This window comes from Tyto alba, unplaced genomic scaffold, assembly GCF_018691265.1.
Source record: "Tyto alba isolate M040663 unplaced genomic scaffold, T.alba_DEE_v4.0 Super-Scaffold_2, whole genome shotgun sequence".
Classification (NCBI taxonomy): domain Eukaryota; kingdom Metazoa; phylum Chordata; class Aves; order Strigiformes; family Tytonidae; genus Tyto; species Tyto alba.
Window position 1 is genome coordinate 22008925 of NW_024881282.1, and position 144179 is coordinate 22153103.

The 144179-nt window shown below is 40.9% G+C and overlaps 2 protein-coding genes across 7 annotated transcripts; one reads left to right on the plus strand and one right to left on the minus strand.

Annotated features, from left to right (window-relative positions):
* The first annotated feature begins 1426 nt into the window (after positions 1-1426).
* WASF3 (WASP family member 3) lies at positions 1427-75759 on the plus strand. Of its 5 annotated transcripts, XM_042792856.1 has the most exons (12): positions 1452-1501; positions 5616-5657; positions 23684-23776; positions 24494-24565; positions 47011-47153; positions 55358-55492; positions 58770-58923; positions 61036-61153; positions 67102-67277; positions 70167-70430; positions 72040-72410; positions 73137-75759. In XM_042792856.1, the coding sequence occupies exons 5-12, from the start codon at positions 47021-47023 to the stop codon at positions 73292-73294; spliced, it is 1509 nt and encodes a 502-aa protein (XP_042648790.1). In that variant the 5' UTR covers positions 1452-1501; positions 5616-5657; positions 23684-23776; positions 24494-24565; positions 47011-47020; the 3' UTR covers positions 73295-75759. The 5 variants fall into 5 exon arrangements, with proteins under 5 accessions (XP_042648791.1, XP_042648789.1, XP_042648792.1 ...); XM_042792857.1 differs by lacking the exon at positions 5616-5657 and having other exon boundaries at positions 1427-1501; positions 47005-47153; XM_042792855.1 differs by lacking the exon at positions 5616-5657 and having other exon boundaries at positions 1427-1501.
* A 25841-nt stretch (positions 75760-101600) lies between these two features.
* GPR12 (G protein-coupled receptor 12) lies at positions 101601-113626 on the minus strand. Of its 2 annotated transcripts, none has more exons than XM_032991035.2 (2): positions 113472-113626; positions 101601-112848 (listed from the first exon to the last, which is right to left on the minus strand). In XM_032991035.2, the coding sequence occupies exon 2, from the start codon at positions 112834-112836 to the stop codon at positions 111832-111834; it is 1005 nt and encodes a 334-aa protein (XP_032846926.2). In that variant the 5' UTR covers positions 112837-112848; positions 113472-113626; the 3' UTR covers positions 101601-111831. The 2 variants fall into 2 exon arrangements, with proteins under 2 accessions (XP_032846926.2, XP_032846925.2); XM_032991034.2 differs by having other exon boundaries at positions 101601-112851.
* Positions 113627-144179: the final 30553 nt, after the last annotated feature.

A 144179-nucleotide genomic window follows, 5' to 3' on the forward strand; every position in this document is an offset into this window, starting at 1 on the left:
ATCTGCACTTCAAAGCTGGCTTGCTGCTTTTTGCCATGTAACCTTGGGTGATTACAGCAGTGGTTCTCAGATGCTGCTTCTTACCATGACGGATATCAGTACCTTAAATACAAATATTTTTTCTCAAATTAATAGCAATACTGCATATTATTTTTGGTGAAAAGGAGGTGCTTGTGAGCCCACGTCTTTGCTGTAAGGCAAAGTGTGGCTAACTAAAGCCAGCGGTACAACTGGGTTTGAGCTCAGTAAACTTCCAGTTCCCAAAGACGATTGACTCGAGATGGCGTTCAATAAACGCTACTTTCAGCTGTGATTATTTATTGAAGTGCCCTGGGCCATTAAAGTTCATCTGGCTATTGTTCCACCTCCTCCACCCCCGCCCCCTCCAGATCTCATTCACATGATGAAGTCCGACTTATTTTTTTCTAAAGGCTTTACAGCGAGCGACAAAAGCCCCCGTTATAGGGATAACCACAGAGGACAAAATCTCAAGCGAAGGAGGAAAGGGCACATTGTTCGGCCTGGGTGCGCAGGTGCAGCCCTCACAATGCACCCTGCCCAGCGGGGCGAAGGCCCCCGCCGGCCCCCTCAGCGTTAGGGTGCGTGTCTGTGTAAATCTGAACCGCTTCTGAGGCCCGGATGACCAGAAATTGGGATTGAGTGGGAATTGGGTCGCAAGGGCAGGCAACGGGCAGGGAGGGGGGATGGTGGCGGATGCCTGTGGCAGTCAGGAATGAGGGCAGCGGCGCTGCGGAGGCCTCTCGCAGGCAGAAAAGGGGCTGTGGAGGCGGGTGGCCGGGAGCGCAGGCCCCACGAGCGACGTGGCGTGGAAGCGAGACCGCCCGCTTTGCTGTGAGGGACCGGGCACGGGTGTGCTGAAGCCGGGGCGTTGGGTGGGGAAGGGGCGGCCGGAGAGGTGTGACAGGGACACGGCAGCCGCGCTCCGTCCCTGCGTGAGGGGACGGCGCAGCCCTGAGGGAAGGGGGCTCCCCGCTCGGCCGCCGAGCTGCCTGTTGGGGAGCGGGGCTGAGGCCGGCCCCGCGGCGGGGCTGTGCGGGGAGAGGCACGTCGATATTGTGAGGGGTGGGGGCATCAGCACAGGCGTTGGAAGCCCCCAGCCCCGGGGACTTCGCAGCCGCACGCAGAGGCGGTCAGCGGGAGCAAAGCCCCCGCCCCGCCGCCGGGCTCTTGCGAACCCCAGGTAGGGGCCGCTGATTGGCAGCTTCCCCCGCCCTCCCGTCGTTTTCATTGGATGAGCTTCACGCCGATCAGCAGCGTGCGCGGCCAAGCCCTTGGCTCCCATTGGCGAACTTTGCCCCGCCCCTCTGGGCGTGGGCCAAAAGCGAGGCTGGGGGGGCGGGGTTTGCGGCCGAAGGGGCGGGGCGGCGGCGGGGGGCGCGGAGGCTTAGCCCGCGAAGGCGGCGGCGGCGGCGGCTGGAGCGGTCGAGCGGCGGCGGCGGCGGCGGCGGCTGGAACGGGATGGGACGGAGCGCGGCGCCAGGTGGGTGCGGGGCCGCGCTCCCGCCTCCCTCAGCCGCGGCTGAGGGCGGGCGGGCGGTGCTCAGGGGGTCTGTTCCCCCCGCCCCCCCCCCCCCCCGCGGCCGCCGGGAGAGGCTCTGAGGGGCGAGCAGCCGCTTTTTAACGGTCTCTCGCCGCCGGCCCGCGGGGATAATCCCGCCGTTGCCCTGCGGGAGCCCCCTCAGTGCCGCAGCGCCTTTCTCGTGAGGGCAGCGACGGGGCTTCTCGCTTTCCCCCGGCCCGAGCTGAGGTGCCCGTCCTGGGGCCCTCTCTCCTCAGCCGCCGGCGGGGCGAAGCTTTGTTTCTAGCCCTCCTGCTGGCCTCGGCCCCTCGCCAGTCCCCAGAGCCGCGGGGCGCGTTCCCCTTCCCCCTTGCGGTCTCGGTAGGGGCTTGCGGAGCCCCCTCTGCGTGGGGTCGGGAAGAGCCTCCCCCCCGCCCCGGTTGCGATTCTCGGGGTTGGGCGCCGTCTCCCCGCAGGCCAGCCCCGAGAAGAGCAAGCTGGGGGGCCTCGTCCCCCCTCGTGTTTCCCCCACGAGCGGCCTCCGCGCTAGCACCGTGGCGTGCCACCGGCGAGTCTCTTCTGATGTCCAGAGGTCTTAAAGTACTTCAAAATAATCGTCTTTGGCTTTAAAGGGCGCTGAGAGTCCTTGACAGCTCTGGAACTTTTAAACCCGTTTTTTATTTTTTTTTTTTTTTCTTCTCAGATGAATTGTTTTTCCCACTTATTTCTTACGTGAATGTGTCTCTGAGAAGAAGCTGGGAGTCCGAGTGAGTGCACGCTTGTGAAGACTAGCATTTATTGCAACTGCTGAATGTCTAATGCTAGCTGAAAAGCAGTGGAGAAATGCTTTATTTATTCTTCTCATTCTGATACAGTTCAGTAATTACTGCCGATAACTAATAGGAGAAGGGCTGATAGTTTTAGGCTGAGAGACAGTCTGTGAAGTGGGGCCAGTGCTTGAGTGATGGGTTATTGGATGCAGTTGTGAGATTCCTTGATAGAAAATACTTCAAAGCACAAATGGTTTAGTTTGTGTGCTGTTTGTGCAGAAATAGGAAAAAGCTGTCTAACTGTGGTTCATTGTGCCTCTTCTGTAAACTGTAGGGAGTGAGGGGAAAGGGAGAAAATATTCCTATTAGAAAAAGATGGGGGCAAATTATGAAAGCAGCCACGAACTTAGACTTGACATCTGAGGGTGAGAAGTAGGAGGTCTTTTTGCCTTTGCCTATTGTGGAAGACTGGCCTTTTTTTTTTTTTTTTTTTTTTTTTTTCATTTTAAAGCTTTATTTAAGGAATCAAAGTATTATGTTTGTAGGAGACACTGTTGTTTTGACTTTGCCTGATACAGTATTTTCCATAGTAGCTAATAGTACATGTGCTTGAGGAAGGGGATGAAGTAATGGAATAAGGTTGCAGTTCTTACTCTCCAGCATGCTCTCCCATGCTACAGCGGTCTGCAGCTCGGATGCTAAGTTGTGTGGCCGCGAATACATGGAGGTTGAAATGATATGGAATAATTATGTAGACTAATATGCAAGTTGGAAGCCTGTAAGATTAAATTTACAACTTACACTGCTTGCAAATTTAGAATCAGGATTAAAATCTGTATTTGAGCTGTGGAGCTGATCTTTGTTAGGTTTTATGTTCCGTTACAGCTTACTTTTGCCTTTTAAGTTCTCATCAGAAGGAAATACACTAAGATGGAAGGACGGTTATCTGCCTACACTAAAATAAAAGCCTTAAGTCATTCTTACTCAGTAAGAATGCAGCTTTCAGTAGGTCTTTTAAGAAGGATGTTTTATTTGCAGCTCTTCAGTTGAGACTGGGACCAGACCATGTTCCCCTTGAACAATGTGGAAGCTTGATTTATTTCCAGCTGAATTCTGGGGTTGGGTTGTGCAAAGCAAACTTTTTATATTTCTTGCTGGGAGGATTAGTTTTGTGTTTGTGTTGCTAGTGGCATTGTGAATGTAGTTATTAGGTGGTGAACACAGAGGTTTTGCTGTACATGAAATAATATATAATTGAGCCAGTCCTCTTTCTTTTCTCCTTTTCAGTGGCTATTTTCTTCAAATAAAGAAAAACTATACAATATTTTTTAATCAGATACTGAAACAATAGTCTTGATTATACACAATAGTTACTGAAATTGTATGGTCTTTGCTAATCTTCCTGTTTGTCTATAGAACTAATGAAAGATGACTCTGTGTCAGAAATAGAATTGCTTGTGTTTTAAAAGGCACTTTTGTAGTAGGAATAAGTTATTGAGTCTTAATGTTTGATTTACATGGTACAACACATGACATTTCATAGTTAATAGCAGCATAAACTTGCTTTGTTTTTCAGTATATACACTGTCTGTACAACATGCCTCAAAGGAATATGATTTTAAGAGTAGTAATATAAACTTCGTGCAGACTAGCTGATCTTCTGTGTGACTACTTTAGCTCAGGTTTATTTACTTTTTTCTTCACTGAGAAGGTACGTGCAATTTATTTCTCTGAAACAAGAATAACTGTGTCTGCAGGCAATGTTCCTGTATGGAGGAAAAAGGAAGAAAAGCCACCATGTGACAGACGGTTGGAATATTATTTTGAAGATTCTTACATACAGTGATCAGCAGGACAGGATTCTAAAAAACAAACCAAACTAGAACGCATACTTTAGTGAAGAATTCCAGAAGAGCTGATGGTATCTGAGTGTTAAGTCACTGTATCAGTGTCACCTGGACAGTAAATTAGCTTTCATGCCTTTGCAAGCCTTCCCTTTTTGATTAAATTTCCTGCACGGACAGTTACATCTGGGTGTAATTTGTAGTAACTGGAGTGGGAAAGAGCCTTGAGAGAACTGCATGGAGAACTCATGATGTAAAAAGATAAATTATATGTAGTTAAATCTTTGTTCTTTTGAGCCCTTCCAGAGCATTCTTGACTGCTTCTAGTGAGGAATGAGCAAGAAATGTTGTTGCAGTTAACTGCAGTCTGCTCTTGGAGGCCTTTCTTTTGTTGGTACTTGATATGGTCTTGTAACTGAGCTTGAATCTGATATCGGTTATATAATACAGCACATTTTGGCCTTTTTAATTCAGTGGTGATGTATTGGTTTCTTCCTGATTCATGTGTGGCTCCAATTAAAATTTTTGGATTTCTTGTGTTTATTACTGTAACTTCTTTTTATTTTATTTTTGCCTGCCTAGGATATTGAGCTACAGACTATGTACAAGGTGACTTGAACCACTAGCACAAGTTACTAACCAGGCTGTGGGTTATGATACTACGTTTTGTAAATTACCTCAATGGCAGAAAGATAATAATTTACAGTAATGATGGGGAGAAGTTGCTTTTATCAGGCGAATTTCTTAGTTCTCTAATCTTAAATCCATTCAGTATATGAAGATCATTAATAAGATCAGATTACAAATACATGTCTTCCAGTGTTACATACAACTGTACACTGCCTTCAGAAGCTACCTCGTGAAAGGAATACTATGAGTCACAGATTGTAACTGCTTATTCTCTTAAAAGAACAGATAAAGAGTTAGAGGGTGAGTATTAACTTCTCCATATGGATGACTTGCAGAATACCTGTAATGTAAGGAAATCAGTTACTTGAGTAAGAATTAAAGTGGGGCATCTTGAGCCTTAGCTCTGCAGCAGAACTGCTATAGCAGTTAGATTCTTTCCTGAGAACTTTATCTGCCTTTAGAGGTAATAATGAAAATGACCTGAAGTTACACCAGATTTATGTGTTTAGCTTTATTTAACCTGTGAGTGTTTTCCTTCACACTTACTGTTACTTAGATCTAACTGTTCAGAAACCAGCCTGTTGTAGAAGCTGTTGAAATGCTGAACTGGGATGTTTTCTTAACTGGAAAAGCACTGTTGTTTTTCACCCCTCTTTAGAAAACTTGGATAACTGAAATATTTTTAGCTGCTGATAGAAGCCATTTCTTTTTGCTCTGCCAAAAGGGGAACCAAAACATTTGGGAAGAAGAAATTTGTGTGTAGAAACAGCTGGAGATCAAAATAGAAGTATTTGTGCTTGTTTAGGCTGTAAACTAGGAGGTTATCTTGTTTGATTTCTTTATTTTTGGCAGGTGAGATAGCTGGAGAATTTTTGTCGGAGGCTTGTTAATATGGTAAGCATTTATTGGATTTGTTTTTAAAATAAACAAGCAAATCCAATTAATTTGTGTTAGGGATTTATATGTATTCTGAATATCAACACGTTGTGAATTAGTTTTTCCTTTCACATACCTGAAATATTCTGCCATTAAACTAACAGTGTTTTCTGGGTCTAGAATTGATCTCTGTATGTGTTTCTGATTTTTTTTTTTTTTTTTTGGTGGATCTCTCCACTTAGCAGAATTTTAGTTACGCTTTTTTTCAGGATTCTTGGAGCTCCTTCCTACCTGTTGGTTACAAATATCATCTCTTTATTCTTACAGAGATTTGGTACTCCAATACAGTGATGGGGACAGTGTGTGTTTCTATTAAGCACAGAACATATTTACGCCAATTTTATTTAATATTTTATTTTTGAATAAGCAGAGAAGTTGAGTGTGTTTCAGGTTGAACTTGATTGATGTTTGTGTTTGTTTTAAACACAGATGTTAGTCTAAAACAAAAACAGTAGTGCAGACTATTTCCTCATCATTTGTATCCTATCAAGCAGATTATACTTAATGTGTAGGTTTTCTTCTAAAGATTCATAACTGCAAACCTCCGTGCAAGAGTGTTTTTGTAAGTACTGAAAAGAACTGACACAGACTACTGGGTGCTGAGTTAGAGGATAGGCTAAGCATTGGTGAACATAAATGTATTGGACACGGATGGCATGCAGATATTTTTGCTTTAGTTTTTTTAATTAATCTTGTATTCTGTAGATACTTAGGTTTTATAGTAGTCTTCAGAATATGATGCAACCTTTAAAATGCTGGTAAGTGACATAAAGTATGTATAGATATCAGTGGTAATTTGAATTCCCTCAGAGTTCATACTTTAGTCATCATAATTGATATAAATAGAAGTAGTTTATACTAAGGTAGTTGTAACTTCCATTAATATGTCAAACCCAGAATTTTTCGTTGTCTTAAATGTATTTTTCTCCAGGAGAAGAAAAAAAATGAGATTTTTAAACGTTCCGCACAGAATTACAGCCTGGCATGTTTTCTCTCTAGTTCCATAAATCAAAACTCTATTTCACTGTTTCTTTGACATGAGCTTTTATTGCACATCCTTGTTGTTGAAATCTGCCTAGTGTAGAAACTATAGAATAATTTCTTGTGGTAAAACTCTGTCAAGTGTTGTTCATTTGTACAGCAATGTACACAGATAAATTCACATCAATGAAAAATATTTATTAATTTCAAATGAGACAGACTTTTTGGAGGCTTATGCAGTGGTTATTTTTCTTCCTGTGCTGGTGTAAAACCATACTTAAAGTTTGTTTTGTTCTTGTAACTATGCATTAATGTGTGTTTGAGGTTGTTTTTTGGTACCTGAATATGTACTTGCTTTAGAGTTCTGTATACATTATGATGATTCTCAGGTCATTTGTCAGCCTTGTGTTTGCTGATAGAACTTCAAAACTGGGAAGGAAAGCTTAAATTATAAATAGTGAAAATTCTGTTTAATGCATGATCTAAATGAAATAAAGAGATTAAAAAGGATTCTTCAACTTTGTAGCAATTGCTGCTAGCAGTTATGTTTTTTCAGACATTTGAAATTTTGCATAAATCTGATACTTTTCATTAGGTGAACAGTGCTGAAATACTTTGCTGTCATTCAGACTTTTCTAACTTTATTTCTTTGAGATTTTTTTGAAATTGACTCATTCAGTCTTTCTAAGTTAATTTTGTAATTTTTTTCAGGTGCTTGGCCTGTCTATGACCACATGTAACTCTTATGTATATTTAAGCTATTTGCTGAACAGTGAAATAATAAACCAGGGTGCTGTTTGGGCTGGGGCTGTGCTAGTAAGGTGTAAAGGCTGCTGCATCTTGTTAAGGTGCTCCGGGTGGCCGTGCTCAGAGGCAGCTGCATGTATTTTCCTGTTGCGTTACTTGAGTGGAAGCTCTAAATTTTTAGGGACACATTTCTTCATACTGAACGCTTACTGTTCTACCATTAATATGTTAAGTTGCTTGTTCAGGAAACACTTATGTCTCCTCGTTAGGAATTGGGATGATGTTAGATTTTTCTTGGAATGCTGTAATTGCTACTTCTGCTCATATCTCTCTGCGTTCTTCTTTACTGTCCTGTCCTCTAGGTTGCTGGGTAGTTAGTTGGATCTTGTCATACAGTAATGTTCTGGATTGGTGTGCTTTCTTCATGATTCATGAAGCCTGTTTATTGTTCTTAATGTATTGGTAGATCATGAAAGCAGAGGTAATTAATGGAATAAAATATACCAACAGTTTTGAGCTCCACAATATAAGAAGGATACAAAAAATACTAGAGTGTGTCCAAAGGAGGCCAACGAAGGCAGTGAAAGGACCAGAGGACATGACTTGTGAGGGGTGGCTGGGGATACTAGGTTTGTTCAGTGTTAAAAAGAGGGTGCTGAGGGAGGTGACCTCATTGTTTACAGCTTCCTCATGAGAGGGAGCAGAAAGGGAGGTGCTGATCTCTTCTCTCTGGTGTCTGGTGATGGGGCAACAAGGGATTGACTTAAAGGAGAAGTTCAGATTGGATATTAAGAAAAAGCTCTTTGAGAGCGGAGGCCAAGCACTGGAATAAGCTCCCAAGGGAAGTGGTTGTGATGCCAAGACAATCAAGGTTCAAGAAGCATTCAGACAATGCTCTTGGGTATCTGGCTTAACTTTTTGGTTTCCCTGTGTGGAGTCAGGAGTTGGACTTGGTGATCCCTATGCGTCCCTTCCAATTCGTGATAGTCTATGATTCTATGATAACATGAACGTTCTAATGTAATAGTATTTTAGAGGCGTTAAAGGACCTGAGTTTCACCAACTGTTTAGAAGATAGCATGTGCAAAAATACTTCCTTTTATTGATATATTCATAGAAACTAAAAGTGAACAAAGCACCTCATCAGTGAAGACTGAAAAGCTTGTATAATCTCAAAAAAATGTTTTATTCAAGCCTAGTTGCCAGGGCGAAGAGAACATAGTGTTAAGGCGGTGTGTAAAGGACAATGAGTATAAGTTGAGAATTACTGGAGCTCTGCCATATTTATAGGTGGAGAATGTTTTATAAAATGTGACCGTCAGGACTTTCTTCCATGGACTTGTTAACCAGTTACCTGCTTGTTATTTGCTGCAGAGCGAGCTCTCATTGACAGGGCTGTTAGTAGGGGCTGGGGTTCAAATTGAATCCGGAGGTGAAATTTGTTCCTGTGCTGATGACTGCAATGGCCTTCTGAGATTGAGTATTCCCTTATTTGAGGGTTTGTAGTTGAGGTATGCAGCTGTTGCCCACTCCTCCCTCTCCAGTAGCTTTTTCTTGCAGCCTAGCACTCCAGTTGTTGTTGCAGTGTCTTCCCTTGAAGGTTAGAAAGGGCTAACTTGTCTTTTCTGTTTCTGATGTCCTGTAAGGTAAGGACAGTGGTGTTTGGGTCGCTGTGTACCTGAACAGAGAGGCCAGTTAGAGCAAGTGAGCAGTATATAAACTCTGGACCCATAACTTGCTTCATAAAAAAAAAAAAAGGCTGTTAAAGATGTAAACAGATTTTTTTCTGCATTCCTGTGACTTGGGAAGTTAAATGGCATTAGGACATGTACTTTCATAGCCAGATACCTTAGTTCTTCAGCTGATGGATCCCAGATTTCTTGTGCAATTTCATAGTGGCAGCCACTTTGCTCGTAACAAGTAATAGTTGGAGAGCTTGTGTGTGTAAGGGGTGACAGGCATAATGTATCAAAACATGTTAACTGTGTTCCAGTGAATGTTGGAATTGATTTCTTGATGTTGGTTTTGAAATTCCGTAGTGGAAAATGTCAGTATTCCATGATGCTGGGGAAAACCATTCATCTGCTGTGGACTTGTATTTGTCCTCAGAGCAATAGGCAGCTGTGGAGACTAGTGTGCTGCAAGACAAGGCCTGGGAAGCTTGCTTTATTTTGAAACTTCAAACAGTCTTTGGAAACTCTTCTTTGAGAAGTTATTCTGCCTCATTACATGTGAATGAAGAAATGAAGTTTGAACTTCTGAGTTAGAAGGGGGGCCTTTAGTGAAAACGTGCCTTTTCAGTTTTCTCCTACAGCAGTTAGAGCTTGCTGCTGAGTTTTCTATAGAATGTTGAAATTCTCTGGAACTCATATGAGCACAGGTTTATTGTAGAGCTATTTCCTGGGAAAGTACTGTTTTTCTTTTTAAAGCTTGGCTGCTGCTTTGAATGCTTAAACAGCTGCAAACATGGAGGATAACACATCACTTCAGATGAAGTCTATGTTTGATTTTATGCTAAATCTGAAGACTCTCATACATTTATTACTGATTTTTTTTTCCACACAGTTTGAATATTGAAGTTCCTTCTAACCTCTGCATGACAGCTCAGAAGCTGGAGTGGGGCCGTGGTTAACTCTAAGGCATATTTAAAGGGGATGTCTTGGTACAGTTATACAAGTGGTTTGGTTACAGTTTCAGGTAGTCTGTGTAGTAGTAGAAGGGTATTTGCCGGGCTACACTAGACAAGCAGATGTGCAAGCCACATGCTTTTTATCCACTCTTTTTGCAGAATGAACCAGGAACTAGCATTTAAGCAGCTTTGTATTTTTCTAGGTGGAGGGGGATCCTGTTGCCTTCAGCTCAGTCACCTTGCTTCTCTTGAAGCTCTCCTTTCTTCAAACCCTACAGATCTTGTACATCTTCACTGTAGCAATCATATTTACAGTAGGTAAAGAGTTGTAAAGCTTGTGCATGGCAAGTGTGAAATACCTGAATGTTGAAGTGATGAGGTACAAATGCCTTCAAGAGGAGTGTCTGAGAATGCATTGAGGTATGGTCTTCCAGCCCTCAGATGAAATGTAGCTGTTATAATATTTGCCCCTGTCATCAAACATTGCTCATACTCTTGTAGACTATCTTGAAATTTCAGGCATCCTTTGATTCAGGGTGGGTAATTCTGCACAAGCGTGTAGATAAGATTAGGAGCAACACCTAGTTATAGCTCAAGCTAACAGTGCTGTAAAGGCAGACATTCGTGTCTAGCTGCTGAATTTCTGTTCTGGATTTGCACTGCTAACAACAGGAAAGGATTCCGTGTTGGCGGACTAATAAGCGGTTGGGTTTTTAACATTAAGGATTTTTATTAGCCTGAAATAGCTGCATCTGAAATACTACTGCATGATGATTTGTATTCTGACCTTATTTTTCTAAAATATTGGCTATTTTACTGGAGAAGGTACATGCTTTGCAATGCTGTTCCAGTTGCCATACAGTTCTGAGGCCCTCTAAGCTTGCATGGATCTGCAGCTTGCTCTTGTATAGGAGATATGTTCTTCTTGGTTTCTCAGCTGGCTGAATTGTTGTCTGTCTAGTTGGTTTGATATTGGAGCAGGTTTAGCAGCCTTCAGGAATTTCTGCATCTTGGAGAGAGATGACCAAGTTCTATTCAATGGGATTTATAACTGTTTGCAAAACCAACTGAGAAGTGGCAGGTAAAACTCCATGATTGGGGAAAACTCTAGAACTTCTGTTGTCTTAGACGCTTCAAGTCGACTAAATATTTTATGTGACTTAGAAAATGGGTCCACTTACTCTTCTGTGAATTACTAATTAATAAAGGATGAAGGCCAATATTGTAGCAGGTCAAACCCATATCTTAAAATTGTGGCTTTCTGAAATGTACAGAAATAAGTCTTCTGCAGTATATATAGTCCAATTTGCATGTTTCTATTACCCATTCTGTCCCTCAATCTGAAACTATTGAGGCAGCAGTGAAATAACCACCTTTACCGGGCAAGTAGTATTTTTGCTGCCTGTGATAGCAGCAGCTGAAACCCCAAATCTCTAAGTCCTCCTCTCCCTGTCCTATGTTTTAAGATGAAGCTGTTAATGTTCTTTGTGTGCTACTTCCTCATTTGAATTTTCTGTTCCACTTCCTCCTGTTGCAAACTCTCTCCTATGCATTTCTTTTGAAGTCTTCTTTTACTTCCCTTTCAAACTCTGTATTTTATATCCTGGTATTCCCTGTAAGAAATAAATGCTTTGTGATGAACTTCTGCTTTGTGTCATTTCTGGTAAAACCCACAGATGCCTTTTTTTTTTTTTTGTTAGAGAGTGAAATGCTTGGAGATGTAAAAAAATCAAACCACAACAAAAACCCGCCCTACTGCCACGTTCATCCCCAAAGAAACTTAAAATGGAGGGAAGTAGATGCAAGACAAAATGTAAACCCTTCCCTCAACTGAGTGAACTGCCTACTATCAGATTTCTTTAAGCCACAGAATGTTATTTTTGGCAGGGACATCAGAGAGAGTATTCTTTCTTTTAAACAGTTGTTGTTTGGAAAACAAGCATATGTCTGGCATCATCATGGATTTCGAAAAGAGGAAAAAGTGATTTTATTTTCAAAACATGTAGTAAAAGTGTATTTTCAGCAGAATCACATGTTAAATGCTTTTGGAAGCTTAAAGTTAATGGTGTGTCCTTACAGTTGGTTGTCAAGGTTGAAACAACAAGCACAGTTAGCCCTTAAGCTGCTAAATGCTAATCATAGCTTGGCAGGAGTTTTCCTCAGCCAAGTTACTGGGCTCCAGAGAAGCACACAAGGAGTCTGTAACTTTTTGAAATTTCTGAAAGCTAAACTTAAATGTTGAGATTCAGATACAAACAAATGAGGCTTCATTTGTGCTTGTGACATTAACTGTAAGACCCCTGGCTATAAATCTGTAGTTTGAGTATCCCCACTCTTGTTCATCTTCATAGAATTATGGCTGTTAATGCCTTTGAACATGAATCATTAGAGAATACACTGAAGTAAGTTTTGTGAACCAAAGGGATGACAGTCTAAACAGTGAACAGCTTTGATTTGTTGGTCAAAGATAACTTTCTTTATGCCTCATTACAGAACAGTAAATACAGCACAGAACAGTCCCAGTTACCCAGAGAAGTTCATCTAGGTTCATTCAGTTACAGGAATAGGCTAAGAATGGAAAAAAAATCATGTGCTTTAGCACTGAGTGAGAAACATTAGGGAGATTTAACAGGGTAGGAAGTATGGATGTTGAATCTAGAGGAATAAACCAGTGAATTTAGTTGAGGGTTACTGAAAGTTGTTATAATCTCTTTAAGATGTTCAACTTGATATTTTGGAACTAAAATATATGGAGGAGACCTTGAAACAAAAGCTTGTGTGAAATGCAAAGCTTTAAGGGCAAGTGTTCTTTTATCAGAAGTATATTTGAGTTTTCTAAATTCACTTTGAGCAAAATACTAAAATAAATGTAACTGTAGGAAAGATAAGACTGTAGAAATAATTAAATTCCACTGTGGATTAGCTAATTTCCATGATATTAGTAGTGTTTGGTAAAATAGGCCTACCATGCTTTCTTGCTCACTTCTGCAGTTATAAAATGACGTGTTGATCCTCTTTTTCTGGTTCAAAGCATGCAGGACTTGCTGATTTAAATCAAATTCTCATTGAGTGCTAAAAGAAGAATAAACTTGGCCAAAGTGGGAAGCTTGAGTATTATGTTTTTCTTTAGGTTTGAAACAGCTTTTGGTGATTCTGAGTAGAAAAGAACATGACCTATGAAACAGCTGGCCCATGAGGGTGCAGTAGCTGCAGGTACCTGGTCCTCCCCTTCCTCCTCAAACAAAGAATGTTGGATGTGAACTGTTTTATGCAAGATTGGAGTTTACAGCAGTTTTATCCAGGGACAGGTATTCTAAAGGCTCGGGAGAAAGTGGAGTTCTCTTCCTTATTAATGAATAGTCTGCCAGATAGATTCTTGGTAGCCAAGAAGAGGCTTTATAAATCACTCAACTGATGTAGTAAGAGTTTGCACATATTCTTTATTTTTAATACCATCTGTTCCCAGTGCACAGGTACACTGCTTTAGAGCTGGTTGGGCTTGGGGATGAAAATTATTTATTGTTGATAGCATAATATCACTTGCAGTGATTAAATCAGTGTTCCCCTTTTACGCAGAAAGAGATGGCAAAGAATGTAAGTTGCAGAGGGGCATGAAATCTGAAAACATGCCTCTTGTGTTTCCTCATGTGCTTTTGTTTGAATTCTGTTTAATCCCTTTTATCTTGCTTCTTATTTCTTCATCAGTGCATCTGGTACAAGATTTAATGTTAAACTTTTTCTCATGAGTCTGTTAAATATTTATCTACTATATTAATTTTTTATTAAATAGTAATTATCTGTGTCATAACTGTACAAGGGTTTGGAAAGTTTAGTTTAGGCCTAGTTAGTTGTATCTTAATTTACTGGGCTTGGTTTAAAAAAGGTGCCGTAATCCCTCCAGAGAGAAAGGAGGGTTGTGCTAGGGAGGAGAGGTCTTGTATTTGTGGAAATAGGTATTGTGTGGGTTCCCACTGCTGGTGCAGTATCCCTCAGTGTAATAGTCTGTTTGGGTTTAAATTTCCCAATAACAAGTCCTAGCTCTCTTTTGGGCAAGTTTATTTTTCACAGAGCCAGAAGCTGGTAGAGGAAGAGAGAGTTGTTCTGATACCTGAAATCCCATTGACCTGTTGTCCAAAATTTTGTGTGGTATTGTGGTACTTTTTGTTACTACTTAAATGTTGTTGTCCATTGCTAGTCGTTAATTACTTGAATAAAAGCAGAAAAAGAGTGACTGACCTGGAGTGATCAGATGCAGGGAGTCTGATGGAGAAGGGGTTAATTCCACTTAAATGTACAAGCCAAACTAATGCATTTTTTGCATAAAATGAGTGATCTATTTGCCTGAAAAATAATGGCAAAACATTGCCAGTGGAAGGTTGGTGTTGGTGCATGGTTGGGCTTTTAATTCTACTTTTGGTTTGCTTTATGTTGAGGGGAGGGCATCACTGTTTTTGTAGCAGTAAGGTTATAACTAGAAAGCTGTCTTGATCCGAGTTGTAAAATCTTGGACCTTGGTCTTTGTTGGCTGTGTGAGGGCAAAGGTCGTTGTGAATTTTATTGGGAAAATGGCCTTTCCCCATGAATGCCTACTTGGTCCTGATGGTTGGTTATTTGTTTATTTTTAAAGTACTTGAATGTGGGCTTGTCCTAACAATAGCTTGAGTTGTCTACTTTAAAGTTGCAAAATTCCCTTTAATAATCCTAAAGAAAATCCCTTCTCAAGGGCAGGGCATCTCTCTACTATTGTCATGGTTGAGAATGGGGTAGGTGGAAGGTTTTGTTCCCTTCGGTTTTCTATGTATGCCAGCAGCATGGTTAAATCTTACTTTTTGTAGTCTTGACTTTATAATAAGAAAAAGTTGTCAATAATGTAATTAGTTGACTAGTGTAATTTACACATATTTAAATGCCAATTTTGTATTTCCATTGGTGTGAATGTCCCAAACATGCAAAGGTAACAAAGTTAAAAACTTAATGTCTTCAATTCTGAGATCTGAGCTTGGATCTTACATGTGTGTCAAAAGAGGAGAGAAGATCATTAATGAAACCTAGTTTGACATTTTTCAGTTTTTCTACAGTAGACCTGCAGGCAGGAGTAGAACTGGTGAGACAGTGTGTTGCCAGCAGTTTACAGAAATGCCAGTTTATGCTGCTAGTTAACAGAAAATACTATTATTTCTGCAGTAAGTTGTGAAACCATAGGATTTTAAAAGTGTTGGAGGCCATAATCTCTCTTCGAAAAAGTGTGATTTCCATGGTAATCTGCAACAAGAGTTGCTAAAATAAGGAAACCAGTATTTGTGTGCTGTGTTTTGTGGGATCAGGTAATACTTTTAAGTGGTTCCTCATAAAGGAGGCATTGAAGGAAAAAAAAAAAGTAACCACCAACCCCCCAAAACCCAACGACAGTAAAAAAGCCAAACCCAAACCAAACAAGGATCCATGCCTTCATGGATAATCTACTTTAGTTCATTATACTCAATGCAGAATATGCCAGGAATTTTGTAACCTGTAATAACATGAGTGGTCAGCTCAGATGGTTGTGGTCCTTATACCACCTTACCACATGTTGGTCATAGAGGTCATGAAGCATTTCAAACCAAGGTCACTTGTGGTGGAAGAGTAAAGATAAGGCATCAGGTTCTCAATTTGGTGTGGCTTTACTTGCTAGCTTCCGCACCTCTGCAATGCATGTGCTTGTGTTCTTTGAGCAAAAGCTGAACACACTGAGTATCAGTAGTTCTCAAGCTTTTCATTGAACTGGTCATAGTTCAATTTCTGGTAATATTGTTCCTCTACTGTTCTTCTGCCAGCACCAAGCAGCTGTTAAATGAAGGAGAAAAGAGGAAACAGTATGCCACAGCTGTGCTGCTCAGGCCCTGTCCTCTGGGAGGTGAAGCTGGAGCCCCAAAGCATTGTGTGGTTTCTGCTTTCCTGTATGGAGGTGGGAAGATATGGATTTGAAGCTGTGCCAGATTCCCTGCTGTCCCTTCTCTCTTTCTTCCCGTCCCAGAGTAGAGTGGTCAGTAATAACCAAAATATCTGGATGCTTCCATTCCCGAGTGTAAGCCACACATTGCTTTGGAGCTGTCAGCTGCTGTCTGGGCAGGCATGGTATTGCCTTATCATGCTTCCTTTCCTCGGATATGTTATGTGCTTCCACTTCTGTCTACATAGTGCTGAAGAGAATAGGTTTTGCTATTTGAAAAAAAAAAAAAAAAAAGCTACTGTGAATTTCTTGGTGGCCCATGCCTTTCAGCAACCAGTTGCCACTGTTTGAAAACATTTGTGTTTGTTTTTTTTCCACAGTTGAGGTATATTGCCTCTTACGTGATGTAAATCTGTATTTAATTATTGAAAATAATTACATTATTTATATATTTCAAAATCTTCAACAGAGGAAGGCAAAGGGATCAGGAATTGAAAATGTAGTTGAAATGGATATTTTCTGGTTGTTGGAAGACTGAGGAAGCAACACAGTCAAACAGAATAAGGTGACATACCTGCAATCACATTATTATGAACTGCTAAAGGAGATCAGGAATGTATATATACTTATACATACAGTATTGTATTTATTAAAAAATTTAGGTTTTCTTAGACTTTGTTATCAGATCAAGATTTTTTCACCATTTCAAAATTAATGAAAATTCCTGCTGTAAGACGCTGCATTTGTGGTATCTGACTGCTCCCCCCCCAGTAGAAAATATTAAACATGGCTGTGAAAATTATACTGAAGTGATCTGAAGAATAGGATTTATAGAATTTATGAGAATATTTAGTAGGAACAGGTAAATCTGATCTCTTGAGTTAGTATCAACTGCTTGGTGTTGAGTCTGATGGTAACCTGGATGGTTTATGTGATTTAGGATAATGAAGTTCATACTTTTCCTTGCCCATATTAAACAGTGTGAAGTAGAAGTAGTTTTAAAATTCTCTTTTATGGAAACAGGTCTTAATTAAAACCATAAAAATCTCATGGTAACAGCAGGCATGATGGCTTTAAGCCACTTCAACCTTCTTTTTGAAAGAAAACTTCTGGATTTCTGTGATTTGTTTGATCTTCCTAAACTGCTAAGCTCCTTGACATTGAATGAGATTTGAGGTCACAGATCCATGCAAAACTGCTTTAGTTTAACTGGCTTATAAGTAAAAATGTAAATAATAAGAAAGACTCAAAAGAAACAAACAAAAGTTCCTGTTGCATCTGGCCATTTAAAAACAGGAAGAGGGGAAAAAAAACCCTTGAGAAATTGGGATAAACTTGAACCATGTAGTTAATACTAGAGTATGCTAATCTTTCAAGAGTAGCTCTCCAGCTGGGGTGTAAAATGGAATAATTAAATACATAAGTTTCACCTGTTAAAAATGTGTTTACTACTTGCTCCCTCTCACCCTCCTTATTTCTTTACATAATAATATCCTTAATGGAACCCCATAGGTCAGCTGTAGGGAGACAGTAACTGTTTAATTCCATTGAGTTTTAATTTTATAAATGGTGGCTCTTTAATGATTAATCTGTATGATATCTATGTTTGTCTAAAAACAATTTAAATGCTTTTTCAGATTCAGATTGGGGAAAAAACACACTTTTTGCAAATAACTTCCAGTCTAGGTCCTACTGAACCTTTGTAAAGGTTTTATATATCTAGAGAGATTATAGATATTTAAGGCTTTATAGTGAGAACTAAACTGCAATAGCAGCATAACAAAGTATGTACATATGAGCGAAAACAGTTTATAAGGCTAGAATAGACTATTTCAGTTGGAAGGGACCTATAATGATTATCTAGTGCAGCTTCCTGACCACTTTAAGGCTGACCAAAAGTTAAAGCATGTTATTAAGGGCTTTGTCCAAATGCCTTGTAAACACTGACAGGCTTGTGGCATCGACCACCTTTCCAGGAAGCCTATTCCAGTGCTTGACCACCCTCTCAGTAAAGAAACGCTCCATAATGTCCACCCTAAACCTTTCCTGATGCAGCTTGGAACCATTCTTGCATGTCCTGCCTCTGGATACCAAGGGGAAGAGCTCAGCACCTCCCTCTCCACTTCTCCTCCTCAGGAAGCCGTGGAGAGCAATGAGGTCACCCCTCAACCTCCTTTTCTACAAACTAGACAAGTCCAAGTCCTTAGCTGTTCCTCACAGGACAACCCTTCCAGCCCTTCCACTAGATTTGTTGCCCTCCTCTGGACGAGTTCAAGTACCTTAACAACCTTCTTAAATTGTGGGGCCCAGAAGTGCACACAGTACTCGAGGTGAGGCTGCACCAGTGCTGAACACAGCAGGATAATCCCCTCTTTTGACTGGCTGGTTATGCTGTGTTTGATGCACCCCAGGACGGGGTTTGCTCTCTTGGCTGCCAGCACACGCTGCTGACTCACACTGAGCCTGCTGTTGACCAGCACCCCCAGATCTCCTTCTGCAGGGCTGCTCTCCAGCCACTCCTCTCCCAACTTATACTTGGTGCCCAGCAGTACTCTGTCCTAGGTGCAGAATCCAGAATTTGAACTTGTTAAATTTCACCCCGTTAATCATTGCCCAGTGCTCCAATCTAGCTATATCCCTCTGCAAGGCCTCCTGTCCCTCAATAGAGTCAACAGCAACTCCCTGTTTGGTATCATCAGCAAACTTGCTAATGGTGCATTCAGCTGCTGCATCCAGATCATTGATACTGAACGGGACTGGCTCTAGAGTTGAACCCTGAGGAACACTGCTGGTGAGCAGTCACCAGCCAGATGTTAGCCCTATTCACTACAACCCTTTGAGCTCTGCCCTTCAGCTAGTTTTTCACCCAGTGTATCATAAACCTGCTCGTCTCACAGTCTGACAACTCGTTCAGGAGGACGCTGTGAGGGACAGCATCAGAAGCCTTACTAAAAATCTAGGAAAAACTGCACACACCGCCTTGCATTCATCTACTTGGTGGGTGACCTTATCATAGAAGTATGTCAAATTAAACAGGACTGTCCCCTTTGTGAACCCATGTTGACTGTGCCTGATGATTGCCTTATTCTTTAAATACCTTCCAGTAGTACCCGGTATAATCTTCTCCATAATTTTTCCAGGAACTGAGGTTAGACTACTGTAGCTTTTCTTCCCTAACACCCTTTTCGTAAATTGGAATAACACCGGCTAGCTCCCGGTCACCAGGGACCTCCCCAGAGTCCCAAGGCCTTTAGTAGACGATTGAGAGGGGTCCCACCGTAACATCTGCTACCTCCTTCAGTACCCTGGGATGAGTCCCATCAGGCCTCATGGACTTGTGAACATTCAGCTGATACAGCTGGTCCCCTACAATTGCAGTGTCCACAAATGGAAAGCCGCTGTTCCCACACTTGTGGTCCTCCAATTTGGGACCGGGCAGCCTAAGGTCTATCAATATTGTTAAAGACTGAGGCAAAAAAAAAAAAAGGCACTGAATCCTTCTGTTTTTTCTTCATCCCTATTAATTAAACATCCATCTTCAAGTATTGATCCAACATTCTCTTTAGACCTCCTCTTGCTATTAACATACTTCAAAAAGCCTTTTAAGGGATCATAGAGCAGTTTACAAAGGAAGCAAACCTTGTATCTCAGATGAGTTTTCAAGCAAATGAAGTGACTGCTGAGGAAAACATATTTACAGGGAAGGTGAGATTTTTCCAGGTCTATACCACAAAACTTCATTCTGTCTGGTAGGGTAAAGGATGTCTCCTGTTCTCCAAGCATTGAATCTTAATGCTCTTCTGGTTTTCTGTTTCTCTTCCACTTCCAGGCTATAGGGAAATTATTCATAGTGATGAGAGTGGTTACTTTCAGCTAGATCCAGATGTAAAAATGTCTTGCGTCTGGGTGGGGTGTGCTAGCGAGACCAGCTGCTTTCTTGATGCAGCCTGTGACCATCTGCATAACTCTAATTCTGTGGAATTGAAGCTGCCTGTCAGCTATGGCAGTGCTGAGTAAGATACCATTAAGCATGACCTTGCTGCTGCTTCCTTTCCTGTTGTACTACTTTAATATTTTGCAATGTGATATTTTTTCCCTTTCTAAAAGTTATATCAGGTTTGTTTAATTTGCCTTTTTTTCTTATGTCTTCTGAAGCCTAGTAATGTAATTTATCAATCTTAGTAATTACACATCTCATTTTAGCAGTACATATGTGTGTGTGTGATATTTTTGTCTAACACTTTTCAGTGTCTTGTGCTGATTCATGCTTCCCTTATTCTGCCACTTCTCTATAGTGTTACGAAATAGTAGGGTACAAACTGCATGACCCTCTACTACTTATGGAGAAGTTTGAGCTAAAGAAAATATTAAATGTTGTTCAGGACAGGTTGAAGTTTACTATTTGCTTAGAATGTTGACTTCGCTATCTGACAATATTTTTGTATTGCTCATGTCACCGTATCCACTTTTTCTAGTGAAGCATTTAACATGAAAGCCAGTACCTCTATCTTTCCCATCATCTAGCCTTGGACTAATCCCTGTAATGAGCCCACAGGTTTTCTTTCTGTCTGGGGTACGTACTTATACAAAGCATCTGTCTAGATGTTCATGCTTTGTAGCAGTATCTACTGACCACAAGAAATGAAGTTGAATGCTCCAGAAAGCAGAATTTAAGGGATCTTTTTATTTTAAGAAGCATGTTCTTAAAGCTTATTAACTGACAAACTATGCTATCTAAAACTCACCCTGGCTGGGTGGGCAACAACTGAAATTAGAGGTGCTCTCTGCTGAGGAAGGTCCATTTTTAGTACTGTTACTCAAGTGGATCTCCGCTTTGATGTAAAGCCAGCAGCATTTCTTTATGTAAAGCATTAGGGAGACATCTCAAGGCACTGGGAATGGATCTAGGAGGGAGCTCTTTGCTTTTCTGTAAATATGCATACACTGAACTTCTGGAGGAGAGTGTGGGGCTATGCTGGGAGAAGGAGCAGGCTGATAGCACTGAAGACTTGTACTGTGAGATGAGGATTGTTACCTGTGAAGATTTAGGGATGGTAGATTCTGCCAGCAAACCTTTCCAAGTGTTTGAAAACATTTTAATATTGACATCCCAGCTGAAAATTCTTCCTTGTTAGAGATATTGGACTTATTTTGTTGTCAGTGATGGGAAAACCTTTTCTTTTTGGATCAAAGATGAGAAGGAAAGACTTGCCTCCTGCCTGTTGTGGTTGATACTAGTCGTTTGTGGTATAGCCTTACCTTTCCACTTGGCTTCATTTGCAGTAAAGAATAGGTGGTGGCTGTTAAGGAAGAGTGCTGTCCTGAGCAAGCTTCTTACTGTTGAGGTACTGAAGAGGTGAGAGATGTGAGGGCTGGTCAATGCTAGCATGCTTATCAGTCAGCAGTGTCTGACAAACCAGTGCTGTTACTGGCTGGCTCACAGGCTCGATGGGCTGTTTTTTGTAGCTTGCAAAATCTCTGAAGATCAAGTGTTTCACCTCAAAAATTCCACAAGATGTTTAGGATTTTGCCAGCCTCCAGTTTAGATACATCTTCTCTGTCCAATGCTTAAGGACTGCTATACTCAGTCAAGCAGTGGATATTTGTGCCATAATCCAGTGAGTGATAATGAACAAAAGAGATACCGGGTACTCAACAACAGGTTGGATATTTTTACTTTTATCTGCCTGTGCTTTAAAGAAAAACTCAAAGAGCTCGAACCTATTTGGAAGGAATTGGTGGCAGGGGACACACTGGATGCTATGACTAAGTCTGACCATCAAAGTGGTTCTCAAAGATACGGAGTAGGAAATTGTCCCTCAAGGGCAGATTGCTTTCCACACCCCAGGACAGTGTGTGTCCTAAGTCTGTCTGCATTTCTGGATCAAGCCTTGTTTAAAGATAAACTTTATAATTGTCTTGATCTATCTCATGAAAGCTGCTTAGGATGGGCCACCAAGAGGCCCCCTCGGTTCTAAGTAGTTGTTTGTCTGGCTCCCCTATCTCACTGTAGAAGTACTTAAGACCAAGAGGGATTTGGCCAGTAACTGATGTGTGGTTCTGCTTTTTGAAGACTCGAGAAACTGTCTTGGTTTTCCACATGTCTGCTGTAGAGTTACAGTAGTTTCCAAGATTTTAGTTTCGTGCTTTTAAGATTGAACACACACAGGAAGTTAACAATGCAAATCAGTATTGAAGGTTTAAACCACTTCCTTTTTTGTGTGTATGCACTGATAAAACAGTTACTTTGTAATTCAAACTACAGTAGTTCGCTTTGGATCTCCATACACAAAACCATGTTTTAAAACCCATTCCCCCACCCCAGAAAGCAGACTTCAGAACCCTTTTTTCACCATTTTGATGATGACTATTGGATACGTTTAATCTTCAATCTGTATAAAAGTTATACCTTGCATTAAATCCTTTTTTTTTTTTTCCTGTGGATTTCTGAAGTAATCCTCTGTATGCCATGTAGCTTGTTCCTCACATAGCTTGCATACAACCTCTTCATTTCTAGGAGTTCTGCTTAGAAAGTTTTAAAACATTGATTTTAAACAGTTCAGCTGGATATACATTTCTAACCAGAAGTCAGCATTATTCAACAGGTTAAGATTTGAGGGGCAGAATGTATCTGTTCAGTACTTTCTGAAATTTTGTCAGTGAGTTTGAGTCAAATGGGGCACTTGGCAGAGGAGTCAGTGATGTACTTGGTAATGAGTAAGAACCTTTTTGTAATGGCTTTTATTGGGATTTCTTTCTTCTTGAAGATTTCATGGGAAAGAAAGAATCCATTCAAAAGGGAGTATATATATTCACAGTATACCAGTAGACAGATCTTGCTAGACTGTTAATGTGTACTGAAACATTCTCCTTTCTGTATCGTCATGTTCTATGCATCTGCAAGATTTTTTCATCATCATTATGTATCTTAATGTAGAACAGGTAGTGAGAGTCTAGCATTTCTTTTCCGGCTTATCCTGGGTATTTTTTTTTTAATATTTTACTTTAAAAAGAAAAAAAAATCAGAAAAATCTGATATAAAAGAAAAGGTATAAAACTGCTTGACATTGGCCATCTCTTGATGCCTTTAACCATGTAAGGATTTACACTAACCCCTAGAGTATGTCAGGATAGTTGATTTTATTTCACTGTAAAAACTGTGCAAGAATCTCATCCTCACTGTTCATGCTGTAACTTTTGGCTTCCTTCTCACCCCTGTCAGGTCACACACTGCAGATCTAAGTGGAAAGTTTTTTCATCACAGGGTGGATTCAGTGATCTCGTTTACATAGTGCAGTGCTACAGATGTTGTGTTGATGTAACTGATGGAAGCGGTGAACTGCAGTGTGTGGGCAGGAGTGAGTAGCTAACGTGGGAACTGAGACCCTCATAAGGTGCCTTTGCTGAGGCTAATGTAATGTGTAAATATATATCCTCAGCCATCCTGGCAGTACTAGGGGGTTTGAGTTCTATATAAGTTGCAGTCACCTTGTACTAGGCTTGTGTTCTGACATCTATTCTGTAGTGTTTTTTCAAGCTGTACTATGAAATAATGTTTAGCTCAAAACAGTTAAAAGTATGTCTAGATTCTACTCATGCATATTTTAATAAGTTTAACTGATCACTGAACCTGATTTTTTTTTTAATACATATCTTTATTCTGTTGTTGAAAAGCTAAGTTGAGATTTTTCTTTGCAGAGAAAGCCGCTTCATTGTGCTAGCAAATTACAGAACAGCTGTCTTCTCAGACGTGTAAACAGAAAGGATATTCTCTGCTACCTTTTTTAAATGGTAAGTTGTTCAAGGGAGCTCTTACTGAACATAGCTGGTCACTGACTTTGCATTTGTGTGAGTATTACAAATAGCTTTGAAAACTGTGGTAAGTCCCTTAAACTGAAGACCAGTGACGAAGTCTGGAAACTGTACAGAAGGTTTTGAGTTAGCATTGGGAAGGAGGTTTATAGTTTTGTGATGTTGAGGATATGCTGTTTTAGGCCCTGAAACAAATGTCAAAACCACTGCTAGCTCAGGAGACTTTAAACAATAATCTTATTGTGTAGAAAACAGAAATAAATTTACTTTAATCATAGATGTTCATGAGATATTGGATTTATAAATTTGCATCTGTTAATTACTTTTACCCTGTATAATCTGTACTTTGCTGATGTGTCATCTTAGAGATCTAAACTAAATCTGCTGAGGTTAAGTGTTTGACTGTTTGCCTCAAAGTGCAATGGATAATAAAAGATTTATATTTATTGATATTAAACTAGTTTTGTGTGGAGAGGGGGGGGTTTCCAATCTGTCTCAGCTGTGACATGCACACCACAGACTATTAGATGAGGAATATCTGTTGTGTTGGTGAAGAGTACGAAAACAGCTGTGTTGCACTTTCAGTGTGGTGTAAGATGTGGGCCACTGCATGGTGCTAATGAAGGACTATTGCCAAGTGCAGACAATTTTGTTAGAATCAAAGTAAAGATAATTATTATAATTTTTTTCTTTTAGGGGGCTGCAGCTTGTCTGCTTGTGCAGTGGAAAAGAGAAACCTTTTGAGCAGGGGAAGAAGCTGGAGAGCAGGTTGGTTTGTTCTTCCTTCTGAGAGGATGAGGAGGTTAAAAGTTAATAATAGCTACTCATAGGAAAGATGACTTTCTTCCTTCATTGCACACCACAGTGCTGCCTTTGGCAGAAACTGCAGCCAGCCTTGCTTCAAGGTGTCTGAAATAGCAAAGTATGCAGCAGTGCTTTAGGATACTGTTGACTTTGCCTGTGTCATAAAGCTGACTCTGGCTATGATCCTTTGGCACACTTTGTCTCCTCAGCCAAAATTCACATATGCTTATTTTAATTATGAGTTCTGATTATATACTTGATAATTATCAGTATGTATGTTGTGAAAGAGATTGCACTGTAAATTACAAAAAACACAAAGGAGTTCTGGAAAACTCTGCTACGTATGCATGCATTCACAATGTAAAGTAAGAAAGCTTATTGTGAAGGATGGAGGGATGAGGAAGCAATATGGTGCACACAAAAATGCAAAAAGGTGTGGCAACAGCCTTGGAAGGAGAAGGATGAAAGAAAACCCATTCGTGCCCCTCCTGCCATTCCTATTTAATGTTAAGGTAACTTGATGGTTAAATACTGAAATTGTTTTGGGAAAAAAGACCACTTACTGTAAATTTCTAAGACAGAGGAAGTGTGCCAGGGTTCCCTTTTTATATTATAAGCTTAAAAATTGTTACAGCACCGTTATATTTCAGTTGCATTTCATGCTGCACGGAAACATTGTTGCTTGCTTTTATCTATGGGATGTTGTAGAGATTAGTTGTTGTGCGAATAAGAACCTAGGTTGCATTTATTCATGAACCTTCAAAAATTATTTTGAGACATATGCTGTTCATATTCAGTATTGTATTATCAAATTTTAAATTTTTTTGTGAAGGCTAAGCATAGCTCATGTAAAGTTTAACTGAAATGTACTTAGTGTTTAATAGTCTGGAGTTTAGTTGAAGGGTATTCAAAGACAGAATGCTGAACATACTTGAAAATAATCAGCCTTTGAGTTTTTTTTTAAAAAATACTCAGAACTAATTTTAGTAAACATAAATTCTAATTTTTTGTTGAACACTGATCATTTGTGCATCACAAACGTTCTAATAGGACATACAATTTGGAAACTCCACCTGGTAAATAAAGTGACAAGCTTGTATTTAAAGTAAGGATTGATTTCTACAGAAATGTAGTATTTTGCTTGTTAAATTTCTGCTTCAAAGAATTTCACTTACAATTCATAATTAAAAATTTAAATGGATTAATTTGTCTGTTTCTCATGTACAGTAAGGTGTTCTAATTTTAAATCAAGCCATTCGTTTTGTCACTTGGTTTATAATTGTACCTTGTTTTTTCTTGCTTCTCTGGATTTCCTAGTGTGTTTTGCTAATATAAATGTCCCCAAAAGTTGTCAAGTTGCTCAGAATAAAATATAACTACTAGATATTTGTGAAAGTCTGTTGATTGTTTAACATGCCATCTCGTGTTAAGTAGCATGCACTGGCTTTGCCAAACTTCCATTGGAATCCTACAACACCACACTATGAAAGTGTTTCCCACAAAGGAAGTTAGAGAGCGTGTAGTTAGGAAGGAAATACCAAATGCAGGGCTTGACCCTGAGGTTTACCAACCTAAATACCAATTTGGTAGACCAGTTGAAGAGCTCCTTTAGAATTGCTTGTACGTGATGACAAGAAATACATGTTTATAGTTAGTTTGGCGTATAAAAATGTTGCATATTCAGTTGTATGTGTTGAAGATGTTAAAATTATGTTTGATTACTGTGTGAATAAGACTGTTCCAGTGTTTATAAAAACTTTTATTATGAAAGCAACTTAGATATTTTTAGTCAAGGTTAAACCAAATGTATTTGCAGAGACTTTTACCTGTACTATGACTCATCAGTCGCATAATCTGTGTCCTTTGTGGCTGGCAAATTATAGAATGATTTAGTAACTTAAATTCTTGATTTAAAACAAAATATTAAGAAAAATTTCCTCCAAATTGTCTTCAGAAGACTACAGTTTGCATTTTCCCTGATGGAAAAGCTTTTCAGAAATGGAGAGAATAAGTGCAAAAGGTAGGTTGGGCAGGAGAGAGAAATAGTCTTCTGGAGAATGGTGGAAGGTTTTTGGACTGCTCAAGTAAAAGCTGAAGATCACCAATTACATAGCAGTGGATGGGGGGAAGGAGTTAGACCAGTGTTTCCCAAATGGTCTCCTGGGGAGTAAAAAGGTCTATGAGAGAGGAGAAAGTATCGCAGAATCCTTGCATTACAAATGGTGAAGCCAAAATGAGGTGCAACTGGTTTTGGGAGAGACTGGCTTAAAACATGATAGAGAAGTCTGATCACAGATTCTGATCTTAATTAAGAGGTGCATGCATTTTCTATGAGCTTTTCTTGTTTTCTGTCTGATTTTGGTATTAGAAGAGGCTGGATGTTTGGGCTTAATGCTTGCCTGTCTCGGGTTGAGCTCTATTCAGTGTGTGCTTATTTATGGTTTGGACTTCATAGGATGGAGTTGAAGGACTTTATATTTTTAAATTGCAGCCTGTCAAAATGGGCTTGCTGTTAATACACAGGGAGTAATTTGGTAAAACTGGCATCTGTGCTGTGAGAGCCTTAATATGCCCATCATGTTTTCAAGATAGTGATATGAATGCATACAGAAATAATTCTTCATTATCACTGTCTGAAACTAGGAAGTTCAGTGCTACTTCAATACTGCAAATAAATGCAGTCATTGGCCTCTTCTCTGAACTTTTTCTATGATTGGCATCATAGTAACTTCTCTTTTGAATTATGCAGCTAGTGCATAGGGATCTGCTTGAAGATGAGGTTTAAATCTTGGTTGCCTGTGCAGTGATTAACTAAATCAGTTTCTAAATTTAACTGATATAGTTAAATTGCTTCTTGAACTGTATGTAGATTAGTCTCTAATGGCTTGATTTTTTTTTTTTCATATGTGCAGCTTGTAGCCTCTGTAGATTACATTGACTATTTTAAAGCGTAGTTAAGAGCAATGTAAGTATTGATAGGTTTGTTGCATAGTTTGGTGGGGTGTATGGATGATCAGTGTAATCACAGATCGTTTTAAATGACAGTCTTTGAGTATCAGGGTCAACAGGTTTGTGCCTAACGTTACCCTGTCAGTCCACAAAAACTCTGGTCTCCAATGCAGTTGCACAAGTTCTGTTCAGTTTGATGTGATTCTCACATAGCCTCAGGCAGGGTGCCAACAACCGCGGTATTGCCTCCTGGAGTCTCATCACAGAGATGGAAATAGCAATCCTCTTTTTGCTCCGCAACCAGCTGGTTGCAGCCGTAGTCAAGAAATCTATTTCTCTTGGATTGTGGGATCCCATCAGCTCAATGTGTTTTAAACTAATAATTGCATTTTACAATAGCACGTTTTATCACCAGGATAACAGCAGCAGCAGTGTGGGGGTGGAGGCCAGTGTATAATAAATTTGCTTTAGAATTCTGCACCTTTCCTTGTTTCTGTTGTTTAAAGAAAAAAAAACAAACAAACAAACAAAAAAAAAAAACCAAAAAACAAACAAACAAAAAAACCCCCTACCCTGGGTGTTAACATTCTGGGATTTAAACTTTTTTCCATTGTTTTCACTTCAGCATGTTTAGGTTCAAAATCTATTTACTTGTGTTAAGAATGACCATCTACTTCTATGAAGCTTTTCTGTTCAACACCATTTAATGATGGATCAATACTGAAAATATCTTGGTCCCATATGCAAAATATTTTGAAGCAAACTCATGGCACACTTCAGGACTAACCACAGTGGGACTGTAGTGGGGAAATTAATCAATTTTTTTTTTCTTTAAAATAGGTGTTGAAATTAATTTAAAAATGCTTTTTTAATTAAGTTCATAAGAGACTGCAGTGATCATCAGGATGGAGATGGTTGCCCTTTCCTCTTTAAATTCAGGAATAAAATGAAAGCATGTTTTATCAATACACATGGTAGTCATATACCTTTTCTTGTAACTAAACTAATAACTTAAAAGCTTCCTTATTTTTCATGTGCAGTTCGTCTATAGGATTAAACAGACTGCCCTTAAATTCCATTTCACGTTGCAGCTACAAAGCTGCTTTATGTAGCTGCCTCAACTACTCATTAAAGCAGTTTAAAAATAGGTATTAATGGCTCCTTATACTTTTTTTTTTTAAAAAAAGGGCACTCGGAATCTTTGCAGGCAGGTGCCTGATCTGTATCCTGCCAGCATTTAGTTAGCTAGGTACATTTACCAGCAGTTTGAGGAGAATCTGCATTTAGTCCTGAGGGTTTGTGGAAAGAGTTGACATGTTATGGGGCCTGCCTGAGTTTTCATATTCAAATAAGAACACAGTAGTTGAATAAGATATCTTACCCTGACAGTGGGAGAGGAGTTGAGGACTTCTGTGGGGAGTGGATAGGAAAGAGGGAGGAACAACTACCAGGTCCCATTCTTTTAGTTACTGGACCCTTTTTTGAGAGTAAGAAAAAGTCTATAGAATCTGTCTATGACTAGTAAAAAGTCCTAATTTAAAAAAATAAAGTTAAGAACAAGGTTTTGTACCACTCAGGTCTTGTAGGCAAACATCTGAATGTAAAACTGTGGGGGGTGGGGAGGAAGGGAAGGGGAAGGGTAGTTGGAAGCACTGATTTATCTCTCTCCCCTTAGTTACCAGTGCCTCCAGCTCTTGTTGGACCAGCTGGCATCTTCTAAAGTAGTAGTAAAATATGACATGGGCAAAAGTGAGGTGTACAAAGTAGAGTCCAAGCTAATAAACTCCCGGGTAGAGGAAAGCATCTGTGAGACGTGTGAAGGACACAACAGCCTTCCTTGCTGTATTGGCAGCTGGAGTAAGAGTATGCAAGAAGCGGGGGTGCGAGAAGGGAAGGAGAAGGCACTGTCAGTAGGGCTCCTGCACAGGAGGAAACGGTTGGACTATGGCTCTCAAATGTGGGTAGGGCTTCTTATGAGTAAAAAACTCAGTATAAAACTGAGCAGCTTCTCTTCAGGTGTTTGCTACTGAATTTTGGTGGATAGTTGTTTTGTCTCTAAAATTATGAAATACGAATGCAATCAATTTAACATGCGATCTATTGGTATGCTTATTTTGACATTTATAGTTAAACTAGTGGAAAACAAGAAATGCTCTGTTCTCTATGAATTGCAAGAATGAAGAGTTTTTAGATCAAAACCATTCAGAGAATAGGGTCCTTCTGTGTTTGTGGTTTTTTTTTGTTTTTTGTTTTTTGTTTTTTTTTTTTTGTTTTTTTTTTTTTTTGTTTTTTTTTTTTTTTTTTTGTTTTTTTAAATCAGTTGTCCTTGATTCCATCTTACTCTCTTGGAAAAGAAAAAATGGATCCTCATAATGTACCAGGCGTTAAGAGCAACTGCTTTTCTTGAGATGGGATGGTATGTTTCATCAGATTGGTGACTTCTTCCTTAGAAGAGGATACCAATTTTTTGCTGAGTTTCTATCTACCCTCCTATTTCAGAGTACTGGATATTTTTTAAATTTATCATTTAATACTTCATGCTTTTAAAACTAATTTAGTTTTAAATATTTATGGGTATATGCTGTTTTTTCTTTGCAGACAAACCACACAAATCAAATGTATACCAAGTTAACATTCACCAATAGCATTCATTTTATGAAAAAGTTGGAAATGATGCAGGCATAAACTACTTACGTGGCTAACAAAGTAAATAGAATTTGTAATGCATATGTGAAATGTCATGTAATACAGTCCTTGGGATGTGATAGATGCCTCTAAGACTGAGGAATAAATATGTAAGAAATGTATTTTCTTCTATTCAATACTGGTTTTGTTGACCTTCTCAGAGTTTGCAGGGATTCCTATGTGATATTGGGAAATGTGGCAGCAGAGTGTGACGGTAAATTTCAACAGCTTTGAGCTTTTTAGTGTCATAGATCTGTATTCCTACCAATTAGATGGACTAGGACTAGAGGGCATGACTTAGGAGGAGCAGCTGAAGACACTAGGGTGGTTCAGCTCTGAGAAGAGGGTGCTGAGGGGTGACCTCATCACCATCTACAACTTCCTCATGAGGGGGAGCAGAAAGGGAGGTGCTGATCTTGTCTCTCTGGTGACAGGCCAAAAAGGAATGACTTAAAGCTGCATCAGGGGAAGTTCAGACTGGGTATTGGGAAAAAGTTACTCACTGAGAGGGTGATCAAGCACTGGAATAAGCTCCACAGCGAAGTGATTGTGGCCCAAGGCAGTCAGGGTTCAAGAAGCATTTGGACAATGCTCTTGGGTATCTGGTTTAACTTTTTAGTTTCTCTGTGTGGAGTCAGAAGTTGGACTTGATCCTCATGGGTCGCTTCCAACTCAGGATATTCTGTGACTAGATTTACGTCCTCTTTCTATGACAAGATTGACACAATTTCTTGTAGAAAGCAGTTCCTTGTCCGTCAGGTCTAGTTACTGCATTGTAAGTAGTCACGTTGCGTAGTTTGCTATTCACCTATGCAACTACAGGTTGTAACTGATCTTTGAATGTGTCTGTCCTGTTTCAGTATAAAATGGGAGGTTAGATTGAATTGCTGTGGTTTTGTTGTTTTTTATTTGTCGTGGGTTTTTTTGTTTGTTTGTTTTTTTTTTTTTTTTTTTTTTTTTTTTTTTTCCCCCTGTGTGCTGAAGCAGATCGAGTGCTCTCACCACCACTTGTGTGGTCTCAGCTGTAAGGGCAGTAATTCCATAAACTGCTTTGACTTCTTTCCTCTGGATTATGGTTCTGTTCGCTCCCAATCTGATTTCAGCCTTGGAAGCAGCTCAGCCAGGAGCAGCAGCTATAATAGCAGAAATGTTGAAAATGGGGGATGGGGAAAGGAATCCATTTAATTAAATCAACGAGTGGTTGGCTTACAGCTGTCATAAAAAGCACAATTTTGAGTGGATCATAAGGCAATAACTAGGTTTTGCTTCTGAGAAGGAAATACAACTCATCTTGTGCTTGAAGCATTTGTTGTTAAAAGTACTGGTGTGATCTGGGTTCAATTTCCCATCCTTCTATGGGCCTTGTGTGCTGGCCAGCATCATCAAGTGGCTTTGTGCCTCTCAACTGCATAATTTAAATGCTTCTTCTTGCCTTTCTCAGGTTTGGAGAGTAAATTTAATGTCTAGGTGTACAGATACTATAGTAACACAGGTGTTATGCAACCTTACTGTTGCATAACACAGTATAAGCTTTCTGATGCTGTTTTACAGTTGTAACCTTGCTAGGTTTACCCCGTCCATTCTTCCTTCAGAGGGTTTTAGTTGGACTGTATTGCCAGGAATTTGGTATGTGGTTGACTGCCAGTTAGTAGGGAAGATGAGATCCTTCCTCGAGTGTTGGGTAGCAGAGTGCATTATAGGGAAGAAGGGAATAGATGAAGCTTTGACTCTTGTGCATAGAGTGTCTTTCTTCCCTCCTTTCCCATGGAGCTTTCATTCGTAAACACTGGAGGGAGCTATAATGAAAAAATAGTCTCAGGTTTTCAGCCTTAAGATGTGTTTTTTTCTCAACCAGTATGTGCCTATTTTCTTCCAGTTTGTCCTCATAAAATTAAACCAAAATAAAACCATTGGTTTTCAACTTTTATGTAGTGAATTAAAACATGCTGAGATAGCATAATACACTCTAAAATGCCTGTTATCAGTTTGATTTGCATCCAAGAATATGTTTATGATGCAAATTCCCCAGTTGTGGAGTATATGAACTTTTTTCCTTTCTGATGAGTCTAAAACTAAAAGGTGGTCTCTAGGAGCATACTTGAGGGCATTCGGCATCTCATGGACCATGAGACCGGGTGAGAGTTAGTTTGTAATAAATATCCCTGTTTCCCTACCAAAAAAAAGTATGTAAGACTGACACAGGATCATCAGCACCAACTATGCCACTCTGCAGGTCTCTCTGCTCCCGTTTGTACCACACAACTCGCTAATGTAGTCTTTAACCTTAGTTATTGTTTTTCTAATTCCTTTTGAAGTCTTTGAACATGCCCAGAGGTCCACAAGTGGTAAACCACTGACGGATAGTTCTGCTCTTTCTTGTGGGCTCCATGTATTTTGTTCAGTTCTACTTTTATTACACTATGTAATATTATTATACTATTTTTTCTTCCTAACTCACTGACACTGGGCATTGACTAAAAAGGAGAATTATAGAGATAGCTGTAAATCAATATGACTCTTCCAAATGTTCCATATTAGCTTCTGAAATTTCATAGACTCTTAAAAAGCTATGCTTACGTTTTCAAGACGTATATACATACATATCTTGAAGAAAGATGGAAAGACTCGTGTTTACAAAAGGTTCCACAAAGGATATTTAAATCCATTATTTTGAAATGCTGAAAGAAAGCAGACTTTAAAAATTATTTAGTATTATCATTGATAACCTCTGAATCCACAGTAATCGTAGCTAAGATTTGATGATACTAGCCAGGGAAAAAAGTTGCTTAAGCTTCTTTTTTACGGATTGATTATACATGGTAAGAATGCTTTGCTTTTTTTTTTTTTTTTTTTTTTTCCTTGAAGCTGGTTTCTGGAGCGCTTCTATGCTGCTAGCTCCATGGAGATCTGTTGATACAATGCCAGATTTCACAGAACACCGTTTTTCAGCCTTCAAGTCTTGAAAGGGGATTTTTAGAGAAGACTAACTGCTGTATTTGGTTTGAGACTCACTATGGTTTTATAGTAGCTTATTTGTCTCATAATAGGAGTTACTGTATATGCAACAAGGAAATATCTGTAATGCTGCAAATAAGGTTTTGTAAGCCAACAGTACTGTATCAAAACATGTTACTTTTACTAATGCCTGACATCCATTTTAGGCTTTAACACATTCCTACCAGCCCCCACATCCTGCCCCCCCCCAACAAACAAACAAACAAAAAAGCAACAACAAACCAAAAAAACAAACCCCAAACCAACAGCAACCTCAAACCATACAGAGACCAAACAAGAAAACTGAGACAAGGATTATACATCAAATTATTAGGAAGTTAATGGTGGGCAGAACTTGGACATCTGGATTTGGGATGCTAATAAAAGGGAGAATCTGTCACAAAAGAGCCAGAAACACACAAGGAAAATAATGTTTTCTATTTGGGGAGATATAGCTGTTTTCAAACTTGATATGCTTCGTATATTAATACAATACTAGATGTAACAGTGTATTCAGGTTGATTTTTTTTTTTTACTGCAGTTTTACTTCTCTTGGTATTCTGTTCCTAGTGAAAGCTATAAATGGATAGTCTATGCAACTTAATTGTAAAAAATGTCTTCAGTATCGATAAGGCCAGGAAAATGGGTATGATTCATCTTGATTTCTGCTGGACCCTGTGTTATCTGCTTGTGATTCAATTGTAGCAGTATATGGAGCTCCTGTACTACTTATAACTAGATGTTCTGCTGTGCCATCTGTAACTATTACTATTTTATGAATTGGAAAATGATGAATTGCTAATTTCTTGTGCATCAAAAGTGAATGATTTCTGTGATTAACTTGAAGGTGGTAACCACGTGGAAGAGACAGGAAGTTACCTGACAGAGAAATTGCATCATTAGTATTCAAGTTACCAAACACTGGCAGTAGGGAAGATACGAAAAGCATCCCCACTCCGGGAAAACCTCAAATCAGAGCTCGGCTCTCCTTAGGCACCAAGGTGAAATAACCACAACATGCAAAGCTGCAGGAGACCTGGCTGCATTAATGCTGGGGCTTAATAAGTCTGCTTTTGCTTTATGGTGTTTTTTCATGTGGTAGATTTTTTGGGTGAGTTTGTTTTGGGTTTTTTTTTTGTTTTGTTTTGTTTTTTTTTTTTTGCTGATGTCTTGTGTTGCACTCTTATCACTCATAGTATATTTATGCACCAGTCCCCAGTCACCTGGCACTTGGTGAGATGGTGTTGTATGGTAGCCACCAGAAGATGGGCTTCATGGGAACAGATGGCGTGCTTGGCTCAGGATGAAAATAGTTGGGAATTATGTTGATTCACTTAGACTCAGCTGTTGGATTCCGACACAAAATATTTTGTTCAGTTTTTGCGTATTTTTTTTTTTTTCCCAACGTAGACTAGCTGCCACTTCCAGGTTTCTGATATATAGAGAAAGTGAAGTGTTGGTGGTAGCTTCATAATCAGAAGAATTAGGAAAATCCTGAGTTTCCTGCTGAAATTCCATGGCAGGGGTGGACAGGAATCTCCACCTTGAGGAGTTTTAGGGATGTTGACTTGTTTGGATTAACTTAAATCTTTGCCTTAAATTTCTTTGTGTGCTGGGAACATGCGCCAGGAATTTCCTGACACTGTGTCACAGAACCTGATTCTTCAGGTAGACATTGAAGTTGCTTGACTATAAGGTATTTTAGGGATCATGATACACTCTGGTGGCTTGATAAAGCATCTCTGCAGTTGTTTCCCAGTGGGAAGGTCTGTCCTGCCTGGCAAGAACTGGAAATGGAGGAGGCACATTAGGAGTTGAGGTAGGCAAAGACCAGTGCTGAGTTGTCATGGTACAAAGTGTTTTTTCTTTTGCACTTTGACCTATGCTATTGCTCTGTTCCATTGCAGTGTCATATGTATAAAAACTGTGTACATCTATCTGTGTGTATATATCACATATATATGTACACAAACTGTATACTTGCGTATATAGGTATACATGTATATATGATGACTTTTTGGAGGATTTTTGATATGGAAAAGAAATATAAGGAAGCTTAACACTCCCTGTGACATTTTAGATCAACTGCTGTGAGGGGAAAAGAGTTTAATATTTTTTTTCCTGAAAAATGCTGTTCTGAGAGGATTTTAATGGTAAATCAGATAAGGGAAATAAGGAACATTGTGTATTGCTATAAAATTTATATTATTTGAATGAAGTGGATACTTCATCCCTTCTGTACTTTTCCCTCCAATTTAGGGTTAATTGGAATTCTGAGAAACAAATTAGTGAATTTGCTTCTGGTTTAGCTTGAGGTCATTTGAGGATCCGAAGGGCATGTTCTCACTGCAGGCAGACTCCTGAGGCCTTACTGGTGGCCTTTGTCACATGGGCTGTGACCCAGACGGTTATTTTGAGCACTTTAAATCCGGTAAGGCTCCGTTAAATGGGATCAATGTAAGTCAGCAAGGCCTAGCTGCAACTTACGTTTTCTTTTCATAATCAAGGCACTGTTTGTGAAGGAGGAAGGTTGGGACAGATGTGCTCAGAATGGTCTGCAGGAGCTATTTCTGCATTCTTGTAGTCCAAGTCTTAAGAAAAGGCTTGTTTATAGTTGCAGACTTTTAATACTCTGTTATAAGTTGTTCCAGCATCAAATTGTGTAAAGTAGCATAAAATGCCTTACGGTAATGATTCTTGTATTACAGAATTAATCCATTTCTATAATGTAGATAAAATGTGACTTTCCATAACTCAGACTAAGCTATTAGAAGAATGTGTTTTAGATATCCAAAACAGATTTACAGTAAGCACTTTAAGATGTGCAAGGCCATCATTTAAGAGACCATATTGAAAGAATCACGCCTAAAATAGTCTCTCTCAGTAGTTTATAGTAAATCGGGCAATGAAAAGCCACTCTATGCCATCTTACTTTAATCATCAGATTGATGAAGAGGAAATCTGTTTGTGATGATGCTTTTTGAACAGTAGTCCTATCAGGTCCTTGAATAGGCGGGTGGTAAAACAAAAAAGAATCTTCCTTTAGGTGGGGAATGTCCTGGTACTGTTGGTTGGTAGCTAAGTAACAGTATTCTTAAACAGCAGTTCTCTTGGGTTTGTTGTTTTTTAATTTTATTGCCCTATAGTATTGCTACGCTAGAAAAATTAAGAGGTACTAAATAGGTGGGAATCACTGGTTTTGCACAGCAAGATGTTTAAACCATGATTTACTTTAAGGCTAGATCTTAGCTATTTCCTGGGAATACTTCTGCTGGTTGGTGGAAGAGTGGCATGTAGACATTTTCCTCATGTCCTGGGCTGCTGAGTTTGGTTATGGAGGGTGAGAACTGTGTGGCTCTTGTCTACAGAACCAACTCTGTACTCAAATCTGATAAGATCCAAGCCTGATGACCTTTGGAAACATTTTGACCTGCTAGTGGTGGGCTGTTCCTGACCTAATTACCTTGGCATTATAACTAGCTCTGTGATTTTACTCCTTTTGACGTTATCCAGTTTATACTCACTGACTGCTACTATTTAGGTCCTAATTGTTAAAACAAAATTAGATTTTACAAGATGCCACTCTACCAATCAGTGTTTTAGTACTCCTGAATTTTCATACATGTAATCATTGGTTATTTGAAGTGGAAAGAGCTGAATAATTCAGCAGCCGTACGGTTCACACATGTCAAGATGATACAAAAGAGGGGAGATGATCAATCTTAAGTCATTTTTCCTGTGCTGTAGGACAAAGCACTGCTTATTCCTCTTTAACTCCGTGCTGAGTTCCTTCTTGTTCTGGCTGAGTGCTTCTTTTCAGGAGATGGTATTTTTAAAGGGTAAATGTTATTTGAGAGGTAGACTGTATACTGTTGTAAGATATCTTTTTATTTCTTTCAGCTCTGCTTAAAAAACGAAAAGCTGCCACTATTTCTGTATATGCACAAGGAAAATATTTTTGAGTTGCTTTGCAAAATTGTACAAAGAGAATTTAAACAAGTTCCAACAAATGCATAGTGTGTATCTTTTCAGCAAAGACAAACAAACTGAAGGGAAACAAATGGTAACTCAGTTCAGTTCTGTTTCCTTGAATAGGAGAAGGGATGAGAATAAATTCTTGGAGTATAATACAGATTGCAAGAAAGGTCATATGAAAGAAAAATGTTTTTTTTCAGTGCAGCGTAAGTACTTCCTTATTGAAACAAGTCCATTCTTAAGATGGCAAAAACTAAACAAGTGCTCCTATGTGACTTGAGAAGACATTTTTCCTTTTTCATGTACATGCATAACATTTACGCTATAGTTGGTGTTAGCCTAGTAGTATTAGGTTGAAATGGTAAAATTGATAGTGGCAATAAGGTTTTTGGTGGTTTTTTTGATGTGTAAAGGCAGTGGAACAGATGTTCAGAACAGTATGGAATATTCCTTCTTCCCCATCCCACCATCCCTTTCACACCGAGCCATCTGGAAGGGACTGTGTGCAGGATGAGCAGCCATCACGCTAAGAACAAGATTAATGTGTTGGCATCTTTTGTTGGTACTTTAAACTGGTCACTGTTCCTTCAGCAGAAAGCAACCGTGTGAGTTATCGTCATTGCATGTGTTGTTATATTATCCATGTGGATATGGGAAGAAGACAGAAGAGAAACTGTGATCTATATAGAAAAATTAATAAATGGTGACCAGTCTGCACTTGGACCCGCACAGGCACAAATCAACTTTTTTCCCATTCAGCATGTTACTATATTGATGTGACTGGCCACCTTTTACCCTTAAGCACAGTGTCAGGTAATATTCTGTTAAGCCAAATTTCAATGTATTTATTTGGGTAAAAGCTTCTGTACACATTTTTCCAGAGTTTTTCAGTCCATGCTCTACATGTACTTTTAAAATTTTTTTACCTTGGTGTTTTTTTACAACATCAAGTACATCACATGTGGATATCTTCCAGTTTATTCAGTTGGATTTCTTTAGTACCCTGTAGCCTTATTTCTTTTGAGAGAAAGCATGTTTAGTGTTTTGGCTTAATGAACAGAATTTTGGTTACAGAAAGGACGGCTTATGATCTAGTGATGAGAGACTCTAGTCATGTGTGAAGGTGTCCTGGATCATCTGTATTCTGATACAGGATGAGTAGAAAAGGGTGGGTGGATCCTGATTCTGGCAGGGTGATTGCATTCAGTACAGCAAGCTTTTGTATTGTGCAATCTGTGAACCTATATTAGATTTCAGGTAAGCAAATCTGTTCTTAAATAGATATCTTAGTAACATTAAGTGTACTAAGGAAGATTAAAATGTGCTAGTGAAGGAGAAATCTTATTTAAAAGCTTAACAGATAGCTTCAGTGGGACGACAGTGTTTTTCTTCCATTGTTTTGTGTTTCTTTCAATAAAAAGAATTTTAAGGAATGGGAATCTGACATTAGATTCACGAAGGCTACTTGAGAATAAGATGCCTAAAGCCTGAAACTACTACTACTAATGTACTGCGGTAAGCTACTCTGAGTGAGAAGGTGAATCAGAAGGAAGTGATACACCCAAAGATCTCAGCTTTCAGAGGAAAGATAAGCATGAGAAAAAGGAGAGGTTAAAACTAGCTGAGGGATATTCACAGATGTTCTGGGGAAAATTTATCCCATGAAGAAATGGAGTGATGAAATTAAGTAAATGTTAGTGTTTAAAAAAAATTACTTCAGCATGATTAATATACTATATGTTTTCTTGTATTTTTACAGAAATCATAAGGCATGTTTAGAAAATATAAAGATTTAAGTGACAGAGGGGTAAAAATCTGAACTAACTTGCTGGCAAAGGTTTTTTGCATATTGGGCAGTGTGACAAAATGCTGTGAATTTAAATTGCAAGATCCATTAATTTGGATGATGTAAAAACTTAATACAGGAGAAAAAATAATTCTATAGGTATGTTCTATATTCCATAGATATGTTTTAGAACTATAGTTGTATACCCAGAAATGGAGCTAGAACAATGCAGTAACATCAGCCTACTGACTGTACACTTGCTTCATTAGCAGAGAGCAAGAAATATCTTTATTTCTTCCTTTAACAGTGGTGAAGCCATTTAATTGGATGACATGTATATGAACCTTTATTCTGGAGCAGAAGATGGAACTTTATCATAATTATTCTGTACTTCATAATGATAATTTTATTTTGCTAGAAACTGGGGAGAAATATTGTGGTAGCAAAAAGTTAGTATTGGGATTGTACTTTTAGAATTTCTAATTTCTGTTGGGAATCAAAAATCAAAGCAGTACCTTTAAAGTGGTCCATCAGTCTTGTTCATTGAGGCACGCTTATTCGGCGGTGAACTGTAGGCACAAGTACTTAAGTGGAAGTTGATGAGACCTTTGACACTGTTGTACCATGTCAGATGCATGGATATCTTGAATCACAGTCAACAGGTAATGCAAAGATGGGGTTATAGAACAAAGGCCAAAAAAAATAATCCAGCAAGCTTTAGAGAAAATAAAATGGATTTTACTTGTCTACAAAGTTGTTGTTAATATAAAAGCGGTTTTAAAATACTATCACAGTCTCCACTGTCATGGAAATAACAGTTACTTAATTTCAGGTTAAATCATCCTCAGGACTTTTTTTCCTGCATTAGTGAACGTCATCTTGCATATGCTTGTTTAGAATTAATGTTAGTGTGAAATTCTGATGAGACCTAAATTTAAGGTAATTGTAAATGTAAATGTTCAGTGCTATGGAGATCCATTTACTTTATTTTCTCTACCAACTTTTTAATTAGAGGAAATTTCTGAATTAATATGTTCACCTTTTAATGGTTCTATAAATTTTTTTGTGTTGCAGGCCCACAGTGTTAGCAGAGGTAACTACCAACTCAACATTTTTGTTCTGTTTAGAGGGTTTTTGGAGATGTGGAGGGTTGGCTAGGGAAATGTAAAACAATATTTTTAGGTTGTAAATAAACAAAACCAAACACCATTGCCTCCCCCATTGTCCTTTTTCTTGTCATTGCTTTAATGTCTTGATTTCCTTCATAATATCATTGGACCATAAAATCTGGCCTGAAGAGCTCAGCACAGACAAAAACCCAGCCAAAACAAACAAACAAACAAACAACAAAAAAAAACCCCAAACAACAACAACAAAAAACAAACAAACAAAAAAAAAAAAACAAAAACCCAAACAACAACAACAAAAAAAACAACAAAAAAACAAAACCAAAACCCAACCCTCCAAGTTGACAAGCCTTCAGAAATATAGCTCATTGCAACAGACATGAAAATAAGAGTTTTATTAAAGAAACAGAATTGCTTTAGGGATTTCTGTGCTTATTTCATCATTGCTGATACTTAGGTTGGTATGATGTGAGAAGATCAGAAATGGTGATCTGATGCTAAGGAGAAAAAAATCTGTTTTCATTCCAGCCTTGACTGTCATTCCTTTCCTGTAGATCTGGCAATCAGGAGGAAGATCTGTGGAAATGATGTTGATAGCTGGCTATATATAAACTTTTAGCTATTCTTTTGAGGTGGACGTTTTCTAGGCATTTCATTTTACATGTGTTGCCTTGTTGAAAGATGTGGTTTGCTGCAGATCTAAAAATAAAGAACTTTTTTTTTTTTACCCTTAAAGAACAGAACTCTATTAGACTTTGCTGCTGCTTCAGCAAACTCAGTATCACAATAGTTGCATTGAAAATGAGAGGGAACATGAAAAAACTGTATATTAACTAATAAATACACTGTCCTTCAGATTGAGATAGCTCTAATAGAAGTAAAGTACTTGGTACTTAAGTGTAATTGTGATGTTTAATGAAACTTAATTTCTTTTGATATTTGTGCCACAGTAACGTGGCTGAGAGAGGAATCACATACTTGATAGAACTAGAGAAACTAGAAGATGCTATTAAAAATTTAGTCTTGTCTAGATGCGTTTTGATAAATACAGAATAATTCTGGGGCATTGGAGCAGTGTTACATAGTAACTTATGGCTGAATATTTTATGTTCTTTTGCAGTATACAAAATACGGATTCAGGCTCTGGTTAGAATGAAGCTAGTTTAAAAAAAAAAAAAAACCAAAAAAAACAAACTGCAAACTTTAAAAAGTACAGATGAATGACATTAGACAAATCATGAATTTAAAGTAATGATTTCCAGATTATATGCTAATTCCAGTTTCTTTGTTTTTAACTTGTCATTACTGATAAAGTAGTAAATGACAGTCACAGATAAGTAGGAAAAGTTCACAAACATCAGGTTCCCAGTCATTTAGGACAAGAGAAAACAGAAAATGTTGTGCATCAAAGGCATGTGTATTCTTTTCTTTCTCAAGATGAGAGGGTAGCAGTGTCTGCTACCCATGTAGCCCTTTCTTTGTGTCTTGTAGCGAAGGATGAGGGGCCTTTGGAGGACGGAGTTCTGTGATGATAATGACTCTGTGGGAAAAAAATGGGGAAGGAGAGCATCTCCAAAACTAGGGGTTTAGGGACTTTCATCTTCCTGCTTTCCCTTCTCTTACTATTTAGCACACACATAAATTTTGAAGGTGGAGCAATTGCAAACTATCTAGGCAAGATTACCAAATTGAGTGCCATGCAGATATTGATATTTATGATGTTGAATTGAGTGTTAGGACATTAGGTGTGGGAAAATGTAACTGTCTGCAAACATTAGAAATGCCCTGGGCATCGACAGTGTGATTAGGAGGTAGTGTAACTTGATTGTGGGCCTAGAGGTGAGGAAATCGGTAGTATTTCTCTGATTTTGATGAGGCAAAATTCAGTTCTAGGTTGACACCTAAATTTAGGTGTGTGAATAGCAGAGCTTACACATGAGGTATTTGAGCTCACTGTATCTATCTTGTGTATATCAATAGATGCAGTGATTGAGTTGCTCTTTAGGCTTCTGCTTGAGCTCTCGAGGGACTTGGACACTGAGTTCATCTATATGTAGTCATACAAGTTTAGGTGCTTAATTTTGAATGGAATCCCATCTGGTAAATCACTTGACAGGCTGCATATTCAGTCCACCTCTTGTTTTCCTTCTCCATAGAAGGAGAATTGTAGTAGTTTTTCTCTTTTTACAGAGGTTCTGTGAGATTTGTCAGCGAAAAGCTCTAAAGCTCCCTGAAAATAATAGAATATATTCAGGGAGAATTTAGGGTGGATGTATGGAAAGCTCATTCATGGTGAAAATGTTCAGCTTTGTTATATTTTACTAGAGGGTATGAGAAGAAACCTCTTAAGAGTTTAAAAAAGGGATTGAACAATGTCTTTGAGAAAACATAATAAGGAAACATTCCCAAGTAGAGAGGCTGTATAATGAATTGGCATTTGCTTCACAGTGTTAGTAAATATATAAAGAACTTACAATATTAAAGAACCATGAAATTCAGCTACATATTTTTAGTGCTATTGTAAATTACAGTGCCTTTTTGGGGATGTGAAAGGGCAAAAGGCAGGTTTGGGGAACAGCTGGTGCTTTGAATTTTTGCCAGTTGCTCAAATACTTGAAAATTCAGCTTGTCTCTTATAATAGCTGCTCCACTGTTGTTTGGAAAGATTGTACATTGTGTTTGTTGTCTTTCATGTTTGTTACTGTGCATCTGCTTTCTACTTGATTTTTTTCAGAAATCTGACATGCCGAGGCAATGTCAAACTTCTTACATGCAGTTTAACAGCTGTTGTCCAGAAGAAGGTGGTCTGAGCTGACCTGGAGCAATACTCCTGCAACTGCAGGGCAAGAGTGGAAAGAAAAGCAAAAATGTTTTGATTATTTCTTTCTGTACCCCATTTTGCCTCTACATCAGTATCTGCTGGGATAAGTGCCTTCTAATTCTAAAATAAAAGGCAGTTATGCAAGTTATGAGGAGGAAAAAAAAACAGGGAGGTGAGAATACTTGAGGGAGCATGCCTAATGTGAATTTTTAATGGACTGATCTAAGCTAATTCAAGCTTCTGATGTCCTGTCCTTTCAGAATATGTGTGGAAATCAAGTTAGGTTAGCTGTGCAGTTGCTGATGCCTGCAGGGTTTGGAAAGCAGTGTCTGTTTGAGCTCAACCCAGCCAGATGTTGCATCCAATGCATGTCCAATGAGGCATGCATGGGTTTAGGGAGATGTAAAACATCTTGCCCTCCTCATTTTCTTCTTCCCCCTTTGACTCCTGCTCCCATTTTTCAGGTCTGATGCTGAAGTCTCATACATTTGTAATGCAGGCAGTTATATATATATGCAGTACAGCATCTTTCTAGATCCTCCATCTCTTGTGCCAGATGCAGCTGGATAGTTTAAAGCCACCTGTGTTGGGTGAAAGGTGGCTCCATGCAGGGAGTGGAGTTGGACCTTTTATCCTAGCTGTGAGTCTGTGGCTGTATTGCATATTTAGCTGGGGGAAGATGTGTAAGAAAATGATGAGCTGTGAGTGGTCCCAGTCTTCTGAACTGTTAAAATTTTTGAAAATAATAATTTATTTGCCTAGTATTTTCCACTTATTTGGGGATGGAAGGGAAGTTATTTAACCTCCATGTTGTAAAACTGAGTATGATTTACCAAATGCCAATGTGTTTAATACAGTGACAGAATATCACAATGAATATCTTGTTTAGTAATAAGCTGGGCTGAAGTGTGACTCAGAACAGGTGGAAAATGAATGTGAAAGGCAGTGCAACTGCCATTGCCAACTCTTCTTTTTTTTTTTTTTTTTTTTTTTTTTTCTGCACCTGATAACACATTACCCCCAGCCTGGTTGAGCCTGATGAAGCCCCTGTGATTCAGAGACTTATTTTTGTCTTCATTTCTTGTTTAACCTCCTGTTACTACATATATTTTGAAAACATTTTAGCCTCCCTTCTCATGTTTTTTTAAAGAAAGATTGAGTTGTGTGTGGTGAAGGATGGTAGTGCTTTAGTGGCAAGGGCACATAGTAATAAGAGCTTTTTTTACTTACTAATGGCTTAGTAGCTGAATAGGTCTGTAAGTGTTTGATTCAGGTAGTTGAAGGGTTTAAATTAGAAGAAACTTACTGCAAGCCTTTCTTTTTCTCTGATTAAGAGCAGTTAATGTGTTGCTTAATCTGTTGCATATATTTACTTGTCAGTATTCGGTTTACCTTTTGGAATAAAACTTCACACTTAAAGGAGGTGGGTGCATAATAATTCACATCATGCATTCAAAAAGGAAAGGGTTCCCCCCCCCAGCACTGATGCATTTTAGCATGTTCTTTAAAGAAATGGGATGGCTTGGGTGGGTTTTGTCTCTCCCCTGCTAGCTCTTGAACACATTGGACCATTTAATAAAGAATTGATGAGAAAATGAAAAACTCTAACTGCAGGTGTGTGTTTTCTTCAAACTGAGCTTTTATAGGTGAGGAAGAAGATAATGTGGAGAAGGGACTTAAATTAGTGCTCCTGGTGAAAGGCATTTTGATTATACTCAGCATGGTAGGTTTTTCAAGAGGTAGCAGGCAATTAGCTGGGCAGTGTGTAGCCAGCTTCCAACTGTCCCCAGTGTGTTGCGTGGGGTGGTGGGGAAAAGTCAGGTAAACTGCAAAAGGTAAGAGGGAGGCCAGCTCTGAGAATGCTAGACAGAAAACCATGGGAAAACAGGCTTTATTTTGCTGGTGTTCTGGTCTTTTCATATAAGAACTTAAATAAGATAGGTTAAAAAAAAATGAAATTGAGAGTATGAACGTATGTAGCAAAACATATTCCCAATAATTCTCTTTAAAAAGGAAACAAAATTCCCCCACAAATCCCAAACCCATTAGAATGGTTGCTTTGTTCACCAGAGTGTACTACTGATGAATTGCATGTAAAAAATAGTTCTAAGGAAAGACAATTTTATGAGATGTCTAATAACCCACCAATATTTCAGGAATTCTCTTGTCATAGTTGTAGGGAGTCTTTATGCCTTTAGTTTGTACAACAGTGTTGTCAATGTTAGAGAAAAACAAAAATGGTATCTTGTGTGTTGGAGTAATACTGAGATTTGGATTTGGCTGCTTTAGCACTGATTTATGCTCCTATTAATTTACTTCTTACTAATTATGTTTATGAACATTTTACTGCACAGTGAAATAGTTCCTCATAATGACTTTTATTTCACAGTTGCAACGCGCTAGCCTGTTTGCAGTGCAACGTTGATAGATGTTGCTCTTCAATAATTGTGAATTTCCAGTTTTTACGTACTTTTGATCAGGGTCAGAAAACTGCACTGAATATTACATGATATTTTAGAATACATCTGTTTGCAGAGGAATATGAAAATACAGAACAGAAACAAGAAGCTTGTTGGTCTACTATAAAATAAAAATTTTTCCTCTCTTACCTCTGATGTATTCTTTAAAATGTATCAAACTCAGCTGGCCTTGAATTCTGACATTCGAATAAACTGTTTCATATTAAGAAAGGTGTAAAATATAATTCAAGACTACTGCTTAGAAGTAATGAGCCTGTTTCTTCTGGGCCTATTCTGAAATAATTTTAGAGGTTTTTTGCTAATTACGTTGTTAATTTTTTAGAAATGTTCTTGAGAAGAAAGTATTTTAAAACTTCAGGGTGTGAAGTCATTACAAAAGTTACAATGCAACATTTGAAAAGCAAAAAGGTGATTTTAATTTATTAATGAGATCTTAATTAGCGAAGTTGAAATATTACTTTAATTGCTTTAGTGCAATAAAAAAGAAATTTTCAGTTAAGTCTTTTCCAAATAAACTTATGTCCTTCGTAGCACTAACTTCTCATTCCAGAAAATTTTGGTGCCCCATGATCTTTAAAAAGAGTATTATGAATAAGTAGTGCACAAACACTGAATTAACAGTGTTATAAAAAGCTAATCAAATTGACTCATAATTGTGTTAATGCCACTTTACAGAAAACTGCTTAGGAACTTTTTATATTATATGCCTGTTTCCCTTTCGGGGCAGTTCTGTCCTCCTTGAGCGTCCCTGCTCTCAAAGCTGTTCTCTGCAGGATAGTGTTTTCTATGCCATTGTGGCCCTGTGTGATGCTTTGAAATCTCTTTTTGTATTTTTCCCCATCCTAGTTTCTTTTATTTTTCTCAGAAAACCAGTTCTGACAACCTTTGTTTGCTCAGATAAATGTCTTCCCACATCTGGCATGTTCCCAAAATCTGTTCAATATGTGCTCCTACCTCATTCAGATTGTCATTCAGCACCACCTGTGGAAAACAATCTTCCTCACATTTCAGTTTCTTCCTTATTCTCACCCAGCCTGTTTCTGTGAGACCCTTGCCCTTATCTGTCAGATGAGTTTATAATTTGACTGAAAACTGTCAGAGTGAGGATAGATCAGTGTCTGATGCAGTTAGGGGGCTGTAACACATGGACAGTCTGTTGGTGGCCCATTTGCCAAGGCAGCAAGCCAGCTTGCTCCAGACAGCGACCTCTCCTACCACTCCTGTGGGGACTGCCAGTTTTTTATAAATGCAAATGTGCACTGAAGTCCAGGGGTTCTGGTACCGTAGCACAAGTCTGTGTATACAGTAAATCTTACACCAAATCCAAGGTAAAAAGCATCCATTATCTACATGGATTTCATCCTCTGTGCTTATCTGCAGTGCTCTTGTCGTGTTCTGGTGTGAGTGCACAACTCCAGTGCCCTGATAGGAATTGTGCAGTGTATTATGGCAGGAAGGCTAAAGCAAGTGCTTTAAAAGAAGAAAGGTGAAGTATATTTTGTAGGAAAAAAAAATTGAATGTGTGGTACACAAATTCATAACTCTTCATTTCATTTTTGTAAATATAATATGTGTTTTTCTGTAAGTTGCAGGTTGTGAGCCATGCCTTTGGTGAAAAGGAACATTGAACCACGGCATCTCTGCCGAGGAGCTCTGCCAGAGGGAATTACTAGTGAACTGGAATGTGTAACGAATAGTACCCTTGCTGCTATCATCCGCCAGCTAAGCAGCTTAAGTAAGTATCTGTAACTTCCTGCAAGTATTTGATTCCTGATGACAACTGAATAAATGAAAAGCTCTAAGATGGCTTGTTGAAAATAGCAAAATTATGATACAGGACATGGCCACTTAGGTAATATAATAATACAATGTAACTTCATTGCTTTTATGCTCCTCTGTGTTTTGAAGTTTACACAAGAGCCTAAGACTTACAAGTGTAAAAAAAAAAAAAAAAAAAAAAAAACAAAAAAAACAAACAAACAAAAAAACCAACCCCAAAACCAATCAAAAAAACCCCAAAACAAACAAACCCCCCACACACAAAAAATACAACCCAAAACCCCCCCAAAACCAACCCAAAATAAACCCCACAACAACTCAAAACCAAAAAACCAACAACCAGACCCTAAAAACCAACCAACCAAAAAGCTATAGCATAGAAAACCAGGATTTTTTCTAAGGTGAGAGAAATTGGTGCAAGAATAAGACTAGCACTTGAGTTATTCTTGACTCTCAATTGCATGAGATGAAGCAGCAAACGCTTCTGCCTCTTGGCATCAAATGACATGTTTGACTGAAATTTCAGTTTATCTTACTGTGCTAATTAAGTCTTTTCTTTATATATGTGTGTGATCAATTCATATGAATAAAATTAAGCATATGCATCAGAAGAATGGCATTCACTGAACAAAGCTGTAGGCTACTGTTGAGGTAGGCAAGTGTCAGCTCCATACAGAGTAGCCCTCACAGTACACCTGCCAGTTGACACCACAACTAGCAATTCTAGAAGCATGCCTGGTGTGCTTGCAAGAAGAATATTTCTTAATGAATGAGAAAAGATTTCTTCAGAGAGTGTTTAATAGTCAGCAGCTGTTGTTTGTGCTGATAACTCTGGTCCTAGAAAAGAAATTATTGCTGCATCAGTTTCTTCACTTTGTAAATGGAAATGGTTTTAGGAATGTAAGAAAGTGTGTATCAGGTTTAGACTACAGGTTCCACTAAGTCCAGTGTACAATTCGTGGTGATAGGAAAGAGCCTATACTTAGGGAAAGAGTGCAAGAAACACAGCGTGTTCTCCTTTCCAGTAGTCCTTGATTTAGGGATTTTTCTGAGCCATCTGAATTATCCTATGTAACAACCATTTGCAAACTAGTCATCAGTGGAATTGCTTAGATGTGTTCAAATAGGGATTGCACTGTTTTCTTGCTCAATAATCTGTGGCAGAATGCCCCACAATAGAAGTTGATCTGTTTCTTCCTTTTGATACTTTCTGGTTCTTGAGTTATGAAAAATAACAAAAGGTGATTTCATCTTGTGTGTTTCAATAATAGTCAATAATAGGTCTTTTAGCATGTTCTTAACTTTTCCAGGTTTGAGTGTCCTGATCTGTTAATACTCTTTTTGGATAGAAACCATTTTGTATTTCTGATCACTGTGCTGGGTCTGTGTGGTGGGGCTTTTGGTAGCAGGGGAGGGGGCTACAGTGGTGGCTCCCTGTGAGAAGCTTCTCAAAAGCTCCACTGGCTCCAAGTTGGACCCACTTCTGGCAAAGGCTGAGCCAATTAGTGACAGTGGTTGTGCCCCTGCAATAACGTATTTAAGAAGGGGAACCTGAGAGGTGGTTGGGGCTTGTGAGGAGAAGTTATGAGAAGGCCACCTATGAGAAGGAGGTCAGTGGGAGGAAGGAGGAGGAAGATGATGGGGAGGTGTGCTGGAGCAGAGCCCCCCTGTATCCCATGGTGAGAGTGCAGGGCTGCCACCCGTGGAGGTCTGCAGCGGAGCAGATGCCAACCTGAAGCCTGTGGAGGAGCCCACACTGGAGCAGGTGGCTGTGACTCTGAGGGAAGAAGCAGCCCCTGCTGCTGTATTTTGGCAGTGGGAGGACTGCAGCGCTCGGGGGTGACCCACGCCTGGGCAGCAAGGGAACGGTGGCATCCTGTGGGAAGGACTCACACTAGAGAAAGTTCATAGGGGCCAGTCTCCTGTAAGAGGGGAGCCATGTGGAGCAGGGGAAAGAATTGCAAGTGCTGCCTTCCCCTTCCCTGAGAAGGAAAGAGCCACGAGCTGACTGCACCCCCCATTCCCTGCCCCCTGTGCCGCTGGGGGAGGAGGTAGAGACCTGGGGAGCAGAGTTGAGCTGGGAAGAAGGGGGGGATGGGTGGGGGTATTTTTGGATGTGGTGGTGCTTCTCACTATCCCACCTTGTCTGTTAGGTGTTGTCTTTGTTAGTGTTTGAATTAGTGATGTTCTTTAATTTCCCTCAGGAGTCTCTTTTGCCCTTGACTGTAATGGATGAGCCACTCCTCCCTATCTCTATCTTGATTCCATGAGCCTTTTGTTTCATTTTATCCTTTTCAGTGTTATGGGGGAAGGGGTGAGTGAATGGCTCTGTGGTGTTCAGTTGCCCTCTGGGCTCAAACCATGACATTGTTATTTCGTCTTTGGATATGTAAGTTAGAGTATGTTTGTTTGGTTGGTTTGTTTTTTTTGTTTTTTTTTTTAAGGTGGAGTGTTGAGGACTTCAGATCATAATCAAAACAGACTTCTTCTATTTTATCATTAGTTCCCTAAGAATTTATACATTTTTGATTGCTGGTAAACATTGAGTTGATATTTTCAGAAGTTTCCAAGTGATTCTCTAATCTTTCTCGAGCAGTAGCTGTTGATTTAGTGGCTAATGTTATTTATAGTTAATTTGTGTTTGTATTGTCATGGAGTTTCATTTGCAGTTTTATCAGGCAGTTGCTCAGTATTGACATCCTTGATTTTCAGAAAATTGAGAAGAATGGCTAATGTCCTAATTACATTCAAGGATATGTGGTAAGACCTTGCTTTGGTATTGTACAGTGATTGGCCAAGTGCATATAGTACACTTTTCACTTGCCAGACTTGCTAGGAATGTTTAGCTTTCATTTCTTCAGATTTGGTCTAATCTTCCTGTTAAGACTGTGTGTTCAGATCCTCTTATGATTCTTGTGGAGGAGCTGGCTACTAATGAAATCTATATTCTGCAGTTTTCCCTCAGCAGATTTCTCAGGTCATCGGAAGTCTCTGCAGACAGCCCTAAAATACTTCATTAGTGTCATGTTAAAGATCTATGCAAATAAATGTGTCCTTTGTTTTAACAGGTGAATATGTGGTATTTAATGAGGGAAGCCACCACCAGGCTCGTCCACAGTCTAAAACCTGTCATGTTTGCAGAGGGTTTTTACAGCAGACAGCGTTTGTTTTGCCTGTGTTTCAAGCCAACTGGGAGCAAGGAAATGATCACAGAAAAATGCTATGCTGGAGCTGATGTAGTATGTCCTGCTGACAGCATCAGAGCTTGTTGGTGCTCCCACAGCTTGAAAAAGAGAGAGAGCGCAAGTACAGGTCTATCTTGTAGTCACACTGTTTTTTAATGCTGCACTGTGAGTTCAGTGTGGATTTTAAAAACTGGCAGATCTGTGCTATTGCATATAAATTTGGCTTGCTTCAGCCTCTGCTCTTTTCAGGAGACATGAACAAATTCTTATCCAAAGGGAATGTGCTCTTAGTGGAGGTTTTTTGTATTATGTCTTCAGATTTGAGTGAGTTTGCAGCCAGCTGGCTTGGAGCACAGGCAGAGTGAGCAGCGTTCTGTATGAAACTCTCCACTTTTAAATACAGCAAAAGCTTGACTAGGGGATTCACCTCCACTTGGGAGGAAAGAATCTGTGGTGGGGAGGACTGGAAGTATTTGCAACCTCTACCTGTAAGTACGATGATGCTTTACTTAGTAAACACAGTCATGGAGAAAAGACTTTGAAGAAAGCTTTCACAAAATACTCCCTTACTTTGGCAGTGGGGTTTGGTCTGATGGCTGTAAAACTCCAGCCAGTGAAAAAAGCTGGTCTCTGCAACAGGATCTATTGCACCAGGGGTTTGTTCCTGAGTTTTGCATATGTGTATATATGGAGAAGAAATAATAAATCACATCTGATTGTCGTTGAAGACTAAATATTAAAAACTGTACAGGTACTCCTTTATTGAGCTTTTCTTAATTATATTTCAGTCTGTACATTAACATACTCATTGTGATTCAAGTTGCATTACCACTTCTTTCCTTTCTGCGTGTCTTTAAATATTTTGTATTTTTCTATCTTTGGCTTCTCCATTCGTACAGATACTACCTGTCAGGTTGAAGTCTTATTTCTACGTGAGTATAAACCATCTGTACATGGGTACAGAGCTTCTTTGACCCATATGCAAGTGATACCAACCTTTTTTTGCTGTACAACATACCACAAAGGAAGTGTGGTCTGTGGCGAGTTGGAAGATTTTTTTTTTTTCTTTCACACAGAGTGATGTCTAACAACTTGTCTCTTAGTATTTTCTTGGGTACATTGTCCATTGGCTCAGAGTTTCACTAGTCTGCATGCAGCCCTGAGCGCACTGCATCCAGCTTTCTGTCACTCTGCTCTTTACCACTGCTAAATCAAGTTGAGTTGGGAAGTTAGCTTTTTTGGCGTTATCATGCTGGAGGTACTCTGAGGAGGCAAATAAGACTCAAGACCTGGTCAGTAACAGCCTGACACTTTTGCTTATTTAAAAAAAAAAAAAAAAGACAAAACAGTGCGAGGGGGTTGGGGGAAAACATGATTCTGATGCTAAGTAATCCAGTTACAAAAGGATGGGTGGAATCACTGTTTTCTTTTCCATGTTATGATAAAATGGTCATGTCCTGGGTGAATTTGAGTTTACAAAACACCAGCTAGTTCAGCGGGATGTTTCAGTCCTTACCCAGGACCCTGAGGAGAACATGAGTGCAGCACTGGCTCCCTTTGGGGCAGCCCTAGCGTTGTCTTTCTTCCAGTGTCTTGTAAAATTGACACCTGAATGCCAGGTGATGACATTGCTCTACCTTTTCTCTTTGATAATGCATGTTCATGTTGTGAAAAATTGTAACCCTTTTAATGCACTGTAAATCCTTCTGTTAACTTGACTGTGTTCTTCCATGTACTTTTGCTGTGGAACAAGGAATGCAAAGGAAAGCTGTACTTCAAACTCAAATATGTGAGAAGAAACTAGCCAAAGTAATAAACGTTACTGGGTTTCTGGCATTCAAACAAGCCAGCACCATTGTTGAATTCCTCTTTTGTTACAGCACTGAGAGCATTTTGACTTGCTTTGGGACAAGGTACTCCATGTGTTAATGCACACCTTCTTATGCAGTATGTGAAAATCAATTGTAATTAATTCAAAGTAGTGCCTAGTCTCTGCTAGAGGTGTTATAAATTGATGTGGCAAGATGATGCTTCATGCAATTACTGCGGAACTTCAGTAGAGGTATTGTTTCCATTATTTTTGAAATACTGATCTCCAGAAATATCTCACAATGCTTGCAAATTTTTGTGAGCAATCAAATATACAGCTCTATGAAGATGACCAGTGGAAGTGCTAGAAAGAGACACTTCTGTTAATTGACACTAAAACCTCTTGAGAGTGGGGATATGTTGAGGCAGCATTGTGACTAAATTTCCCCTCAACTACTACTGCAGCCAGAGGGAGCTTTAGAAGGAAAGACTGCATAATTCCTTTTTTTTTAAACTTTTAATTAATATTTAGGTTGCCCATATGCACTTCATGTTTTCAAATGACTGTTTTATAGTACCAAAATCAGCTCTTAAGTTGAAAAATACATGCTTGTAACTTCAGATAGCTTGTGGGTGTTTTTTTTCCCCTGGTTGTTTCTGTATTTTAAAAAATCTAATTAAAATGATGGTAACATAGAAAACACTAGAGGAGGATTAGTTTATTTCTAGAATTTACCACATCTTATTAATCAGAACAGCGTGTTCCAGTATTGCTTTACCATGTCATTGTTTTTACTGACAGGAGATTGAGAATCTCTTTCACTGGTTTTGGAGTAGCAGGTGTTTTAAAAAAAAAAAATAAAGAAAAAAGAATTCAATATTAAAAGAATTATATTCCCACAAATCAACTTCATGACTTATTTTGCCTCCTGAAAGATAACTGACAAGCTCTTGTCTGCTTGACTTCTTTAGGGATGATATGTTTAATCCTAGAATGCAGCAGTCCTTCCTCAGCAGGCTGATTTCAATACATTAACATAATCTAGCAGCCATTAAAATTTATTGATGTTTCCAGCTCTGAGTACTGGTGGCTGAAGAACGTAATACCTGCTTTATTTAGCTGAAGAGCTTGGAATAACCTCTTCATTTGCAGCAACTAAATCAAATGGGGATTCTAATTGAATCGCAGCTGGCTGCTGGGAAGCACTCGGAGAACGCTTCCAGTGTGCAGGTGGTTGAACATTGGCATGGGCTGCCCAGAGGTGCTGTGGAGCCTCCATCCCTGGAAGTATTCAAAACCCAACTGGGAGCAGTCCTGGACAACCTGCTCTATCTCACTGTGCTTTGAGCAAGGACTTGGACTAGATTGTTTTCAGCCTCAGCTATTCTGTGGGTGTGTGACTTCTGGTTTGGAGGAGGAGGAGATTAGGAGCTGGTAGGCAGAACACCTTTCTTACCCACTTTCCATATATGTACGAAGCAGAGCTTGGATACATCAAAATGTATAACATTTTGGGTTAGTGGCTGATCTTACTTTTAGTGAAGAAATCTATTACTGGTAAAGTCCTCCACTCAAAACAAGGCAGTCAAATTTTTTTTTTTAAATTTATAATTCACAAACAGTGCTTTTAGATACTGTTTTAGTGGTGTTGTTCTCCTCCCCCCAAGTAAATGATCCAAGAAAGGGGCAGGTCCTGACAACTTTCTAAGTGTGGCTATTTTTTACTTTGAATTATGTCTTCCAGACGTTCATAGGATGGGATCTTGGCTGAAATTTTCATTACATCTCTACTTTTATTTGTAAAACTTCAAGGTTGGTTATAGGAACCAACTTAAAATGTCAATAATTGCTGTTCTTTTGGAAGTCACTGTCATTTAGGTGGCTAATACATATTCCATATTGTTCTAGCTATTAGACAGTTTCACTTTCCCTCTCCCCTCCATTTCTGCTGTTCAGGCTGGTCCTGATACAGGTCATAACAAGATGAGATTAATTCAGAAGCAGGGTTTTAAAATTTGTGTTTGTTTAAAAAGTATGGTTAAATGCAGGAAGCAGGATTTTGCTTTTTGCATGGAGAACTGATGGAGTGTGGATGTCTTGAGAGGGGTGTTGGCCGCAGAAATTTTAAAGGGGGAGATCTTAAATGAAGCAGCAGTATCTGGGAAGGGGAGACTGAGACACAAGTAGATGCAGTACTGTCTGAGTGAGCAAGAGCCATGAATTTGAGTGGAATCTGAAATTTGTGGGGGAAATTCTAGGGCAGGAGAAGTGTTAAATTGGGATTTTGATCTGGATTGGTTGAGAGGTTCAGACTGGCGCGGAAGGAGAGTCAAACTGTAACTGAGGATGCCTAGTACTTTGTGAGGGTTAGGAAAGGAATGGGCACAGACAAGGATCTGTGGACCAAGAGGGGATTGAGTTTGTTGTGTGGCACTCCTGTCCGTCGTAGTACTTTCAGGGTAGGGCCTGAGGCTGCAGATCTGAACTGGACTATCCACTCTCATAGTGACTGAGAAAATACAGCAGCTGAAAGGGAGGCTGAAAAGCTTGTTGGAACCTCTTTTGTGCTGTAACAAGTCCAGACTGGCCATGGGTAAGTGTGGTCAGTGCTGTGTTAGTCCCTCAAATGACGCCAGTGACAGCAACATGGATACACACGATGAGTGTCTGTGGTAAGTGGGCTGCCTTGCATGAGGATCCTGGTTTTTTATCTGTTTCACTTTGCCTTCACTTTGATGTTGGCTTGTGCTTGTGATTAAATCTTAATGACTACGGATTGCAAGATTTTAGATTTCAAAATTTACTTCAGAAGCTTTTATGGACAGCAGTAACTTTGGGCCTTTATTTTCATCAGGGGAAGGTTTTAATGATCAGTTCTATGTCAGTTGGCAGTAGTCCAGCTACATAAGGATTCAAGTTTCAAAGCCTCCTTGTTTTTTAAGAAGACTGACCAAGACGTCCAGGAGAACAGACTTCAGGAAGCATTTATGGTGTTTTTCAAGATTTTTGTACAGATCTCTTGCCCAGATATTGCTGAATGTCAAACTGCACTGTTGTTATCCTACAGCTACTGTGTTTTATTCTACCTTCATTATACTGAAGCCATTTATCTCGTGTTTTGTAAGCCTTTAGCAAAGGGATCTCCCTGTCTGTCTTCTTACACAGGCAAACATGCTGAAGACATATTTGGTGAATTGTTTAATGAGGCTAACAGCTTCTACATCAGAGCAAATTCCCTTCAAGACAGAATTGATCGCCTTGCTGTCAAAGTTACCCAACTGGATTCAACAGTAGAAGAGGGTAGGTAATTGTATGAAAACATTGAGCCAGAAGTGATGTTGACAAGACCACAGTATTTAATTACACAACCATCTTTGTCTTTTCAAACTAATCCTGAACTGCTGTTTCATCTTGTTTTCTCAGTAAGGCAAGATAGGAAAGATCATGTTAGCAGTGTCATGTAACTGTCTTCATTTTAGACTTAGTGTTACTTCAAGAAGCCCCTGTAGTAATGGAGCCATTAAGGGAAAACTTAGTTTGTGAGTGTAATTAATGAGAAGTGTATAAATCTGGACCTTACTGGAATTAGGTCAGAATATTGGAAAAAGTTTGAGACAGTAGATCTACATTTATTTCAGGGTCGAGTGGCCACAACCTGTATTAGTAGTGCCTGTTCTGCAGTCATCTCAGATCTGATAATACTCTTTACCTAAATGAAGCACTGTGTATTTGCATCGAGCAGGTGAAAATCTCTAGGGGATTCTAGTCACTAGAAACAATATTTCCTTTAAAATGCTGTTATGTCCTCACTTGCTTATGTGTTTGGTCACTCGTGTCATAAATACACAGTAAAAACAAAGGATATAAGTAATGTCATTACATTGTTCAATAGCACTTACATGGGTAAAACATGTTTCTCTAGCTCTAAGAGCTGTAACGTGTGTGTTTGCTTCCATGTTCAGTTACATGTCTGGGCCAACTAATGCGTGTACTCCCTGTTTAGATGATACCTGGCATTTAGTAAAATGTAAAAAGTTACATCAGTAGCATAATATTTACTCAGTAATAGTTAATGCTACTTGTAATATATTTAATAGTACTGTTTATATGCCTTATATATTTAAATTTATAGTTTATATATTAAATACTACTATTGATGCTAGTATTAAATGCTAGTTGATATTTAATAGTGTAATACTTAGCCTTCCATTTTTAGCTTGCTAATGTCTGAAAATTATTATAGGGCTGATGTTTTTTTTCTAGTTTTGGAACACGTTAACTGGTAGAGTATCACAGTTGATACTAGCGCCTTTCATTTGCTGTCTTAGAGGTCAACAGGGAACATATATGGGAGCGTAGGCTGAGCTATTATGGGGTCACTATTCAGCTTAGTTTGAGGCATGTCGTGGCGGTAATATGAGCAAACTAGATGATATTCATACAGTGTACTCGCTCTGTGCTGAGGTGGATGATGTCAGTCTTCATGACTTTCAAGTCCAGCTTTTCTGGAAATGCAGTCCTCATCAGAGTTTGGTTTTGCTTTTGTTTCATTTTTTTTAATGTCTCATTTGTATTATGCAATACCTCCTGGCCAGTTTCCAGAGTTTGGAGGGTAACCAAAAGCAGCCTATTGGAAGGTGAAACTAGTGTATAGACTGATAATTTAATCAGTGTTTTTTTTTTAAATTGACAGCAGTTATTACTCTTGCATTGCAAATCAGCTTTCACATCAATAAGCTATATATACAAACTGCTGTCACTTCAGTGTCAGTAGGAAATTTTATTAGCTATTTCACTACAGAAGTTAAAGTCTTCATAATAATTCATTTTACTGTCACTAATAATAAATATATTTCTGGGTAGCGTGGGCATTTAAAATTTCAATTGCTACATTGGTTTTAAAAAAAACCTTTAGACTTAAATGCATCAGTGATTTCTTACATTCTTAGGTATAACTAATACATAGTGTATGTATAAAAATATTTTACACATATAACTAATGACAGTTGAAAAAACATTTTGAAATAATTGAGGTTAGGTTTTCAAAAGCATATAAACAACTTACACTAAAAAGCCCCAGAAAAATGGGATTTGTGCTCTTTTGAATGTCTTCCTTCAAACAAGAATGTAACAATTCAGATATCTGAAAAAAAGTACGTGGAATACTGGTGTACTTATAGGCAGGTTTAAATAGAAAGTAGTTTCTCAAGAATGATGTTTTGATAGTTCAGATGATGTGGGTGGGGGAATGACGATTTGGAATGAAATATTCTAATTTTTTGCTATTTTAAAAGTTACAGAAGAATCTAAAGGGTTTTAGAGTGAGAGGCAAGACCTCAGCACAGATAACAAAAATAGCTGGGTAGAAAAGTCTGAGTGGGATTGGATTTCCATCATGAGAAAGGATAACAGTGTACCTTACAGGGTCTGTACCAAACTTCATGCCTTCCTGGTTTTTCTGGTCGTCAATATATTGAATTTTTTTCTGGTACTGTTGAGTTAGCATGTGAAATTCTCAGTTTGAGACTTGATAAATTAGATGAATGGGCAAGAAATATTAGATGGAATGTCAATGGGAATAAAAAGAAAACAAGCCAGTGCATTTTGCTTGCATTACTCATACAGCTTATACTGTTGTAAAACAATTTGAGGAATCGTTAGTGTCATTGTAGACAAGCCAGTGAAGACTTCAGCGCTCTGTTTGACTGCAGTCAAAAACCTGCATTTCAGGTGGGCTATGAATGGAAGATAGTGTGGAGAGCTTACTGCCACTTTTATATTGTGATTGCCATTATCTGGATCCTTTTAGCAGTGGTTGCTTCATCTCAGGAGAATTTATATTAAGAATTGAAGAAAGTCGTGCTAAAAGTGACAGGACAATTAAAAGCAACTTAAATCTTTCATTTGAAAACAGAGAATGAAAAGGCCGGTATTGTTTCCCCCAGAATTGTGTTTGTGAAAAAGATAAAATGGAAGTATGTTACTGGACTGTATAAAAGAGATTAAGTATTTCTCTCTAAAGAGAGATGAGGAAAACTTAAGATCAAGGGATGTTCAATTAAATGGAAAGATTTTGAACTTGAAAGATGGTAGAAGACGTGGAACTCTCACAGGAGCTTGCAGAAGCCATTATTTAATTAAACTTAGAATGGGGTTGAATGTGTATGGATACCACGTGTAATTATAAAACATGCTGTGTTGGAGGAATACCAGACCTTGTATTTCAGTCTTGAAGCCAGCCTTTCTGCTATTAGAAGTCCAGGTTAAACCTCATAAAAAGGGGAGATCACTGAATACCTGTATGTGACAGGATTCTTGCATCATCTTCCAAGACACAGTCCATGATCCCATTATTTTAAGTGACATTCTGGACCAATGGGACTTAAATCTGATTTATTATGGTAATTTTTATAAGCCTTTGTGCTTAAATATGCTGATTGTCCATGAAAGAAAAGTCTTTCAGTTTTCCTTCTGTGTTTCGCTGAAAATATTTTAAATAGCTAGTGTAAAAAGGGATTTTGTTTATCTACTTATGTTAATTTTAGACCTGTGATAAATGTATTCTTGTTTCTAACAGTATCGTTGCAGGATATCAACATGAAAAAAGCATTCAAGAGCTCAACAATTCAAGATCAGCAGGTAGTTTCAAAGAACAGCATTCCTAACCCAGTGGCCGATATTTATAATCAGAGCGACAAACCACCACCTCTGAATATTCTTTCACCTTATAGGTATGGAAATATTCATTGTTTATGTTCTTGTGATTTGCCCCTTATCTCCCAATTGTATGCAGAGAATAATTACAGCAGAAGGAAAAAGCTGTATTGGCTGTTGAGATTTGCTTTTCAGGGACTTCCCTGCACATGGAAATAAAAATTGCGATAACCACACTTAAAATCATAAGTTGTACCTGCCAAAAATCATTGTATTTCAGCAGAAGTGTTACATGGCAGCACAGGGTCAGAGAGCAAGGGCCATTGCTTATGTGAAAAGTGAAAAGAAAATTAATAATATACTAAACTGCTTCCTTTGGTTCATCTATCCCAAAAAGCTGGATTTGCTGCTTTTGCCTTCCCTCTATTCTCCCTCTTTCCCCTAGCGTACACACATGTGTGCACCCATGCAGTCTTTTCTTTTCCTGGTTGGTTATTTACTGGTGAATAGAAGAGCAGGAAGCAGGACTTTGTTTCTTGTTTTCATTTCCTGTTTCCTTGAAGTTTATTGTTGCTCATGAAATTAGTATAATTTGTTGGTCTGAAGGGCTGTGGACAACATGTTTTTACTGTGTCCTTCAACTTTCGAGAGGTACGAGATTGTGAAGTATCTGTATAAAGCAGGCACTCAATCTGCAGTAAATGACTGATTTTTTTTTAGGGATGACATAGTAGAGGATTTGCGGTGTATTTCATTTTTAAGAGCTAGAAGGTGAAATTTTTAGATTTATAATTGAAGGACATGCTTTTTGCTGCTGCTACTAACAATGGTTGCATTTGTTTATAGGCATCCAGTTAGTAAGAGTTGTTATTGACCACCTGTTCAGCACAGCTATGCCCTTATGTGTCTCTGGATGACGGTGTCAATGACCTTTATTGTTATTCCTGTTTTATTAGGGATTCTTTAGTGAAATTTACTTAAGTTACATTTCTTGGTAAGTCTTTTACATGTGCTGAATTTAAATTATTTGTATTTGCCTCGGACAAAGCTTAAACAAACTTCAAATTATAGTCTGACCAAAGCTGGAGGTGTAGAAGAGTGGCCCCAGGACCCCCTTCAACAGGTTAGATGTTTGTAGCAAGGAGATCTAGTGCACAAAAAGTAAGGGGCTTTCTGGCCGTATGACCATTGTACAAGATCTGTTCTCTGTACCCTGCTCTAGTGGCTGTAAAGTTTCCGTGTGCTGAATCTCTGTTGCTCTCGATCTTGATGGTAGAAATTAGTAGTTAGGTGCCATCAGAATTTTCCCAGGAAGAAATTAGGATCCACAGCCAAAAGGGACTCTGAAGGATACCAGTTTAGCAAGCTAGACTGGGATCATGTCACAGTCATATTCTGTTTGGACCATGCCAGCTGCCCTGCCATGTTGACTCCCCCTACACCCATTGCTTTCCAGGAGTTCAGGATATTAGAAGAATCCTTATTTCCGTGCCATGGGGTCAAATTAGGATTTGATAGCATACCTTTTTTGTGGCTTCTTAGTCTGGGTGTCCCTGGCTCCTGCTGCCAATTGGAGTTGGCAAGCCGAGATCCGCTCTGTCTCAAATCCTTCTAGAACAGTCTGGTAGGATTCAGCCTTTCAGTTGCCACCCCTTTCCTAGCCCTTCCCCTAGTTAGAAGAGTCCCACTCAGAACAGTGACTGTTTTGTGCTTCCTGTCATACGGGCAAAGGTACACAGACATACCTTGTTCCTAAATTCAGATCTTATGACCTGTGGGGATTAAACCAAATACTGATTTTCCAGTTCTTTTGAGACAGTTGACTTCCATTCTTAAGCTCCTCTGTTCCTTACACATCCCATCCTGCCACTGATGTTTTTGCAGCACCAGTGAATTTCACTCTGGTGAGCTGGCTGATGCAGTGGCCGAGCCAGGTCGTACTGGGCCAGAGCCTGGGAGCACGCCTCCCAGAAGGCAGTGGATTTTTCCACCCTTTTCACCTGAAATTCTTGGCATGAATCAAGCTAATTGAAAGCTGTAACTACCAGGAGTGGCATTTAATGCACTTGGCATGCTATCATCCTATAATGCAAAAAAGATGAAGCTTGGATGGTCATCAAAGGTGAGTTTTGTTGGCTTGAAAAATACTAATTCATGTCGTCTTAACTTTTCTTCTTTTGTATTTCCAGGGATGATAAGAAGGATGGATTGAAGTTCTATACTGATCCTTCCTATTTTTTTGATCTTTGGAAAGAAAAGATGTTACAAGATACTGAAGATAAGCGAAAAGAAAAGAGGAGACAAAAGGTAAAAGCAGAAACATAATAGCATATGTATGTGTTACAATTTTGTGTGTGGTTGTCCGGGCATAGTAATTTAGTCACGCTTAGTGTGCATGGAAAGACTATTCCTCTTTATACATGCCTGTAGATTCAGTTAGCTCAGTTTTTATAGCTCATACTGCCTATTCTAAGAAGTTGGCAAATTGAATTTTAGAAGTACTGTAATTATCTTCCAAGATACTGTCTTTAATCCTTTGCCAGTATCTGCTTACTAGTATTCGGGCAAATGGCCCTGTTGTGCTTTTGAACAAGACACTGTGATTTAGAGGGAAGGAAAAAAAAAAAAATGGAATTTGAATTATGGTTTCATTTATTTTCATAGTTCTTTCTCCAGCAGCATCAACTCCTGTAGCAAAATGACACATGAGCTTATCCAGAAATAACTATTTTGTTGGGTTTTTAATTCCTTGATAGTAACTCTTCACTTTTCTACACCTGTTACAAGTTAGTAAGATAATACACAGCAAAATTACTCTGTGGTTCAGCAACAAGAGAAGATTAATTTTAGGAGTAATATTTTTTGTTTCCTATAAGTTTAAAACCAACAAAAAAAGGATTTTTCATAGAAAAGTGTCTTCAGTCCTGGAATATCATCAGCAGTTTGATCCAAGATGTGTATTCTAATGCCATCAAGATTTTCTTAATGAATTTTAGTTTTGAATTAATAAATTAGTTTCTACTTCTGCATCTTCTTTGCAGACAATTTTCTTATCAAATTTGAGGGCTCTGAGATTTTTGAAGATAATTCTGAAAAAAAAAAGCGAAGAAGGAAAGTTTGAAGCAATGACTGCCTGCTTTATCTGGCAGAAGGTGCCCTTTTAGGTAGCTTCAGTGAGAGGTAAGGGATTTAAAATAAAAGGAATCCAAGCAAGATGGAGCTGCTGCTCAGAGGAAATAGAAGGAAGCTGCTTAGTTTTCAGTACACACAGACATATGCATATCTGTACATACACATGTGTGTATATATATATGCCATATATTAGCAAACCTAAAGATGTGTATATATAACAGGTATCATAATGTATCATCATACATACACATGTATATGTGTAATGTCTAATACATGAATATACATGCTAATGTATACTTGTGTATATACATCATGTGTATAATACATATATATATGGTAACTGCTTAGAAACCAAATTGTAGGGCATGACTGGGAAGCTTTTCTATTGTGTTTTTATAAAATTCTATTAATTCCTTGTTCCTGTTGCTAGATAAAACTTTCTGACTACAACATTTTTAAACAAAACACGAAGACTTAGTTTAACTAAAACATTTTGTGAACTCATTTAAAAGTTCTAGAGGAAATAAATCGGGTCTTCCTGTCAGGAGTATGAGTCAAAAATGTTTTCTGTTTTGACGGGTATCTCAGTATTGAAATATTAGAGTTGAAAAAGCCAAGTAAACATTTTCAGTAGAAGTTACTGTCTAAAGCAAAGTACTGGAAAATATTTACTTGGTTGTTTCTATAATTGTATACAAATGTATGTGCAAGGTTATATTCCCACTATATTCCTAGTATGATAAGTCACAGAGGTGATTAAAAGACTGGAAATAATCAAAGCAGCTTTCATTCTCTAGTTCAGTTGGGGTTTTTTAAAATTTCATTCAGTATTTCTATATGAAAAAAAAACATAGGGATAATTGCACCTGTTGTTTTTTTTTTTTTCCTCCCACCTTTTCCCCTTCAAATTTAGATCTTTTCACTAGAGGGAGGGATAAAAAGAACCTATCAACTGCTATTTTTAAAAATTCTGATTTAATATTAAAATGGAAAAAATACAGAAGCTTTTTAAAAAATATTTATAACAGACTATCACTTGAAGTTTTTTTATAGCATTAGAGAGATTTTTACAAAATCACTTTATATATAAACTTGCTTTTAGACCATATTTTCACTCGTTTCCATCCGTGGTATATTTTTTGTAGTTTTTAATTGTCTTATTACAGTCTACAAGCCAGATGTAAAATATGCTCAATTCCGGTCACGTAGGATTATAGCCACACATCACAGAACTACCCCTTGATAAATTCTACCTGAAGTGCTCTTTGCTTTGATGACCTATATAACAAGACCAACTAAGAAGCAAGCAGCATAGACGTGAGTTTGCAGGAATAGGTGTCACTTTGTGACAGGAAGAAGTCTGGTTTTTAGCTTTTCAGAAGCTGATGTACAAATGAGTTGTTTTATCATGGGGAACCTTTAGAGAGCTGGAGGGTTTGGGTGAGATGTCTCACAGGCACAGTTTGTTCCATAGGTTGCTTAACTGACTGTCACTTTCTTTTTTGTCCTTATGATATCAGGGGCCGGGAATGAATCCAGAGCATCTATTAACAATTTTGTGGCTGAAGTTGTATTTTGAATCTACTAAGTGAGAACTCCTTACACAATTTGTACTCTACAGAAGTACAAAATGTCAAAGTTGTTGAGAAACTGTAGGTGAAATAGATTTGTATTGTTTAGCAAATTATAAACTAGATACCCAAATGCAGTCCTCAGCTGGCCAGAGGTAGCTGGTTTTTAGCCTCAGTGTTTCAGGTGGTCAGCGAAGCCTGGGAGTACTCCTTGTACCAAAGTCAGTTTTCCAGTATTATTTTGGTAATTTGACTTAAATGCTTGAGCTGTTCCCACGGCAGGTTTGTGATGAGTTTTGTTTTCCTGCCTTTAAATATCATACTTACTATTTTCTGTGTTCAGTTTAACTGAAGAAATGTAATCCAGGCTGTCTCTGATTTGGCTTTCAGGTGAACTTTTTCTCCGAAGAAAACTGTAATTTTAGTTCTTTAAGTTTAAAGTCTTTGGTGTAGTCTCTGTTTTTTTTAACTGTCAGACTCTCAGTAGATCCGTGTCTAAGAGTTCAATGAAGTTAGTTTTGACTTGTGCATATATCAGTAATATTCTGAATTGAATGACTGTAGTAGACCAGTTGTTAACTACTGGTTAACCAAAGGAAAGTTGTTCTACTTTGCTTTTTATTGTTCCCCATTTTTTTCTGAGGAATGATTAGTTCTTTAAGTAGTAATCTTTACATTTGGAGGGCTTGTATGTCAAAAATCATTCTTGATGACTTGTGATTGACAGGATCTTGTAAATTTGTGAAGTTAGGAAAATACTCCAGGCTCACACTTCCAGTTTTTTTGAAAGTATTGCAAATACTTGCTGAAGCTATTTTCTGTCACTAGCTCTAATTCTTTATTACGATGCTTAAAACATAATTTGCTAACTCTTGATACAAATATCAAACTTAAAATAATCTTAACCCTGTTTGAGGGCTTTAACATGTTTGTTGTGTCTGCTGAAATTGCTTCCTGCCGACAGCTGAATGGTGTACCTGTTTTCTGGCTTAACCTACAGCATCCACTTGTCTGCCACAGCTTCTGTCACACTCAGTTAAAGGAAGTAACTCTTCTTAATGTTGCTTAACTTTCCTAAGAAATATTTGTAACTGTAGTTATTTTGAAAGGCTTCAGCTCCTAGAACTCTGTTGTCATTGTCCTAGGTACTAAAACTAGAGCTGTCGCCATTGTTTGGGAAAGTATTACTGGAACAGCTTAAAACTACTGTTAGAGGTATATATAGTTTTGTCAGTGCTAGTAATCAGCCTGCCCCACTGTTTAGGAAGAAATTAAATGTGTTAGACATGTATGTATATAATACTTAATCAAAAAATCAGAACCAGTAGGGTTTAGTACTGTTTGAGTAAAAAGGGTTCCAGCGTATTTATTCACTAGGATACTTACAGATGGTGGTCTGGAGCAAGCTATTCATCTAAAATCTGATCCAGTAAAAACAAACTTCATGTTTATTTTATGTTGCTTATTTATACATGCATATGTATTTATCTTCTTTATAAAAACATAACGATCTCTTTAAAACCAAACTTTGAAGTAGGCGATCATAAGTAAGCAGTCATGTAAGCAGTCCTGATTGTACAGGCATTGTATCAAAATTGTCCTATGAGCAGCATCATACATTGGTCAAAAGGTGGATATTTATCTAGAAACTTGCAAGAAATATATAGTTGTGACCCTTAGAGGATAGAGTTACTATTCTGCAAAGAAGAGAACCAAAGCATATTTTCAGTTAACCAAAAATGTTACTTGTACTTTCCTTTCAAATCTAGCATGATTTAGTAACAATCTTAATAAATGAACAAGGATAAAAGTCACAAATTAAAATAAATTAACTTTTGCAGCAATCAAATGAAAAATTCAACCATGGTGATTAGCAAAAGTTTATATGTTTCAAATAAAGCATGGCTGAATCTGTCTCCCTTCTGCTCCAGTTCCTATATTGGGAAATTTGGATATGAAGAAGTGGTATTAAAGGAGAAAGTAAAGCGTTGTATAACCTGGATAAAAAAGGGTGTGATGTTAAAAAGTTTGGGGAGGAAAAAGATTGTATAGGAAGTAACTAAGAAGCAAGGTGATGATTTTTACTTCACATGAATTGGGTCAAAAAATCGACTCACTGTAGGGGCCATGAATGAGCAAGTTTTGTTGGAATATTTGGATGTTGAGCTTCAAAAAGACTTTTTTCTGCCATTCTTAATGTTAGTGGATGTGGATCAGCAGGTCCCTCATATGGACATGCATGAACAAGCAAGAGATCCAAAACAAGGGCAAGCCATTTGATAGATTTTTGTTAGTTGCATAACACTAAGTATGTTATTTCAGAATTATTTATTCAGTGCTTTTTGACAGTTTAAGTAAAATACCTATGTTCATCTATGATGTGGTTTTTTTCTTTTTTGGTGAGACTGGTTTTTCAACTATTATCCCTTACTTTATAGATTCCACAATAAAACGCTTGCATGTCAGCATTTTAGCAACCTCTAAATACAGTTGAATATGACTGCATTGTCAGAATATCAACATAATTCTTTCCTGAGGAACCATTTTTTGAACAGCCAAAAGCCTAATACTAATGTATTACTAGATGAAACATGTTTAACCTATTTATGAATTAGTAGTCCAAGATGTGGGCTCTAGAGCTAAATAAAAAAAAAATCCCATGCTCTCATAAATGTTGAGGAGTAACACAAATACCCTTCTCAGTTTGGATTGAGCAAACTTGTTTATTTTTCTACTGAAGCACCAATATGTTTTTTATAGTCATACTGAGTAGTCAGAGGCAGGTGAGGACAAGATTTCAGAGATGTGAAAGCATTGAGTCCTGCTATTAGGAGATCCTACTGATAGATAAGCACTGACATTGATTGGGCCTGAAATTATGTAGAGAGATTAAAAAAACTAACCGGACTGGTTTGTCATGAAGCTATCAAGCTGTAATATATTACAGGCCTGAGTATTACTGACACATTTCAGGGAGGATTAGTGTCACTCATTTTTATGTTAGATTATGGGAAACAGTGATGAGGAAAAACTTGGAGGAATTTTGGTAGTTAATCAGATCTAAGAAGGGAGAGGAAGTTAGAGCAAACAAAAAGTCATTTCACATAGACTGTGAAACAGGCCCCAGGTGATTGTGACCCTAACCAATAACCAAAATAACCCTGAGCATATTTAACGCTTTCGTAAGATTGATTTGCAGGAGAAGGAAATCACAAGTGTTTCAGGATGGTCTAACTAAATGACATACGATGCCAGAAGTTAAACTTTGTGGCTTTTAAAATCAGTCATGTTTCTGTATTGGGAGAAACAGTAGGTTGGTACCACACTAGCATGTGCATCCGACAGAAGAAGGGCAAAGCAGCAGTTGTACTACTAATGGGGATCACGGCGTAAGGAGATATTCTTATTTTCAGTGCAGAGGAATTTTATGAAGACTTGGCTTCATCTGTAAATCTGTTCTTATTTCATGCACTCTAACTGCATTTTAACCAGCTTTTTTCCTTTCCTTTTTTTCTCTCTTTGCATGCTTTATTTCTTTTGTTTGAACATCAGGAGCAAAAGCGTATAGATGGCACCACCCGTGAGGTGAAAAAGGTTAGAAAAGCCAGGAACAGACGCCAGGAGTGGAATATGATGGCATATGACAAAGAGCTTAGACCTGACAACAGGTTGTCTCAAAGCGTGTACCATGGAGCATCTTCCGAGGGATCCCTGTCCCCAGATACTAGGTCTGTTTACAGCAAAGCTGTTTGCTATACCACAGTTGTATGTTCAGAAATACTGAATAGAATGAGGTGGTTTTACAGGTTGGGAATAGTTAGAATAGAGAAAAGATACAATGCATGTTTTAAAGTTCTTCTCAAAATGATTTTAAAGCATCAATAACATAACAGATTCTCTAATGATTTTTTTTTTCTTCCTCAGCTTCAAATGAGCATTTTGTTGTTGTAAAGTTATATACTGTAATGAAAAAACTTTGTTGCATGCTTTATACTTGATTCTTGAATAGCTGTAGTTACAAAAGCATTTAAGTCTGCCTCTACTAGATAATGTCACTACCTCTTCCTTCGTGTCTAGTTTGTTGTATGTTACGCTGCCGATAGCTTAATAAATATTTTTCTGTGATCTGCTCAGTTGAGCATACTTTTGCCTCTAACAAAACGCTTTAATGGAGGAATAGTTCAGCTTTATCGAGGTTATATTTGTCTAAAAAACAAGCTACGAACCTAATTGCAACATTATTTCAAGAAATACCAGAAATCTCTGCTTAGAGGCACACAGCAGAATTCATCTGTCTTGACTGAGATTCCCTTTGAACGCAGTGGGAGTTACCTTATCCTGGTGTGCATGGAAGTCTGATTTTTTTTTTTTTTTTTTGCTAATCTGGTCTCACTAGAGGATTTTCCCACTTATTTTAGTTCTTCTGTCGTGGTTAATTGTTAGCAGTAATATTAGGGATAAATAGAATCTACTGGAAAAAGCATGTGACAATTTAATATTTAAATTGTTGAATGGATAGGTTGAGGAAGCAGTCACCACTGCAGAAGTGTGGGCTGATACCTTTAGTCTGCTGTCCGGTAGAGATTAATTAAAAAAAAAAAAAATTTGCTCAGAACATTGTATATGTAATGTTTTAGTCTTTGTGAAGAGTAATCATTTTGTAATCGAAACAACAGATTTAAAGGTAAGTGCTACTGCTCCTTCAATAATATATTCACAACCCCTCTCTCTGTCTAAATTCCTTTTGTCACTAATTTTTTCTTCACAGTTTCTAAGGCAAAACTGTCTTCTGTTTGTCAGTCTGCAGTGTTTTAAGACTATGCTTTCCACAGGTTGATCTGATGAAATGACATTGATGTTCATCTGTCAAGTGCAAGATGTGGATTTTTTTCAACACAACTTCTGTATTTCACACATTTTGAGTCTTTTTCTAGCCTTAACACCTTACTCCCAGGATTCCTGAGTTTAAATAATCACATTGAAGTGATTTGTTTTTATCTCCTAGCAATGTCAACATGTATTTGACTGTTCTCAGCCATAATATTTGCAATCTGTAGGATTTTTAAAAGCAGAAATTGTAGGATGCGACATTATGTTGGATATAGATGTTGCGGTATGACAGGTATCTTCTATTTATTTAAACCTTTCAAATTTTTTAATGTATGGAGAACTTGAAATTTCAATGAATCAAATAGCAGTGATGGAATCCTGAAATCTGTGTTGTAAATGCATGAAGGGTTAATTTTGGGAGTGGTAGTGAGAGTGAGGTGGAGAGGAGGCTTTCCCTGTTTTATCTTGGGGTTGTCTTAGCTGTAGGAACTAAGCTATAAAAAACCTCCTACATACAGAAGTAAGTTCTGCTTTCAGAGATGTTTTCATGCTGACCGCTACTGTATGAGCAGTGTTTTATAAACAAGGTCCCCAAGGAGTGTATTTGGCTATATTGTGATTCTTTTTTAATGCTAAACTAAAAAAAAGCTCATGTTTCTTCTCATTTGCTATTGTAAGACTTGCAAATTATACGCTGACATCCAATTGTCCAGACTGGCAATTCACAATGTATTTGTTATACTTATTGTACTTTAGAGAGAGAAACACAAGCTGAATCCAAACAGAAACCAGCAAATTAATGTGAGAAAAGTAAGAACAAGGAAAGAAGAGTGGGAGAGAAGGAAAATGGGCATTGAGTTCATGAGTGACGCAAAGAAAATGGAACAGGCAGGAAGCATGAAAGAGGACAAAATGCCCAAAGGGTTTGTCATTTTGTTTTACTCAAAGCCCTGGCTTTTTGTTGCTTACCTTGCTTCCAGTCTTACAGATAAGTGCATCAGTTTACTGTGTTCACTAAAAGCCAGGCTGCACGACTGTTCATTACTAAAACAACTCTTTGCAGTAATGGGATGAAGAGATCCTTTTGCTCCCTCTCTTGGGCTTATTTGACAGAACATCCTAGACTTTGTATCTTTATGAACTCTCTGCTCAACTAATATTTACGTTTCCCAGTTTTTCTAAGCTTTTCCAGCAAAATTAATTGTGCAAACAAAATAAAAAGCATTTTCTAACTTTTGAAATTGGTTTTCTCTGCTTTGGTAAAATACATTCTTCTGCATAATTGCGAGTGCTTGCAGTATAGCTTTCCTTTTTCTGCTGCCATTGTTAACTTAAGGCAGGCCTGATAAGCATTATCATTTCAAACAATGGATTGTCAAAATCATTGACAAAAGCATCATGCTGCCTTTTGGCTACTAAAGAACTCTGAAATCTGGAGAAATCTCTAAATTTTTTTGCCTTTTAAAAAGTCTGCATTATGGGAGGACTTCCTGCATGCAGCTAGTATGCTGAAATGTTGAAGACTTTCAGTTTCAGTCCTTTTATGCTAACTTGTCAGACTAATTTATTTTCAAGTCTTGTTAAGCTGAACCGTGATTTTTTTGTTGCATTTATTCTTCTGCTTTCTGTGGACTTACAAGGGGAGTGGTGCTTGATAATCAGGGAGTCCTGTTGCAAGAAGAACCATTCTGATTTCGTTCTTCTTAGCTTTTCTTGTGAGCTATTTAGATAATGCCCTGTAACACTCACGTAATCTGTTCTTCTGCATCCATTTATTTTAATTTTAGGTCCCATGCATCTGATGTTACAGATTATTCTTATCCTGCTACTCCGAATCATTCCCTCCATCAGCAGATAGCAATGCCTTCGTATGGGACAGGAGATGGTCCACAGTACATGGCAGCATCCCAAAGCCATGAGCATGAATACAGGCCACCTTCCACCACTGTACGACATGCTACTTTAAACAGACCTCAGCAACCACCTCCACCTCCACCCCAGCCTTCAGACGGCCAGCATAGCTCAGTACCTGTGGTACCAGCAGAATATGGGTAAAACTCCTGATTTATTCCAGTGGATTCTTGACAAAACTAGGGGGATGCATGTTTTTCATAACCATCGTAACATACAATGCATACACACAAAAAAGACCCCAAGTACATTAGTGATCTCCCTGGGGAGGACAGAAAAATATCGGTGTAATTTCTATGTATGGACTGAGTTTAAGTGAAGACATGGTGAAATCAAAAATAATGAACTGTGTATTGAATGTGATGAAATCAATACGCTTGTAAAGTATTAAGGTTACCTAATATAATATTAAAAAGGGGATAATTTTTCTTTTAAGTGGAAAATAGTTACAGTGTAATTTAAGTAGTATTTTAAACTTCAGGATACATGCAGGGAACGTATTGCTGAATGTGTTCAACATGGCAGTCTGTGTTGCATCCCTGAAATGACTTTTTAAAGGAGCTTGTGACATAATTGGAAGGGATCTTCTCAGACACGGGATCAAGCTCCCCACCACCACAGTTCAACCTACCTCCATAATTCAAGACAGGAATTTTTCAAACTGCTGTGGAGATATTCTGTTGGAGTGCATTCTGAAGGAAGGCTTGTTTTCTAACCAGTCTGTGCCTCTTTGTTCGTTTGCTTTAAATAGCTTAAACTTTCAAGTTGAAACCCCAGGAAAGTTGTAATCAGTCTTGCCTGTGGTGTTTTAAACTAAGCAAGCCAAGGTTTTTCACCTTCACTTGCTGCATCCTGGGATAGTATTTGCCCAATTCATGACTGTATCATGCTGTAGGTGACTCCGTTATGCTATGATTGACTGCTCCAACCTGCATTTTCTCTGTTATTTCCAGTTTGTAACAGAAATACTTGTGCTTAGTCCCCAGGTATACAACCATTGTCAGTGTATCACGGTTGTGATACATCGACATGTATCACTGAATGTCATCAGTAACTTCCCTTCAGTTCCCGTTCCCTGTATCTAGTTCTTTACCTACTTCGTAACTCTTACATTAATTCCCATTTTTTCTGCTTAAGAATTCTTTTAATGACATTTTAACAAACAAATTAGCTCTTCCCTGTTCCTCCTCTTTAGAGTATCAATCAAATGTATCAATTTAATTAAATAATATGGAAATTGATGAGCTTGGCTAAAGAAGCACATGAAATGCGTGATATACTTTGGGTAAATCTTTCCATTTGTTATTTTACATTGTCCTCCATGCCTATGTCTTTTATTATCTCTTCATATTTGATCTAACACTTGATCTTCTATGGAAATGATACACACAGTCTGCAGCTTTCTTGGTCCCTTCATCATAGGCATTGTACTTACTAAACAATTACTCTGAGAATATTAACAAATACAGCTTTGTACTTAACTATGCAGGAGTATTACGATAAAAAGAATCTCAGTTTGTGGCGTGCTGAAAGGACACTGCTTTTAACTTTATCATCTGCATTAAATCTCAGTGTATAATCAATACTTGACAACCCATACATTTATGATCACTTGCATATTTAACTCACGAGTTTAAATTCCTTTTAATTTTTGTTTTAGCTGAGGTTGGATGAGAGCAGTTTAAGGGGTGATGGTTCTGTAGGTACTAACCTTCAGCGCATTAAATGTTTTTGTTCTGTTTTATCTAGGATGCTTCCAGCTCAGATGGTGGATTATTACAATCCTACAGGCCCTCCCCCTCCTCCTCCTCCCCCTATGATTCCTTCAGCACAAACTGCATTTGTTAGTCCCCTTCAGCTTCCTGTGCCACCTTCCCATTCTGGACTGGTGACTGGCTCTGCATACGCAGCTACTCATCCTCCTCCTTCTAGTGGGCTTGTTGTCACTGCTCCTCCTCCTCCGGGCCCACCTCCTCCTCCTCCAGGCCCTCCTGCTGCAGGTTCATCCCTCTCTTCCTCCCCAATGCATGCTCCTCCAGCTACAGAAGCAAAACGTCATGAACCTGCACAGCCACCACTAAGCGATGCACGGAGCGATCTTCTTGCTGCCATTCGAATGGGTAAGTGGACACAGTTTTAGATTTTCTCTCTTTTTTTTTTTTTTCAGTGAAAGCACAGTGTTTTCCAGTGATCTGAGTTCATGGCTTCTGTTCCCAGCTAGGCAGAATGTCACTGAGAGACTAGGTAACCACGGGTACCACACACCTGTTCTAACATTTGTCAGCCCTGATGTTTGATCTTTCTCTAATGCCTGCGGATGTACAGCTTTGTCAGACATTTTCTAGTGTTTGTGTGGACGTAATCAAATGAAAACAGTACTTGTGTTCATTATGTGAAGTGGCCACTAGATGTATGTGGATTTTGCTTCTGTTCAGAACTGTTAAGTTATCCAATCCCGAACTTCAGACCACTGATTTTTTTTAATCAGTGACTAATGGCTGTTCCTGACTTTGCTTACAATAAGCAGCTGTAGGTGTAATGGTATTTCCAAATACAGTTGTGAAAATTTTCATCTTTGGATCAAAAGGGCCCATACAGTCTTGAATACTTAGTTTGAACATACTGTTGGCATTTTTAGAAGTCTAGCAGTATATTCAGTCTCTGAGAATGGATTCCAATCTGCCTTTTTTGTCTCCCTCTCTTCCTTGATCAGGGAGGCTCTCTCAGTGGTTTCTTTTGTTTTTCTTCTTCTGGACTTTATTGTTAGAATAGAAAAAACTCAGCAATGACAATATGAAATCTAAAATCTCTTGTGCAGAAAACTTTGAGAGTAATTGTCTCTACAGGAATTCAGCTGAAAAAGGTGCAGGAGCAACGTGAGCAAGAAGCAAAGCGAGAGCCTGTTGGAAATGATGTGGCAACCATCCTTTCAAGACGCATTGCTGTGGAATACAGCGATTCTGATGATGACTCAGAGTTTGATGAGAACGATTGGTCAGATTGAGCCTGGTCCAAGCCCAGTGGCCAGTTCATTAAATAATTGGCTTCAGTGATTGTGTTCTTAGCAAGGTGTAAAGCAGGCCACTGACACGCATTAAGGCTAGTGATCGAAGTGCTGAAATTGAGTTGGTATTATTCAGAATGCCGTAGCTTAGCAACTCTGGTAATAATGATGTGATTATGCTTATGCAGATCAGAAACTTGTCTTACTTTCAGTATTTACCGCGTAATACTTAAGTGCCACTAAATGTAGCAAATCATGTGCTGCGTGCAAAATATGCTGCAGTTGTTGCACTGTTACAGAACCAGCATTTTATTTTACTTTCCTAATCTTGAAGGGATAAAATATATTTTTTTGACTTCACATCTTATTCTTTTAATTATGTAAGCAACTTAAGTACTTGTGAATTGGTCTGGTTGCTAGTCTGGTCTTTGAGAGCAGTTACAAATATGACTGAGTGAAGTTTTGGGTTCCATAAATATGATTTGCAGCTTTTTTATAAGTTACTAATTATGCCCACCTTAGTCTATTTCTAATCATGTCTGGGCTTAGGTTTTTTTTGCATACAGAATTGATTTTATATAATCTTTCTTTTTATCTTTAAAAGCGTAGCAGGTGATGAAATGTATGTTCTGAAGAATGAGTCCACGTGATCCAAAATGGACATTTTGTGAGCAGACTGGCTAAGTTTGTAGCAGTACCAGCTCTGGGTTGCTGGCTGTTTGTTGGGCGGAGTGCTGGGGGCTCTCAGGTAGCTAGCAGATGCGTGTCTGTGTTGCAAATGAAAGTTGAAATACCTGTGGAGCACTTCAGTTTCATGATACAGATCGACTGGACCAGAGGCTTAAGGACAGAACTGATTGAAGCCATATGGTTATTGCAGTGTAGAAATGCTACTCTCTGATTACTGAGGATGGGGACAGTTCAGATCTAGCAATCAGATACATTTCACAAGTATTAAACTTGGTCTTTATGCCTGTAGGTATAAATGTTTGTGAGTAAGTTTTGTTGATTTGTACATGTATAGTCATGACAGATTGTTTCTGTTTCCTGTAGCACGTTTACTCAAAACTACTATTACTCTGAATGTATTTCTTTCCCAGTACATCCCCTTGATAAAACATTGGCAGTTAAAGCAGTTTTAATGGCTGTTTAGGTACTATGCCATATATATCCTCTTGTTTTCTCCTTCCCTAGGAACAACTGCTGCCATACAGTCTGCTTTGGCTGTCTTGGTTTTCTTTAAAAATAAGTATTTTCTTTTTTTTTTTTTTTTTAGTACAGGATTAAATTTTGTTTTTGTTTTTTCTCTCTTCTGGACTGAGAGTCAGGCTGCTGCTTTGCCTAATGAGGCTTTCAAAAATGTATCCGTAGCAGGGGAAGAGTTCTTTCTTTACCAGATTAGTTTTAATCTTTGTAGCTGAAGTCTGTGTAATTCCAGGTCTAACATTTGGTAAAGCTCCTTTGTTCTGTGAGGCCCTGTCTGTTCTTAAAAAAAAAAAAAAGATGTATGTAAAATAAAAAGAGAAATGGAAGATAATTATCTAACCTGTGTTTACACAATTAACAGTTTTAGTCCTGCGAATGTAACAGTCTGACACAGCGTTTGCATGCAAACTATTGGCTACTGCATTACTGTTTAATCTGCAGGTGAGCTTTCAGTCGGTGGTGGCTGTCTCTCTATGGGAGGGTGGTAACATGCTGCCTCGATGTTGGTGTTAAACTTGATCACATAAAGTAGGAGCAATCTCCGCGTAATGGGGAGCAACTGCAGGGCTTGGTCATTGGTGGCAGCTGCAGGTACTCCCCTCTCTTCAGCTGGAGCTGGTTTTGTCTTTGCCTTAAAACACAGAGCTGAAGTCTGCTTCCTTTGGTGTCCTGAGGTCTGTGTGTCCACCACAGAGGACAGAACTTAGGCCACAACCCGATGGTGGTTCTCCTCACAGTATGAGAGATGGTTTGTTCTGATCGTCACAGTCTGTTTGCCCAGCAGCTTGCAAAATGATTCCTTGGACAGGCAGGCTAAAATGCAACTGGGACTGCAGTGTTACATCGCTGTATAGGTGGGGGGAGAGTACTCTCAGTATTCTTTTAATACATGCTGAAATGAAATATCTCGGCAGAAAATTATTTCCGATCTACTGAAATTTGATATGACAGAAGTTATATTTTATGAGCACAGAAGTTGGGTGTGTCTGAAATTTTGTAATTTGTGTTAATTTTAAATAATAAGCATTAAACAAACAGTCAGTTGTGACCAGTTAAGATAATGTAGATTTTCAGTCATAGTAGCCAACCTGTTTTTCTGAACCTGCAATGTTGTCATTTTCCTTTGGGCATTTTATTAATAAAATGTGAATCGAATTTAGTGATGTAAACTAACATTATCCTAGGCTGGTTTAATCAGTTTTACCATACTTTGGGTTGTGAATAAGTAACAAATATGAATAAAATCTCGCTTTTGAGTCTGTCTTTCTTTCCTTAGATTAGTAAGATTTTGCTATTAATCTTTATCACTTATCAATAAATAATGGAAATGGAAGGCTTCCAAATGCTATCTGTGATCCCAGGAACCACAGTATTACTGGGATGGAGTCTACAAAAGCAGATTCCTTTAAGGTACTGCTGCTCCTTCTAACGTGCATAATTCTTTGTTCTTTTGCAACCTCGATTCAAGCTCCAAATTGAAGTTCTTGGCTGGTGTAAACAGGTATTAATTTCCCCGCGGGTAGCTGGTTTGGTTTTATTTTTGTTTTGTTTTTTTTTTTTTTTTTTTTTTTCAGTGAAATGCATTAAACAGCAGCTTTGCTTCCAGAAAGAACAGGGCAGAATGTATGGGTTGTACTAGCAAGTCCCCTTCCCCACTGTATTTTTAATAGGAAAGAGTCTTTGTAGGTTAATGAGACCAAGCACAATACTGTAAAACACAAACCCATGTCTGCCTACCAGAAAAATATTTCTAATCTAGTCTTTTAGTTGTAGCCAGGTTAAAACCTGGTATGGTAGCAGAAGAGGCTTTTCATCACACTGGGAAGAACTTATGTAAACCAGTTGTGTAATACAGTAGCCTAGTTGTAAATGAAACAGATTTGTGTGTGCATCTTGGACTTGGTTGATTCTTGGGAAAATAAATTAATCTTTACTCTGTTCAACTGAAAATTCCAGTCCCTCTGGCACTTGGCTCTTAATTTTGCTGAAATTTTCCATCTTTGATTCGAACTTAATTAAGGTAATTTAGACCAAAGACACCAGTTCGAGATAGAAACTGAAAATACTAACTTGCAATTTTCTTTTGATTCAAAGGCTATCTTATTTATAAATGCTCATTTACCAGTTGGGGTTGGAGTTAGGACTGATGATCACTCAGCATACTGCCTCCAGAGCTTGTATGGTTGTCCTTTGAATGTTAAAAAATACTTCCATGTGACTAAACTGACATCAGCTGAATTTTTAGATATTTCAGATTTCTCTGTACTAAGATGAACTGCACGAAGAATGAAAAAATCTTTTATTGTAAGAGAGGTTCACGCTGCTCAGAAGCAGCTCAAAATTGAGCTCGGTTATGGTATGCAGATAGAGTTGGGAGGGAGGGAAATGACTCCTTGGGAAATTGGTTCTTGTGATGTATTTTGCAGGTGTGTTATCTCACGTGCTGGGCGTTGTTTTAATAATGAAGAGGTGTTCCCTTCCACTTGAAAGATCACACCTAAGGATACAGCAAATGCGTAATTTCTAAAAATGTTTAAAATCTCACTGTAAACTGAGCTGAATATAAGCCTGCTGATAATGAAAATTTCATTAGAATCTTGTGGCTGGAAGCTGAAGTTGCACGAATTCAGTCTTGAGCTGAGCTACTATTTCCCAGCAGTGGAGTAAAATAAATATTAGAACAGCTTATCCAAAGATGGCTTTGACAGTGATTTTTTTTTTTTTTTTTTAAGGTGACATTACACTTTTTTTCTTCCTGAAAAAAAACCAAATAAACAGAAATGCAACCTGCTGGAGCCTACTCTGGGGAAAGGCTCTCGACCGGTGGAGGCAGCCAGCCTGAATTGTTAATTCTGAGTTTGAGGCGTTCCAGATGTGCGTGTGTGTGTGCATGCACACACGTGCAGACACACAGAAGTCCAAGGATTTTCAGCATCTTGAAGCAGCTTTGTATTCAAGTACTTAAGCATTGTCAGTGTGCTCAGTGACAGACAGGGAATGAAAATAAATCGTGCCCCCTGCTGCAAGCCCTCAGGCCCTGCTGTCTGCCGCAGGATAGCCAGGAGTGACTTGAGCTCATCACGGCGCACCCTGATTCCCTTGGACTTTAAAGGAAGTGTGGAAACTCCTGAAGGACTGTGGGTTTCCAGTTGACAATCATCTTTCATTAAAGAGGTGAAGAGAAAGAATGAGAACACTGGGAAAAAAAAAAAAGTCCTTTATGTACAAAGCAGGGAGAAGGAATTTAATATTTTGCTTTCTCTACAGTAGAGGCAAAGAATACTTTTTTGTCTGCTGTCAAATGTCTGTAGGTTTCTCTGGAGAACTGTGTTCTCATCTGTGGGTGACCCAGGTGTGCACGCCTGTGTGTGGAAAGCAGTCTCCTGGGTTTGTGCTGGACTGGTCTTTTTTTCAGCTACATAAGAAAACAAGTACACCCCCCCCCCCCCACCCCCCCCCCCCCCCCCGCCTTAAGAGATTCTTAGCTGAATGCAGTAGTCTCTTGGGAGATTAGTTCTTACTGCTGCAGATAAATAGAGAAGTTCTTACCTGCTCAGCCAGAGCAGGGAGTACTTCTGTGCTTCTCCCTTGGTGAGGGCTCATGTGCAGCGTGCTTTGGAGAACAGAGCTGAGGGCAACTGTTTCTGAAATGTCTCCACGGTTTCTTAGATGTGTTGCTTTTCTGAATCAGCATTTTCGATGGCTCACACAGACATGCCACGTGGAAACTATCTGCCCCACTCGGCACGCACTCACATTTGCAGTGCAGTGTAGGTTGAAGGAAGGAAGAGGGGGCTGGGAATCTGACAGAATTACACCGTTGCCAGTTAATGCGGGGCAGCCTGTCCCATCTGTCTCTGGCAGCAGTTCTAAATGGGAGGCCAACCAGCTATACTGAAGGGAATGGCAGAACTCCTCTGTTTTCTCTGTTCTTGAAAATCAGGTTCTCTTGATGTCTGCCAGTGTTGATTAATTCCTTTTTCAGTTCTCTGAGTAATTCTGCTGTTAATGTTTTATTTCTCTAGTGAATTGAACTTTCTAGTCTCTTACGTTACCTTTCTCTGACTTGATGAATGACCCGTGCCCGTTGCTTGTCACCCTTCACAAACTGGATGCAGTCACCAGCCACTGTAAAAATGCCTTTCCTCTCCTGAAGTTGGTAGCCCACTGCTGATATTTCCCTGCAGCCTGTCCCTCTTGAGTCTCTTCCTTCTGTTTTTTAATAGTTTGCGTGTTACCAGCCAAGGATCTTCCCGTTTCCTGATTCAGCAAGACTTACGGTTCAGTTGGTTGCTGTGGTTTCTTTCCCTTGAATTGACTCTTGTTCAGTGACAACCAAAGTAACACTTTCTAGACTGACTATAGAAGTTTCCCTTTAAGTTTATTGCTATGTGATTTCTGCTTATGGCACGTTTTGCTCTAACAAAGGTTAGAAGCTTCGCTTACCGCCGTTAATGAACTTTTTGCACTGCTGTGAAAAACTCGTGTATAAGTTCATCAAAATATTTAATCTGACTGTGGCCAGAGAACATTAAGGTATGTAATGAGTGCAGCGCTATGTTGCAATGTGTCTATTGGAATACTGACATACACCTGGATCTTGATTATTTATAAATATCAAGGGTTTCCAGGGGCATCTAGAGTTTTCTTTAAAGTACATGGAGCCTGCTGCCTCATTGCTTCTCCCAGGAGCCAGTCACTGATTTGCTATAACTTTTGAAAATCACCATTATGACATTTCAGAAATCTTTTAAGCAAGTTAAGCAGGAGGTCAGTTGGGTACAAGGCAGCTTTCCATCAGACAAATTCTTACCTGAAAAAAAACTTTTTGTTTTTGTTCATCCTCTCTGTTCGCTTCAAAACCCATAGTGACTGTCAAGTCATCCTTTGCTTTTTAAATTATTTAAGAGCCATCTTCATTCTTTAAGTTGACATAGTCTGTCAAGGAAACTGAATTTAGGTTTACCACATGCTTTAGGTGAAGGATGCTCCATCCCTCTCTTGTGGTGCCCCTCTGACCTTATCTTCCTTGCTTTGTTTCTAGAATTTATATGAATTATTCATATGGCATGATAGATTTACTTCATACTTGGCTGAAAGAGATAATAATTTCTCACTTTAGGGATTTTCAAACCTAGTTAAAATATACCAAATTGCGAGGCAGCTGCTTACAACTAGAATTATTTGACATAAGAAGCGTGAGAGTGGTCTAGCTGTAATGTTGCTTCTAACTTACTGTGTTACCAAATAAATAGCATTTAAATACAGGATGCCTCACTTAAATGAGGAGAATAACACCAGAGATCTGGCATTCTTCTGCCTCTTAAATGAGAGGTAGGAAAATAGAGTTTTTAAAGACAGAGATGGGGAGAGAGGCCAGGATTCTCCCTGTGCTAAACAATAGAAGACGTTTCGGTGAATAATTGATGATACTTCCCTCTGTATTTGTTTTGTTTTTACCTCCGTACAGAAACACCCTCTGAGTGGTGAGGCTAAGTTTGAACCTTTTCCCTGAAGATCACCTTCCCTATTTTATTCTCTTCACTTTATCAGCTGTAGTATGTAATGACCTTTCCCTTCGATTCAGCCATCTGTCTGCTTCAGCTTTTATTTCCGTCACTGATCAGATGAGACACGAGGGTACAAACGGCGCTGGCAGTGCTGCTGGCCTCAGTACCCCATTAGGATAAATAGACTTAGGTTGACATTTAAATAGTAAATAGGTCTTTTTTTAAAATTCATGAATTCAAGAATTAGTAAAGGAGTCTAGTGAACTGGGAATGTTTTCTGCCCAGAAATAAAAACTTGAATATTCAGGGTGGTAGGATATTTAAGGGATCTGTGAGTAAAGCATACTTCTAAAGTGCAGCTCTATTTTAAGACTTCCAGGTGTGAGCTTTGCACAATTGCTGTAATTCCCAGTGTGCTGCAGCTCTTGCTTCTCTCTGGGTTTTGGGCAGCAACCGTTTATCCTCACCCATCTGTTGGAATGCCAACGGGGATCCCAGTGCTGTGGAAGGGACGCAGAAAATTTTGTTGGCTCAGGAAGCGTATGTGGAATGAAATGGAGAGGTGGTGGGCTGGAAAGAGCAAAGTTTCGCTCTGAGAGCATCAGCGGTCATGGCAGGATGGAACTGAAGATATCAGAGGCACCAGCAATTTGTTAGCACAAAAGTTAAAGACGTAGACTTTGAAAGTTTTAGGACTCAAGATACGTGGCGTGGGGGCTGCCTCGCCTCGTCAAACTTAACGCTTCCATTTGGTGCCTGGGCTGGAGAGACAAGGCGGGGAGAGTCCTCGGTGCTGTTCCTTTCCTGCCACTGGAATTGCCTTGGCGTTCACGGGTGACAAGTCGTCTGCTGGAAACGGGCAGAAGTGCAGCCTGAACAGCCGCGGTGTCAACCAGCTGGTCAGGCTGCGTCTGCGGTACTCGGGGCGGCCCCCCAAGGGCGCGCGGGGCACCGCTACGGGCGTCGGGGGCTCTGCTTCACGGGAGCTCTGCTTCACGGGAGCTCTGCTTCACGGGGGTTCTGCTTCACGGGGGCTCTGCTTCACGGGGGCTCTGCTTCACGGGGGCTCTGCTTCACGGGGGCTCTGCTTCACGGGGGCTCTGCTTCACGGGGGCTCTGCTTCACGGGGGCTCTGCTTCACGGGAAGCAAACGGCTGCAGCTGCAGGGAGAGCAGCTGCGAGGCTGGGCTGTGTCCAGCAGGAATCCTACCGCCGCGCTGCGCCGTGGCGGGAATGACACCGTGGCAAGTGGGAAGGGCAGATTTGCTTCAAAAGCTCTTTTGGTCCAAACTCAAACGCTGCGGGGAGGGGGGAACGGTGCCTAAAGAAAGTGGCAGTGATGTACGCGTGACTGCCAGACACCTCTGTTTTCAAGGCTCCTCACCCTTCCCTGCCACGCTCGCTCGCTCCCGCCTGCTACTGTTGTCATCCTTCCACATCGTGTACTGCTCAGCCTGGGAGAGGCAAACCACCCGTATCTTTAATGTGCTGAACGTCTGGCGAAGTGTTGGCAGTTGCCGAGGAAGCTTTGCTAATGAGGGAGTGTTTCTGCAAGCAGCGTGGTGGTGCTGCACATCTCCTACGCAGCGTGTGTAGCAGCCTAAACAGGCGCCTTCTCTGGAGCTCATCCGAGAGCACCAGCCAAGTAGGATTAACTAGATCATAAAAAAAAAAAAAAACAAACCAAAAACAAAAAACCCCCCAGCAACCTATCAGCTGGCAATTACATGTTAGCAGTCGATTAAAATACGAGGCCAGGTAATGCAGGAAGCATGAAAATGTTTGAACATGGTTGTTTATCAGTGAGGAATTCCCTCTCCATCTAGCTGCTGTTTTACCTGAGACTGGAGCTGGGCGCTTGGCTCCTACACCCCCACAGCGGTGGCAGCAGCGCTGCACGAGGGCCCCGGCAGCTTTTGCCCTGCTCGAGCCTCCTTAATACCTGGGAAAAACAATACATTTGACGTTCCTTTGGTTCTTTGTGTGACGATATTAAAAGCCCAGCTTGATTGAGAGGGGACGCAAGAGGCAGGGGCTTCCTTTGTCAGTGATGAACCCACACTAGGCTTCAGTCTTCATCTTGTATCCAAAGTCTTAATATCCAGTGACGGGAAAATCAGGTGCTGCTGTAAGATTTCTGTCCCCTGCAAACACACCAGGTAAGAGGGACTGTCTTTCTGTGGAAGGATACTGACCTCCTGTGGACAAATGAGGCAATCATAAGAGTTCTAATTAAAATTTACCTGTATGGGAACCCAGACAGGAGGCGAGGAAGTTCAGGATACAGCGATTCATGGACCTCACTGTTCTCCAAATTCTAAGCGCCTTTATTTTTCTATACAACCACAGAGCAAAGATTCCTATGTATCTTGGTGAGATTTCAGTGTCTTTAAAATTGCTGATCGTCTTAATAAAACAGTGGCTCTTCAACCTCTTTCCCTTCTGAGGAAGGTGTTTTCTGTGGAGGCACTGCTCTGCGTCGACAGGCATTCTGAAATAAGAGAAACTGAGATGTTAAGATGTGATCTAACGGGAGCTCCACTCTACTAATTTGATAGCTTCAGGAGAACAAAGACCCTGGGAACTGTCCTCTGCGGATCTGTCAGGTGTTTGTTCCTCTTTCAGTAACTGAGTGGTACTTCAGTAAAAGCGGGCCTGCGGCAAAATCTGAGTGCACGTGCAGCTGTGCTGGCTTCTGGAGGCCGAGTCCCTGAGTCTTTGACAAAGCTGGAACAAGGCAGAGATGCTCTGAAATGCGAAACTGCCGTGAAGCTAAAAGCACCGAAGTGCCAAGGGACGACAGCTGAGCAAGTTACTGCCCCTCTGCTGAGCTCCCGCCCGTAAATATCCTCCCAGGTCCCCTGAGCCTGCCCTGGTTGTGAGCTGATGTGACTTTGTACAAAATGAAGATGGGGCCCCCAGGGAAGTTGGGAGCAGGGGGGGGGGGGGGGTGTGAATTGCAGCAACTTTGCTGGATGTTTTGAACTTTTCATTCACAGAATCACAGAGGGGATGAGGTGGGAAGGGAGGTCTGGAGGGCAGCTGGTCCAACCCCCCCTGCTCAAGCAGGCAGAGCCCAGGACCGTGTCCAGGCAGCTTTTCATTATCTCCAAAGAGGGAGACTCCACAGCCTCTCTGGGCAACCTGTGCCGGTGCTTGGTCACTCTCACTGTGGAAAAAGTGTTTCCTGGTGTTCAGAGGGAACCTCCTGTGTGTCAGTTTGTGCCCGCTGCCTTCAGTCGTGTGCTCGAGCCCCGGGGGTGCTGCGCGTCCCCGCTCACCAGCTGTGTCGCTGCAGATGCAATGCTTGAGTTGAAAGTGGTAGAGATCCTGCTTTCTGCAGGGGAGACCGTATGGCCAGCAACAGCGTGCTGTTCTGCTCAGTTACATGGTAATAAAATCACTAAATAACAAGTTAGTCGTACGGCTGGTTTCATCACTGGACTTCTGATGGCTGTCGCTGAGCCTAAGGTACAAACCTAGAAAACCTTGGTGGTTCCCCTCCAGCCTTGCTTGGGAGATGTGCTTTGACTTTTGTCACGTGGAGAAGTTTTCTAATGCCTATCAGCAGCCGAATGAGAAATCATCTGAGGGTCTTGTTGGGTTTGAGGCAGCTATTTTTTGAGGAGGAGGAGAGCTTTGTGTCTGCATTTTAGAAAAGGACTGGAGGGATGTTGTGAGGTGTTGACAGACCTTTTTCCCTTTCTTTTGTGAGCAAGAACAGGTTTGGCTGGGGAAGTAATTGGGAACACATCTCCTAGCCAAGAAGGGAAGTATGTGCAGCAGCAAGAGCTAGTGCTGTTTCCTTAGACCCCAGTACCCCTTCGTGTGGTGGAAATAAGTCTTAGTAGAAAGCCTTGCCTCTGCTTTTTCGTAGGAACACGGGTAATTTAGGCAGGAGGGGGCTTCAGGAGGTCTCTGGTTCAACGTCCTGCTCACAGCAGGGTCAGCTCTGAGGTCAGACCAGGCTGCTCAGGGCTTGATGCGGTCCCTGGTGCCTCTGGTAAGACTTTTTCTCTTTTTCCAGCGTGTGACAGGAATCTTCAGGACGGGACTAAGCTTTCCCCTCCTAAAGCGCGGTGACTAGTGATGCAGGTCCCACTGCTGCCTGCACCATCGCTCTGAAGAGGGGGAAGCAAAAGTTCCCCGGTCGCTGAAGGAAGGGCACGTAGGAAACGCGCTGGCTGCGGCACGGGGCGAGCTGCCGGCGGTGCCGACCGCCCCGCTCCCCGGGCGTGCTGCCAGGGGAGAGCCCGCCTGCGGCGGCCTGTGGAAGATCTTGGCGCGTTTATGCTGCTGCTTCACTTTCTCTCCTTGTGGAATTTCTCCCAATATTTGAAGGATTTGAATAGTTGGTAGGTAGAAGATGTCGGCATCTTCCCCTGTCCTCCTCTTGCGATAAGAAAGGGGGATAATCCTTCCCCTGGGACAAGGATGGCGAGCGATGGTTTTTGCAGCAATGCTGTGTGCACTGCTCCTTCTCTCGTAAGAAATCCATCCCAAACTTTCCTTAGGGTGTTGGATGATGTGCCTCTAGATGCAAGTGTTAATGTGCAGAGGTCTAACCAGATTTCATGAGGTGCGTTATTGCCTGGAAGTTGCCGATACGTCAGCCTACTGGTATGAGACTAGATCAGTGCTTGAATGACAACAGATCTATATTGTGAAGTATATTATAGAATCTTTAATTTACATAGAGATGAAGCCTGCTTACAGGGAGTGGAAATCAATAGTGGTTTTTATATCCTCCTCTGGGTGGAATATTAAATCTGAAACTCCGTAATACCTAAACTGCATCAAGAGATTACAAGCCAGTAGTACTAATAGCATAAAAAGGATCACTTTTCCCTTAATAAACTTGATATATCTGCAGTTTCTAGATGGGGTTTTTGTTCTTTCAGAACAAGAAATGTGTAGCAGGCATTGTCATTTTATTCATGTTTGAGGTTATGGCCAGAAGCTCGGGATGCTAGATGGTGTATAAACACAGAAAGGAAAGGTGCATCCCTGCAGTCTAACCTGAATTTGAGAGGTGGTTGGTGGGCAGCTGCATTCTCTGAACAAGATCCTCGGCTCTTTCTTAATTCAGAGCCCACCCGTGAGCGGGGGGACTTGCGATACACCAAACTGTACTCGATTTAACGCTATGATGATACCGAGCAGGGAGTGGCTGGGGATTAAACCCAGGTATTCCAGCGAAGACCCCGTTGCCGGTGGGTTCCTGCAGTGTATGGTGTGATTCCCAGTCCAGCTTGCTTCTGGTCCGGGTCTGCCCGCAGGGTAACCGCCGCATCCGTCTGCTCCGTGCCCCGGGAAGGCATTGCTGCCGCTCGGTGATGTCGTTCTCTGAGCCGACAGGAGCCGTGTAACAACCTGCTTCAGCCATTCCCTTCTTCAGGCTCTATTGTTCTACAGTTTGCTTTGATCTTGAATAGCTGGGAAAGGTGACCATGCAAGAAAACATTTCCATCAGAACAATGTCTCTTTCCAAAGGCTTGTCACAACACGAAATGCAATTAACATTGACTGAAAGCCCACAGTCTGTACATAACACTTGATGCTGTGCAGTTATGGTGATTCCCAGGAGCAGAGCTCCGTCAACTGCGCCGGAGTGTTGCCACTCCCTGGCTGGATCTCTGCAGCTTCTGCAAGTCCAAGTTGTGGTGCTGTTTCTCCCCCAAGTTGTGGTGCTGTTTCTCCCCCAAGTTGTGGTGCTGTTTCTCCCCCAAGTTGTGGTGCTGTTTCTCCCCCGCTCTGATGCCCTCTCTTCTACTGTATGATGAATACTGTCACTACTCCAAGATTAACTTTATTCTGACTCTGCATCACTTTTTCCTCCTCTGGTTTTAATCAGCTTTGCATACCCAAGTTAGGTCTGTGTTAAATCTGCTATAATTTAACTTACAAGCATGCGAGAAGACCCAGCAGGTGCGAGGGGACTGAGTTAAGGAGAGGAGGATGACAAAACTGTGGGAGTGGGAGGAGAATAGGTGCATGATATGATGGGGATAGGGTTGGTTGCCCAAGAAGGAACGGGGAACAGCTAAGCAAGGGGGCTACAGCTGGGAATGGAAGGGTCTGGGGAGTTTGAAAGGATGGAGCTGGGGTTGCTGGGACCAAAAGCAGAGAAACCTGGTACAAACAGTTGACTAAAGGACAAGCCGCAAGTCTGGTTTGGAGAAGGTGGGCAGAGGAAAAGTGTGTGAGGGAAATGGGCAGAGGTGTCTGTGCCTCCTAGACAAATTATTGCCGTGCCTTGAAGTGGGACCCCTGAGCCCTTCTATTGCTGGGAAGGCCCTTGGGAGCCAGAGGCAGAGCCCATTTCTCCCTGTCTGTCTTAAATAGAAAATGGCCACGGGTTGCTCTGTGTTGTCCCCTGGATCATGTTGTAAAGAACGTCGAGAGTCCAGCTGGGCTCACCCTTTGGATGGTAGTAATGAAATTTTGGAAGGCTTTTCGGGCGGGCCGTTTTAGTGCCATGAAAAATTACCCTTTTTTTCAGAGTACATATGATGGTTTCCAAATGAATTTCTCAAAACTGTGACTTTTCTAGACTGAAGTTTTCTCAGAATTTCTTGGAGAATAGAAATTAAAATGTTGAGCCAGCTTTGTTAATAACCTGTAATGCCACTTTCATTTGTGCAGCAGATACATGTAGAGCCAGGCTATTTCTTTTGTAAAACTGTCTCTACTGCAGCATTTAAAGCCTACATCTACTTTGCCTTCCTTATTTCTCATGCTGTCATGGGGAAGTAATTTGATTTCTTTGACTGTGCCCTATCTAGGCAAATAAAACATGGAAGATAGCTTTAGATACTGCGAATTCCATTAATCAGATTGATGTTTTATAGAAAAGAGAGCAGAGTCTGATACTACTTTTTCTAAAGATGCAGCCCATTTAATTAGTAATTTCGATGAATTGTTTCTTTCAAGGCAGTTTACTTCATTTTATCCACAGATAATTCTATTGAAGCACCTAGACTCTGCCAGTTGCACAATTATCACATCTTCCTGTCTCTGTAGATCTCTAGCCAAAACAAATTCCAGTGCTGACATTTTAATTTGTATTTGCATTTCAGCTCTGCCAGATGACTGCAGTTTCTTGAAGTGAGCTAGACCAAAAAACCCTTATGTGAACAGGTGGTAAAAAAATATAGCAGACAGGCTTCTCATTCTGTTCCTAAATTACCTTCTTAACAATGAATCTCTTTTAGGATTTGATGTGTACATGCTTTGCTGTATTTTCATTCACTTCTAGTGAAGATCCACTTCTCTGAGCGGCTGCCCTGTGCTGGGCACTGGGTGAACCCACGTACACGCCTACCACAGAGCGGGTATTTGACACATCCACGGCAATGAACCGGTTCTTCCTGGCCCACTAGTAATTTTAATAATTCAGGAGCAATTTAAGAGTGGACCTGAAGAAAAGCTTGTGTACATCAGAAGCTGAAAATTTCACTTGTAACTACTGAAGGTTGGAAGTTTCAGTCATGAAACTTACGAATGGCATGGGCAAAAGTGAAGTTGAGAGCAGTCTGAAATGGTACAACACAATCTGTACTAAGACAGCCAAGATCTGAAAAGCTCTTAGTATTCAGCATCCACTGAGAAGGTAACTGCTCCTGAAAAATACGATTTACTTCATGCATTACGGAAGTGCTTGCGATCATCCGAGCAGCGAACAGTTGCTGTGCCAGCCCGCTGGTAAGGGGCATGGCATTGCAAGCCCACCCGGTCTCGGAAAGCAGGTGACTTTTTATGCTCTTGGTGATGCAAATGTGCAGCAAAGCTAAAAAGGCGACTCAGCACTGGATCCGCTACGAGTTACTGCTCTGGGTAGCAGCGCTGGCAAAGCCTGACGGTGAAGGAGCGTGGAAACCGAACCGCTGCGCCGTCCTAAGAGGAGGCGGGGATTGGGGAGCGGTGTTCTCTGTCAAGGGACGTTCCAGGTGCTCGCTTAACTACGAACAAAGGGTGTAGATGGCAAAGCTGCTATAAATTTCTTATCACTCTCTGTCGGAGAGGGGTCCGGGGCTTTGGTTTGTTCTCTGCGTGCCACCCAGTTGTGATGCTCGCTGCCTGCACTGACCTGACGGCCCAGGCCTACTGGATGTTCAGCATTTTTTGTTGTTGTTAATTTTTAACCATCCTGAAGACTTTCCAGGTGTTCCTTCAGCTGTTGGCTCTGACTGTGCCGCAGCTGCTGCTGTTCAGTGTGACTCTGCACTGCTCACTTCAGGTAGGTGATGTTCAGCAAGACCCGAGAATCGCCTGTGAAATGCAAATTACTCTGCCAGGCAGGAGAGTGAAAGAAAAGCAAATGAGGGTGTCTTCTAATTAAATGTGATGACAAGGAGGCCAAAAAGCATCCCCTGCTAATTCCTGAACTACTTTGGCAGGAGGCAGAGAGCAAGTAGAAACAAAGGAGAAGAGGGTACCTGCTAGAAGGGGGAAAGAAGAGGAATCCAGGACAAAAAGGGAGGTGGCACCACAGCTGGTCCTGCACGGCCCCCCCAGGTTTTGGCAAGGCCACCTCCACCCCACGCTGACACCGGGACTGCCTCGCAGCAGCTTTGCTGCCCTTCAGCCCCTGGTGCTTGGTATCTCGATAGAATTACACAGCCAGGGTCTGTCTCCCATCGGTAGGCTGGTGTTTTAGCTGCTCTGGTTTTAATATTTTCCTAAATTCTTCCAGGAATATGCGAGCGCCTGAGATAATTTTAGTAATGTAGTTTCTGTAATTCCTTTTTATTGATGCTACAGAGCTGAGGAAAAGCCGTACTGTCCTGGGAGCTGTTTTCATAAAGACAAATCTTCTTCCTTCAGTTTATTTCAGTTTCTTTGCCTTTCGAGTGAGAATATGCTTTGGTGCATCCTAAGATTGGCTTCTCGTCAGGGTGAGTTAGCTCATGCAAGATTTCATGCTGTACCAGAGGCAGGTGGCAGGCAGAGTACGCTCAGCTAGTGTACGTGCAGCTCTGCTGGGCGTGTGCGAGCTACACTGCATTTTGTTGCACAAACGCTGCTTGTGGAAGCACCGAGGCCAAGCAGGAACAACTGCTGAGCCGTGCCACCTCCTGTTGGGGAACCGAGTGGTGACGGATGGGCTTCACCTTACGGACGGCGGTAGATGTGCGTGCGGCTATTTCTGGGACAGACGGATCTTCCCGTTTGCTCTAGCCTCCGTTGTGGAGTACACTTCACACGGACAGGACTCTCCACACACCTTCGCTTCCACACGTATTCAGGGAGTGATGTGAACGTATCCCCCCACTGCCACCCTACCCCCCCGGGGCCTCAGCCTCAAGTCTCATTTTCTGCATCTTCTCAGGGACTTACCTCCTACCCGAAGCAGCAAAAGAGGTTTCGCGGCCAGTAAAGTAATCCAGCTCAGAGAGCCCGAGTTTCAGTGGCAGGGAGGGACGTTTATTTCCACTGTTTCGTGTGTGTGATCTTTCCTTTTCTACATCAAAAATGAGGAGAGAATGTTTTTCTTTTAAGGTGGAACTTGGCGCAGTTTATAACCCACATTCTCCTTCGGACAAGCCTCCCTCATCCCCAGGCTGAGCGAGGAACCTCACCCACAGCCTCGCGCTCCTCCAAGGGCAAGTTCCTGAGAGTCTGGTGTGGGGCAGCTGCCTCGGTGCTTTGGGGTGGGACAACATCTCGCCCAGGAGTTGGTGCTCAGGGTTTCCAGTGGCCGACTGCAAATAAACCGGGGAAATGTTTTTCTCCCAGTCTGAAGGAGATTGAAGCTGCCAGGTTGAGCAGGTTTTGGCTGGGCCAGGATGGTGGTGGGCCCGCTGTAACCAGTCCAGGCCGCTTAGGTAGAGATTGCCATCAGATATTTTTGAGTGTGAAAATTTAAAAAAAAAAAAAAAAAAGCACGTATTGTAAGTCAGGAACAATTTCTTGTTGCAGATTCAAAGCTTTCAATTAAACTTTTCAACATGACAAAAGCCTAAAAGCAGATACAAAAGCAGTTTGAACAGGGTTCCTAGCAAGTGGTTTATACAACCATCTGGGACGGTGACAAATGAGCTGCTACTTCACTTACTCAGGCAGTTTGATCCATTGTCAAGCTAGAGCAGGGAACAGGAATTTCTATAAACTGGATGTGTAGGATTTTATTCTATTACTGCAGCAAATTGTATTATATTTTGAGAGAAAATGCCAGAGTTAATATGGAAAAGAGTATTAAGGAATATATATTAGTTCAGCAAAATGCCGGCTGCCATAGAGAATTGTTATTTCATAAACATTAGTACTTCACTGGTAATGCTGGCAGTGGCAGGATCTTTTTCCTCCTTTTTCCCCTCCTCCCACCCCGCCCCGTGACTGCAGTGTGTTCGAGTATGTCATGTTGGTAGTCCTGGAGACTGGAAGGCTCACTCCATCCAGAAATTGTGCAAGCGTCGCCTTGTGCCCTGGTCCTAGGGAGGACAGGACGCCTGTACGTTACTTACGTGCTCTCAGTTCTTTTCCAGCCTGTGAATGAAAGAGCCAGTGTCAGAGCAACGATGGGTCAGTCACCACCAACTACACTGACACCCCCAACTTATTTCAAGTAGAGAAATAAATCATGGTGAGCTGATAATTGTGATTGATATTTATCTTTTTTTATTTGTATTGAGCATAGGTTATCTACCATTCGAAGTGGAGGATCAGGGTACGTTGTGCCAGGTACCCTGCCGATACAAAGTCCTGCCTTAATTTTTTCAGATGATCTGGCCCTAAGGACTTGAACTATGCCTATAACTGGGGCTGGAGCTGACTGGCTGTGAGCCTTTGGTTTCACAAAGGACACGCTTTTAAAGGTATTGGGAGATTTTTCCCACTCAGAATTCTAACGCTAATGGTGCCTCGTGCCGTAACTCTGATCTTGCTGATGTTCTGGTCTATCCGTTGAGGAGATTGACACACATGTTAACTTTTAAATATTATTTCTGCCTCTGATATGACACAAGCACATTGTGGGCCAAGGAAGACCTTGGTCTAATTTTAATTAATTTTATTTCCAAAGCTCGTGCCCCAAGGTAGATCTTTCCATAATGGTTAAAATTTTAAAATGTGTGTGTTACCTTTTGTGTGCACCCAATGTTATGAATAATGGGGGAAACACTTCAAATTATGAAGAACATCATGTAAAAGGTGAAAAAGAATGACATGGGGTCCATACTGTCTCTGCCCTCCCCCAAAACGTAGGCACCAAAGCTGTCTGATTCTCTTTAAGGCAGCTGATACCAAGGGGTAGGGGAGGATCCAGCATACAACCTGTGGAAGCTGTGCTTGATTCCTATAATTTAATACCAGAAACGGACACTAGATCATCAAGCCAGACCACCAATATTTTATAAGTGCCCTTAATTTTACAGCCATTTATTCCTCTACTAATTCCAATAGTTTGTGCTTGGCTCAGGACGTCCCATCAGCAAGTCTAGCTGTGAGGAGACAGGGATCCCCCGTTTCCTGGGGGATGTCTTCCAGCGCTTACACACCTGGCTGTTGAAGGGGATTTAACTTGCTTCAGCTTCCATCAGTTAGCTCATGTTTTATCCCTTTCTCTTTGATCCATGTGCTCCTCAGACCTCTGATTTCCTCCAAATGGTATTTCCCGTAATGTTATGGCATTTTAGAGCTTTCCTTGCATAAGCAAAATAACTTGTGTTCTCAAGCCTCCCGCCGTCCGTAAATGTTCTTTTTCAGACTCTTTCCTACGTAAAAACGTTAAATCTTCTTTTTCAGATTATGTAAGAAGATACTTTTACAAGCATGGGAATGGACTGGGGTGCAATGTTCAGGGCTTGCCTCACCTCTGCTGTACAAAACAAAAAGGCAAGATCTGGTCCCATTCAAGGACTCAGTTTCTGAAGAAGTGGTCGGAGGTACCTGCCCTGCGAGCGTGCCCAAAGCGTGTCCTTCTTTGAACACGGATGTACAGATTTGACCCCCGGGCCCAAATCAAGATGTCCTCTGTTGCCACTAGTTGGTGACAGGAAAGCAGGAGTGGGGAGGGTGGGAGAGCCGGCAGCACTGCTGAGGGGCTGGTGGGAAGCAGCTCTCCAGCTCCCAGGGAGGAATGAGGTGTATTTCTCCTGTGACAGCTTTGCTCAAAATTAAGTTGAATTTTGCATTTGAGGCAATTTTTTTTTTTTTTTTTAAAAAAAAAAAAAAAAAAAAAAAGCCTGATTTGGCTTTGCTGTAAAGTAACAAGAGACCTGCACCCAAGGTGTCACATCATCCAGAGATATTTCCTGCCAGGGCTGGGCAGCTGTGCTGAGCAAGGAGAAAGAGGGAAGAGGAGTTTGTTCGGGCTGCAGGTCACTCCCAGAGGAGAAAGGCTGGGAGCTGAAGGTCACTCCCAGAGGGTTGGCTTGGAGTGGGGGCAGGAGGTGTTGTGCAGCGAGTGCTGTGACGTGCAGCAGCTCTGGGGCAGCTCTGCTGGGGCTGCAGCCCGCCCGGCGACATCTGCGCGTCTGTCTGGAAAAGGAATATCTGATCAGACCAAAGCCTTGCGGCCGCTGTGAGACTCGTCATCTCAAAATGTGGCTTCAGGGTTAAAGCCCCTGGCTTTTCTCCTGCCCAGGGCTGGTTTCTGCATCTTCATACTTGCAGGGGAAGCCGGGTTCAAAGCGTGGCGGGAAGAGCTGCGGCCGTGGGGCTCGTGCCCCGCAGTGTGCACGGGCCCCTGCCAGCCTACGGCCAGCACAGAAGCTTGCTAGGTAAAATCTGACACGCTGTGTCAAGCTGCACCATCTAAATTTGTCTGCTTTGCCCTCGTACTGTCTCTGATCTACAGGCTCCTTCAGGAAATTAGTGCTAAGGGTGTCCAGGTGGCAGGCGCCCATGGGTGCCGAGGAAGCTGGAGGCTGGTGTTGGTGTGTGAAGTCATGGCAACCAAGGGAGTTTCCCAGTGGCTAGAAAAAAAGCAAATTTTGTGCTCATCTTCAAAAAGGGGCAACAACATGGGAAGCTACAGGCTCCATCCCTGGGAATATTTTGAACCAAGTCCCGTGTAATCCATTTCCAGGCACACGAAGGACCAGAAGGTGATCGGGAACCACCAGCGCAGCTTTAGCGAGGTCGCAGTGGAAAAACTGGCCCTATAGACAAGGGAAAGCAGCGAGGCTGTTTTCCTTTTCAGCAAGGCTTCCAAGGCTGTTTCCTCATGAGATGCTAGTGGTCAGACTGGGAAGTGGGAATGGATGGGTGGACTTGCAGCGTGGGTGGGAAAAGCAGAAGGGCAGGCGGGCTCAAAGGGTCATTGATTTGAAGTCCAGCTGGTAGGTAAGGACAAGAGCTGTTCTTCAGAGGCTGACAGTAGTGCCTAACACTGTCATCAGAAACCTGAACGGCAGGACAGGATCCATGAAAGCTCCCAAAGGATACCACCCCGGGAGGGGGGAAGGGGGGAAGCCAGAGGACAGGGCTGCTCTTCGCGGGGATGTTGGTAAACTGGAGGAGCGGACTGACAGAAACCTCGTGAAATTCACCAAAGAGAAATGCAAATCCTTACACCTGGGATGGAATAAATCTGCACCTCTGTCCAGACTGGGAAGGTCCCGGGGGGCAGCAGGTTGGATGTGAGGCAGCAGTGGCTTGTTGGAGTGACACAAGGGAAAGGGCAGCCTTAGCAAGAGCCCAGCCAGCAGCAATTAGTCTCCTTGACTTAGGAGGTTTGAAAACACACCTGGGGTGCTGCATTAAGTACTGCATCCAATCCAGGTTCTTTTGTAAGCAGTGCTTTTTGAGGTTGACACTTGGACATAGTCTGATCTCCATCTCCTTGTTATGAACTACTGCTCTGCCAAGGTCTAAGCCTCCTGGACCACGGTATGGGTCTCTGACTCAGCGTTACTAAGGCACTGTGGGACAGCTCAGATCAATTTCACAAAAAAACCCCAAACAAACCAAAAAAACAACACCCCCCCCTTTTGTTTTGTACCTCAGTCTGCCTTTCATGGACTGATGGGTAAGATGGTTGGACGCCCACAGCTGTGTCTGATTCTCCACGAGGACCTTAATTCAGGTTGGAAGGGACCTCGGGAGGTCTCCGGTCCAAGCTCTGTCTCAAAGCAGGGTCAGACCAGGTTGCTCAGGGCTTTATCCAGCAGAGTGTTGAAAACCTCCAGGAGAGACTGCACAATCTCGGTCGCCCAATCTGTGCCACTGCCTGACTGTCCTGATGGGGAAGTAGTTTCTCCATTTACTCAGCCTCAACCTCCCTTGTTTCGCTCATGCCTGCTGTCTCCCATCCTCTCCTCATGCACGACCGTGAGTACCTTGGATCCATCGTCTCGATAACCTCCCCACAGGCACTGTTAGGTCCCCGTGAAGACATCTCTTCTCCAGGCTGAATGAGCCAAGCTCCCCCCAGTGTCTCCCCACAGACTATTGTGGACCCACCTGTGACTTACCTGTACTGGTACCTTCCCACATGGGGGGGGGGTGTTTACAAAACAAATCCCTTAACATCGAAATGCAGCACAAGGTGATGTTGATTTGTTGAGCAGTCTGATCTCCGCTATCTTGATGACAAGTTGGGTATTGTAGCGCCTTTGTAGGATAAAGCACAGATGTCTGTATGTTTTACATAAATGTCAAAGCCTCCCATCAGTTCCTCTCGACTCATCTTACTTGCTAAATTTGATTTTCTACGCTGGTAAGATGTTGTCTGGGGGTACTGGTACCTCCAGGACTGTGCCCTCGCCACCCGTCTGCCCTCCCTCCAGCTCAAAGCTCAGGCATCAAGATTAAAGCCCTTTCCTCCAGGCTCGTCCAAGCTGTGTCCCTCTCAGCTGCCCTGCTGGCTTCCCAGCTTCTTGTCTCACAGACATCTCAGATGTCATCTCCGTACCTCACCAGCTACCCAGACCTCTGTTCCTCCTCATGGCAAACCAGCGGGGAAAGCAGAGCTGTCATGAGGTTTCCACATTGCTTCCTGAATTCTTTTACAGAGTTCACTGTAGAGAGGACGAGCTCTCACATAATACACCAGCTCACTGCCCCATTTATTTCTGAAACACCATATCCTAGCCATGACACTGTGCACACAAAGAGCAGTCCTGCTCTTCTACTCACACGTTTGCTCTGGTTTTACCATCAGCAACAAGCCCCTCATGTCTCCTGGGCAAGATTTTGTTTCCAGTTCTGGTTCTCGGCGTCAGCTGCTGCAACCCAGGGGCAATCACCGTGCTTTACACAGCTGCTGGGTGGTTTTTAGCTGGAGTTGTAAGGATTGGTTTTGACTCCGAAAGCTGCAAATGGCCTGTGACCTTTCTGCAGGAAATAGTGCCTCTGCTGCAGTTGAACCACTGGATGCTGGTTGCAAACCACCTCTTGGGCTCTGTCTTCCCCGGGAAAAAATGAAGCCGTTCTTCATCTGCATTAGCAAGCATCTGGTAAAGCCCTTTTTGTAACTTCTAATGGCTTCTTACAGCCTTCAACCCGATCCACTGACCAGAACCTCCCAGCTGCTGCATCTCCCCTTGGATTTTCACCGATTCAGACTGGTGACACGTCTACAGTGCTCAAGAGGAGGCGGCACACAGTGCCCAGCCGTTCACAGGCTCCACTCGTGCCTTTCCCTGACCCTGTGACTGGAAGCCTTTCACGTTTCCGGCTCTTTTTTACACTGCTATTTGCTTCTGCATCACCGAGAGGCTGACGCCAGCCTGTTTTACACTGTAAGCTTGACAACATGGTCATCTTACGTTAAGCTAAGCTTTACAACTGCTACGCGATGGTGCGCTCTTCCAGATGCTACAAGCTACTGCTGGGGAGACATACAGGTAACGTGCTGGAACCTAGCTTTTAGTAGGAGTGGAAACTGGTCAAAACTTTAAAGCAGATGTTAAATTCACTGTAATAATTTCTTTTAGGCATTAATCCCACAAATGCACTGTGACAGAGAGCACTAGTCTTATCTGCCACATTCCTACAGCAAGCACTTCGACAGGGAAGCAAGAAGGAAGAGCAGCAGATATTTGTATTTGCTGCATGCTTGCTATGACCTCTTTCTGCTCACGTTGCCATCTGCTGTGAAGCACTTGACGTGTCCTTACCAAGGCTTCTCTATCTTTGAAAATGATACCGCTACTTTATCATAAATGGCCTGAATTACTCTACCCTTCCCTGTATACTGACATTCTTACAGGTACTTAGCTGCTGTTTGGGGTTTTTGCTGCTGATTTCCACTGTGAGGGTCAGAGCCTTGCTGAGTTTTGTCTCAGAACAACTTTCTAAAAGGAAGCGCTCACTACAGTGATATAATATCATGCAAGCCATTCACAGGGGAAACTTCACCTACGGCTTCAACACAGCTGTGGCTGATGTTAAATATGGAATCTACTGATATTTTGACACATGGGAAAGACCTGTGCTTGGGGAAGTCCTTTATCGTATGATTAAGCTGTCATTTAAATGGTGTAAAAAGTAACTTCTTTCTTCTAAGCAGAGGAAAGAGCTCCAGTCTTTTTGCAAATGACTGCTGGAGGTGAGATGATTGAAAGGGACACAGAGCAGCATTTTGTTCTGTTTTTAACGACTAAAACAAAGCGCTGCATCATTTTGTGAAGTGGAGGAAGTGATGGAGTTTCCACTGCTTAGACCTCTGGAGAGAGATGCGTGTGTTTAATGAGTACTCATTAAAAAAGCCTCAAATAGAATCAAGTAGAAGCAGAAAAAAAGCTAAAGAGAATAGGGGAAACTACCTGGCTCTGATGAATGCTTTATCTCATCTCTGAAGAAGAATACAACATTCCTTGGCAAGACAAATTAAGTGTAAATGCGAAGAAAACACTGAATTGAGACCAAAAAGCTGCTGTGGGTCTGCTGTGTGCATACTGCTACCAGCACAACCTAGCTGCGTGTCCACGGGACAAATCTGACTTAGGACACATACCCACTCACCTAGCCTGGTCACTCTTCTTCTAGGCGACGCACCATGGGTGTCTGAGCAGCGAACATATCCTGGACAGGTAATTGTCTATTCCAGCACCTGGTTGCAACTTGGTATCATAAGGGAAGGGAAATCAGCCTCCCTGACCAGTGCCTGCTGCCGTCTGCTCCTCAGACCCCAGGCTTCCCAGACCCAGGGACCACAGCAGCAGCAACCAGCACCCCAGGAATGCTTTCTTGGCCTCCCCTTCTGCTAGCAGAAAAGGCCAATTTTTGCAAATGCTCTGTGGGGTGCAGAGGTAGGTCACTGCTGCCATCTGAGGAAGGCTGCTGCTGCTCCTGGGATAGCGGGCAGCTTGTGAGAACAGCCCCAGAGCGGATGTGCAGCTGATGAAATTGGGCCAGCCTGAACTACCCTGCGGTGGCAGACACAGGGGCTTGCAGATCTAAGACCAGATGCATTTATCAGCAAGGCTGGCTGTGTTTCATCAAAGGCTGTGCACAAGCTGTGACTGGAAAGGAGGGAAACACTGTCCAGAAAGAGCATGATGAATGAGGTGGACCAGACGTTAAGGAGTCATGACATTTTTCTGTGACTTTTCCTTAGAAGGAGGGCAAAAAACCCAAACTAAACCCAACCTCCGCACAGACAACCCCAGGGACCCTAAACCAGGCTGTTTAGTTATAAAAACCCCAACACCACCGCCCAGATCTGCTTTATTAGTTCTTACAGAAAGCTGTCTGAAGTGATTGAGAGTCCAGCATTGACAATAAATCCTGGAGTCCATTTCAGCAAGAAACTAGGCTGCAGAAAGAGCCAAAGCATCAAGGGAGACATGAGCTGCTGCTGCGCGGCCCTGGCTCAGCACAGCATATGCTGCCTCGCCGGGCGCTGAACTCGGCTGTGTCTGCACGGTCGCAGAGCCAAGGGAGCATCTGCAGGCTGTGCAGGGACCAGCCCCTCCTCTCCCCCAGTCCCCTGTCTCTTGGTCCGTGGGAGCAAAGCAGAAGCTTGCCCTTGCTTCAGTGGGTCTGTCTGATCTGCTTGGATGTCAGGAAGGAAACTTTTTTCTGTTGGGTTAAACTGGCAAATAGCATATGCTGCTTTCTCCTGCCTCATGCCCTTGGAGATACCGTTTGGCTAACAGTAATTTCCAGGGATGTCCTTGCACTGCACCACCAGCGGCACCACTAAGACAAGACAGCTTTTGGAACAAGCTAAATGGGAACTGGAGGATGCAGCAATGGATGGCATGTCAGAGAGAAGGGAGGAACATGAGGGTTTCCTGAACACCAGTCCCCTCTGTCACCCCTCTTGCGAAGGGAAAAGTGTAAGAATATCCAGGGGAGCAAAGGGAATCCTTAGGTTAGTTTGAGATTTTTGGATTCCTCTCGCTCCCAATTAGACCCACCTAATGCCTGAAACTGGGGGGCAGTAAGGGCTCTCTCCCACCTTAGCTTGCCCCATGCTCTGCATTCCCCTCGTACACTGAACGATTTGGAATGCCATGATCCTTGTTCTGGAAATCGTAAGGGGATGCTTTTGAGCTTGACAGCTCAAAATGATGATGATGGCAAACCTGATACATCTTAAAAACACACTTATATAGGCTCTCTGTCAAGCGTCATTTAAACCCCATACATCATGATAAAAAATGAATACGAAGCCAGCTCTGCTAGGCCACTGGTGGGAAGACAGTGTCCTGGTAACTTTAAAATATCTTTTGTTGTCAGATAAAGAATGCCCTGCTTTGAAAGGCCACCATCTTTCCAATTAACACAAAATAAGGAGATGAAACACTTTGGCAGACATTAAAGAACAAAATCCCAATAAAGTCCACAAGCAGAAGATGCTCCAGTAAGAGCTGATGTGCATGTAGTAACCAAGTGCTGGTTGTAACATGCTGTACAGCACTGGGTTTGCTCAGCTTTCATCCAAGTCTGAGGAATGCAAAAAGTAACAACCCCAGGGAGCACTTCTGTTATGAGGATGACATTTCCATGAAAAAAAAAACCAAAAAACAAACAAAATTAGGTTTGAGCTGCTAGCTTTAAAAGCAATTCTAGAGGAAAAAAACATTTAGATCCATATGATCCTAGATAATTTCAAAATAACTTTAAAAAGTATATATGAATTTGAGTTTTTTTAAAAGCCTGAGTACCTGCAAATGGAATTGTCTTTGTCACATATGCCAGACAGATGATGTTTTCTGTACAGTTTTCAGCGATGAACATAAAATATCCATTAACTTCACGGGCCTCGTGCTTTGCATAGACATCAGAGGTTCATGCTATAGGACAGGTTGTAGACACACTGATATTCTTCTGTAAAACAATTCATAAGAATTTAGTAAGAAAGTAAGACATGCTGCACTGTGTCCAAATGTCCACCTAACCCAGCAGCTCATTTCTGACGTGACCAACAGACATTTAAGAGGAGAATGTAAGAACAGGCATGCGCGCCTGGAACACTGCAGCCAAGCCTCCTTGAACCGAAGAGTAACACTGCACTATGCTTTTTAAATTTCCACTTGGGGGCCTCATATAAAGAAACTTTCTTTTGCTTACTGTAGCATGGAAATTATTTGATGTCCTGACAGCTTTCAATTCTTTTATCCTTGTAAATACACTGACCATTTATTATTGGCCACAGAATTTTTCTGTTGCATACTTGTTATTAAAAATTCTCCTGTTACCCTCTGCTTAGTTCCAGACTTAGTTGACATATCTGATATCCAACCATAGCACATAAAGTGCTATACATCTGGCAGGGGGCACAAAGTAGTTGTTACTGGGTGGTCTAAGCATTGCCAATGCCTAAAGTTCCCAGTTAATCCAAAACACTCTTTTAGTACCAGTGCTGTTCCGTGAGCTTGTGATACTGCTGGATTGCTTCATAAGCAGGACGTTATCTGCACTCAACAAAAACACAGCCATGATACTTACCAGTTCTGTAACGCCATTAATACTTCCACCATTTTAGTAGGAATTCCTCCACAATTTTGGCTGAGCACCATCAAGTTTTGGCAGGTTTTTGCTATTCTCTTGGTCAGCCATTTTGCCCTCTTAACAATACTTCCCACCCGAGACTGCTAGAAAGCCATTAGGCTGATGCCAGTTCTGTCCAGTGCGGAAGAGGCACTAACACAGCAACACCAGGAGGCTTGAACCATCCGTCCCTGCTGTTCCCGGCTCATTCCTGGTCCTCCTGACTGCAGAAGCAGATTAAACACGTCGTATGGTTAGAACAGGTTCAGTTTATTGTCCTACTTCAGGCTCCAGCAATTAAGACCAGAGAGACCTCCAAACAGCCCTGGCTGCATGATTTCAACACTGGCTTCTCCATTAGGCAAAACATTTATTTCCCCTCCCTCTCTATTGTTTTTTTTTTTTTTTTTTCCATAAATTTTTATTCATTTTCCAGTTTAGTAGATTGGATGGCTGATAGTTCCTAAGGGTCTATACTGTGTAATTGCAGTTCATGTTCAGTTAAGCAAAAAACGTTCATCAAATGCATCCTGATCACCATTGTGCTGTAGTCCTTTCAGCTGTAGTTTAACTGCAGAGAGACAAACTGGGACTCTACCACTGCACCATGATACCAATTTCTTCCTCTCTAGGTAACGCAGCTGGTGCCTGAACGTTTGGTGTGAGAGGTGGTGAGGACTTCTGTATCTGATAGAAGTAAACATCACGAGGATCTCCTCCAGGATACAGCTGAGCTGCAGGACTGTAGTCCTGCCCAGTATAAAGGAAGCAGCCCCACTTTCTGTTACTTACCTGGGTACCGGTCAGTCACTGGTCAGTTTGCTTCAGGAGTCATATTTTCACTGGCAACAGTACACAATAGTCAGTTTTACAATTAGCAGTGTAGCTCATTTCATCAATTTATATGCCTGGAAAATAAGTTGGGTATTCAAGAAAACCATTCAAAAGAATTTAAGTATACATTTTTAAAAAAGAGCAATTTGGAAAATGTGACAGCCATTTTCTTTTAGCTTGTCTATTATGAAATTGGAAAAACTGAACTCTGATCGTGCATCTGATTTTGCAGTTACTTAATTGGAGGATCAGGACCAAACCTCTAAAAAAAAAAAAAAAAAAAAATCCAGGTTAATATAGTTTCTTTCAGCTTTTGCCTCTTCCAGTTAATGATCACTAACTCAAATATTAAATATTTCCATCCATTTAGCAAGACCCAACAAAGACCCTCTTGTGCATCCATACTGAACTTTGTTCACGAAAACTGAGTGTAAACAATGACAATAAATGGCAGTGTGTCAGAAGTGCAGTAGAGGTAAATTAACTTGGATAAGAAAGGTAGACTTGCAAGGGCACCCTGGCTTTCATTTACAACTTTACATTCAAGAATTCCTTTAGCTATTCTTCCAGACTTTTTGTACAGAACTCTAGTGCCTGGTATTTCCTTCTGCAGTGTTAGTGAATGCAGGGGATCTACAGAACTTCAACTGAAGTTTGCACATCTAAATTTAATCCTTCTAGTTCAGTGAGTGTCATCTGCAATCTCTCTGCACTGGAACATATTTGATTTTATATTTTAGAAAGAAGATTGTTTTGTTATTTGAAACAGAATGTGAAATTCAATGAAATGAAACAGACACCCATTCTTTTTTAGAAAGGAAAATTTATTTATGGTTACATATACCACATATAAAATTAACATTTAACTGAAACATGTAATTGTTTCAATCATTTATGACTAAACACAATGTTGACTACAAAACTGTACAGTTTATATTTAGTAACCAATTCTTACAGCATAGTGCAATTGTAACATTTTATAAACAAAATAATTTGTGCCTTTTTTTAAATAAAGTGCATTAAATTACTATCTTGTATACAACAAGAAGCTCTGTAGTTGCAATCCAAAGCTTTAATCTTAAGGGGAACTGAGGCAAAGATGTTTCACTTCCTTTTAAAATTACTTCATATACTGGCAAGCTATGGTTCAAACTTCAGCCACAGTTAAATGAAAAAAAAAATCCCTAAATTAGTATAAGAAATAACCACAGGCCTTTATGTACAACAACAGTAATTGGTTCTCATATGAAAGCACAACATGCAGAATTTAAATTACTGGTTTAAAGCCATTTGGCTCCTAATGAGATGTATAGCGTGAGAACTACCCCCATGCAACTGCTTTTGCTCAAGCTTTCAGAATTCAGCATGAAGCCACACTGCAGTCAGTAGTATCAAGAGTTCACATGAATTGTACCATGTTTCCTAGGAAAAATTCTCTTCTAGAAGTTAATGAGATAAGCATGGGAAACCACAGGTTGTTTTTAATTGCATTTGCCAATAAAAAAAAAAAGCCGGGGTTTAGTTAGTAAGTCTCAAAAATTACAAGTGGTTCTACTCGCCCAGAATATTCCAAATTTCATGGCCCGAATATAAATACAGAGTTTTAGGGCTTTATTTCAGAGGCACAGTTATAAAACTTTATCCTGTGAAATTTCTTTTTATTTGTAAACACAGTTACAATCAACTTGTGTAGGTTTTGGCTGTGACAGTAAAGCTAAGACCAAACAACACGACTGTAGATTTTAGCCCGAAAGAGTAAAAAGACGTAGACATAGAAAATGGATAGAGGTCTCATGTGGCTCTTTCTAGAACTAATGACAAATATAAGAATGCCCATTTCCTTTGTGGGCTCTGGCTGAGGCCCGACAGAAAAGTCCATATTCTTCTCTCTCTCCATACATACATGGGACTGCTATCAACTTCAGCGGAAAATATGTTTGAGCATGTGCAAGTAACCCTAGAGATTGACTGAGTATTTTGCTGTGTATGCAATCTAGGCAATTTACCGGCCTCTTCAGCTGCAATACCCATTCCACGCTTTTGGCATAAATCACACATACTGTTTCCACATTCTGGAAAACTGCATTCTCCTCCTATACATTTTAACCTGTGGGACCAGCCTGAGTTCAGAAGCAGTCTGCCGTACATTCAGCCGCTCTGCTCTGGGACAGCTGCCGTGTAAAAAGGCGCATGCTGGAGCATGCTAACTCCCAGCAATGAGTTACTCTCCTCCTCCCAGACTAAGGGAAGTCTCTGCTTACATTGAAAGGGAAATTCAAAAGAAAGGAGCTGAAATTTGGTTGGAATGTGACTGAAGAAGCCTCACTATTTTCTATAAAGTCTTCAGAAAGCTCCTTTCCAAACCCAGCATGCTCTGACCCTATAATCAACACTGTAGAAAAGCCTCACCTCCACACTATTTATTTTCTTGTGAGCCCCCTGGGGCAGAGGCACCACAAGGTGGACTGAGTGTTGCTCATATGTAAAGGGAGTACATTGTCAGAGGGCAACCAAAGAGCAGAAAAAACAAAAACCCATGGAAGGGGCACAACTCCCCAGGCTCCATGGGGACACAACATTACATCCCTTTCCGGATGTGGGTATCTCAATTTTTGAAGGATCAGGTCATGCTGCTTTCATTCGCATACCCTGCAAGCAGTGGAAGCTAAATTCTTGATTATTTTGATGGCTTTCATGTTAGCAAACACAGAAGTAAGAGGAAAATTCTATGGGGACCATAAACCATCAATACATTAAGAGCTCCATACCTAGGCCCTAAATCCTATAGGTCCTAGTCCCTTTCACCTAGAATGCACTTCAAGTATATGTGTATTTCATGCATCCTTTAAAAATAAATGTATAAGATTTTTTTTTAGATACTGCAATATTCCCCAGGTTAGCATCAGCCAAAGAAAAACGTGCACCTGTGTTATATGACTGCACGGATTGCTGTTTTGACTCATGATCTGTGCAGTCCTGTTACCAAAGCACTCATGAAAGACAGAGCGAGAGAGGGGGAGAAGAGGGAGCAGTGTGCGCTGGAACATACAACTGCTGTATAGGCTCATGTCCGTGATCAACATCCTTTTTTTATTCTGTCCCATCTGTGGCTGTATAACACCTTCCCATAATCCCAAAGCTGGCAGTGGGATTTGTCCAAATTAAAGGCAGGAGAATTCACCTCCCTTCCAAAACCTCTAGACTGTCTTTGCTGAAATATTGATTACTGACCACTGATTCTTTCAGTGTTTGCAACATTCATACAAGTTTGGCAATGTTTTTCTTTCATCACATGAAACTATCTCAGCAAAGAGGTTACCCTTTGACCATTACAACACCAAAGGAATAGAGCGTGATATCTAGCATATCATGCCTATAAAAAGTAAATTAAATAATCATGATAATTATGTATATATTATATTTAAGTAGATAATTATGCTATTTAAGTATTTAAGTATGATAGCTCCTAATACTTAATTATACCAAAATACACTAAGAAACTGTTTCTCCACTCAGCACGTAATATAACTAGTAGTTAAGTTCTTTAAGTTAAACCTGGACATATGTATTTCCTTTTAAAAATCAGTTTATATTTTTTTAAAAATCAACTCTATTTTGTTAGCACCAATTCCTTAAAAGTAGAAGGCCCCTCCATTTTCTAAGGTAGATCCTTGCAGGATGCAGTCTTCAGCATGTGCAGGTAGTGTTGGCTTGCTTTTTCCTTGAGAAACTGGGACTAAACCTGTGCTCAGACATCATGATATCTATCGATCATATGGTTGGGATCAAATGGGTTGAGGAAAAGAGAGTATCACCAGTGTAAAGAAAACAGTAGCAGTTCACTTGCTTCCCCATGCTGCACATTAATCAGATAAATTTCCAGTGTAAGGCAAATGATCAAAGTTATTAAACGAAAAAGTGCTGCTGATATATTTGAAAGGGTTATAACAAACTATTTAAACCTTTGTAAATGAGATTTTACCTAAGAATGCAGCACTGTACTTGCGAGAGGGGGGTTCTTGGAATCACAGGAAAACACACCTCCCTTACCATCCCCCCCCAATAATCCTATGGCCATCAGCTGAATTACTACTCTACACTAGCAATTTAATGAAGGCCCTACATGTGTAGTGCATGTCTGCAAGTACTTGACACTTTTTAGAATGGTCATTTCTATGTAGAGATATCAGATAAATGAATCAGTTCTCTAGTTCTGGGTCATAAAAGTCTCCCTCCCACTTGGAAGGGGGAAACCCATAATACTATCTTGTCCAGTTAAACATCTAGCACCTCAGCAACTTTGTATAAATTGTCTTGGCATATGTAGAGTGCAAAACAAAAGGTCTGGGGAGGTGAGGACAATTTCCTTAAAAGACAATTCAAGGAGTTTGGGATGGCAACCTTAACTGACCTTTGTTTTAAAATTAGTTTTACTCTCTCAACCCATCAGTAAAGAACCTCCACTGGAAAATCTCCCCTTATTCTTCCAATGGCACTGAATTAGTTTACGTCACAGCAGTGATGCACTAGTTAATTGCAATATGGTTTCATGTAACCTACATTCAGGTTTGGATTTTTTCCATCTCTTCTAGAAGAAGTTTGTGTAACTGAAATATGTGACTGTTTCTTCTTCTTGTCTGGCTTACAAGATCACAATAATTTTGTGAATAATTTGCAGCATGGACTTTTTTAGTGCAAAGGCATATTGTTTTCAAAGAAACAGTTACTGCAAAGTTACAGACTCAGCTGTTCCTCAGAAGAAACAGAAATACATAATGACTTACTGTAAAATAATCTGCTGTTGGTTCTTTCATATTTTTAATATTGTTCCACAGAAAAGCCTCTTCTGATTTCAAGTGGAACCATGTAAGACTGAGCTAACAAGACAAGTAATAATCTGGATAAAACATATGAGGTCACGTTTCCAAGGAAGGAGGACCTCACTTATGATCATATTTCCTCCTCCTCTCTATTCTCTGGACACCATTCATCAGGAACAGCAATGCTGCCAGTCTCAAGGACACGGGACTGCTGCACTCCACCCCATGAAGAGCAGCCCCAGGGCCCATCTCACATGCTCTGTGTATGTCTGGTAAGGTTCAAAATGGACAGTTCAAAATAACCTTCCCCCCTTGGTGATGTATTTATTCAAGCATTCTTCCTATCCAAGCTCAAGCACTGAGTACCTGGCTGATTCGCCAAGACGTAAAGACTTTCATCCTCTCATCTTTCATCAGCCACCTAATATGAAAGCAGGTATCTTTGCAATTCATCCAGATTTCTGATCCATTAAAAGAAATTGCAAGTTCTTGATCTGAAGAAGCCAGTAGAGCACAGTTTTATGGGGTAATTTCCTTTTGTACCAAAAAAGTATTTCCAGATATGACACCTTTCAAGTTTACTGGGATTCCCATCATTCTTTTACTGACAGATGGGAGAGATATACATGCTTAATTTATCCTTCCTGTACTATTCCTTATTCATTACACATAAATCGTGCCCCTTCCTTTTAGTCCCCTCTCTATAAGCACAGTCAAGAGATTTTATTTTTTCTCCATTGCACATCTCTGGGCTATCACTAAGCCAAACTAAATGTGACATTGACAGAGAGGGTAAACGACTGCATTCAAAAACCAGAAAAAAAGAATCAGTACCTTGAAATATTATTTAAAATTATGATTCCCAGTTACAGTAATGCACTATTATCTGCACTGGCCTCTTTTTTTGGTTAAGCACCAAATTTCACATGCTTTTGAGTAGCCCTGCTGCCTAATACGAATCAAGTAACAGGGCTTCTTGCTAACATGCAGTACGCTAAGCGTGCAATATGCTAAGAATGGGAAAATATTGTTTTTCTAAGTTTACCACTGAAGTTATGAAACATTTTGTTAATTGGATTCCTGGGGTATTATTAAAAAGATGTTGTCCAGTTGCAAATAAAAATTCTGATTGCAAATAGCTATTTGTTCCTTTTGATAAATATGTAAAGGACAGATTATTTACTGCATTTAATGTATGTACTGGAGCAACCTCTTGTTGTAGAATCAGCTGCTCCAAAAGGCAGCCAAGCAAAACCTTAAAATGATTCTCAGACCTCCCAAAGAGATGTGGTGAGTCTATGTGTAGGCATTTAACATGATCCTTCATCATTTCTTTCAGAGATCTAGCTGCATTCTTGATCCTCCTCAAAAAGTACACCACCACGGTATCTTTTCCTGAATAGCTGGCACTTCAAAATACTCTTGAATTCTTACAACATATGTTCCATACTCAGTGAGAGTCTACCTGATATTGTCTTCTTGCAGCAGTATAATTTAAAGAAAAGCTGTTCACCTTTTCTGGTGCTATTCCTGCATATCTAGGACTTGATCTGTCTACAGCTGGTGTACACGTATACTGTTCTTATTCCCACTCACAACAGAGCTGTTACATCAAATTGTTTTGCACTGGCAACCATGCTAGTCCTCTGACTTTTGCTACAAAGATTTTACACCAACTTGGGGGTATTCAGGATCTTCTAGAAAGCTTCCAGAGTTGGTTTCTGTATCAAGGACAAAGAACCATTCAGTATTTCTGACTAAGTGACAGAATAGCTGATTTTTTTTTAAATAGTGACTAGTCTGTCTGATTATTTTTCTTTCTTTACTGTACATACAAAAACCAGACCATACATACTATCTCTCCATAAAAGTCAGGGCCAACATTTTGAAAATATGGTTCTGAATGCTGGAGAACCACATTTTTTTAAAAAGTAATGAGTGTGTAGTTATGTTTCAGGGGCTTGATTTGTAGCAATGCTGTTTTATCTCAACTTCTAGTCACGCTTCAGGTTGCTCATTGCTTTTGAGAAATGAATCCACAAGTATCTTATTTTTAAAAAGCTGAACAATCCCTAAGAAAATGAGGTAACAGAAAAATAAACCTCTGGGGACAGAGCAGCTGCTGGTCTAAGCCAAAGTTCACTGCTGTCCACAGAGGGGTTTTAGTGACACAAAGATGCCTCAATGCTGGCCCCTGAACACAAAGGATGGATGCAGCTTCTTGTATCACTGAGTGTCCATGGTAGGAAGATACAGCAGCGATAGCAGGCCTTTCAGCTTGCCTCCAAATACCCTAGGGATTGGCAGGGGTTTTCTTCAATGATACCATAACCTTGTTCTTTTAAAAGCCAAGCTGTCTCCAGGATGGGCTAGCACCATTTATCATACCCATCTTGATGGGCATGACAAATTCAGGTAGTATCAGTTTTTGTTTGGTGAAGGGTACTAAGGTACAATTGGAAATCCTGAACACAGCGAATTTATCCATAGAACGTTGTATAACTAAATGCCAAACAATGAAAAGAATAAAAATCCCCACTGCAGTACATAATTCTCCCTTGCAAACAGCATGAACTCAGGATCCAAAAAACTAAGGTAAAAGGTTATTGCTGAGTAATTCTATCCAGGAACTCAATAACTGAGGGACACTATTTCTGGTTGGTTTGTGTTACATCGGTCTGATAGCAACTGCTTAACAAAGGAAGACTTCTGCTTACTTAAAGTCCTTATGCAAGTTATTATTTTTTGTCTAAAGAATATATTGCTTCCTTTCTATTGCTTTGAGTTTACTCAGCAGTTTACAGTAACCACAACATGGAAGATTTTATTGCTCTTGTGCTAAAAACATATTTCCCCTTATTGCTGAAATGTTACTGTTAGGAGAAATGGTTTAAAAAATATAAGACTATTAAAAAAAAAATCCTCTCCCAAGCTTTGAGGATGAATATATGAAAAAATTAACTACAGTAAATTTTGCCCATCAAGATACAACCTATTACTAACTTTGGGTCAAGTGTATTAATAAGTAAAAATGAACTTCAATTCTTTAAACTAAAATATGCATTAAGAAAAAAGTCTTTTGTCATTACAATGAAGATATGAAAGCTATTTTACTGTACCTAGAATAGTGAATCCAATACCCTGATCTTACACATAGGTGTTGTTTGATGGGACAACAAAATGACAGAATTCTGCAAGCGGCTGGGATTTCTGCCAGTTTCAGAGGGATCTTGGATGGATACTGGCACCTCAACATACAGAGCCAGTGTCTATACTGTAACTCTGAGGTGACAGCAGAGAATTGCTTAATTCTGCAGGGCCTGAAAAGTGGCTGTCTGTCAAGCATTTCTTTTGTGCAAGTGAGGTAGGCAGCTTTGTACCCACAGCTCTGCCTCTACTCCTAAGAGTTCATTCACAGGTGTGTTATATAGCATTATTGCAGTACTGCAAACCATGTTCGAGTTCGGTCTGACAGCTGTGGGCAAACCTACGTCACTGACCTCCAGAAGGATTTTCTGGCCTATGCTGCACAGTCTCAATTTAAGAACATATTTCTGGAAGAGACAGCGTCCTCACCGGAGGTCACAGAAGTAGCTCAGAAGGCATAATGATGTTTCCGGTCTGTGTGTGGTAAAAGGTAACCAGGCACTACTCCTCAAACAAGGGCAATCACATCCCTATGAGCTAGCTTTGTGGGACTTCTATAATTAATCCTCCTTTCCTCCATTTGACTCACACTGCTCCTCAGGAGAGGAGCTTCCAATTACAAATCTCTCTGCTCTGCCACAAGGAAAAGGTCGGCTCCCCCGGCACTCTGGAGAGTCTCTGCAGATTTCAGCAGCGTGTGGAGCGAGGAAGATGACAAGGATGCTAGGTGAACCTGCATGAGAAGAGGGGACAACATTATCTCCCTCTATGCTGTTTTCTTCGGGCTTCCCTACCACCCAGGTGTTGTGGAGAGAAAAACACTAGTCCCTGTGAGGTTATCCAAGAGGACAAGAACAGGTCTGCATAAGCAAAACAACAGTTGTCCTCATGACTGAGTTTTGGTCATAGTTGTAGCTGCTCATCTTCATTGTACTTTTTAACAATTTGATATGGAAGAACAAATGGAGAAAAAAAAAGAGGGGGGGGTAAACTTTGCATGAGTAACTTATTTTTTGCTTTAAAAGTGCTGTTCTACATTATTCAGCCTCTCTACATTATTCAGCTCATGACTTTTACTGCCATTTATGCCCAATACTTTGCATACTTGCAAAACTGCAGGCATATATAACATGGATATTTACAAAGTGATTATTTCTTATACAAAAATTCATAACAAAATGCAATGACTAGAGTTTCGTTAGCATTCAGAAGTAGATAAAGAACACCAATATCCTACACTGAGCAGGGGCCACAGTCTAACTGTGCTGAGCATCTGTAAATTGCAGTGAAGCCAAGGGAGCTGCAAGTTCACAGCTCTTCTGGACCATGTCATGCAATTATTAAACTAATCACATTACAAAGTAAGAGCTAAATATCATGAAGGTTGAACCAAGTAAATAATGGAATTTGAACCCAGCACTGCAACTAAAATTAATTATTGCTCATAAAAATCTCTACAGAGCCTTGTTTACAGACAACTCATTCACATTTGAGATTCAGCTTTGTGTACAGAGTACGATTCTTAATGTCACAGAAACTTTGCCACAAAAAGCTACAGTCATCCAAACGTCCGTGTGAAAAGGACAGATTCCATTTGGAAAAATCCAGACCAGCAACACAGTTGTCTCTACTATCTATACTATACAGGTATATTTTAATTGAACTGTAAATATTGCTATTTTTACACTTGAGTTTGTTGGGTTTTTTTAAACTGTAATGGAAGATACTGAAGCAACAATACAGTATGCTGACTGACATTCAAGGGAATATAACCTCCTACTGATGCCAGGGCGTTAACACATTGAGCTACCATCAACACTAATGGAAGTGTCACTATAAACTGCCATGCACTGACCTTAGGGTACACCTTAAGTTTCAAAAAGACATCTGTCAGCAAGTTTTCTCTCTGACACTCAAGTCTTCAAATTAGAAAACAATGTTTTATTTCTAGTGCATTCTAATGTGGCTTCAGTAAAAGGTTAGAAGCAGTCTGAAACATAACCATTCATGGGAGGAAGCTTTGCTTTTTAGAAGAGAACTGATGTGTGCAGTTGAAGAATTACAACCCATAATGGATGAAAACTGCCAAAAAAGGAGAAAATACTGGTATGCTCTAAGAATTTATAAACTTCGGTATTTTAAATGATACAGCAGAACAATGAAAACAAGTGGTAATAGTTTTTGCTCGATAAAAAACTTAAGGGGAACCATTTCATGAAGATGCTAAACGCACCTTGCAAGCAATTTGTAGGTTATTTGATATTTTCTTATACACTTCTGAAAAGATAAACTTTTCTGAGAAACCTAGTGTTGTATCTATTATAAATGCATAGCCAAAAGAGGCCATACCATTTCATCAATTTCAAAAATCCCCCCTGAATTCCTTTTAAAATAGTATAATGAGCTCTGGTGTCCCATATCTAAGTGAAAACATATGGATGGATTTTGAAGAGGAAGGCAAAGCATATCATCTGTTTTAACGTCTGGTCAGAACTCAGGAGAAAACAGGTAACCCTTTAAAACAATTATCAAGCTAACTCATGCTGAGATGTAAAATAAAAAGCTATGCAAGCACTTCCCTACTAAGAGCAAATTTGTTGCACTGAGATTATTACAATAAATACCACATAAGTCAGTGCAATTGGCCATTATTTTGAAGAGTATTCTAATGACATACAAATGGGATAACAGGACTTGGGTTTTCATTTTCTTCTGTTCTAAAAAGAATCAGAGGGGAAAAAAAATACCCTGACAACAGACTGCAACATGCAGTATGTCTAAACTCAATCACATAAACAATTTCAAAGGAGGTATGCTGTTTCAATCTAATTTTAATTAGCAAACTTAATGTAAAATCATGGCAAACATGGCAAAGCCTAGGTAATATAACAAAAAGACCCTGAGCAACATTATAAATCTGTAAGAACACTGATTATTTTAATTTTGGAAATCTCCCTTAAACCACCTGATTCATTTTGGTCACTGGGGTTTTCTGTTTACAAGAAGGTCAGTGCATCCTGTGTTTTTTATAGGAACCCATCACACATCATTTAATTAATGTATCTAAACCAAAGACAGCATTGCAAGAATGTCTGGAAAGTAACATGTTAAGGAGCGTCCTCCTAGCTGCCAATCAGACATCACTGGGTGATCTTGCTCTCTGAGACAGGTTAGAAGGAATACAGCCACAACAGATGAGCCAAAGTGCTTTCTGTATCTCCTGGTTTCTAAAAGCATATATTACAGGATTGATGATGGAATTGTAGGTAGCTGGCAGGAGGGTGGCATAGGTGTATATAGAAGGATAGGTGTAATCTGCTATTAAAGAATAGAGCGTAAAAGGCATCCAGCAAGCAGCAAAAGTCCCCAAAATAATGGCCAAAGTAGACACTCCTTTTCGGGTGGTCACATAGTGGGAAGTGGCCAGGAAATGGTGCTGCAAGGCAATCTGATGGGCATGGCGCATCACGATTTTACAGATTTGAATGTAGAGCTGCAGCATGAGGGCAAACATAAGCAAGAAAGAGACCGAAAGGACAGCTGCATTATTTTTAGTGAGTGGTCTGATAACACTGCAGGTGGATTCATCTCTGAGGCAGTTCCAGCCCATTACAGGCAGCAGTCCAATACAGATAGATGCTCCCCAGAGCAACACAAGCATGACATAGGTAAATGTGACAGTCCTCTCTGAATTGTAAGTCAAAGCGTAATACAGGGAGAGGTAACGATCAACAGTAATAGCCAGCAAGCTGCCGACAGATGCTGAGAAAGAGGCAACAATCAGTCCAATCGTAACCAGTTTCGTAGCTTCTGATTGCAGAAGGTATGCAAAAACAAAATTGATGATCAATCCAATGCCCGCTAAGAGATCTGCCAGCGCCAGGCTGCCTATCAGGAGGAACATGGGGGCACGAAGACTGGGATTATGGAAAATTATAAGAACCACAATGGCATTTTCGCAGGAGATAAGGGTCCCTGAAGTGCACAAGACAATGTCCCAGGGGTTTACCAAAAGCTCTGGCTCTGGGTCTATGACAGGAACCAGGGAGGAGCCTGCAGCTGAGGCATTCTCTGTAGAGCTGGCTTCTACATGATCCTGAGGCAGCCAGCTCAGATTAACCTTCAGATCTTCATTCATTTTAACCCCTGTCTTCTTCAACGGAAAGACATTTTTTTTAATATTGACATACAGCACTGATTACAGCATCCCCAGAGCATGCAACGCCCTAGACGGCAACACCAATCTAATATGTGCAGGCAGGCACTTGTTAAATAAATGTGACAATAATAATAAAAAACCAAACAAACAAAAAAAACCCCACAGCAAAACCGAAGGGGAAAAATATTTAAAACTGCCCGAGATTATCTGCCAAGCGACCGACACACGGAGGCTGAGTTAGCCTAACCGTAATTCCCTCCACCTGCATAGGGAAGGAGGCACAGGCATGGGAGGGAGCCCTTAACACAGCTAACATCCCCCCCCAACACCCCCCCCCCCCCCCCAATCGTTGCAATTTGGGGTGGGGGCCGGCTGTATGGCTGTGTAAACCCCGATATTCGGCAGCCACAATTTCGAAGTGGGATTATTTTTGGTCACGGAGGGAGCGGCCAGGATGGGGGGGTGGATATCTTTCACGGACCCCCTGCGAGGAAACCCCGCCCGGGCTGGGAGCAGGGAGGGGTGGGGGGATATATTCTCTAAGAACTTACAAACTCGACGCGGACACACACGGCCACCACCACACACCCCACGCACCCCCGGTCGGCGGTCACCTGAGCTTTTCCCCCGGCGGGTTGAGAGGAAGGTAAAAAAGGAGGAGGAGAAGGAAACAGAAGGTCGCCGTTGTGGTCCCTTCCGAAGGCGGCAGGACGGGACTCGGCCGCCCTCACGGCGCGGCGCGCGGGGCCGAGGGCGCAGCGCAGGTGCGCGCCCCCCCCCCCCCCCCCCCTCGCCCGCGCGCGCGCAGGGTGTACGTGTGCGGGGAGGGAGGGAGGGAAGGGGGCTCGCCTCGTGCGCGCGCGCCTGCGCAGGTGCGTTCCGGCGCGCGCGCGGGGGAGGAGGGAGAGGGGCGGGGAGGAGCGGGGGGGGGGGGGGGGGGGAGGCGCTCCTCCCCCGCGCGAGCGCCCCTGAGGTATCGCCGCGAGCGCCCCCAGAGAGAACAGAGCCAGACCCAGAGATGGGAGGTGTGGGGCGTCCGTCCCTGGAGAGCCCCCAAACCGGATGGCAGGTTCCTGGGCGACTCTGACTGACCCTGCTTGGAGCAGCGGGGCTCACCTCCAGAGACGCCTCTAAATACCTCAACCGTCCCGTGAGCCTGCGGTGTGTAAAAAAATGAAAATACGGTGTGAAAGATTTAAAGGAGGGACGGTGCACCGTGTCAGTATGTCTAGAGCAGGTAGCACCCGGCAGCGTGCAGAGGGCCTGCTGGGGAAGCCTGGGCGTGGGGATGCCTGCCATCTTCAGAGGGTGACATCAAGGGACCTGTGTCCAGATTTGCAAAGGTGTTACATATTGGATGGTGCAGGCAGGCCAGCGGGACTTCTAGCGAGTTAGAAAATTAACTTGCATAGAAGCCACTTCGTCAGAGGAACCACACCAAACAGGTTCAGATACCAGATGTAGGTGTTTGTGCGCAGGAGATAGTCTCCCAGGCTCCCCTAAAGCTGTCAGTGGAGAGAAACGTGTCCTCCAGGACATGCCAAAATCAGGGGATGAGTTGGATTTAGAAGAGCCTGGGCAATTTTAAGAAAACATGCTTTGCCCTCATGTACACCACTTTATACCTAAAACACTTTGAAAAATGTGACTCTGGGGACAACTGGAATCTGGAGAGAAGATTTCCTTCTCCCTTGTTGAGTAATGTGCTCAGCAAGCATGCGTGGTGCCAAACTTCATTCAGGTCTACCTCAGTCACTGTGCTAAGCCTTGGGAAACTTTGCTGGATCATTCAAGATAATTATTTCACATTTCTAGTGACCCTCCTGCTTTATAACAAGAATAAGAAGTGATTATCACCTTGCTGCTGATCGCTGTCTTCCTGATTTATCCACTGATTTCTTATGTGGCAGTGTAACAAATACTTCCCTGTGATCAAGACTGAGTATGTTTGGTATGTTTCCATATGTGTCACTCTTACATTTAGAACAGTACATTTAGAGCCAATTAGCGACAGTGGCTGCGCCTCTGTGAGAATGTATTTAAGAAGGGGAACCTGAGAGGGGGTTGGGACTTGTGAGGAGGAGTTGTGAGAAGGACACCTGTGTTAACACGAAAGTCAGTGGAAGGAAGGAGGAAGAAGAGGAGGAGGTGTGCCGGAGCAGAGACCCCTGTGTCCCATGGGGAGACGGCAGGGCGGCCCCCCCTGCCACACATGGAGGTCACCAGTGGAGTAGAGGCTGACTTGAAGCCCATGGAGGAGCCCACTCCAGAACAGGAGGCTAGCCTTAGAGGGGTTCAGGACTCTGAGGGGAGAAGTGGCCCCCACTGTTGTAGTTTGGCGCTGGTAGGACTGCAACACGTGGCGGGGACCCGCGTCAGATCAGCCTGGGAATGGCTGCATCCTGTGGGAAGGACTCACTCCAGAGAAAGTTCATGGAGGACTGACTGGTGAGAGGGGAGCCACATGGAGCAGGGGAGGAATGTGTAGTGTTCAACCCCCTCCCGAGAAGGAAGGAGCTGTGAACTGACTGTATCCCCCATCCCTTGCCCCCTGTGCTGCTGGGGAGGAGGTAGAGAGGTGTGAAGCAGAGCTGAGCCCAGGAAGAAGGGAGGGGTGGTAGGGAGGTGGGTTTTGAATGTGGTGGTACTTCTCACTGTCCCACCTTGTCTGTTAAGTGTTGGTTTTGTTAGTGTTTGCAATAAAGTGATGTTCTTTTTTCTTCTCCTAAGGAGTCTGTCTTTTTCCTGTGGCTGCAACAGGTGAGTCGTCCCTCCCTGTCCCTATCATGATTCCTGAGCCTTTATTTTCTCATTCCCATTCTTGAGGGGGAAGGGGTGAGTGAACGGCTGCGTGATGCTCAGTTGCCTTCTGGGCTCAAACCATGACAAACAGTTACATTAGAAAATGCAAAAGCTTTTCTTCATCCTGTTTAAACATTTGTTTCACAAATGGGGAAGACCAGCATTTCAATTAAACATTTTAATTTAGGACTTTGGAGAGCTGTTTTTATTCGCTTAGTTAATCTGTGAATGATTTCCATTCCAATTACAACACATTATAAACAAGCTAATGTTTGTAACCTGTATTACCAGTTTGTCAGTATTAGTGAGATGGTGGACTGTCTTGGTCATTAGGGCAGATGGCATTGGCATGGATTTCACCCTGTAGCACTACAGAACAGTTGTAATTTAGAGGATAATCTCTTTTTAGGCACTGTGAAGATTAGCAGATGCAAAAATTAGTGATGGGTCATAGTTAAAGAGCTCTTGAACCACTGTCTTGCTACTGATTTCTGCCTCTCTCGTGAGCATGCTGGTACAGATGATATTTGATGACCCTCAAGCTAGCACAGAACAGCCTAGTGCTGCTGGAACAAGAAGCAGAGGTCGGGCTGTGCTGCCTCGGGATTTAAACTGGGATCCTCTGGCCTATTGCAGGTAACACAATATGACTTTGCATAATATTGGCATATCCTGAGGCATCAGCTGTGAAGCCTAGTGCTGTTATCTATCTCAGGGCATAGTTTGGAAATTACTCTTCAGGCAGTCTGTGGCCTGCAGAGTCCAGGAGGCCTAGATGAGTTCAGGCACGTGCACTTCTTGCCCTCAGGTAACTGTGGCTGTCAATACATGGGAGCTGGCTCCGGGTCTGTGCCTCAGCCATGTCCTGAGTGGCAAGTCTGCTTCCGGGCCCCTCTGCGCCATGGATGGGAAGCCTGTTCATACAGCCGAGAAATGAAAAACATCACCCGGTCCAGTGACTTCTTGGTCTGAACAGTAGGAGCATCAGGCTTTGGGATGCATCCTGATTGACCCAGTGAGTAAGTACAGAGCTGTCCATAGAAACCAAACAGCTCAATTCAAAGAAGAAAAAATGATCCTCATGTAATATGTTGACATACTCTTCACCTGGAGCCTTCCTTCCTTCAGTCCTTCCTTCAGAGAATCTGACAGGCCACAAGCCTCTCTCATTCATTCCTAAATACCCTCTCTTCTTAATCTCTTTATAGGCTCCTAGGCTTTAATCCATATAATCAAACCCACTCTGAAGGACAACCAAGTCAAGTGACAGTCCTCAGTACACTCCTACCTGGAGTTATTTTTTCCTTTGGATTTTCCTCCATTTGTAATCTTACAGTAATTTAAATAAAAATATTAAGTAAGTTCATATTCTAGTAACAGCTCTTGCAGATCATAATGGTACTATGCTGGACCTTGTCCTTACCAACAGGGAGGGGCTTGTGGGGAACATAAAGCTTGAGTGCAACCTTGGCTGCACTGACCAAGAATGGTGGAGTTCAAGATCCCTAGGACAGCGAGGAGGGTGCGCAGCAAACTCATTATCCTGGACTTCAGGAGAGCAGACTTTGGCCTCTTCAGGGATCTGCTTGGCAGAATAGCATGGGATAAAGCCCTGGAGGGAAGAGAGGCCCAAGGAACCTGGGTAATATTCAGGGATCACCTCCTCCAAGCTCAGGAGTGATGCATCCCAACAAAGAGGAAGTCAGGTAAAAGCATCGGGAGGCCTGCATGGATATACAAGGAGCTCCTGGACAAACTCAAACACAAAAAGAAAGCCTACAGAGGGTGGAAGCAAGGACAGGTAGCCTGGGAGGAATACAGAGAAACTGAGCAACCAGGGATCATGTTAGGAAGGCTAAAGCCCTGATAGAATTAAATCTGGACAGGGATGTCAAGGGCAACAAGAAACACTTCTTTAGGTGCGTCAGTGAAAAAAGGAAGTCTAGGGAAAATGTGGGCTCTCTCCAGAAGGAAACGGGAGACCTGGTTACCTGAAACATGATGAAGGCTGAGATACTCAGTGACTATTTTGCATCTGCCTTCTCTGGCAAGTGCTACAGCCACACCTCCCAAGTTGCAGAAGGCAAAGGTGGGGATTGGGAGAATTAGGAACTGACCACTGTCAGAGAAGATTAGATTTGAGATCATCTAAGGAACCTGAAGGTGCATAAGTCCATGGGATCTGATGAGATGCATCTGCAGGTCCTGAGGTAACTGGTGCATGAAGTGGCTAAGCCAGTGTTCTGGGTTTGAGTGAGCGGTGGGGTTTTTTTGGTAGCAGGGGAGGGGGTTATAGTGGCGTCCCCTTGTGAGAAGCTTCTCAGAGCTCCCCCAGCTCCAAGTCAGACCCACCTCTGCATCAAGGTCGAGCCAATTAGCTGTGCCTTTACAATAACATATTTAAGAAGGGGACATGGGAGGAAGAGTTGGAGTTGGGAGGAGGAGTTGTGACATCTGTGTGAACACCAAGGTCAGTGGAAGAATGGGGGAGAAAAAGGGGGGGACATCAGAGCAGAGACCCCCCCAACAGCCCACTGTGCGGCATCAGGGGCCATCCCCACCTTGTCACCCATGGAGGTCTATGGTGGAGCAGATGTCAACCTGTGGTCTGTGGGGGGTCCTATGCTGACACAGGTGACTGTGCCCGAAGGAGACTGGAACCCTGTGGGAAGAAGCAGCCCCCACTGTTGTAGTTCAGTGCTGGGAGGGTTGCAATACGCAGGGATGTCCCATGCCAGAGCAGCTCAGGAAAGGCTGCATCCTGTGGGAAGGACTCAAGTCGGAGAAGGTTGGTGTCCCATGCCAGAGCAGCTAGGGAAATGTTGTGGCTCATGGGAGGGACTCAAGTCAGAAAAAGTTTGTGGAGGACTGTCTTCTGTGAGAGGGGGACCACGCTGGATCAAGGGGAAGAAGTTCCAGATGTTCCCCCCCAAAGCTGGAAGAAGGAGCAGCACTGACCGCACCCCCCCATTCCCTGCCCCTCCACTGCTGGGGGGAGAAGGTAGAGATGTCGGGAGAAAAGCTGAGCCTGGGAAGAAGGGAGGAGTGGGAGAAGGTGTTTTTAAGATGTGGTAATGCTTTTCTCTGTTCTGCTCTGTCTGTTAAGTGTTGTTGTTAGTGTCTGTATTAATTTTATGTTCTTTTTTTCTTCCCCTAATGAGTTTGTCATTTGCCTGTGACCATAATGGGTGAGTCATCCCTCCCTGTCCTTATCTCTAATCATGAGCCTTTGCTTATTTTCTCCTTCTCAGTGGGGAAGATGAAGTGAGCGGCTGAATGGTACCATCTGAGCTCAAACCACGACAGCCACTATCCACCATATTTGAGCAGCTGTGGCTGTTTAGTGAAGTTCCCGCTGACTGGAAAAGGAGAAACATAACCCTAATTTTTAAAAAAGGAAAAAAGGAAGAGCCAGGGAACTACAGGCCAGTCAGTCTTATCTCTGTGCCTGGCAAGATCATGGAGCAGATCATCCTGGAAACTATTCTAGGGCACATGGGAAATAAGGAGGTGATTGGTGACAGCCAACATGCCTTCATGAAATCCTGCCTGATGAATTTGGTGGCCTTCTACAATGGGGTTACAGTGTTAGTGGATAGGTGAAGAGCAACTGACAACATCTACCTGCACTTGAGAAAAGCATTTGACACTGTAATTCACAACATCCTTGTCTCTAAATTGGAGAGACATGGATTTGACAGATGAACTACTCAGTGGATAAGGAATTGGCTGGATAGTCACACTGAAAGAATTACAGTCAATGGCTTGATGTCCAAATGGAGACCAGCAACAAGTGGCATTCTTCAGGGGCCAGTACTGGGACCGGTGCTGTTTAACATCTTTGTTGGCAACATGGACAGTGGGATTGAGTGCACCCTCAGCAAGTTTGCCAATGACCCCAAGCTGTGTGGTGCAGTCGACACACTGGAGGGCAGGGATGGCATCCAGAGGGACCCGGGCAGGCTGGAGAGGTGGGTCCGTGCAAACCTCATGAAGCTCAACAAGACCAAGTGCAAGGTCCTGCATGTGGGTCAGGGCAACCCCAGCACAAATACAGGCTGGGTGATGAGTGAATTGAGAGCAGCCCTGCAGAGAAGGACTTGGGGGTTGATGAGAAGCTCAGCATGACCTGGCAATGTGAGTTCACAGCCCAGGAGGGCAGCTGTATCCTGGGCTGCATCAGAAGAAGTGTGACGAGCAAGTTGAGGGAGGTGATTCTCCCCCTCTATTCGACTCTTGTGAGACCCCACCTGGAGTACTGCATTCAGCACTGGGGCTCCCAGTACAGGAAGGACATAGACATGTTGGAGTGAGTCCAGAGGAGGCCACAAAGATGATCAGGGGGCTGGACCACCTCCCTTATTACAAAAGGCTAAGAGGGTTGGGGTTGTTCAGTCTGGAGAAGAGAAGGCTCTGAGGAGACATTATAGTGGCCATCCAGTACCTAAAGGGGGTTACAGGAAAGCTGAAGAGGGACTTTTTACAAGGGCATGTAGTGACAGGGCAAGGGGTAATGGCTTTAAACTGAAAAAGGGTAAATTTAGCTTGGTTGTAAGGAAGTTCTTCACTGAGAAGGTAGTGAGACACTGGAACAGGTTGTCCAGAGAAACTGTGGCTGCCCCCTCCCCGGAAGGGTTCAAGGCCAGGTTGGACGGGGCTGGGAGCACCCTGGGCTGGGGGAGGTGTAGATAGATGACTTTTAGATGTCCCTTCTAACCCAAACCATTCTGTGATTCTCTGATTCTATGGTTAGCTGCATAAAGGAAGTGTGAAGAACCCAAATATATGACAGCAGCCTGTTTGCATTTCAGAAATGGCTTTTGTTAGAATTTTCTTCTGGGACATTTAAAATCTTCCTTAAATATCCAAAGTGGTATTAAATATGAATTTTATATTTCAGAAAAATATTAAAAACTTTGAACGATGAACTTATTAAGTGTAAAATTTGTTGAGAAACAAATATCCCATAAAGCAGCAAAGTAACATATAATTAGAATTCTATATGCAAATTTATAATTATTATAATTTTTTAAACTCAGTGTTAAAGTACTTACAGTCCAGTTATCTTGTTCCTGAACTTTTCTCTATAATTTATCTATTGCTTAGCATTAAATTTTAGATAGCAATAAAAATATAGGTAAATTTTACTTTCAAATATGCATCCATCTTCTCTATGAATGCTCTCTGCCTTGCTTGGGCCTGCCTTTAATTACTTCAAGGATTCTCTCCTGCAAAGTGAGAAGTGACATGAGGTTCTGTAAATGTGTTTGTCACTTCTTTTTAATTCCTTCCTCTTTGCCAATATTTTTTTTTTTATTTTGACAGGGAGCTAGCTTCACATTGATTTAATCTTCAGTGTGACATAAGTGTAATTTAGACACTCAGACCATGTAATGAGCCAAACTCTGCCCATGCACAAAATTGTGCAGTTATTACTGACCTTTCAGAATCTTTGAGCTGGAATACTCTGTGCACTGCACAGCCCATTTTACCTTTTTTTTTTTTTAGAAAAAAACCCTTTCTTTTTCTCCACCCATTGGTGAACCAAGTGTTGAAGTCTTCACTTATTTTTTCTCAATTGCTAGGCATGCTGAAAACTATTAGGAGCATAACTAAAGTAAGGGTTGTATAGAGAATGCTTGGGGTTTATTCCCTTACCGCAATTCAGTCCTTTGTCCGTTACTACAGGAAAGAAAGGAAATGGAGAATAAAAGAATACTTGCCAATCTATAACAATTTAATAGAAAATAAGTCTTATCACACAGACATTATGTTATTACAATAGGAAGATATATTTTGTTCCTGCACAGATGCAACAGATTTTTGAAAGGCACTTGTCTGATCATATGTCATTATAACACAAGTGCCAATCTTCACTAAAAAACATGTGAAGTGGATTAATACCTGGTTTGCTACAACCTCTTAAAACACTAGCTTCCAACAGAGCCTGTGCCAGACTCACAGTCGTTCAATAACCCACAGGACCAGTGGCAAAGAGTGGGCATGTTACAAAGACGGGTGTGATGGTAAATGAAGAGGAAGGCAGGGCACTGAGAAGGGAAGCTTTTGGCCATACATCTCATTCAGACAAGTTGTTTTTTACTACGTGCAGCTAAATGCATAGCTGTATTTCTAAGAAGAGATGATGTAGTCATACCTACATCATGGGGGGCTGGAAAACATTGACTCTGCACAGGAAGTAGGTGCTTGTATGTGAGTTCCCCATGCAGAGCTGTAACAAAGAGGGCTGCTGTGATATAAGGAGAATCATGAACAAAACCAGGGAGGTAATGTTACTTCTGGACAGGGGACTGATGAGATCAATATTTGAAAGCTGGATACAGTTCAGGCCAGCATTTTTTAAGAAGGTACTGAGAAATGAGAGAGAATGCAGGAAAGAGTCGCAGAAATTATATTGAAGACCTGAGAAAATGTCTCATAGTGAAAGATTTATAGAAGTTTTTCTGTTCAGTTAGTCTAAAAGAAGATCAAGAGATGACTGGATTACAGCATACTTTCACCAGGGTTTGGCATGGCTCTTGAATCTAACAGAAAAGTGTGTAATGTTTGAAAGCTGAAGTTAGAGAAGTTCAGATTCAAAATTAAGCTCAAATATTTAATATCAAGATAATTAAGCACTGGAACAACGCATCCAGGCAAGTAATGCTTCCATTACCTCTTAATACCTTTTTGGAAAATGCCTATATCAAATACAAGTTCTACACAGGCACAAGCCAGAATAAAGACTTTACCCAAAAGTAGTAGCAACTGAATTTTTTCCTTGTTGCACGTTATTATAGTAAGGAAAATTTTTTTATAACTCACAGTTTGTTCTCTTCAGGTAAAAGAACATGATACTCTGATGGTCGTAGATGTTTGAAAAAAGTCCTTTTCCATTGGGTGCCAAATGCTCTCAGTAACCAAAGCTGCTCTGACAAGTTGTCCTCTGCCAGTGGGCTCCTTTCTTTTCTGTCTGATAAATGGCTCAGTATTCAGTGTCTCCAAAATTGTCTGTCTGGGGGAGATGTTTCCCTGCATGTTACTCATGCTTTTTTTTTGGTAGCAGCTATGTCTCTTTCCTGCTTCCTTTAACTGATTTTCTTTTACTTCTGCATATGTACTTTAAATATTTTTTCTCTCTCTCTTTTTTTTTTTTTTTAATTTTTATTTTTTTTATGATTTATCATGGCTGGATTATTCTGGAACTGAGGACAATGCACTTTGTTTCTACTTTTGACTATTTTTGATTACATCTACAAAAAGTGCTTTCATCCCAGTGTTCATTTACTAATTGGGGCTAAAGCATGAGATGAATGTGAGAGGCACTGAGCTTCTTTCAGCCACCACAAAGTACTTGAAGTTCTTCAAAAGACCACGGAGGATATTGTCGGTGTGCTCACTTCTCAGGGTTCTTAGAACATAAAACAAGACAAGCGTAATAAAAATACTGAAAGGTGTATGTTATACTGGGGAAAGTTTGTATTACAAACCATTATATTGAGCATGCTTAAGTGGAAAGGCTGGCTTGCAGCTATATTTGGTTGCTGTTTGCTGGTAAAGTAATAGCCCACGGTTCAAAATTATTCAAGGCACATTGATAATTATAGTTACTTTAAATGAGATAATGGGCATCATGGCTCTTAAAAGCATGGGGAATATTTCTGAGAACATTTCTAAAACGTGTGTTCAGTTATAATAGGTGAGACGGCCAACTTCTCTGACAGAAGGGCAAGTGACTTTATGGCTGCGACATATAAATGATGATTTAAATGTTCACACTTGCACCTTGATGGAAATTGTGATAACAGTGCTTAAAGATATGCTATCACATTTGAATGTAGGAACTGGCGACTGTTGTAGGCAGCGCTGTCATGATATCTTAACAAACTGTATATAACCCCTGTGATGATCAGGCTGCAAAAGAAAGAAATGGGAGATATACACATTTATGATCTGAGCATGATACCCCTGAAACTGTTTGTAAGCTTACAAATGTAATTAAAAAAAATATCCAAATGAAATGCACTGCAGTGCATGAAATGGGAAATAACAGCTGTGTGAGGAGATTGGATGGAGGGGTTGTCCAACAAGGTGCACTCCTCATGCAGAAACAGCTTTAGTGTCTGAAGACTGCTTTGTATTACATATGATGTTCCATGTAAGGGCTTTATCTGTGGGCTTGGTTGGTGGCAGAATCTGTTGAATGGAAGAGTTTGACTTCCTCTTTTGTATCAAAGAGGAAAGTATCTTCGAAATTCCTCATGGATCCAACATGTCTTTTACAGAATTATCACTTGTGTGAAAGTGATGCTCTTCTTTAATCCATGTAATCAATTGAAAGTTAGAATTTATTCTGGGACAAATCCACTGAAAATAAAACGTTTGTAGTTACACTGTGACATACACTCTGAATGACAACACCTTTATGAATTGCTGATTTGCTAATACCAGTGTTGGAGATCTGGGGACTCCAAGTGTGTAATAATGCAAGTACAGTTTAAGACAGGTCAGACAGAACCATGATCATAGTTAATGATGTGGGGAAGTGGGGAATTGGAAACAATCACTGTTAGATTTTACTTGAAAGGACTGAAGGACTGGTCTTTTAGTTAGGATAAACGTCTTAGCCAAACCTCTCAGATATTACCACCAATCCAGCAATGGGTGCCGTATATAACCATGTTTATAGAGCAACAGTAGCAGAACTACTTTTAAGTTTTCTGTCAAGACATCACAACAAAGACAAGTCAAAATTTGTGCTTTATTGCACCCAGTCATCTTGAAAAGAAAAAAATATAAATGTATATATATGTGACTTTATATATATATATGTGAATTTCCCAGTTACTTCCTGCCTTGATCACTGGTCACCATCCTGACTATTTTTCAGAGATTATTCTCAAACTCAGACCTGTTTGTGTCCTTCATTCAGACTCAATCTATGCCCTTTAGATTTTGATATTGTCTTTCTTGACCACCTGCATGGTAATAGCTCTTGCCTAGTCACTCATCACTGAAGCATGATTCTACCCAGGTTCAACAAATGCAGCCTTCTCCAGCTGATATCCATCCAGAATGCCACTTGCAGAGGTCACTTTCCTAGAGCAGTGCTTTGACCAATTTACTCCTCTCTTAACAACCCTCCACTGATTCTTTCCTCTCAAACTTCAAATATGAGAGGCTCATTTTCTCTTCCAAAACCCTTCAAGAAACATTACATTTAGTACTGAGAAGTGTTCATCGCCTCTGATGAGCTTCTGGAGCCAGCCTCCACTACCTATTGATTACATATAGTCTCTCCTGTGGTCCCTTTGGCACTTGGCAGATGTGTCCCATGAAACATCTATGCCACCACCTCATTATCCTCTTTCAAATGACTTGTTAATGCTGTTGACTGATTTATTCAAATGTAAGAATTATTAGATGAAGTCTTACAGAGGTCAGACTTGTTGATCCAGAGATACCTTTTGGTCCTAAATGCTATGAACCTCAAAGATTTCTGAGTTTTGTTTGGTGTTTGTGCTGTAAGTGCTATTTTTTTTCCATACCTGCCATGTAAGTAGCTGGATATACTTGTTATGTTTTTCTTTGGTGGATCATGTTTCCAGAAGTGTTCTTCTTTTCTATGAAACAGAGGTATTTAATGAACCTTTTCTGTTTTTTTCACATAATGAATATGACAGGTAATGAAATAGCATCTTCAGAATCCTCCTGCTCTTCTGACTGCTTTTACTACCTAACTGTCTAGGCAGCATCTTCACATGTGGCTAGTACAGAGAAAATTAATACACAGACAAAACTGTTATTGGTGGTGCTGTACATTAGACAGCAGGGTGTGATCCCAGTGACAATCAGCCATCATCACATGGGCTTTTAACTTTTCCATTACTTCCAGAATTCCCTTTCAAAGGCAAACGTGTGGTGACAAGGAGAAGCTGTGTTTCCTGTCGACTGATCTAATGTTCATTTCCACTCTTCTGTTAAACAAAAAATAATAGAGTTACTATTGTACTTTTCATTGACGCTCTGTCCACAACTCCCTCCTGCTTCGATCCCTAACTTTATTTCCCTTTTAAAATACTACTTATGAAATTTTCTTTTGTCTTGTTTGCCTGTTCATGACTGGTGTTTCTTTTGTGCAGTTGTTCTCAACAGTGTGTGAGAGGAGAGAACCATGATCAAGCATCAGTAATTTATCAAGTTATTGTTTGCTAGCTGAGATGCACTAACTGCCCTTAGCCTTGTTCTTAGACCCAACTGAGAAGTTACATCACTTAATTTAGCTTTTGATCAAAAATAATTAATCTTTCCTTGGTCCAAGACTGATTGCACAGGCAACTCCACAGACATTAGGTGACTTGCTAATGGTAATAATTTGTCAGAGAATCTAAGAGGTTAGAAACCCTGAAACCAGTCACAGAATCAGACTGGCTAGAAGGGCCCTTTTGAGGTCTCTAGACCAAACCCCATCTCAAAGCAGGTCCAGTTATACAGCCTGGTCACCCAGGGCCTTGTCCAGTTTGAGTATTTGCAGAGATGGAGATTCCACTGACTCTCTGGGCAACAAATGTATGAACTGGAGTTTCACTACAGTTAAATATTGAAAAAACATAATGAAAATCAATAAGGATTTGTAAGGGACAATATTACATTGCCTTTTTGCATGGTAAAGAAGTAAATGTTGCTAGGTATTTTAGTGCTTGAAAATATTCTTTGTTATTGTTCCAAGCGGTAAAAAAATGTAAGATGCTGATAATAACATTTTTGGGTTGAGAGATACTTTGCTTTTTCTTTAGAATAATGGAAAAGTCTTCACAGTAATACTGTTAGCACAGGCCTAATGTGCTATGATTAAGGATGTATTCATGATCAAGTTTGCTTAGTGCATGTCCTGTACATTAATATTAAAGACAGTACAATTTTATCTGCCTATTTGCATATTTTTATGTTTTAAACATGATTGAAATTTTAATTTTTATGAGGAAATGATTGGCTATATTACTTGACATTCATTTTTCTTTTCATGTTTCTGGGAGAAAAACAGTTATGGGCACATTTGTTAACAGTCATATGATTTCTAATGCTAATTTCTGCCCACCTCTTTTAGACATTAACTTTGGCCTTCTTGTGCTATCAAAAGATCCACTGATGTTTGCTGAAGAACTGCATATCTATGGAATACACTGCTGGGCTCCAGTATTTTAGAATAATTTTACTGTTAGTTCTACTGATAATGATTAACATGCTGAATTTCCGTGTGATTGCAGCAGTACTGAAATGTTAAGAGCTAGGTTTGTTGATGCATTTTCTTTTGGGATGCCCATCTCAAATACTAATAAACAATTTGTTCAAAAATATTATAATTTACAGATAAATATTAATCAAATTATTGGACTTGGCATTTAAACTCTATGAGCTGCAGAGGTCTCTAGAGCAATTTCTGTTTCAGGAAGAGCAGGAAAATGATTTTTAATATCTGCAGGGCTAACTATAGCCTATGATGAATTATAAAATAGATCACAGCCTTCTAATATTTTACGATCTGGACAGTGACCCAGAACAACCTCTTTCTGTGGCCATAAAAGTGATTAATTTTCATGGCTCATTCATCCATAGAAATATTTTCAGCTAAGATGACCAGTTTCTGTGATGAGCATGATTTTGAGTTACAAGATTTCTGAAGTTCATAGAGAACACATCTATTCACAAATCAATTATTTGTAACCAGTGTCAGTTCTTACCATGGCATTTATATGCTACATGCTAATTATATATTCACTCATATTTTTGGCTCAGTGATCACGCTTATAATTCAATTTTTTTATAGTAGCAACAGCCCTCATTTAAATTTTAAAATGCTTTAAATTGGTGATTTTAAATTATGTATATTAGGATTGAAATTAAGTCTTGAAAATTGCATGTCTATTAGCATGTGTTGTCTAAAAATTAGTGCAGGGTCATAACATGGGGGAGTTGTTATAATTCTGGCGTTTCCCTAAATGTCAAATGCTTTATATGTCTGACATTTAGAAACTGTGAAGAAAAGGGGAATGGTAAAATATGTGACCATAGAGCTGATAATTGAAAGCTGGCCTTAAAAAGTCAGGTCTACAGAGCTGTTACCCTGGTCATAAATGCAGGAGGTGTGTGATTAAGTATCTGAACCTGTGAAGATTTATAAGAGCAGTCATTATTCACAGCAATCATATGAATAAAAAATAGCACTAGAAAGAAGGATTCAGGATCAGGAGGAAAAGGGTGATGAGCAGAGCTGGTGGTTCATCATGATTTCATTTACATGGCTATAAATTTATAACCTCTTGATGTCACTTCTACATATTTGTGTTCAGTGTCTGACTGGTAGGGAACTTGGGGCCGATACAGCAACAGTGCAAACAGCACAACTGTACAGCTGCTGTACACATGTACAGCTGTACCTCCTGTAGCTGAGAACACTGGGCTGCCCGGGCTTACCCTCATGGAAGAGTAAATACATGCCCAGTAAATATAGCCAGCATTTCTACTACAATAAAGCATCGACAGAGTTCTTGTATACAGTGTGTATTTAGAGTCCTTCCAAGATCTCTGTCCCTTGCTTTTAAGAGGAATGAATATTCAAGAAATTCCTGAGATGAAACAGTTGTGAGAATGATGCTTGATTATGATGAAGGCTCTATCCTTCAGTCTGATGGTTTGCGGTGTAATTTTATCTGCTCATTCTGTTAAAAATTGCTCGCTGGGGAAATCACAACCGCTAAAAGCGTTTGGGGATTTCAAGCCTGGTACAATGATTTTTCTCTCATTTTTCTCTCTCTGGCAGGAGTTGAAATATAGCACTCCTTCCCAGGGTTGAAAGGGAAGTGGGGTGGGGTAAAAGCAATCGGAAGTGGTTCTCCTGGGAGCCTTCCCTGGGGAAAGCACCACTTCTGAATCTAGAGTAATGCTGTTCCAGTGCCTTTGTGTAAAATTAGTTCATACTGATAGCTTAATACTGTAACAAACTCATTCACAGCACCAAAGAATCTAGCCTTGCTTTTTGTATCTGTCACTTCTTTTAGCTCTATTTTTAACAGTCTTGTACAAAGGCTGCTATAACCCATTAGGTTTCAGCTTATCCCAGGAGTACTGCTATACGTGCCAGTAACCACCACAGAAATGGCCCGAACAGAAGCTATAAAAATCCTCTGTCCTCATTTATGGATGCAATGACTGATATATTTCTTCTTTCCATCTTTTTCTTTCTAAACCTCGGTGGCAGGGTAATGGTTTACATCAAACAGGACAGAAGATAGCTAAGTGGCCAGATGAAGAAGTACAATGCTGACCAACTGCAACATGAGAAGTGTCTGAATTCCTGTATGGTGGCTATTGTACGAAAAAGGTAAATGTACCTCTGCTTATGTCCTCGCAACTGTAACATCCCTATAACAGAAATGCTTCAAGCCATGGACTGTAGGCATAATAGCTTAAGTATTTGTTCCTCTTAGATGTTTTTGAGTAATTCTATGGATATGCAGCTTGAGACCAGCCTGTTTTTGCATTACTACCTTGTGTGCTAAGCAGGACAAGTTGTGAGTATAGAAGCTGGGAAAGCTCTGAGCTGCAGACTTGGGTTAGATCCCTATCCATCCTGAGCAGTGAATCCAGCGGCGGGACCTTGAAGTTGTTATTTTTGCCGCTTGTCATAGCACTCTTAAAATTCAGATAGGCATGTTGCAGAAGAATACATTTCTTGGTGGTTATAATCTTTGTAATGTTTTGTCTGAAGTCTTTTGTTATCAGAGAAGCTTTTGGGGGAAATTTGGGATGAAATTGTTGAAAAGAATTAGCTTATCTTGGTGTAGGCCAAGCCAGTTCTCAGTGACATACTGATGCAATGATGATCTACAACAGGTTTTAAAAATGGTTAGGCTGTGGTTTTATCTGTTAACTGAGTACACACAAGACAGGGAGTTCTGGATCTACTGTCTGGCAAACATGAGGCATGTATACTGGTCTGAAAGGCACCCCCAGTAATGATTGTAATTAGCTGCTTGAAATAGGTGCTTGGAAATGTGTCAAGTGTAGTAAGTGAGACAAGACGATATAGTAAGTAGATTATTAAGCAAAGCAGTGAGTTAGAGAGCACATGGCCATCCCTGATAGTGGGTGGCTGATAATGAATAGGAAAATGCATGGTATGATGTAAAGAAGTAGTAAATACATATACAATAGGAGTTGGAATGCACAGCTGTTGGACTTGGGCTACTGGATGGTTCCACCTCTCTGCATTTTGATTCCTAATCCTAATCAAAAGTGATGAATCTGATCTTAAATTTAGTCTTTGTTTCAGGATGAATTCAGATCTATAGCTAGTGAAAGAGGAAAATTCTGGACCACTCAGTAGTTAGACAAGAGTTAGTAACAGCCCTGCTTATGAGAGAAAGAGATCTAATAACCAGGAACTGACCCAGTATATTTTCATTTATGCCTGGAATGTGTTTCCTTGATTTTTATTTTTTCAGTGTTTTTGTTTGTTTGTTTATGTTTTTTTGCTAAGTTCAGCCTTATGGATATGTATATGAAAGAACAGGAAGATAATATAAATCGTTGGTACTCTTGGTATAAATGATTAAAATACACTTGCATTCATTTTCAGGAAGCAAATGTTGTCCACTAAAGAGAAACCTTGAAGGACACACCCACTGACTTGTAATATTTATGAGATATATATTATTTATTTGACCTAAATATTCTTTTATGTCTTCCCATCTTGTAAAAACAAGTGCAAGAGATTGTATGGGCGCTGTATTGACAAGCTGCCTGAAACTACTTGTCTAAACCATAGGAGCTCTCTGCTATTACTTCTTTTTTGCTCTGTAGCTGCTGTGGTGTAGTTGTGTATCGATTCCACAGACTGGCTTCTTTGTTCTTTTTTTTCAGTGCTTTGACACTTCATTGCCTGCACAGTATGTAAACTATGGTTACCAGAGTTAAGTAATGTTTGGAATATATTTATTTTAAAGCATTTCAGTTCCTCTTTAAATTAGTAGATACATGAGCGGGCTAATGAGATGTGAATCAATCTGAATTGATTTTAGAATTAATACAAACATTGAAAAGCAGCCAGGTTTGTAAAAGAAGAGAAAAGAAAAGAATCTTCCTCATGGATTTCTCAGCTGTACCACAGCACACAAAACCAAGCCCAGCAGAAACCAGAACTTTATCTGAAATACATGATTGATTGCCTTGGATGTTGTCAAACTGTTGCAAAAGGGAAATAAATAGCATCACTCACTATGTTAAACCCAAACCACTTTGGCTGTGACTTGGTTTCCAAAATGTGGAATACATTTAATACTAGTTTGAATAGACCCATGGTTTGGCCACCCCATTTCTGTCTGTTCTGAACACCTGTTTTAGTTTAGCTGTACAAGACAGACCAAAATTCTGCACTAGCTTTACACTCCAAACGACTCCACTGAAATCAGCGATAGCGGTTGATTTTGAACACAATCCACAGTATCACACTTCATTTCTTCTGGAAAAAAAATATTATGGAAAAACTGCAGTGTAACTAGCCAAACTGATGGGAATTTTATAAGATGACTGTAACACACTTAAAACCCAACTGTGCTCTTGTGGCTTCATTCTCTCCTCTCCCTTTGGATGCTAGCTCACTTTCCTCTGCCTTTGTGTTACTTGAAAGCTGCCACATTTCATGCAGAAGCTCCAGGAAAGATTTGCGATAGGGGAATATTTTAAGGAAACAGAAATAAAGTAAAGGAAAACAAGTCAAATTATGTTTAACAAACAAACCAGACAGTTCCTGAAATATGTGATATTGGTATATTTTAGTCCAAAAATCCTGGCTGGTTTTTGACCTTACTTTTTCATTTTCTGTTCTAATGAATTCAAAAGAAAAGCCAGCTGCACGATCCATCTATGTGTTTGATGAATTGCTGCATACATTTTTGAAAAGTTGTTTGTAGTATTCAACCTTGTCACTAGTTTTACCATTTTTATATGCAATAATTTTCTTATACATCATTGTACCTATCAAGCACTTTCAAACAAGCTACTTTGGTCTTCATAAGTAATAGCTGTGTTATAGAATTAGTGATAGTTTAAACTTATTTCATAGTTTCCTTATTGCATCAAATCCATCGAAGGAGATTGTCAGCAAATGCTCATTCTAGTATCTTGTTCACTATTTCATGTCACTCAGTAGTTAACATGTGGGCTCAGCTTCTGAGAAATATAAGCTCAAAATACTGTTTTGCTGCATACTTTCTTTTTAATTTAAGTAGGTCCCCATGCATAGGAATTATCTAAACAAAGTTAGAGTCTTGTATTCTCCAGCCATCCAGTTTCTCTCTGTATCTAGTTTAGGACTAGGTAATCCCTGAGAGTAATTTAAAATGACTTATTTTAGTAAGGACCAGTCACTCTCTGAAAGTGCTTGCTTCTCTTTTTCTTCATGATAGAGCAAGCCCAGGTTATTTAGACAACATGGCTTAAAGTTCGATGAGGTGAACCACAGTCTTTCAGTGTTTCATCTCCTTCTCTCTAAAGTGGAGATAGCAGCATTACCATGCCTCAGGAGGCTGCCACAAGTTTGTTAATAATTATGAGATATTAATGATTTATAATAAAAGTTATATGAATATCAAGATTTATCTCATGGAAAAAGAGCTGCTATCTCTGTCCATTTGAGACTTTTGCATTTTACCAAAGATATGTTTGCTACAATCTGATATTAGAAAGATTTTTACATATAGAATACGGGAAATATCCATTTTTACATATTGATATAGGAAAGATTTTTACAGGTTTATTTAAAAAATTAAATGTAATCGTATATATTTTACCAAGCCTTTCAAAGAAAGCACAGGCCCTTCATCTGTGTTACTGTACCTTAAAAAAATACTCAGCATCCATTTTACAGCCATCTCTGTGAAAAGTCCCAGTATGAGAAGCCACAGCAAAGAGGATTTTGAGACTTGCTAAATACGGTATGTACGTTTTGTTCTTGACTGAAGACTTTAAAGGGCATCTGCATTCTGGAGTGCCATTTTCAGCAGTAGGTGAGTGTACTGTGTAAAACACAGGCAGCTTGAATGGATCATGATGACCTCATGTCAGCTTGCAACAAAGATAGGAAGCTGCATAATCAAAAAGTGTGTTAAACTGAAGGGAGTGATGTGGTTTGAGCCCAGCGGGCAACTAAACACCATGCAGCCATTCACCCCCCTCTTCCCCTCTCAGGAATGGGAAGGAGAAAATGAAACAAAATGGCTCAAGGATCCACATACAGCTCACCCATAACCATCACAGGTAAAAACAGACTTATTAGGGGAAGAAAAGAAAACATCACTTTAATTCAAACACTAACAAAAACAACACTTAACAGACAAGGTGGGACAGTGAGAAGCACCAGCAGATCCAAAAACACCTCCCTCCACCCCTCCCTTCTCCCCGGGCTCAGCTCTGCTCCCCATCTCTCCCCCTCCTCCCCCAGCAGCGCAGGGGCAGGGATGGGGGTCACAGTCAGCTCCTGCTCCCTCCTTCTCGGGAGGTGGGGTGAGCGCTGCACATCCCTCTCCTGCTCCCCATGCCCCCCCTCTCCCTGCAGACAGTCCTACACAAACCTTCTCTGCAGTGAGTCCTCCCCACGGGCTGCAGCCGTTCCCGAGCTGCCCCGGTGTGGGTCCCCCCTGCGTGTTCCAGTCCTCCCAGTGCTGAACCACCACAGCGGGGGCTGCTTCTCCCCTCAGAGTCCCGGCCTCCTTTAAGTCTGTCCTGGTGTGGGCTCCTCCACAGGCTTCAGGTTGACCTCTACTCCACCAGTGACCTTCATGGGTGTTTTGGGGGGGCGGCTCTGCCATCTCAACACAGGATACAGGGGTCTCTGCTCTGGCACACCTCCTCCTCTTCTTCCTCCTTCCTTTCACTGACCTTGGTGTTCTCATAGGTGTCCTTCTCACAACTCCTCCTCACAAGTCCCAACCACCTCTCAGGCTCCCCTTCTTAAATATACTATTGCAGACATGCAGCCACTGTTGCTAATTGGCTCGGCCCTGGCCAGAGGTGGGTCCAACTTGGAGCCAGGGGAGCTTTCGAGAAACTTCTTGCAGGGGCCACTGCTGTAGCCCCCTCCCCCACTGCCAAAAAAACGTACCACATGAGCTCAGCACAGGGAGGTACTTCAGAAAACTCTCCTGAATTTCTCTCATCTCTTTCTTTTTTTTTTTTTTTTTTTTGTTAAGAGACTGTATGGAAGATGATTCAGTCAAATGTCTCACTATGAATCATCACAGCCAGGGAAAATAGTTCATGAAGTGGCAAAACTGATGGTAACCTCACAAGTCTCGCCAATGGGCTGCGTTGCTGTTCCATACAACTTTCTCTTTGTGCGGAGTGGATCTGTGGTAAACCTGGCCTGTCTGGAGCTGGTTCTTCCTCAAAGTGAATAGCACAGGATGTGCGTAGGGGGTGAGTATTGGTGTAGTGTGCTTCATGGGTGAGTGCACTCCTGTATATGGTATGGCATTCCTGGTGCTACGTCACTTATGGTTATGTCAATCCTTGCTCTTCTTGTCTTACTACAGCTCAACAACTGATAAATTTAGGATTAATGTGCAGCAGTAGCTCCCCATGGAGCAGATATTTAAGGCCAGTATTTCAACATCAGATTCCCATGGGCACAAATTAAAACCAATCTCTCCTTGCAAGATTTATAGCTCTTTTTCTGATCAGCAAGAGCCACACGTTGCTTCCTGGAATGTCAGTATTGCTGCATCTCAGTAATGGATGGGACACTAATTAGAGAAAGGGGAGGAAACAAAAGCATTCCTGTTGTAACTTTAGCAAAGCCACAGGCAAATATGGATTTGACCCTAGCATTGCGTTTTGGATACCTGCACAGAGTAATATTTGTATCTGTGCCAGTAGTTTGCAGAGTGGGTTACTTCTCTTTTATGTACTCTTTTTGTGTTAGGGACCTATTGGCAATGTCAGAAGCATTTATCTAATTTTTCCATGGAACAAGCTGTGTGACTGAGGAAAAACACATACTATTTCATGTGCATTTTGTTACAGAGCAATCTGCTCTTTTGTCTTTACAATGAGAATGAAAGAAGTTCTGAAAAACTTAAGTTTGAGCCATGGTTCATAAAAAAAATAATGGAAATCTGTGATACAAACAGGATGGAATGAATGAGAAAGAAAGTATTAAAAGGCTGTATGCCCTCACTAATCAAAAGGAAATGACCTGTACTGCAACATGTCATGAAGTGAGCATCCCATTTCTTTATAACTAGCTACAAAACACTTTTTGAAACAACCAGGACTGTGAGAGAGGGCCCTGACTCACCTAGCTTCTCTTGTTCTGCAGCACTGACGAGAAGCTGTCAAGATGTAAACTGAACTTCAAAAAGTGCAAATAGCTCTGTATGAAAAATGTAAATGTGTATCATAACATTGCTGTAAGAGAAAATTCACCCAGTCCTTCTAGTCTGGAGGCACTTTGTTTCATCCCCTCTCTTTATTCTGTTTTGAGCAGGTCCCCTGTGAAGTGCTGCCCTTGAAATCAAATGCAGTAACCAGTGAGTGTTTTTTACTTTTAAGGTTGTTGGGATTCAGTGACTTGGATGGGCATGTACAAGATGGGGAGATTAAACATAGCAGTCATGGTTATTTTCCTGATTATGCAGCTTTTGTAGGATACATTCTTGAGCTGGTAAGGGAGTAAGTAATTGGGATTTTCTTGGCTGTGACAACAGCCAGTGCTGAGTGAAACACTTGAATGAACACAGGTTCTGGGAAGCTGCTGTGTTTTCCTCACTAGTTTTTTTCAAGCCCTGTCCAAACAGCCAGATTGCGTAAGAATTGAGGACAAAGTTAAGAGAAATGGTTACTTCCTCCATAAATCAAAAACTTCCAGACACAGGAAAGGAGAAATTCCTTCCTGCAAATGTAGCATGAAAGTATAAAGAAAAGAAAATATTAATAGTTTAAGCTCCTTTAGATAAAAGGAGAGGGCTGCAAATATTCTGCTTGCTTACTTGGTACCTTGGCTATATGATGCACACTTGACTGGGAGAGATGGAGCAAAGACAGGTGGTTCCCCAGTTACTTTATGCTGAGATAATTACCTGTGTGGACATATTTAAATACATAGCTGTGTAGACATACCATTGTGTGTGGCATTCAGGGACACATTTCTGCTCACTCAAGAAGGAACCAAAACCTCTAGTCTTCACACACAGTTCCCTTCCTGCCTTACTCTGCACACCCAAAGCAGGCACCGTCCCACTCCAGCCCTGTCCAGCTGCATGAGCTCCTGCTTGCAGCGAGCTGCTGGATGTGGATTCAATTCTATGTTCTCTGTAGAGACATTACAGGGTTTAACATTTCATTCCCTTCAACATTACTGTAGTGTTTTTCAGATTGTCTTCTGGCTGGTGTCATTACTGGTTGTCACAGCATGCTAATTACAGCATTGCAGGGAGCTGTCACCACTACAGAGCAAATGCAAGCCGGTCTGTTGTTACCTACCAAGAGGTCGGTGCTTTCCTGATTAGTTCAGGAAAGATGTACCACTGTGCAAATAGAACCTTTCAGCACTGTCTGTAACGGTAGAAATGGTTAACTGTGCCATGAATAAAAATTCCGAAAACATAAAAGGCTGGAGTAGCAGCCTTTGTTTCCTTTAGGTAAGTGAGTTCAGCTGATTCAGGTGAAAATTGTACTGGGCCAGGGTCCTGTTATTAGCACTCTACTGCTAACTTCATTAATACCTCAGTGCTGGCAGGTGTCATTTTGTGCTAGTTCCTATACAAAAATGTAGCACAGAGCTTACCACTGAAGAAAGTGGAAAGCAAAACAGATGGATGGTGGGGAGAAAAAAAACCAAAAAACTAAACAGATGAGCCAGCAAACAGGTGGTGTGTGTGAGGAGGGATGAGATGACAGTACAGTGATGTTTTATAAACCTGCTCATTCCTTGGGTATATGTAACTGTATACTAGATATGCTCAGCTAGACTACAGAGCTCAGGTTCAAGGATTTTAAGGCCATAGTGGCTTGGTGAGGGAGGGCTTATGTGACATTATGAAGGGCAGAATCTGAGAAAGTTCTGACAGGAGGGAGAATTAAGCTTTCAGGCAGATTTTACAATGTGAATTCTCAAGATGTATTAGGTTAGCAGGAGGCAGTGAAGATAACCTCCGGTTTTGGTGATCAGGGAGGTTACACTCACTCACTACTATTGGTCTCCTGCATCTTTTGTTACTTGATGACCCAGCTGGCAGCTTCCAGTTTTCTGTTTTAATGTTTAATTAACTCCATAGATATTTCTTATGGAGATTCATTATATAGCTTGTCTCTAAGTTGGAGTTCCTTTTTTTCAGTCCTTTTTTCCCCACAGTGCTTATGTGGCTTTTCCTAGTAATGGTGTGTTCTGGAGCAAAGTGCACCTATTTCACCTTAATTAAACAGCAGCTTAAGGTAAAATAGGAAAAGTGAGGAGGACAAGGGGATTATCAAGAAAACACATTAGGATCCTTTTCCTATATCCAGTTCCTAAAATGAAGAAATGTTTCTTTTGTTCAGCCAACAAAGTGAAAATTCCTGAGGGGCAAGAAACAAACAATTCCCACCATAAATGAACTGTGAATTATATTTGCAAATAACATTTTTAATTATGCTTGGCATAGCTGAACCTCCTGCTGGTGGGAGCCCAGTGCAAGAGCCTGTAAACCAGAAACCAACCAGTTCAGTGGTCGAGTGTTTATTGCTTCAGACCACACTGTTAGTTTGTTTATCCATTCTCTAACAGTAAAAGAAAGAGGTGAGAATTTTTCTGATTCATACTTCTAAATGTACAAAGTAAGGATGCAGTTCTTTACATGTTGCAGGATAACATAAAGGCACCTGTCAATGATGAGACTGTTGCCCCACACGGAGGCAGAAATAACAAAATTCAGGGACAAAGTCTGCAGCCCCAAATGCTTGAAATCATGACTCACACATCTAAAACTCATGAGAATAGCCTGCATGATACAAGGTGGTTTTTTGTTTGTCTTATTTATTAATAAATTGGGGTTGTCCTATATGCTCTTTCTGTGTTTAAGCCATTATGATTCACAGGAACACACAGCCCACGTCTGTAACATTTGCCGGGGCTTCCACATACAGCATGGAAGCTGGAAGTGCTGAAATGATGTCTCTGGAGAATTCTCCAAGAATCTCTAGTTATCTAAGTGTGTAACTATCACTATTTTCCATGGTAGATACATGTCCAATAATTTTGAGGCCAAATAACCACTATTTTAGAGGTGATGAACTGAGGAAGAGAGATCAAGACCATCCTCACCTTACTTTTTCTTGTTGGCTATAGAAATGACTGTAAGCTGTATCATGCAGAGGACTGTCTTCATTATATTGCTTTGTGCATAACACAATGCCGCCAGGATATAAATAATGAACAGTTATGTGTATTGTTGTTATCTGATTAAATTCAGATAACTAAGTAGCTGCCTCTGTTGCTGTGAGAATTTGAGATCTTTGATTTAGCAGGGGAATAAGGCAGACGAGTAAAACCTGAAGTTTTCTTTTTGGAAGGAAGCTTTGTACCTTATGTTTGAAAGATATTGTGGTTATTAAGAGCCCAAGAGAAATTAAATTGTGCATGGCTCAATTTGAGGAATTGCTTCTTTAGGCATCCAGAGTACCAATGCCAATTCCAGAAATTTTGTTGGTGTTAGGGGAAGGAAGGCAAACAAACGGAAAAGTCCAACTTCTATTGTGAGAAACCCAGGAGACAAAAAAACCCAAACCAAAACAAGAAAACAACCTAAATCTCAGAAATACAGAAGATCCGTGAGCTGCTATAGAAACAGCCTATTTAAACTGATCACATTTTATAAATAATCCAGCAAATTCTGGAGTATGTGTCTTTCCCTATCTATTGTCCCCGTGGGACTTTGCTTGGTTTAATCTCTGCTGTTGTATATGGCCTGAGTAAGACAGAGTGGTGTTTCTGTTGAAATCCATGTGACCTGCCAGCCAGCAAGGCCCAGGGATAGCATTTTTAAGAAAGCAGGATGGTTTAAGTTGTGAAAGGCATGTCCAAATCACTTAAAACATTGCAGTGAAAAAATCCAACACTTTCATGCAAACAGCTAAATAATAAATGCAAAATGCTGGACCTTGAGCTGGATGTCATTCAGTGCAGATTTGTTGAACTCTCTTGTGCTCATTACCAGGATAAATATGGATGTAATGCATGTTTCCATTTTTCTCTGTTTTTATTTGGATTTATCTATTTTTCCCCACCGAGGGTGTTCTCCTCTGACCCAAACATTTACATAATGCAAGCAAATATCTGCAGTGGTTATTTTCTTGCTGAAACAATTTATTTCCTTATTACTAGAAGCATTAAATAGATATATTTAGTGCACAGAGTCTGAGTATAAGGGAACTGTCACTAGGTAATACTGTAAACTTTGAAATAAGCTGATCAGAAATACTGAGTAGTTGTAGAAAACCTTTGTTGTAGAATAAGGTATAGCAGGAAGATAGCTTCAAACTTCAGTCCTGATGTTAATTCACAGTTTTTTCTCAGAGAAGATACTTTACTGAAATTTCTTTTCAGTATGCTTCTAAATTTTCTATTTTACTGTACCGGCCTTCAAAGAAAAACTAAAAAAAAAAGGGTCCTGTTTGACATAAGAGCTTTTTCCCTTGTATTGAGTCAGTGCCCTCAGAACCGCAGCCACACCATCAGCTATTATCTTCCAGCCGCTGTGAACCCTCGTTGTCCCCACTGCACTGAGAAGCATCTGCGTAATTTTTCTCTATATACCCCCGTCTTTCCCACCCCTCCCCATCCACTAAATCACAGCCAATGTTTCCTTCCCACTCCATGGGTGCTTCCCTAGGCCCTCTGCCAGCCAGCATCTGCCAGCCCCGCGTCTGCACACACAGTGCCAGGCTGTACTTCAGACAGAAGGAAGCGGGAAATTACAGAAACAAGCTTCCAGCCATCCACAGGCTGTGTCTGCACAGGGCCTGTCAAATCAACCAGCGAAACACTATGAGCCCAGGCAGGATGAAAGCGGAAAAGAAAATATCTCCTACCAGCTGATGTGCAGTAACTGTGTACGCACTCTTAGTCTGTGGCGAAGGCAAATCACAGAGTCGCAGGTCTCTCCTCGCACGCTTTTAACAATATCAGTGCAGCCAGCCATTGCAGGGTAGCTGACACATGGCAACTTGTCACCCCATGGTAACTTGTTTGTGTGCCTGAGGCTTCTTATTTTTGGCTGTGTTGCTAAGGTACATTCAAGGTTGCCAACGGCCAGGGTAGGAAAGTAATGTTTGTGTCTGAAAACATGTCATGAAAGCACAATCTCTCAGAGAACTGCAGCTAGAAACACGCCGTATAAATTTACTGTTTCGATCTCCCATTAATGAGCTGCATGGGGAGCATATGTGGGGTAGCTGTCCTGGTACAGGAAACTAGGGACAAGGTAGGCAAGTGGGACATAAGCCATTTGAGGGCAGGCTGTGCAAGGCAGGAGCTGTGCAGGGAAAGGGAGTATGCCTGAGATCTGGGAGGGAGCGGGAATGAGGGAGCGATAAAGCTCCAGCGGGCTCAGGGGCCATCCCTGCTCTTCAGCTCCTTTCACAGCTCGGTGCATGAGGACTGCGGAGGCAGCACCTTTGCTAGCTGAGAGGAATGGAGAATTTCTGGCAGTAAGTTTTGAGTGAGATGACTGATATGTTACTGGTGTGATACTGGTCTGTCTAGAGTCACTGGTCTGCACTGAGCACAACACACATCTAACTGTGTAACTTGCTTTCTCTTTTTTAGTCTGTGCAGCGTCAGTTTGGCCATGGATTAGGCTTTCCAATGCCAGGCAAAAACTTCCTTAGAAGCAACCAAATGAAAAAAAACTAAAAAAGTTGATAGCCCTATTTTTGTCTAGACAACTGATGCACAAAACAATTGCTTGGGCAGTTGGCGTGCTTCAGGGCCAAAATAGAAACTTACAGCAGGAGAACAGGAAAGAAATGTGGGCAGGGGAGAGTGGAGTCTCCTGTAAGTAGGACCTACTGTTACTAGAAAAGTTTCTATTCTGTATCAGTGATCTCTTTTTTGGGATTCAAATATCAAAAGAGGTCACTCATGGTTGTTCCCACCTTCAGTCTTCACTGTGTTTCTATCCTTCAGCCAAAGTTTTCAGTCTTCCAAGTTCTGCCGAAGGCTAAGAATGAATTGTACTGTGAGCAAGTAAGCCTTTGCAATGATTTTTTTCAGTTTTCCTAATTTTTTGTGTGTGCTCATGTCCTTCAGTCCCAAAATGTAGTTTCCATCCCAGTTCTGGGAATTTTTCACCTCAGATCATTTATGAAATTTTCAGTCTCTATACGAAGCTTGAAGGGGATTGATTTATCTTTCCAGTTGCAATATATGGTGCTGAAGTCTTCTATGACTACCTTGGCACACAGGACAAAACATCAGCTTGCAATAGTAAAACATCTGAAGGCCTGATCCTTCCCTCTGGTAACAGAGTGTTGAACTTGTATTAGAGATCCCAAAGAACCCTAGTAAACCTGTTTTCAAGTCCTGCCAGGAGCATTAATTTGCTGCTCCATTTCTGAACCCAGAAGAACAGACTGGTGCCTGCAGGCAATGTACCAGTGATATTTTAGTTCAGAGTAGGAGTGTGCTTTAGGAGCAATTGTCCCCTTAGCATGCTTTGATTCACATGAAAAAGTTGTCTTCGAGCACACAGATTGGATTCCCTTAAAGCGTAACTAAATGAAAAAATGCCCTCCAGGAGCACCCTCATGCACTGCTCCTGCTAATGGGCTGCTCGTGGTATGGTACGTGGGTGTTTCACTCTACAAATCCATTCCTTTTGCTCCTCATTATGCTGCATGGAAGCATCACTTTATCGTCTGCACAGCCAGTAGTAACAAACCTTCCTAGAGGTTTGGAATATAATTTCCTTTCAAGTTACAACTGCAAAATCAGAGGTTTAGGGAAATGACAAAGTCTTAATTGAGAAGTCTCATCCATGATTTTTAGTGCAAATGGCCCATTCACTGCCACCTTAGGAGAGGAGGAAAGAAAAGTAGCACTACCTTTTTGGTAGAAGCTTTGTCATTAGTGCTGCTAAAGTACGCTTAACTGCACTGAAGATTAATCAGAATCTTATTGGTGCTCTTCAGAGGCTTAATTAATAGATTCAGACCTTGTGATAAATGAATCTTTAGCATCAGTGATGGGGAAAAACCCGTAAAACAAATCAGGGAAGTAAAGCATGTTCTTTAAAGCATAGACTGGTTAATTGTCTACCTGAAGATATCCTGAAATCAACTTACTGTAGTATAGACTCTACAAAGTTTACAGTCACCTTGAAGCCATATTATTTGGTCTTGCTAATTTTAGTTAGGTTCCTAGCTCATACCTATAACCTGCTGGTGAGCTAATTTGTTCTTTCCCAGTGTCCCAATTAATTTTGCAGTCACCTGGACACTGTGCATTTTTTTCCAAAAGCTGGCAATAATGTTTGTTGCATTTCATCTTTCAGCTTCTTATTTGTGTATATTGATATTACTTTGACATTTTCTTGTCATGCAACTTACATTTCTTTGATGTGCTTTGACATAATTTTGTGTTTTCTTGAAAGTATCAGGTGCTCCCCATGGATTCCAATTAATGTTCTTTTAGAGGTTGAGTTTATGACATGACACAGCTGTTGTGACAATGCTGTCATCTTCAAGGGAAGGTAAATGAAGGTGGCTTCAGCTAAGCAAACATCTACAGCTGCTGGAGTCACTGCTTAAAAGTCAGTCTTTGCTCAGTACGTACCGCTGACACCAACAATTTCTTGCCCTATGCTTAAGAAATTAGCATTATTCTGTGGTTATTGACAAAGTTGAAGATTTTCAAATGTGAGTGTTATGTATCAAGGCGGGGGTTTTTAAGTGGGTGATCACCATACTCAAAGACAAGCTGAAACCAGCTCGTTGTTACAGACAGACACTGTAATGTTTCCAGACCTGCCTCAAAGCCATTTTGCTGCAGTGCAGCTGTTACTGGTCCAGAGACTTAGTTCACACTGAAGCTCATCTGATGCTGTTTTATAAATGTATTTGGTTGGCTTTTGTGATGGTTAAGCTAGCAAAGCTCTTACACACAGGCTCCACTGGGAGCCCAAGAGTGTTCCCATGAAAACCTATCAGACAATTCACAAGTTTAAAGCTATTCACTCCTAAGTGCCTTTGTGGATTGAAGCCTGAAATCACTTTGATAACACCTATCATTTATTATAAATGTAATCTGCCTTTAACTACTAGTGACTAATATACTTAGAAAATCTCCCTTTAAAAGTAATTTTAAGGGCAAAAGACTCTTTATTCCATATGATCCCCTCAAAGATCTCCCACTGCAATAAGTTCAGGAGAATTATTTCTTCTTTGCCAGGAATCACTGGATAAAATTGTCCAGCTTACACACACAGTGGTTACACAAGAGGTAATACCAGCTAGATGATGCCAGAAGTCCCTTCAGGCTCTAAAATCTATTAACCTACCGGATAATTTACAAATGGAACAATTTATGGAGTGAGAATCTGTCTATCGTGTGCGAGGAAGGAAACGTTAAACTCTGCATCATTCATTCTGCTAGAGCCCTTGTTTACAGTGTCTGCATGCTTATTACAAGGGAGCAAGAATAAATTAGTGAAGACTGTTGAATGCTAATGTAGTATTGTTCAGGCTATCTGTGAGGAAAAGTCTTTAAATTTCATGTTGCTTTTTAAAAATTTCCTTATGCAACAAACGTAGCAACGTGAAATGTTCAAAAACAAAGGCAACAATAATGAAAAATCATGGGTTGGCCAGCATGGGCACATTGACAAATGGGAGTAATTTGCAACAATGGTAAAGATTTAGGTACTTGCAGTAGCCTACAGCACTGCAGGTTGAATTCTTCATAGCAAGCCATTCTTGCAGCAGTTTTCAAGGATCTGCTTACAGCAACAGACTTTTAAATTTTTAGAAAAGGAGGGCAAGAGACATTATGAATAAGTATGAGTTCAAACCATTAGTTTTAATGAAATCTGATAAAGCTGGAGCCCTTGAATGTTTACAGCTAAGCTACCGCTGTGGCCCTGAGGGCACTGATAGGCCCTGTTGGCTCTGCCTGACCTCCCCTGGGGCATCCCCCTGACCCTGCCCGTGGCCCCGGGCCCCGGGCCAGCCCCCTGGGGCTGTCAGTCCTTGCCCAGCGATGCAGCAGCAGTGCTGGTCTGCAGCTCCCCACGGCCGTCCCAGGGCAGTGTCTGACCCTGGGTACCCCACTGGGCCCAACCCTGACCTGCGGGTTAACCGCCCAGCTCCCCCCTGGACCTGCTCCATCACGACCAACTTGCCTGATGACCTGGGCGCTTGGCTGACCCCAGCTGCCATCCCCAGGTCCGCCCTGCTCGCCTGCATGAGCAAGTGCCCAAATGAACTATTTC

What these genes read in the sequence shown, in the direction of transcription:
- WASF3 (XM_042792857.1), top strand. Translation starts at nt 47,021, where the DNA reads ATGCCTTTGGTGAAAAGGAACATTGAACCACGGCATCTCTGCCGAGGA. An exon ending in AATATTCTTTCACCTTATAG is followed by an intron (nt 58,924 to 61,035) that starts GTATGGAAATAT and finishes TTGTATTTCCAG; the next exon opens with GGATGATAAGAAGGATGGAT. An exon ending in AAGAAAAGAGGAGACAAAAG is followed by an intron (nt 61,154 to 67,101) that starts GTAAAAGCAGAA and finishes TTTGAACATCAG; the next exon opens with GAGCAAAAGCGTATAGATGG.
- GPR12 (XM_032991035.2), bottom strand. Translation starts at nt 112,836, where the DNA reads ATGAATGAAGATCTGAAGGTTAATCTGAGCTGGCTGCCTCAGGATCAT.